Genomic DNA, 144,179 nt, shown 5'->3' with positions numbered 1-144,179 from the left:
GCTGAATGCCAACTGTTTCTTCTCATCTTTTTTTTTAAACTTGAACATTAAGAATTGTATCTTTATGGGTGAACCGTAACCATTAAAGGATGAGGTTGTTTTTCTATTTCAGGTGCTTCCCCTATCATTTACCAGATTTATTGTATAATATGGAATATCAAGCGATAAAAGAAAATAATTTTTTGCATATTTTGCAGTGCTCCTTTTTTTCAAATCCACTAATAGTGAGAAGAAAAGAAGAAAAATATGTTACAAGCTTTAACTGGACTCCAATTTCACCTGAAAGAACAATTAGGAGAAAAGCAGAGGAGGTTTCAACTCAGCCGGGAAACCAGGGCCCAGCATACAGAATTCCACATGCAGTTTTCATGCAAACCAGTGTTTCAGAGACTTTTTCCAGAAAGACCAGAAATTTCTACAAGTCAATTACCATACTTTTCCCAGGTATATATCTGTCTACATATAGAGCTGTAATTTCTACGTAAATATAGTAGGTAACTACCTCTGAAAAATCCATGCATTTTAATTGTACTCAAAAGTTGAAGAAAAAATAAGAATAAAAATTCACAGTAAGTGACTCATTTAACAGCATGGACATATTAGAGCAACAAAGCTTTCAAAATACATACTTTTTTCTTTCCTGCCATCTATTATTATCTATATCATCTTGATAATAACACTACTTGATATTTTGGAGCGCTTTAAACTTTACAAAGGAGATTTATATCATCTATTTGGTTATTCAAACCAATCAGTAAAGTGTGTCATATGAAGATTATTAATAGTTATACATTTTTAAAAAGCATATCAAGAGTTATAAAACACAGAGAAGTGGTATGGTATATATGAAGGACATGTTCCTTTAGTTAGAATTCTGAGTCTGCATTGCTGGCTCTATGACATTGGACCTCATAAAGCATTCCTTTGTTGAGTTATTCAGTATAAAAGATAATAATTGTGCCAAAAAGTGGTTATGAAATTTGAACATTACTTTTTGTAGAGGGTCTATTATAGTGTGTGTAGGTAGCAAACATATTTTAGATGGAATTTTTGTATTGAGGTAGGGGGTTAGGGTAGGAATCTTTGAGGGAAAACATTGTGAGGACATGATCCTGCAGTTAGTGACTTATTCCAGGTAGCACACCTAGTAAGTGGCAGAAGCAAGATATGAACTTACATATTATGCCCTTGGTACTCTTCTAGGTTTCAGTTTAATTTATTTATTTTATTTATTTTTTATTTTTTATTTTTTTTTTAAAGACTAGTCAAGTGCAGTAGTGAGGAGGGGGGAAAGTAGTAGAACAAGGAGTTCAATCTGTAACTGACTGTGAACAATCACGTGAGATAACTCACTACCTTCGGACCAGCCTCAGTTTAATTTAAATGCTACAGCTTCAGCACCTGATTTTGACCAAGTTCTTGAGCTATACATCTGGGGTCCAAATATGAAAAAGAGTGAATCTTACTATGAAAGTTTTATAGTGTAGAAGAGGAAATAAATAAATACAATGAAAGAAAAGTGTGGTGGATAGTATTGTACGTGGGTTTGGTGATGTAAAATAAGGCTTTATTATGGTGGGAGCATTTGAATTGGTTCTAAAAGTATTGCTACATCCATTCTCAGGAAATAGTTATAACACTTATACTTGCTTTAGCTTTCATATTATACTTACTCGTAAAAAATAAGATTATTCCATTAACCTCTAGTAAGCTTTCAATAAATAACAATTTTATTTATTTTAAGATAAGCTTTCAAAAAATCATTGCTTCTTAAGGTCATCAGTATGTTTTGCTTATAATTATTTCTGACTTTATTGCATTTTTCGTTCTAGTCCTTGCAGTTTTCTTTTCCAAGATATGTTTACGTAAGTAGGCTTTTAGTGGAAAATCACCTAAAATTCTGAGTACTATAATCTTCATCTTCTTAGGATCCTTCTCATTATACTAACATACTCATCAAAACAATGCATTTTTAGCACTTATTAAGCAAGTGCTGTGGGACAGGAATCATTCTAAGCATTTTATTTATATACAATATTCTAATTTTCAGTAATTTAGTACAGTAGCTGTAAGCCCCATTTTGCAGACAGTGAACTAAGGCTCAGAGATTTTAAGAAATTATCTCAAAATTGCGTAACTAGCAAAAGTGTTACTGTTCTTTGATTATGATGATGCTGGAATTTATCCACCTTGTTGGGTTTTACCACTTTCTCATTAGCTTTATTATTGAGAACTCCCATGATTACCAGTAAGAATACCCAGTTTGAAGTAGATTAAGTCACAGAGAGAATTTGTTGGCTGCTATTGTGAGAAAGGAGAGCTGATATCAAGGATGACTGAAACCAGAACTGCAAATACCAAGAAACTCTCTATGTCTCATCTGTGCTTGTCTCTATATACTGCCTTGGTTCTCAGACCAGTTTCTCCTTGCAGCAAACTGTGTAGTTTCAGTCCCTCTCGGCTCACATTCTCGGCCTGCCCTGGAGGTAAATAGGGACTTGCATTATTTAGCTCCAGTGTGAAATATTCCAGGAAAGATTTGCTGGGATCCTACATTCACCCCATGGCCTGGTCATTATGAACAAAATAGTGAGTGTTATGCTCAGTTTTTATTGATCAAGTGTTCACTTTCATGGTTGTAGGGACAGATGAAGGAGATGGTCTATTTTTAGAATTGGAGGGGAAGAGGAATTGTACAGACCTTGCCTCCCAGATATTTCCATGAGCCAGGCAGTTATCTCAATTTGTGGCTGTTGACACAGGTCATTATGATAGCTGTTTTCATTGCCTTAGTAAAGTCTCCCATTTAACACCCCAGGTGATTTTATTTCTTCAATCACCATCTGCAGGATGGAGGGGTTTAGGCTACTTTTGTCCATTAAGCCAAATTCTGTCAAGTTTGGTTGGAACATTTGAAGTTGATTTGACCCAGATATATTCTCTAAATCTTAAACTTTTGTATTTATCTAAGGTAGAAAATTTGGTTTCTGATGGGGAACAAGATCAGCCTATAAAATTAAAAGAAATAAAAATTCATATGTGATGAATAGGTTTCAGACTCTGTAGAAGTGATATGTGGACAGACACAAAGTGTGCACTTGGTCAGCACTGTCTTTGGTTAGCATGGGCCAGGATTTCAGGGCCTGATCAAAACTGTGGGATGTGATAAGAATGAAATTTCTGGGTTTAAAAGCTGAGGACCAAATTCCTGGCTGCAGTGAATTTATGACAGTACTGCCCACTTTGAAACTCTGTTTGAAGTCAACAGACAGCTCACACTTGTGACTTTTTAAGTACTGAGGCACAATACTGGAAAGGTTCTAAGCCTTAGAGACGCATACTGTGATAGGTGCATTTTAAATGCTATGAGACTTCTTGATAATACATTGTAATGTATTTCAATAAATATTTATTAATTTATTTTAAAGAAAGAAAGTAAGCTGTTTTAGAATATGTTTAATAGGGGTGTTCTTTAGTCAACAGAAAATTTCTTTCTAAGCACATGTCATGTGCCAGCCCTGTGTTGAATGTGAACAGAGATCTTCTATGTGGGAAGTTCTATCTTCTTGGAATGTCTAATTTAATTTTGTTGATAATATGGGGAGAGATGGAAAATTATGAGAAAAATGTAGCCCTTTTCTTTCCTACAATAATTTCAAACTTTTTTTCTTGAATTTCCCCTTCACCCTCTCAATACCTCTTACTAGGGAATGGAGGGTGGTAAGAAATGGGGAGAAGGAGCTGGCTAATTGGAGAGAGGATAATGGGATAAAAATTTAACTTTCCAGTTAGATGTCCCAAAAACTTTCAGTTTAAAGTGGTTGCTTTAAAGTTAAATCTGTCTCTTTATGATGAACACTCAGACTTTCACAGATATGAAGCAAAGCTGACATGTCTTGATGTCCTCTGGCCTGGATGGCTACCTCTGAGACGCTTCTTGCTCTTCCTGGTCACAGGGGCTCCTGCCGGCTTCCACTGCTAAGTCTGTGGATGAGGGGATTCACAGTGTATTCTCTCGGCAGCTTCAGCGTTCAATGCCAATGGACTGGGAGCCCCAGCCACAGAGCCGAAGCTGGACTCTGATCTCTGCTTCCCCTCATCCACTGGGAGCCTGACGAATAATTTGTCAAGTCACCACTTCTGATATGCTGAGGTCACTCAACACTGCCAGAACTGTAAATGGGAAAAGGGACAAAAGCTCCTCTTGTTTATGTCTCTTCCTCTCTCTTTTGGGGTTTTTGTCCTTTTGAAAACTCTCCACTGCATACATGTTTATGGTTTGTCCCGGAGTAGGGAATCAGGACCTGAGTGTCTGTCATCTGGTCTCACTTTGATCTTGTTCTATACATTTTTTTTGGAGAAAATATATACTTCTCCTTGGTCTGCTAGGAAATCTCTACATCTTCTTTTTTCCAGCACTGGCATTCACTTTATCCTTCTGTGGGGTCATAGAGCTGGAGGGCTGCAGGGAATGGAGTTTGGATACAGAAAAGGAAAGCTACTGAGGGATATAGATTAAGAATATTAATCCTGACACAGAGGTGAAATTTATAAAACAAGAGAAGGCAGTGAAAACAATCACTAATCACAGATTTAGTTGTTACATCTTTCATGCTTGGATCTCATTTTCTATTAATAGTTATACTTTGGGTGCTCTAAATTTGGTAAAGGAACTGTAAGATTTAGTCATCTCCTCCAGTATGTCTCATTTACATTTATGCTGACCACCTTTATGAAATCTTCTAATTCAAAGATCTCTTAAAACCATAGTTTTTTTTTCTTTTATAAAACTTGGACCAAAAAAAAAATTATATTAAGTGGCCTGTATAGTGTACTTTACATAGTTTGAAAGTCTCTCTATCTGCCTCTAGAGTTGATAAAAGGGATAGAAATTAGAGAAACTGTAAAGCTGAAAAAGTGACAACTATGCATTATCTTTTAAAAAAATTTTTTCCTGAACAGAATGAAGACATTTTTCCCCTGAAGTTTTCTTTTGTTATAAATATGAGGAATGCATGGTTCAGACCTGAGCAAATGTAGTTACTACTTTCTGATAATGAGTAATGGATGAACTGAAATGGTAGCTGTGCTTATACTAAGTTCATCCAATTTATAATCAACACCATAATCAAGAAGTCACCTAATCCCCATTGTGTTGTCTGAATAACATATATTATACACCTGAGACTCATAGCATCTAATACCCTGTGAAATAGCTTTATAGCCCAAGAGCTTACTAATGGAGGAAAATGGCTCACAGAAGCTGAGTGGAATTAGAGTGGGAGTCATCTGTTCTCTTGGTGTCCTCAAGTATAAGGTAGTCTGGCACTGTAATTCTTATTAATCAATACCTGTGTCTCAGTGTCTGTCTTGATTTTAAGTAATGAAACAGAGAGAATTATACAACCTTTTGGGTAATATATTGTGGCATCCAGAGGAGTTAGATTATTAATGTTCTCTCACTTCTACACTATTATTGACCTGTAATTTTATTGTAATTTCCTTTTACTTATCTTGAAACATAGAAAATTGGTCACCTTTAACTTCATAATCATCTTCCATGAATGTAAAGACTGTTGTCCATTTTCAACTGTTCCTTGTATTCCTCCTTTTGGGAGGCTTTTAGTAATTTATTATAACTCATAGTGACCTCTTTCAATTTCTTGCATTTATTTGAAAAAGCATCATGGCATTGATCAAAAAATATTTCTTTAGACTTTAAAAATAATATGTACTCAACAAATAACTTTGTTTTGCTAATTTTAATGACAAAATGGCTCTCTTCATTTTCAATTATCTTTTAAATATGTAAGTCCATATATAGAGATTCTAATTATTTCTTGTAGTTGTCACAAAATGAATAACACTGTCTATATATGTTAACCGACTTTGTGGGTAAAATTTCAGACATAGATAATTCAGAAAAACAGGAATAGTAAACATTTCCATTCCAAATTACATTTTGAATATTAATATATAACCATATAAACTAAGGAATTTAGTTTGAGATTTAAGGAAATGTCATGTCTTGGTAATTTTAAAATTGTATTTCTCACTAGATTCAACAATTCCCAGTCCCTTGTGTTGTCCTTTCAACTTTCTAGAGTTTAGGTTAAAGTCATTTTTTTTCTACAACCTTTTTTTGAGATCTGTCCATTCTGACTACTCTGCACATTGCGTAAGCAGCAGCTTTGGCAGAACCACTTTTCACTTTCTGGTGGCCTTATCAGAGAGAACTTTCCATTTTGTCTTGATTGGCTCTGAATTGCAACAGTTTCCCTTTGTTCACCTTTATAGAGACCTATTCCCATTTCCTGCTCTGCTTCCCTGGGGGCACAGGATGTTCCCTTCTGTTTTCTTTGCCTGCTCTACTTCTGGCCCCTCCCTGAAAGTGTTCCAACACATTTCCAGGTTCTCATTATCAACATGCCTGTCTTATTTTCTATGCAGTCCTTCAAAGTATCTGAAAATACCTAACGTACTATGTCAGGGTTTGTGTTGTTGTTGCTTATTTGTTTACTGGTTAATAGTTAGGCTCACCCATTGAAAATGTAAGCTGCATGGGAGAAAGGGCTTTGTATGTCTCATTTATAGGGGCAAGTCTGGTGACTAGACTACAGTAGGTTCCTACAAATAGTTGGTGAGCAAATGACTTTCCTTAAAATTGTTCTTGGAATTCTTTGCTTCTGACTTTTCATACTATTCCAGGAAAATTTATCCACCACTACTGCTTCAATAAATGCAAATATTAATAACCTACACATATTTGTCTCCAGTTTATAGCTCTTCTCTGAGCTATACATCCAACTGCTTCTACCGCGTTTCCCTGAAAATAAGACATACCCATAAAATAAGCCCTAGCAGGATTTCTAAGCATTTGCGCAATATAAGCTCTACCTCAAAAATAAGACCTAGTGATGGGCGTGGCTACGCAACATATCTGTATAACGCATGCATTTCGTCACGGAGCGGTAAGGAAGAGAGATTGGGGCCAATGGTTCTAAAGGAATCAGAGTCGCAAGAAATTCAGGATGGAATTTGGGGTTTGGAGAGTTATGATGATGTTCCAGAAAAAGATGACTTAACTATATTTGAATAAATGTAGATTATTGTACCATACTTAAAAAAATAATACATCCCCTGAAAATAAGCCCTAGAGTGTTTTCTTGAGGAAAAATAAATATAAGACCCTGTCTTATTTTCAGAGAAACATGGTACCTAGATGCCTCTTCAAATTCAACATGGCCTGAACTATTCCAAGTAGGAAGCTAGCTGGAATACTTATCCATACATACACTTTCTCAAACCTTAAAATTGGGGTCATCCTTTCATCTTTTCTCTCCTTCATTTCTGTTACTGCAAAATCTTGTTGAGTTTCCCTTGTAAATAGTTCTCAAATCTATCCACTTTCCTCTGTTGCTGCTGCCCCTACCCTAGTGAAGGTCATCAACATTTTTCCTCTGTATTCCTATGATGTTCTATGTTGATGCCTTTGCTTTCAGTCTTGTTTACATCCCATCTTTCTCCACCATGTATCCCCAGAGATCAGTCACCAAGTAAAAGTGACTACGGGGTCCTTCTCCCAAGCGAGCAAAGACACCAACAAAACCATTGCAGTGGTTTCTCATTCCCTTTAGGAGAAAGCCTAACTCCTTAAGTTGGCTGGAATGGGGTATTAAATGCTTACCCATCCTACCTTTTCTGCTTTGAATACTGGGAAAAGTGAATAAATTGCATGATTGATCAATATTTCCCCTACATTATACTATCCTCAGCTGGTTGATAGCTAGAGGCCAGATAGAAAACTTTGAGATTATGTTCTCCAAAAAAGACCTTCTATCCTGTTTTTACATATTAATAATTGAGGGTTGATTATTAAACTTTGAAAACAAAGGAACATGTGATAGAATTAGTACCTTATAATGAAAATTAAAGAGCTTCTGCAGTGTTAAAAGACCATACAAAGGGATACTAGTAGGTAAAACTAAGGATTTTTCTTAAGAATCATCTTTGAATCATCTCCAACATATATATGAACAATTGTTTAGTTCAATCAGTTTTCAGACATTATTGAATTACAAAATTATTTTTGTCTAGAAATTTTCAAAGCAGTTATTACTTATGTCTCATTATGGACACAGAAAACTATCAATAATGCCCTCAAACATTTTCTAATTCTGAGATATGACTAATGCATTTTAATAATTTATAATATATTCATTATTGTTTCCCAACCCCCAACTACCTCCAAGCTCTTTTCTGTCATCAATGCTATTTTAAAAGTGAAAATTCCTTTTCTGGTTTTTGTGAACAAAAACACCACTCATCTTTCTATAATTAATTATTTAAATAGCCAATCAAGTCTGGTATTGGAACAAATAGTTAAAATATTTTTAAAACTTTAATTCATAAACTGTGTAAAGTGTGAAGGCAATATATATGTTAAACTTATTTTAAATTGTTGCTTTCTGATTCTACCTTCATCTTTTCTTCCATTGCAGTGTGAGCATATTGCAATCGCCTTCTCTTTTTTCAGTGTTATTAACTTTTCCCCTTTTATCAGAAAAAGGATCTTGCTTTCTTTGATTCTCTTATTGATATTTAAAAGGACTTTTTTTCCTCCCTTGCTGTCTCTCTCAAGCAAGTCCCATTTCCATTGTCCTTTGTCATTCATTGTCAGTCTTTGTGTCCATCCTCTTATCATAGCCTAGTTTTTTCCTTTTTTGGGGGGATATGTGAAAGTGGGGGGCATTGGTGTTGGGAGTCTCATATTAGTTTCACGCCTTAAGCAAAATGCAATTACTTTCAAATGGGAATAGAATTTATACCAAAAAGACAAGGTTTCTTTGTTTCAATAAATTGGAGCCTCATGCAACTCATACTCAATTAAAGAAATTTTAAAATAGAACTTCTAAATAACTAATAACTGGAAAATCCTGATTTGGGGCTTTAATCACTGAAGATATGAAAAGACATTTGCTTCTGTCTTCCCAACTGGCTTTTACACATGCATTTCAGGCTCAGTATGCTCTTGGTCTTTCTTTTATCTATGCCCATCTGCTTGTATGGTATGTTCTCACCCTAACATATTTTCAGACCCTTGCCATAGGGCAGAAGTGCCAAGCAATTATTTGTTGAGATAGATAGCCTACATAATACTGTAAGTGACATCTGTTCTGTAGGAAATCCCTCCCTTGTGGCAGCAGTGTCATATTGGCAGCTCATAGGAATATCAGAATTGACATACAGGGACAATTGAATGTTTCATCTTATCCTGAATTCTCACTCAGAAAGAATCTGATACCAGATGCTTTAGAGGGCCATGTAACCCCCTGACTCTTTCTGTTGTTCACTTTACACCTATGATAATTGGCAATACTATACTATGGGGAAAATTTCTTCCTGACCCCAGCTGGTAACCAAATTATGCCCTAAAGCATGAAGATTGGCATACTTTAAAGTTTATTGCAGCTAAGATGGTGAAAACTGGAATATTTTTCATATTAATGTGCTTACTAGATTGTTTGACCTAAATAATAGCTTGAATAATAAATTCCACAAATTACTCTTAATAACTTATGATTTGGCAAAATTATAATGACAGATGAACATTTTAATCTTTTAAGACTGCTGATCCCCATGTTTGGCAATCGGTTTTCCCTTTTAAACTATTTCAAACAGATGATAAGAAAAATAGTCCACAGTCTGTGATGGTTTAAGGATTGAATCTGTGTGTGAAGGTACATTTAGTAAAACATATTAATTGGTTCGGAGTAAACTGAATTTATTGATTTTTAGCCATTTGATGTTCAAAAGGCAGGCAGAAATTGGAGCCATAATCATTTTTGGTAAGTTAGAAAGATAATTTTTAAGGTAGGTTCTGTATAAATTCACCCTTAATAACATCTACACTGACACTGTTACTCTCTTCAATGATCCTCAGTACACCATAAACATTTCAGATTCAAAAAAGTTAGAATGTTATAATTATGAAACGTTTTTTAAATTAAAGGTTGAAATAAAAGCACTCAACTACACAATTGAATAAACTCGTTTATTTAGGTTTATATTTAAGTAAAATTAAACATTTAATTATAATAAGCTGTATCAGTTATGTTTTGTTGCAATACCAACTACTATGAAAATCAGTGATCTAAAATAACTATTTTACTTCTTAATGATTTCCTAAGTTAGTGATATCAGCTGGGTTCATTTCAGTGGTTTTTTTGCTGCCTATTCTACAATTTGTAGGGTGACTATCCTGGAGACGGATCATCTAAAACAACCTCACTCAAAAGGCTTGTTGTTGGTGTTGGCTGTTGGCTGGGCCATATGCTTCTATCAGGATGGTTTGGCTTCTTCCTATGTTGGTCTAAAAGTAGGGAAAAGGGGGCCAGCCCTAGCATGGACCTTATTTTAAATTTCTTCTTGCATGATGTCCCATTAGCCAAGTCAGCATGGCTAAGCCCAGAGTTAGTGTGGGAAAAGACTACCTAATGGAGCTGATACAGGGAGGTATGATTCATTGGGTGCTCTGACTGTAATAATCTATTAATACCATATATTGTTATTCAGGATTATCAGGTGGCAAAACCTTGCTTTCCTGATTATTTAACACTATACAGCTATTACTAGAACATTGTGCTAAATTCTGTAAATCTGCAAGAGAAAGGAATTGTGTAAACAACATAAAGATCAGTGAAATGAATTCCTTACTTTATCAATCTCTCTCTATCTCTCTCTATATATTTTAGATACAAATCCTTTGTAGGATACATGGTTTGTATCTAAAACATAGATACACACTATCTTTTGTTTGTATCTATTTTCTACCAGTCTATCTTTTTATTCTTTTAATGGGATCTTTCAAAGAGAAAAACATTTAATTTTTAATAAGTCCAATTTATCAATTATTTCTTTTATGGATTGTGATTTTGGTATCATGTTTAAGAACCCTTTTTATACATTGCTAGATTCAATTTCCTAATGTTTTGTTGAGAATTTTTGCACCTAAATCTGTGAAAAATATTAATCTGTAATTTTCTTTCTTTTATTGCTTTTGCCTGGTTTTAGTGTCAGAGTGATACTGACCTCATAAAATAAGCTTGGACATGTTAGTTACTCTTTTATTTTCTGGAAAAATTTGTGTAGAGTTGGTGCCAATTTTTATTTAACATTTAATAGATTTCTCTATTGAGGTTGTCTGGGTCTACAGATTTATTTATTATAAATTTTTAAATTATAAATTCAATTAGTTTAACAATTATAGGGTGTTAACCCAATTAAACTCATAGATTTGTCTATTTTTATTTTAGTTCCTTCAGTTCTTATTTATGTAATTTGGTGCATATACATGTTAGATTACTATGTCTTGGTGGATTCACTCTTTCACTATTATGTAATATCTTTCCTTTTTAGGGGTAAGTTTCTTTTCTCAGAAGTCTACTTTATGTGCTATTGATATAGTCACTCTTGCTATTTAAAAAAACTAATGTTTGCAATGTATTTTTTCCTATCAATTCAATCTGCTTATGTTATTATGTGTGTAGCATATGTCTTATAAACAGCATAAAATCTGATCATGTTTTTATCTACCATGCTAATCTCTGTCTTTAAACTGAGTCATCTAAAACAGTTACAAGTAATGTAATTATTCATATGTTAAGGGTTAAGTCTTCCACTTTATTATTTTTTTGTTTGTTCACTCTGTTTTTCCCTTTTCTTTATTTTCTGTGGATTACTTGAACTTTAAATTTTTAGAGTTTCATTTTTATTTATTTACACTATTTCTGAATATATATTATTGTATATATATATATACAAATATATATATATATATTTAGTGGTTGCTCTAAGTATTACATTATAGTAGTCCCTTCTTATTCACAGTTTTGTTTTTTGTGGTTTCAGTTGCCCATGGTCAACCATGGTCCAAAATATTTAATAGAAAATTCCAGAAATAAATAATTCATCAGTTTTAAGTAGTGTGATGAAATCTCATGCCATCCTGCTCCATCCCACATGGGAAGTGAATCGGCCCTTTGTTCATCATCTCTATGCTGTATAAGCTACCTGCCCATTAGTCCCTTAGCCATCTTGATTAACAGATCAACTTTCATTGTATCATAGTGCTTGTGTTCAAGTAGCCTTTATTTTACTTAATAATGGCTTCCAAGTGCAAGAGTAGTGATGCTGACATATTGTTATAATTGATATGTCTATATAGGAAAAAACATATTATATATAGGGTTTGGTACTATTGTGGTTTCAGGCATTCACTGGGGATCTTGGAACATATCCTTCCATGAATAAGAAGTGACTACTAAATGCATATATCTACTATTATAGTCTACCTACTTCATAATCTACTGGGATTGACATTTTACCATATTAAGTATAGAAAATTGATTTCCATTTATATTCCTTTGCCCTGCCCACTTTTTAAAATTATAATTAGTTTTCTATATATGTTGAGCACACCTGAGAAGGCATTATAGTTTTTGCTTAAATCATCAAACATGATTTTAAAAACTCATGAGGAAAGAACTCTTAAAACTCAACAATAAGAAAACAACCCAATTTAAAAATGGGGAAAAGATCTGAACAGATACCTACCAAAGGAAGATATATAAATGGAAAATAAGCATATGAGAAGATTCTCAACATCATATGTCAGTAAGAAATTGCAAATTAAAATGACAATGAGATGTACCTATTAGAATGGCTAAAATCTAAAATACTGCAAACACCAAATGCTGGTAAGGATCCACCTATTCTAAACTTCCTTTTTTCTTTCTTTTATTTTTAGAGGGAGAAATAGGGTTTAATTTGTTTATCAGATGAAAGAGACATTCATGACACATCATGCTCATTTAAAATATGAGACCATTTTGACAATGTGGTAATAGCAATATAAAAATGAAGCAACACTAAGAAATTTTATAAAGAAAATTAGCATATGTGAGTAGTTATGTGTGTGGAGGGGCGGGGAGGGAGAGTTGATGTTGGCTGAACCCATAAGAGAATAGACATTTAAGTTGAAGTGCCTGGGAAATAGTACTATGAGAATCACTGAAGAAGTCTTTAGTTAGTAGAGGGAAATGTAAGTTATACATAAGACATGTTAAGTTTGTGTTTAGGATGGGGCAGTAAAAGTAAGTGGTTAGTACTGTATTTGGATTAGACTTTAGAAGAACTACATCTAATGCATAGAGTTGGTAATCAGTTGCAGATGCAACAGGTGAGTCAAAGAGAGAGAAGTATGATGGGTGCAGGCTAGAATCTTGGACTATTGACAATTTGGAAGGAAGAGAGGAAAGGTTGAGAGTGGTAGATGAGAAAAAAAAATGCAATATAATGGAGGTCAAAGCAAGACATATTCAGGAAAGAACTCATCCAAAGGCTGCAGAAGAAAAAAATGAAGGAAATGTGTAATCTCTAAAGGTCACTGGACTATGGAGATCATAATTGGCCCTTGAAAGTGTCATAGTTTCAAAAAGATTTAGAAACAGAAAATCACATTATAAAATATTAATGAGTAACTTCAGAGTATAAAGGGCTACTTTGGTAGTGAAAGGAAAAGGGAAACTGATGATAGTTTCAGGGTACATCATGGTTAAATCTTAGGGATAGAACCATAATCTACATAATCTATAGCATTTGCATTAGTCACATACATTAGCTATTATTTGATATTGCATATAAAAGTTTGGGGTTTGGTATATGTTTGTGTGGGTGTGGGTGTGTGCATACACATGTGTACATGCCTGTGCTTACATGTGGGCTATAATGTTGGCTTTTCACCCATGCATGCATCTACCCCCAAACACACACACTTATTTTTGTTTTGTTTTTGTAGTTGATGTACTACTGGAAATGTTTTTCATTTTCAATAAAACAGAAAAACTTTATGGAAAAAATGTATTTTAAGGTGAGTTAAAGCAATGAAGTTTTGAAAATTCAATGGTTTTATGGCCAAATATTCGACTGCATTCTGAAAAGGTCAGACTCTGAAAGGGATATTAAGTAACCAACTCTGTGTTATAAATTTTGTAAATCTTAGATACCATTCTAATGATGCCTTTGCAAGTGAGTATTATACCTGTTAATTAAAGTTGAAAAAATAACCAACATCCTCATTATTAGTATCTGTAAGTAGCAATTCATCTGCTGAGCATCCCAGGCATATATATTTAAAGCACAATGCACTACATAAAATCAGTGATCCTAAGTTTAATTAGCATTGAATGGAAGTTAGCAGTTTAACTTCATTTTACAATATAAAGGTTAGGTGTGCTGAGCTCATTCCACAATACTGGTGAACAGTAAATTGACCACTGAATAAAAAGTAAGAGTAGAGGAAAACCATGCATAAATTGGGTAATCTGTAAGGACACTACATCTCAATGAAAATGTACTCTTACTTTAAAATTTTAAATATATTTGTCATTACATGGTAGTACTTATGTGAAGCTAAAACCTGAAGTCTATCCCAGACCTAGGCATAATGAGAAAAAAGTAATCACATTAACAGCAGTTGGTCTCACCCATGTGACTTCAAACCAATTCTGACTTTTATGATGGTGTTCAGGTTACCCAATGCTGGGGGCAAATTCTCTATAGTGTTTATGATCTCACACCTAAGAATCAAGATTATTTATGTCATTTTCTACCTCCTTGATGTATTTTAAACCACTTCATGTGTTATTTTCTTGGTGTCCTAGTGGTTTCTATACTTGTCCTGTCTGCTTTGAAATTTTTCTTGTGGTTTTTGTTTTTGTAAACTCAACTCACTTTTATAGTAAATCCTGTCAAATTTATACAGCCTAGGGAGTAATGAAACATGACACAGGACAACAAAAGCTTATGTTCAAAAGTTTTGCAAACCAGCCGGGCGCGGTGGCTCACGCCTGTAATCCTAGCACTCTGGGAGGCCGAGGCAGGCAGATTGCTCAAGGTCAGGAGTTGGAAACCAGCCTGAGCAAGAGCGAGACCCCGTCTCTACTAAAAATAGAAATAAATTATTGGCCAACTAATATATATAGAAAAAATTAGCCAGGCATGGTGGCCCGTGCCTGTAGTCCCAGCTACTCGGGAGGCTGAGGCAGTAGGATTGCTTGAGCCCAGGAGTTTGATATTGCTATGAGGTAGGCTGATGCCACGGCACTCTAGCCTGTGCAACAGAGTGAAACTCTGACTCAAAATCTCACGTAGACAGGTGAAAATTACCACATTTCTGTCACTGATTGTTTCGTGGATCACGATATATCTATACAAACTTTTAGAGCCTGCATTTCCCCCTGAAATATATCCACTGATGAATATATTTTCCCAACATACATTTAGGTCTTGCTTTCCCTATCAGAGCTTTGGAAATCAATGATGTTCTAATAGTTGGAAAGCAAATAGGGATTTTTCTATAAAAAAGTGAGAGATTATTTTAGGCATAACAAATGTGAGAAAAAATATGAAATATGAAATGACAAAGAATATGCATTTGGTGAGACCATAGTGAAAAAGTGATAAAATTAAACAAATAAAGGAAAAAAAACTCAAAGCAAACACACCAGGGTAAGTCGCATATTGAATTGTGAAGCATGTACATTTAATTCAAAACCTCAAATTCTGCATTCTTTTTTTTTTTTGAGACAGAGTCTCACTTTGTTACCCAGGCTAGACTGCTGTGGCATCAGCCTAGCTCACAGCAACAGATTCAAACTCCTGGGCTCAAGCGATCCTCCTGCCTCAGCCTCCCGAGTAGCTGGGACTACAGGCATGTGCCACCATGTCATGATAAGTTTTTTTATTTTTAGTTGTTTGGCTAATTTCTTTCTATTTACGGTAGAGACGGGGTCTCACTCTTGCTCAGGCTGCTCTCAAACTCCTGAGCTCAAGCAATCCTCCGGCCTTGGCCTCCCAGAGTGCTAGGATTACAGGCGTGAGCCACCACGCCCAGCCAAATTCTGCATGCTTTATTTTTCCTCCTAGAGTTCTTTCTTGCCCATTTTGTTGCCTTGTGTCTTTATGATCCCTCTTCTTCATATGCATGCCCTTAAAAATTTGCTTTCACTTAAAAAAAAATAAAAATGAAGGTCTCTCCTGTACACTGTACCTATAGATTTTTCTTCTAGTTTCCATTTTTTCAAGCATATATATTCTATAGACCACACTGCAGAGTTCATGCATCTTACCATGGTTTCATGGGTGTCACGTCTTGCCTCTTACTAGGAAATTTTCCCTTGAGGACAAGGCCCAAATCTACTGCTTTCTTTGAAACTTCAAAGTACTCAGTCTGCTGATGTGTTAACTCGATAGATACTCAGTAAATGTTAATTGGTTGAATAAATGAACCAATGAAAGGGATGCAAATTCTTTTACCTTTGTTAAGAATGGTTCACCTATTCTTCCTTAGGACTGGTTTTTATTGGTATGGGTATGGGTATTTAGGCATTTGTTGGGACCTTTTGTTAATTTAACTTGCATTTTGTTATAGAGCCCATGAAAGGTAACTAATTTTCTAGTAAAGATCATACTCAGCTCTACAATATATTTTTTGAACATAGGATTAGAGATCTAATCTGGCAAATAGTCAATTACTCAGTAACTACCGAAGTGACATATGTTTTCTACTTTATTTTTTTAATATGAGTAAAGGGAGCAGTAATAACATCACAGAAATCTGCCTTATTTAGTTGGTGAAGATTGCCCAACTCAAACAAATTAATTAAATTTAGTAAATGGTGAGCATCTTCTTTAGCCATGGCTAGATTTTAAGCCTGTTAGAATAAACCAAGAAAAAGAGTATATTAAGTAAAACTTTAATTTATATATATATATAAATTATATGCACATATAATTATATATGTGATATATGCACATATCAATCTTTCTTTTTAAATTTTGGGTGTTAAAACTTCACCATAATGGATAAAAATATTTAGTTGAAAAGTAACATGCTAAAATATCTGATTATACTAAAAAATATCTGATTTTTCCTCAGGTAACATTTATTTTAGAATTAATGGGATACATGAAAGATGTATTTGCCAAGATTTTTGTCTATTTAACTCTGCAATTCCAAAACAGTGTTTCAATCCTATTAAAGCTAATTGAATGGAGTCTGCAATCTTTGTCTGTTAGGTGAAGTTCAAGTTGTAACTGGTATTAAAGGAATAGATATATAAGCACCAAATAGTAACATCTAACCATTTATTCTTTCCACTTGAACCTTAAAGTAGTGTGAAAAGATTGCTTTCTGAGTTCACAGAGCAATTCATTGGAGACATTGGGATGAGATTTGATCTCTGAAAGGACAATTAGATTAAAAAAAAAGATACCTGAGTTTAGAAGATTAAACTTTGTCTTTATGGAGATCTAGTAGCTCTACTGCAGACAAAGGTCTGACAGTGTTTTCATTAAAACACCATTTTGCAGAGCAAACACCTTCACTGTAAGAATTTGCTCCGGGCTAAAGTTGGCATCAAGATTCTAGCCTGGAAGCTATTTTGTTTGAGAGATTCAGTTTGGCCAGTTTAACTCAGTGGTTAAAGAGAATGAATAATATATGTGTCTTATTGCTTTCTTTTTTCTTTTTTAGTGTAGTTACCAAATTTTAGATGACATTTACAAATGGACATTTTTTTTTCTATACAACTAAACTGACAGGTTTATAAAAAGAGGAGTTTGGAACAATGAACATTTTCAATCTCAGATGATTTTGTAAATTAAGTTAAGAGATTCAAGTTCTTGTTGAATTTTATTTATTTTTTTCCAAAAAATTTCATGTTGAAGATGTTTCTCCATTTAGAGTGTAACTAACTCAATAATAACATCTATTTGGAAGCCAGATATCTTTGTTCTTTTTGGATCTTGAGTCCTGATTTTTATTCTTTCATTGAAAGATTCTGTAAGTAAAGAATGTTGATTTTCTAATGGTAAGGCCATTACAAATGTTTATGAATTGCCTATATTAAGATTACCTATCCTGTTAGTGATGCCCTAAGTGGCAGAAAAGCAAATTGGGGGGAAATATCCTAAACCTTTATATGAAAGGTAGGATTAGCAACTTGTTTCACCATTTATGCAACATTTGCTTTTATTTAAGATATTGTATCCTTTAATAGTAATCTCAACGATTGAAAGCTCGGTATAGTCTCATTTATGAGGTTTCAGTAAGGAGACCACTCTTGATGCCAATGTTCTTTCTCATTAGTATTAAATGTTTTTCACACTATTCTGATGTATATAATTAATTTCCCTGGAGAAATTTTTTATGCATAAGGAATTAGAGGAAAAGTATTTCTTGTGTTTTTTAAGTCTAAAACTTTTGTATCTCCTCGGTACTTTTTTTTCTTTATTTCAGAATATTACGGGGTGCAAACACTTTGGTTACATAACTTGCCTTTGCACCGCCAGAGTCATAGCTGTAAGTGTGCCCGTGCCCCAGACAGCACAGTGTGCACCCTAATTATTAGGTGCGAATTTACCCAGCCCCTCCTCCTCCCTCCTCCCTGCCTGATACCCTATGAATGTTACTTCCCATATATGCACATTAGTGTTGATCTATTAGTACCAATTTAATGGTGAGTACTTTTTAAAGAGTTTTATATGTATGTTGACTCAATTGACCAATACAATAACCCTGAGAGGTGGATACTGTTCTCATTTCTATTTTATATGTACAGAAACTGAGGAACACAGATGGTGGTCATCTTGTCTCATTCTGTTGTTCAAATTATTCCAGAAATATTAGCTGACCCCTACCATGTACTCAGTTTTGGAGATATGTCAGTGATTAAGGCTGTTCCTATTATCAGAGAGCTGGGAGTCTAATTGGGGCAACAGTGAAAGGAGAGAGAATAAACTATGAACATTTCTGTAATAAGGGTCAACATAGAATTCTATAGCAACATGGAGGCGGGAGTGCTTGTCCAATCCATTCTTTGAGAAGGTTGGAAAATACTTTCCAAATAACTTATCCCTAGGCTGGTGACTGAGAAGCAGTTAGACTGGAGTAGTAGGGGGCAAGGAAAAGGCACTGGGCATAGGAGATAGCAAGTGCAACAGCTTTGAGATGAGAGAGATCATGCAGAGCTTGACAACCAAGTCTTATGAAGAACGGTGTAGGAATAAGGTACATATCTATCTCAGAGATTAGATTTACAAGGAATTATGATAGCAAGTATTTTTGAAGATTTTATTATATACATTTTTCAGTTTAGATACGGAGAGTAGGAGAGACACAGCACAGGCAATACTAGACAACATTTCTCAGCATCCTAGACATTTTGTTTTGATAAAATACATATTTTGGAGGACCCATATATTAAATGTGCTAATTTTTATTTCTTTATTTTCACCTGAAATAGTCTCTTAAAAGAGAAATAATTTCATTTGATATATGAAATGTTCCCGTAGAATATTTATCACCATTTTTTGTATAGTTTATTTTGAATGCTTGTATTTTAAGCATAGTTGCATTGGAATAAAATCCAGGGTCCAAGGGTATGCTTTGGTGGCATCTAGGATTAGTTGAAAGTTTTTAACATTGGCTGAGGTATCTTCCTTCCCCTGATCTCTAATCAATTGTAGATCATGTACCAAAGAGATTTGCTTCAAAGTTCCCAGTAACGGTTCAGATGGTGGCAGATTAAATCAGAGTTAATAAATTTTACCAGTGGAAAACACAATTATGGTGCTGCTACTCTATGGATGTCACTTTATTTTTTTTACAACATTTGCTGGATTCAGAACTATCTCATGTACACATTCAGGAAGAAATATATTAAAATAATCATCTTGTGAGATATGTGAAAGAAATGTGGAAGCAGAAATTACATAATTATATAATTTCTATTCTATTTCAATGCAAACTGTTTGCTAGTAGTTTTCAAATAGTGGAAGGGAATTAAAATCATGACTTGGCAGAACACTCCACTTTCTTTCTTTCCTGTCAAGCACAGAGTTGCCATCTTTCTAGAATCTGATCCCTAGATCCAACTCCAGTATTCATATTGTCAGTTTGCATTTGTTAACAATTCGTTGAGGGAAATGTGGTGTCTTGTAGCATTACAACTTGGAAAACAGTGGGGAGAGTACTCATGAGGAAATATTCAAGATCTTAAAATGATAAATGCATAAGATGATGGATACACTAAATACCCTGATTTAATCATTATGCAACATATATGTATAGATCAAAATATCAAATTGTAGCTGAATAATATGAATAATTATAATATGTCAATTAAAATGGTAATTTAAAAATGAGGATACGAGCAATTGAATGGTCATTAGGAGTTGGCCTTTCTCAAATTCCAGGGTCCTAAATGTGGTATCATTATTTTAGAAAAGTGCCTATTACGTGACTAACCAGAAATAGAGAGGGGTGAGTATTTAGTTTGACAAACTAGGTTTGGAGAGAGGAAAGAGATTGGAATGAATTCTGAGGGGGCTAAATGTTAATCTAAAGCACCCCTGTTTATTTCAAATATGGAGCTTTCAGTTAAGAGAGGATAATCATTAGAATGAAAATACTTTGAAAAACTATCATTTACCTTTAATTTTCACTATGAAAAGTAGCTTAATATCTTAATAAATCATGTGTGAAAGAAGTTAAATTTAAAAGAGAATAATTGGCATTCTAAAAATGAGGAATTGGCGAGCCACAGGCTCTGAAATATATATTTTACAGTGGTTATGTAAGAGTCAATTAATTCATGGAACTATTTTTTGCCATTCTAATGTTAGTGTTAGAGCATCTTATGAAAGAGAGGTTAAAAGGATACATTTAATAACTTTGGAATCATGGTTGGTTATTTTTGTGTTAGCTTTATCAAAAGGTCAATCTGAAAAGTTCTGTCATTGGTAACACAGTGAATGAATTAACCAAATACATTTTACACACAGTTCCAGCTAAAGGTGAAATCTATGTAACTTTAAATGAATGATTGGTTTGACCTAGGTGGAGTTAATCATTTCATTTTAACTTCATTTGGGACTTATTTTATTCTTGTGACATTTAGTGAAATCTATAAACAAACTTTTAAAAAAGTCTTATTGAACAATTTTATATGTTGGGCTTTTAGACATATTTTCAGTTAAGCCATGAAATTATTGGCCTGTTCTTTTGACACAGTTGCGTTGTGGAGTATGGGATTCAATCATCTGTTTAATGGAAATTAACACATGCAATCCATTTGGTCAAGCCAGTCCTATAAATTAGACTTTTAAGTAAAGTTTTATGGGTATGTGCAAAGAACTCCGTCTACCATAGAAAAAATTATAAGATTTATGGGATTTCTATTTAAAAAATGATCCCTGGCTTCACTTCTCTCTTGGTTTAAAACACTCTTTGACATATTCTTCTCAGCAGTACAAAAATCAATCACGTTGTGTGCATTGTTCTTAAATAAAATATAACTCCTTTTCATTGTCTAAAACATTCCACATGATCTGGTTTTTATCTTCCAATCTAGTCCCAAGCCATTTGTCTCTCTTCCACTATATTGCAATCTGGCCTTAATTCAGTTCCTTACGCTCAGCATGCTCACTTCTAATACTATAAGAAGACTTTGCATATGCTGTTCCTTCTGCACTGCTCTTTGTATGTCTGGCTCCTTTTTATTCTTCGAGTTGATAGTCCTATTTGTTTTTCCTTTCTTCAAATTAGTCCCTATTTATAAGTATTTATATTAGTGTTTATTTATTGGTCTTCTAAAAACTCCACTTGCCTGCTGTTGACTAATTAACCCTTTATTCACAGCTGCCAGCAAATGCTTGATACATAGAAGCTGCTCAACAATTAGTAATTGATGAAAACACAATTATAATAAATGAAAATAAGTCTAGTAATTAATTAATGCATATGTCTTAAGTAGATGCCCTCAAACAATTACTAGATACTTATTGAAAATGAAGCATGTGGAAAGCAATGGATTATTGAAGATTTTGAAAAATATAAACAAATAAAAGGCATAGTATGACATATCCCAGGAATCATTACAAGGCATGGTTATTTGTTTTTGGAATTTTATTTCAGAATTATAATAATGGTCAAATATTGGAAAATTTCTAGAAGCTATATAGAGTCACCAGTTGATTTTTCTAAATATCTTGATAATATTGGAGTTAGTTCATACATTGTGGATACCTGACCAATATGCCATATACAAATTGAAACTTCTCAGTTCATATTTTAGCTGACAAATGTAGAAAAGGAAATTTTTATTAGGATGGCTATAACTCAGTGTAGGAGGGTAGAATGAATAATTTAGTTTTGCTAAATACCCAGCAATTTGTTAGTTAAAATATTTTAATTTGTTATGTATATAATGTGTTTCTGGCATAATTAGAGCAGAAAATAATTTAATTGTACCATTAAGTTCTACTCAAATCTTAAAGTTGCTTTGGTTTATTCTGTAGGCAACTTAAACCTAGTGAAAATATTTTAGGTAAAGCTTGAAAAGATGCTGGAAGTCCAAGCAAAAATGCCAAGAATTGGGTTAATTGGCATAATACAAGGTGGCTGGGCACAGTTGGGGAAAGTGTCAGAGTAGGGAGAATCCCTACCAAGAAAGACGGTTTGTGCAATTAGCTCTCTGAACTTTAACCCTTGCAGAATAATTAATGAGTAACAGAGGGGATCAAGACAAAGACACAAAGTGATATGGGGGGTGCTAGCAAGTAATACATCAAAGAATGCTCATAATTGGCCCTGTGGCTTTCATTCTTTGCCCTATTTCTTTCAATTCATTGACTCAAAATAATGGGTTCAGGTTCATTATCAACAGGTTTTAGCTGTAAGAGCACAACATTACAACAAAGCTTGGATTGTGGCAGTGTTGATGGCTAAGTAAGAAGTTGTAGTTGGTAACCACTCTTTGAAGAAGGAAAATAGCAGATTCCTTTTGAATGAATCAACAGCATTTACACTCATAGTTATCATTCTGAAAGCCTCATAGTCTCCAACTCTACGATGCTCAAATATGGTTTGTGTGGGCAGGTATGTATACTTTCATTTGGGCGATGTTTGAGACCATGGCGAAAAGGTTTATACTCTTTGTATTACTTTAAATGAAGTTGAATTATTGATATATGACAGGTAAAGACAACAGGGGTTTTGTCACTCCAAGCTTGTGGCTGTATATGATTTCTTATATTTTTGAATTGTATAGCTTGCGAAAGTTTTGATTCCCTTTATTTTCCATATGATCATAGTGAGAGAAAGAGTGGAAAGTTATCTGAGAAATTTCTAAGATAAATGTTCTGAGCTAAATTCTAAGCTAAATTTGTTTTATCTATAGATATGTTTTAATAACAACTTATATTGTTGTGCACAAAATGTACAAATATTTCTTAATACTTAGGCTTTGTTATTTTTAATTTTATGTGGTTATTATGTAAGGCAGAATAAATTTTATCTTTGCACTTGGATACTCGAAAGGATTTTTCTTTACTAATTATTCCAAAGTCTTCAGAAGAAGATAGCATTGTAATTATTAGTTTTCATCATCATACTATTACATCTATTTTCAATTTTAGAAATTAGATACAAGTATGTAATTGCAAATATAATACTGATTAATGCATATGTTTAGAATTTCAAATATTTTCATAGTATTTAATATCATTTTGTCTAACTAAAACTACAAATTTTAAACTAGAATTTTATTAAAAACTTCTCTATTTTTAGCTATTTATTACATTTTATTTTTCAAAAGCATTCTGTATATTGGCAAATAAGCCATATATTTGTTGTTGATGCTTCAGTTGAATTTTTCTAGAACTTTATAGACAAATTAAAGTCAATATTGAATGAGATTGATTGAGTTGGAGATTTAGTTTTGTGATTCCCTGTAAATAAAACATCTATTAAAATACATTGAAAATGATTGACGGAGATAAGACTGTCTAGAAACATTTAAATGGAGCCTTGTTGTAAGTGCTACACACACACACACACACATACACATGTATATAATAATAAAATCTATACTAATTACATAGGATGCATCTGCTAAACATCTAATATTTGCCAACAAAATATTTATGGTGTCATCACTAATTCATATGAGCATATTATTGGAAAATCATTGATTCTCTATAATAAATCCATGACTCTACATATTAGCTTTTATATTTTCCAGCAGACAGTGTCTTAACATAGTTTCTTTATTTTAGGTCATAATGTTACGTTAAATTTTAAATGAAAAAGATACTCATTTTTTACGAGGGAAGGAAGGCACTTTTACATTTTTGTTAACAAATGGCTTGTTAACACATAATATTGGCCAAATATTTCCTCTAGTGAGCTAAAAGTTTTTGTAATTTTAGAGTTTTAAGAGTCCTTAGATATCATCTTTTGACTGCAGTTTATCAAGTTAATCTAGCAAAATGCCCTTTTATATCTAATGAGCTATGCTAAATTTGGGTGAAGTAGTGAATTCAGGAGTGAGTGTTGGGAGGATTTGCCTCTCTGTGTAAAAGATACCCCTCACTCTGAAGCAGATGTGTATGCACACACATTTTTTACTTTTTTATACATCCCATGCTTTAATAAATATTAACAGTGTTTCTAAGTATAACAATCGATGGGTTAGAAATTCAAAGATGAATTGACAGCATCATCACTAAGCTCACAGTCTATTTAGGGAGACAGATGTATAAACAAATAACAATAGTGTTCAATACCATATTAAAGATAAGAGTAAATTCTTATTGAGCAGAAGAAAGCAGCCACTATTTACAAATGAGGGGCTCCTAGAAGACTTCATGGAAGTGGCATTTAAACTTAGGTCTTGAGAGATAAACATTAATCAGGAAGGAAAGGTGAAAGGTGGAGGGGATGTATTATTTGAAGTTACCAAGGCATAAAGAGCATATAGTGTTCAAAAAACAGCAAATTAAGTTGCTTAAAAGATTACCTTGAGTATCAAGTATTGGTTGGAAAGTTGCTGGGATATTAAGTTAATATACGGTGTGGAGTAATCTTGGACTTAATTTTGAGAGCTAACGGAGGAATTTAGAAAGACAAGTGTATGTATAGGCAATGGGTAGCTGGTCTGGAGAGAGTGGAGACAGGTGGTGGCAGCAGGCACTGCCAGAAAGCTGCTGTAATTATTTGGACAATAAACTGTGACCTACTCAACTCAGACAGAGGCAGAGGGCTTGCAGGAGAGTAGGGGTGATTTAAAAAACATTGCTGATATAGATTCCAGAAGGTTGGATACTGACAAGCAAAGAAGTTTGTACATATAATTGAAGGAAAACCCTGAGATTTTTATTTTTGGTGTTTGGTGCATTGTGGATGTAATATTTCTTTGTGGAAAGATAATAAGATGGATATTTTGAAAAATAGCATCTCTGATATCTAATGCACAGACTTTTCAGTTCACCCAAGTAAAGTGTACAATTCAATGGTTTTTAGTATATTTACAGACTTGTGCAAACATCATCCCAATCAAATTTTAGAACATTTTCAATACCCTCTCCAAAAAAGGTGATCTTTTGTGATTAGCTTTTTTGAATTAGCATAATGTTTTCATGATTCATCCATGTTGTAGCAAGTTTCAAAACTTCATTTTCATTCTTTTTTATTGATAAATAATATTTCATTGATGGAGACACTGCATTTTATTCATCCATTAATCAGTTGATGGACAATTTGGTTGTTTCTGCTTTTCTACTATTGTGAATAACACTGCTATAATATATGTGTAGATGTTTTGTGTGGATACACAATTCATTCTGCTTCAATATATTGCCACTGAGGTTGTAACGACTGGAGCATATAGTAACCCTATGTTTACTATTTTAAAGAAACTGCTAAATTATTTTCCAAAGTGTTGTATAATTTTAATTTCTCACCAGAAATGTATGAAAGCTCCAATTTATCCACATCCTTACCAAAACTTGTTATTATCCATGTTTTTGTATGTGAAGTGGTATCTCACTGTGGTTTTGATTTCGATTTTCCTAATGAATAATGATGCTTAGTATCTTTTCATGTGTTAATTGGCTATTTGTATATCTTGTCTGAAGAAGTGTCTATTCAGATCCTTTTCCAATTTTTAAATTGGGTTCTTTATCTTTTTATTATTGAGTTGTAAGAATTATTTATATGTTTTGTACAAAACCCCTTGTTATATATATATATTATGATTTGCAAATATTTTCTCCCATTAGGTGGGTTGTTTTTTTACTTTCTTGATGGTGTCCTTTAAAGGACAAACATTTTTAATTTTGGAAGTCCAGGTTATCTATCTATCTATCTATCTATCTATCTATCTAATAAACAAACATGTTTTCTTTTAAGAATTTTATAGTGTTAACTCTTATGTTCAGGTATGTGATACATTTTAAATCAATTTTTGTGTTTGGCATGAAGAGGTCTGGTTTCATTTCTTTGCATGTATATATCCAGTGGTTCCTGCACCATTTGTGGATGAGGTTATTTATTGCCATTTTATTGTCCAGACATCCCTGTTGAAAATCAATTGTCCATAAATGTAAGGGTTTATTTCTTGACTCTCAATTTTATTCCATTGATCTATGCCTAACTTGGCCAATTCGACACTGCCTTGATTACTATAGCTTTGTTATATGTTTTGAAATTGGAAATTGTACGTTTTCCAACTTAGTTATTTGCTTTTCTATGTCAAGATATATTTGACTATTCTGTTTACTGAATTTCCATATGATTTAGAATCAGCTTGTAAATTTCTGCAAAAATTCTGCTAGCATTTTGGTAGAGATTTCATTGAATCTGCAGATCAACTTGGAGAGTATTGCAATGTCAACCGAATTATATATTCCTATCTATTTCCATATGATGTCTCTCCAATTCTTTAGGTCTTTATTTTCTATCAATAATATTTTGGAGTTTTAGGATACAAGCTTGTGCTTCTTTTGCTAAATTCATTCCTACATGTTTTATTTTTTGCTGTGTTATACATGAAACTGTTTTTTTTTCCAAATTCATTTTTGGATTGCTCATTGCTATTTTATAGAAATATTATTTTGGTTCATTGATGGATCTTTTATCATGCAAACTTGCTAAACTCATTTATTACCTATAATAGCTTTCCGGTGGATTCCTTAGTATTTTCAACTTATAAGATCATACCATCTACAAATAGAGATAGTTTTATTTATTTCTTTCCAATCTGGATGCCTTTTATTTCTTTTTCTTGAAGAATTGGCATGACTAGACTCTCCAGTACAAGATTAAATACAGGTGGCAAACATAGGCATCCTTGTCTTGCTCCTGATCTAAAGGAGAAAGCAACCAGTCTTTCATCATTAAGTATCATCTTAGCATTTTTTTTAGATACCCTTTATTAGGTTGAAGAAATTCCCTTCTATTCCCAGTTTCTTAAGTTTTTATCATGAGAGTGTGCTAGATTTTGTCAGATGCTTTCTTTGCATCTATAGAGATGATCATGTGGTTTTGATAAGATAAAATTTCATAATTTTTAAGTTTAGCAGTTCATGGATACACATCAATACAAGCTTATAAGGCTACTAAAACATTTCTGTAATAAATCCTTCCTTTCAATAGTACATATTTTTGAGAAAAATGGGCCCAACTACAAAAGTATGATTTCTGTATCTCATACTTCAGTATCCCATACTGAATATATATTTTGTGTAAGAATTTAAATACATTCTTTTTGTCCATGAAATACAAATTAACTTATTTAATAAACACACACAAGTATGCAGCTGCAGCTAAAATTTTTATGTATTTTCAAAATACATAGACAGAATAGAGCTGATCTTTGAGAAAGAAATGAATAATGAATAAGTTTACTTTCTAGGATCTTGTATATATTTCTGTTATGAGAAATAAACATTTCTAGTTAAATAATACTACATATTTTACTCAACATTGTGACATATGTAACATAATTGATAATAAGTTTCTACTTTGATATGTGGTATTTAAACTTGAGAAAATCTAAGCACATTATTATAGACAGGGAGGCATTCTAATGAAAGCAGATATTTATATCAGAACAAGAGATTATTAGCATTCATAAGAGAATTATTTAAAATAAGATTTGTGCAGTATGTGGCAATTGCAGGATATCTTTCACTGTATCCTTTACATAAATATAGCAATGATTATAAATTACTAAAGAAATCTCTTTATATGTAGTCAAGTATACTTTTTGGAAAAAATAGGAAATTTTTAAAAATTTAGTAGTTATTCTTAAAAAAATAAGTCATTTCTTAAAAATACCTTTGATTATATAGTACATTAAATCTCAGTTCAAGATAAATATTTCTGTATTGCTATCTACCTGAGTTGCCCTTTAAACACCTAATACCTTGATCCATATTCAGCTTTTTTTAAACTTTAGTCTGCCTGCTGTGATGAAAGAGTCATCTCATCTTGTATTAATTTCATTTGATATATAGAATATCATTATGTCATAGCTGTTGGGTTAAGTTTAAATTCAGAAAATCTCTAAACTTTAAAGGTGATATTTTAAACTTTTTTTGGTGACAGGAATATTTTTCTTTTAATTTAGGTGTCTATTTTAGCATCTTCTAAATATGGTAAAAATGTTAACTTTTTGATCATCTAAATAATTGTTTAAAAATTCCCTTTCTCATACAATAGCCAAATTAAATAGCTTAAAATGTGTGTGCATGTATTTTATCATTTGAATTTTTGTCCTTATTTCCTTTAATCATTCTACAGAGAGAATGCAGACTATGTTCATGATTTATAACTTAGTGGAATATTTTAAGTCAATTTCATTGTGTATTTTTTGTGTGTTCATGTGTTACTTTGGGGTTTATGTATTTATTTTTTTCATTTTGTCTTGCTCTTTGTATGGAATTATTTCTTCAAATACACTTTTGAAGAAGAAATTTTTTCATGCTTCTTGGATTAAAGGAACATAGACAGTAATATTGTTAACTTTGATTTTAACTACATGATAAAGATATCTAAGAGTGCTTAATGATTTGCTCATAGAAGAATCTTATTATTTTAAAACTAATTTTTGTCATTGAAACTTCAATTTAGATCTAGTAGACACTGATGTTTGTTGTGATATATATTAAAAGAGGACATTTCTGACCCACTGTCAAAAAAGGCATATATATTGAATTTTATTTCCAATATGTTTATATATATGTTTTCTTCAAGCTTATCTCATGACCCAATGACTCTCATTCTGAGGACATAATATTAGATTGTTTAGCACCAAAATACTAAAGCATCTAACACTACAATTTTGCATTAGGTGATCTGAGATAATTTATTGGTTCAATATTTGTTCATAAATAGTAGATTTATAAAAACTCATTTTTCCAAATAAATACACTTTAGGGTTTTTTTGTATAAACAAAAATCCATTTGTTTGCTTTGGGGATTAATTTGATTTCTTGGTTTGTCTTGTGGCAAAGAAGTAATAAATGAATATATTTACTATTTTAATACAAGAAAATATATTGAATTTTATAGGTTTTACTAATAATTAACAAGGTTAGATTTCTTTGGAAATTTTGAAAATGGCTGCATACATATATTTTTATGTATACATTTGCACACAAACATACAATTTATGTTTTTATATTGCTTTATTTATGCATATATTTATGTATTTGTATATATGAAATAAATATGAATGTATATTTATAATGATTTTACATTTTGGAAATGATTTTATGTTGTTTTATGCATGTATATATTTATATAGTTATAAGTTTCAATTGTTTTGAAAGACGCAGATCTGAGAAAATCAGAGTGCATCATCACTAGAGACTAAACATGGTCAAGTATCTTGACAGATTAAAATTACCCCAGTCAAGTCATTTTAGGTAAATCTCTTAAAATAGTTAAAAATTAATTCATTGAAAGATTAATTGTGTGATTGGAAAAGACCATTTAAGAAGCTTTTGTAATTTTTCAGATAAGAAAATATTAAAATGAACCCATCAGGTAAGGCAGGGCCAGTGGGAAGGAGAAAAGTGGGAAGATTTTTAAACTACCTAAGGACACTCATTGTTGGTGTAGTGTTATCCATTAATTATAATATTTTTGAGAAAGAAAGCAGTGCTCTCTGTAAATATATATGAATAAATCATGTCAATCTAAAATTACAGTTAAAATCGTGACAGCAGATTATTAGCTTGTTGATTAATAGTGGTCTATCAACCTGGAGGTAAGGTACTAGGAAGATTTCAGAGGATATAGTTTTTGAATTTTTCCTCTTCAACATTTTTATCAGCAGCATGAAAGGAGAATATGTATCAAATATATAGGATTATTCAAGCTCTTCATTTCTTATTGAGTCAATTCTGATGAAATGTGTTTTTTAGGAATTAGTAAATTTTGTTTTCAAAATCATAAACATATAGAGATTGATAATATTCTCTCATCTTTTCAGTCTCTATATGTGGTTAAGTCTCTTTTTAAATTCATTATATTATTTATGTCTTCTCTGTTCTTCTCATCAATTTTGCCAAAAATTTTTCTATTTTATTAGCTTTTATTTTCCCACAAAGAACTAGTTTCAGCCCTATTGATCTTTTCTAGAGAACCTCTGGTTTCTATTTGATTGAGTTTGCAAAATAATCACTCTTTCTATAATGAGAGCTCAGTATTTTAGTGTAAAAGAAAGCATAGAGAAAATTGTTAAATTTGTTAAATTTAACTAATCTTAAAGAATTGTATTTACCTATTTTTCCTATTTTCTTCAAGTTGTATTTTCATTTCTATTATTTCATTGTGTTCAAAGTTTGTATTCATTTCCATTATTTCAATGTGTCAGGTTTAGTATTTTCATTCTTGGAAACATCCTTGGAAAATGCTATATAAATGTTATTGTGAAAGTGAGAAAAAGTAGATTTTATTAAACAGCCTGCAAAAGCTGAAGAAAATCGATTAGATAATTAGATATTATATTACTAGATACATTCAATAGGTTTTCTGCAGTTGGTTTCTGGCTTTGAAATGTATTTTTTTGCCTTTTATTGTTAGATTTATTATTTTTTATTAAAATTTTTGAAGTCAAAGCATTCTTTTTAGATATTATTAAAATAATCCTTAAAATTTTATTTCATAGGTAAACTGAATATATATAAGTAAACTTTACTTTCATTTGATTAATTATTCCAAAAATCTCCAATCAAATTATTTAAAAAATTACAACTATGATACAATGAATATATTGTTTGGAATATTAGAATTTTTTAGCATCAGGGACTTACCTTAATTATTTCTTAGACACAGATTTATATTTTCTAGCTTTTCACCTTCTCATTTACTTATATATATATATTCACAGTACACACCAACAATTTACTCTCCTACTCTTGTTGACTTTTCAAGTCAGATTCTCTGAATGCTAGTTTTTAGGTTGTACTTAATGTAATACTTAATCGAAATATTTCCAGGCTTAGCAAAATTGATGCAAAATTATTGCCAAGGTTCAATAAGATCAAGGTTGGGTTATAGGAATAAGAAGCAATCATCCTGTCATTCCATGTAAGGGAAACGGGACTTCCAAGCCTGCTCACTCCTCTCAAAAATACAATAAGGAAATTGCTTCGATCTTGCTTGAAATCTTTATTTTATTTTGCAGCACTCCCTAAAATTCTACCAATTAAACCTTGATTTGAGATATACTAAATATCTCCTTTCAAAACAAACAAGAAAAAAATTCCCAGATTGTAGACATTTGTATGGGTTTATTCCTTTTTAGGTGTCTTAGCTACCCTGACTGTGGAGATATAGTAGGAATTTTAGGAGGAGAAACGGTGAGAAAATTTTAAGATAAGATTTTCAGGAAAGAATAGGCTCAGGTGACATATAGGACTTTAGTTTAGAAATAAGAGTTCCTTCCTTTCCCTCCTCCATGAGGGAATTGAACTTATCAAAGAGGAAATTCAAAGCACTGAATTCTGGACATTAACAGCCAAATACATTATTAGGTTGAGGAGGAATGTGAAATAAATTTTAGAAAGACTTTAGTCCAGAACATAGTTCAGTTTGACCAAAGATGGCTTAAATAAGTGAGTTTGGGAGCAATAGACACAATTAATGCATAGTAGAATTCAATAAATATCTACTAAATTAATATTAATAAATAAATACATGCTCAAGGAGGATAGAAGCAGGTATCCATGTTAAAGCATTTGAGACAGGGCTATGTACCACTGATTAATCTGTAAAGAAAATTGCCTTGTGTACCTGGTCTAAGCAATACAAAGTAAAAACCAGTCAAGCCGAATGCTTATAGCCATGGATATCCAAAATACTTGTTTGATTGACTGCAAGTTTTTCCCTATTTCTCTTGTCTTCATTTCTTGTTTCACCTTCCGTTTCGTTATACAGAGCTAAAAATGGTCAACATCTCACTAGAGGTGCCATTGTGTTTTTGCTGAAATCACTTGAAATCATCGATTCATTTCTGCCTTATACATGGAAACATCCATGAATATTAGATCTTGTCAGTTATATAAAATGAGTAATCAAAGTTCATGGGAATCAGGAAGTCCTCAGTAATATAAGCTATGTACAAGAAAGAGCTTTTCCCAGGACCCTCCCTCTATTCTGTGGCCTCATACATCTGGCCTAGTGGGCTTATTCCAGGAATCCATCTATTTCTGCCTTTCGGGAGACACCATATTCGATCATTAAAATCTGAGAAATGTTAGTAGGCAAATCAGAATTTAAATGTCCATTTACAATGTATTTTACATTTTATAAAAACTGATCTAATAGTTTGTATAATTTTAATTTTATCCTTAAATACATAAATTTAAATGAGAGAATGATTAAACTCCCAATATTTCACTTGAAATCACCTTTTGGCCAAGACAAATTATGGTCATATATACTTACTACTTTGACTTTAATAGATCATATATTCCCACTGTGTAAACTGTGCCTGGGGAATAATTTAAGCCTTTTATAAATTGCATTATCTTCTCAAGACCGGTAGGGCACCACTCAGTTCATTAAAATGGCCAGTTACACAGCAAACATAATCAATGTTCTATATTCAGGTTCAGAGATTTTTTTAAAAAAATTATACATGTATTTTTTTAAAATATCAAACAGAACAATTATAATTTGTCTAAATTATTTCATCTGAACTAGTTTAATTCTTTCCCAGTTAAGTTCAAAGCTCTCAAATATTTTACAGTTTTCTCAGGCTCATTACAACTCTGAGAAATAAAATTTTTATTCCCAAATGTTCCCAAATGTAATTTGATATTTTAAAATTAGAAGATATATTGCTCTTCAGGTTTATTTCACAGGCATATTCCCTGACAGTTTTAAAAACATGATCCCCTATTTCATTTCCACTAACACATAATTACAAACTGAAAAAAATCTTATTTTCTAGAATATTAAATGTTGCTTAATCTCTTAGGGATAAACTTACATTAACACAGATTTTTAAAAAACATGTAAATTATATTAATTTCCAATGAGAAATGCAAGTACCAAGGGTGCTACACATTTGTGTCCTCCAATGAGTACTTTTGATCTTTATAGGTCAGCTTCGCTGTGGGCTTGAAATCAGAATAAAGGGCAGTTGGCAAAGTCACTCAAATGTCTAATGTCAGCAGGCTGTGACAGATGAGTGAATTCATCTCCTCAATAGGGATACAAGAGGGATAGAAGAGCCATGGCGGCCATTAGGCTTTAAGCAGCACATCTTCTTCCTTGGGCAGGTCTTGAATGCACATCGCCAGCATTTGCCAGGCAATTTTACTTGGTTTTCATTGTTGATATAGCTTCTTTCTGTTTGCTGTGTTTTTACTTTGGGTAATCTAATGACCTCAATCAGGTTGTATTCCATATTTTAGCTGATTGGGAAGCCCTTTTCTCTAAGACGATACTGTGTAACTCGAATGTGATCTGCTGTGTTCCAATTCTGCTGCAGAGGGCAATCTGATGCTCCTTGGGGACATCAGGGTATCATTATTCTTATGGACTGTCCACATGTAAGTGTGCACATATGCATAGACAACTTTACATAGGCCACTATCATACAGTAGGTGATGAAGACTGTAGCAACTTCAAATGGTGAAATGTTCTGTTCTTTAAGAATCAATTTATAATTCATCATACTCAAATGTGCTATAGTTAAACATCTGTACTTGATAAAAATGTTTTTGTTGGTTTCCATTTTTATTAAAGTTATATTTACTCAAATAGTTCTGGCTTTTATGAAAATCAGTAGTCTACCACATTTATCTCCTCTGTCCACATTTTTTGCCTCAGAAGCAACTTCATTCACAACTTTAGCTGATTTGTTTGATATTAGTCAAGTCTCTGGATAATGTGATTGAAACTTTACTTTTTGGTTTGTCAGTTTTATGCATTATCAATTGACTCTCCAATCCAAAGAATTAGAAATCAGCTGTCTCCTCCACCCACCCTCATAATGCATATAAAACTTTTCCATTTCCCATTTCTCAATAGAATTATTATTTTAGTTACATTAATATGTGTTTACATTATTATGATCATGTAAGCACCATTCAGAACTGAATATGGAAAACCATGATTAATTTCCTTCACTGCTCAATGTTTTGTTTTACCTAGAGTTATGAATTATCCTCAACGCCTATTTAAATTGGTTTTCTATTAATATTTATTTGTAACTAAGTCAGTGCCAAGGTTTCCTTAAAATTGTACACATCCTCTGTCAAGATTTTCAAGTACATCTGTATACTGTCAATTTCATCTTTTTTGGAGAAGTGTGATACTCTCCAATATAGACAGGTTGTACTTCATACCTCATGCATAGGTGTCATATAGGATCAACCTTCACCATCAGCCTGGGAACTCCCATCTTCTCTCCCACAATATATGTTCTATGGCCTATCCCACATCCTGTTTTTGCCTTAATCTCTTGCTTTGTATATGAAGCAGGATGCTGAATTTTTGTATGTCTGCAGATATTTTCTAGCTTGGAAATAATATTCTTTCAGAATATTTTTAACCAATTTTAGTTTTAGTGATGGTTATAGAGAAGTCAGAGGCCATTCTGATACCTGATGCTTTGTAAGTGCCCATGTCATTCCCCCCTCCTCTCTGAAAGCTTGTAGAATCTTCCAATTGTCCCAGTGTTCCCAGATGGGAATCTGACACAATTTTCATACATTGTCCTCTGTGGGCCATTTAAATCTTTAAACTCATGCCTTTAAATTCTTGAAAAATTGTATAAATTATTTTGTTAATCATTTCCTCTTCTCTCAGTCTGTTTAATTTCCTTTTTAAATTCATTCTATTTTATTTGAATAGTTATTTGAACTGATTGTCTAATTTTTAAAGTCTTTCTCTCCTATTTTCTAGCTACCTTTTTTGTTCTTTTTTCCTAGAAAATTTTCTAACCCTTTTATTGAATTTTTTATTTCTATTTTTATATTTTCCATTACTTGTATATAAATAAAATAAGATCATGATTTTAATTCTTAATTTCCTTTTTGTTTTTTGAATATTTATTTAATAGAGCTTCTGTTTTTTGTTTTGTGCCTGTAATATATTCTCTTATCTCTATGAAGATATTAATGTAGTTCTTTTTGAAAGCTTGATAGTGTCTGTTTCCTCAAAGTTATGCTTTCTTTTCTTTCTTTTTTTAAAGTAAGTTTTCTTTGTTTCTCCAAGGGGCTTTACTCAGGTGTTTTGTAATCTTGGGTTTTGTGTTCATGTTTAAGACTAGGAGGCTGAAAAGATTATTGGAAACCTTGAGAGCATGGCTGGGGCTTGTTGACTATTAGCTGCATTGTAGGATGATCATGCTGCATTGTTTTATACCTTTAACTTCAGGTTTTTCCTCTTTGGCCAATCTGGTTTCCTGGAAAAAACCATGTAAGTCTCCTATTTGGAGGGTAGTGAATGTTCTGGGTACTCTGGAGAAGGGAACTAGTAGGTATATGTTCAGGTCATCCTCCTGTTTTCAGAGAGACAATCCATTTGTAATTGTGTCTTGTGTCCAATGTGTAGAATATCTGTTTTACCCTCTTTAGAGAATTAGTCTCCAGACTTCTATTGGGAGGATACTGGGATCTAACAACTAACTTCTCTATATGAGCATTTCCTTTCTCATCTTATTTTCAAAGATAACCGTGGCCAATAATTCTAGAGACTTGTTTGGTTTAAGGCCAGGAGCTCCTTGATTTTTTTTTTGGTGCTTGCTTAAAATCCGGTTTTCTTAGATCGTCTATAAGTTGTCACTTATTCGGTTGCTTTTTCATTTCCAAAACTTTTGTTGGTTTTCTTTTTCCCTTTTCCCCTGTTTTTGTGGGTTGTTTTCTGTATAGCAGCTTTATTGAGGTATGTTTGATATAGAATCAACTGCACATATTTACAGGATATATTTTTAAAAATGATTTTTTCATTAACAAATAAAAATGTATATATTTATTGTGTACAATATGATATACATCACCTCACACACTTATTTTTTGTGGTGAGAACACTTAAAATCTACTTTTTTAGTGATTTTAAATAACACAATACATTCTTATTAACTATAGTCACCACATTGTTCAATAGGTCTATTGATCTTATTCTTCGTATCTAACTGAAATTTTTTTATTCTTTGACTGACATCTTCTCTACACCCCCTACCCTTGCCCTGGTAACCACTATTTTTCTCTCTACTTCTATGAGTTCAAGTTTTTTAGATTCCATATATAAGTAAGATTATTCAGTATTTACCTTTCTATGCTTTACTTATTTCACTTTGGACATATATCCAAAGGAAATAAAAATCATTATGTTAAAGAAATATCTGCACTCTCATGTTCGTTGTGGCATTATTCAAAATAGCCAAGATATAGAATCAATCTAGGTGTCTGTCACTGCATGAATAGGTAAAGAAAATGTAATATATCTATCCAATAAAATGCTATTCAGCCATATAAAGGAAGTTAATCTTGTCATTTGCAGCAACATGGAATGTAGAGGACATTAGGCAAAGGATACATTTCAATAGCTTTTTTATATATGTATACACCTATGAAAGTATCACCACAATTGTCATAATGAACGTATTCACATTTATCTCCAACAATTGCCTCTTGCCCTTCATAATCCTTTCTTTGTGACCCTTTGCATCTTCCTCCACTGCCATCTCTGATCTGCTGTCACTATGCATTAATTTGCATTTTCTAGAATTTTATATAAATGGAATGACACAGTATGTATTTTTTTTCTTGTCTGGCTTCTTTTACTCAGTATAATTATTTTGAGATCCATTCACGTTGTAGCATGTATCAATAGTACATTCCTGTTTTATCGCTACATACTACTCCTTCATACAGATAAATGTATTGATGGACATTTGCGTTATTTCCAGTTTTTGGCTATTATCAATAAAGCTCTTATGAATATTTGTGCACAAGTCTTTGCATGGGCATATGCTTTTATTTCTCTTAAGTAGGCACCTAAGAGTGGACTGACTGGCTCATATGGTAGATAAATGTTTAACTTTTTATGAGCCGCCAAAATTTTTCCATAGTGATTATACCAGTAAACATTCCTACCAGAGTTCAAATTCCTTCACAACCTTGCTAACACTTGATATGGTTATCTTAATAAGTGTGTAAGTGTGTATTGGTATCTCACTGTAGTTTTAAATTGCATTTTCCGAATTACTCTTGTTGATAAGCATCTTTTTCATTTGCTTATTTGCTATCCATATATCTTCTATGGTGAAGTATTTGTTCAAATAATTTTCTCCTTTCTTATTGGGGTGATTGTATTAAATTTGTGGAGTTTTAAAAATATATTCTGATTATATGCCTTTGTCAAATATATGATTTGCAATTTTTTTGCCTTGGTCACCCAGTCTTACCTTTTTATTCTCTTAACAGTGTCTTTTGAAAAGCAGATATTTTATGATTTGTTGAAAATCAATTTATCAAATTTTTCTTTTCTGGATCATACTTTTGGTAACATATCTAAGAAATATATATCTTAACCTCAATTCCCAAAGATTATCTCCAATGTTTTCTTTGAGAAATTCTGTAGTTTTCGATTTTACATTTGGTCTATGGTTCATTTTGAGTTAATTTCTGTATATGGTAAAAGTTATGGATTAAAAGTTCATTTTTTTGCATACTTGACTTTTCCAAAAATAATTTGTTGAAGAGACTAATCTTTTATGCTAATCATCTTTATACTTTGCTCAAAATTAGTTGTCTACATATGTATAAGTCTATTTCTAGACTCCCTATTTTATTCCATTGGTCTATGCATATGTTTTTGCACCAATTGAACACTGTTATAATTATTGTAACTTTGTAAGCTTGAAAGCAAATAGTGTCAGTCTTCTAACATTGATTTTCTTTTTCAGTTATTTTAGCTATTTACATCCTTTATTTTTCCATATGAATTTAAAATCCATTTGTCAGTTTCTAGGAAACCTTGCTTGAATGTTGATTGAGACTGTGCTGAATTTATGGATCAATAATTGGATTTTTTTTTTTTTTTTGAGACAGAGTCTCGCTTTGTTGTCCAGGCTAGAGTGAGTGCCGTGGCATCAGCCTAGCTCACAGCAAACTCAAACTCCTGGGCTCGAGCGATCCTTCTGCCTCAGCCTCCCGAGTAGCTGGGACTACAGGCATGAGCCACCATGCCCGGCTAATTTTTTTTTTTTTATATATATATATCAGTTGGCCAATTAATTTCTTTCTATTTATAGTAGAGACGAGGTCTCGCTCTTGCTCAGGCTGGTTTTGAACTCCTGACCTTGAGCAATCCGCCTGCCTCGGCCTCCCAAGAGCTAGGATTACAGGCGTGAGCCACCGCGCCCGGCCCAATAATTGGATTTTTGACATCTTAATAACAGTGAGTCTTCTGACCCATGAACATAGTATACTTCTCCAATTATTTAGGTCTTCTTTCATTTTTCTTAGCAATGTTTCTTAGTTTTAAGTGTACTTTTTTGACATATTTTGTCAGATTTTTTTCTTAAATATATTTTTGATGCTATTTAAATAGTATTATTTTAAAATTTAAATTTGCAATTGTTCATTGCTAATGTATAAAACTGTCATTAAGTTTTAGATACTGATCTTGTATCCTGCAAACATGGTAAATTCACTTAATAGTTCTAGGAGCTTTTTTTATAGGTTCAATTGGAATTTTTACATAGACAATCCTGACACCTAAGAATAAAGACAGTTTTATTTCTTCCTTTCCAATCTGGATCTAATTTATGTCATTTTCTGCCTTACTGAACTGGTAAAATGTTCAATGTAATAGAGGTGGTGACAAAAGGCATTTTTTTTTTTTTTGCCTATTTTCTGATGTTAGTGATAAAGCATTCAGTCTTTTACTGTTAAATATGTTTTCATAGATGTCCTTTATCAGGTTGAGAAAGTTCCCTTTTATGCTAAATTTACTAAGACTTTTTATGTTGAATTTTGACAAATGCTTTTTTTTGATGTCTATTAAGGTGATCATATAATTTTTCTTTTTAAGTCTGTTAAATTGGTGAATTACATTGATTGATATTCAAATGTTAAATCAATCCTGTACTTATTTGTAGGATGGACTCAATTTATTCATGTTTTTTTCATTTGATATGTTGGATTTGTTTTGCAAAATGTTTGTTTAAAATTATTGCACTTATGCTCATAGATATTAGTCTGTAGTTTTTTTTGTTTTGTTTTGTATAATCTGGTTTTGGTTCAGGGTAATACTGCCTTCATAGAGTGAGTGGGGGAAGGAGTCCCTTCTTTTCAGTTTTCTGGAGGAGTTTGTACAGAGTTGATATTATTTATCCTTAAAAGTTTTTTAGAACTTCCCAGTGAAGCCATATGAGGTTGGAGTTTTCTTTTTGGGGAGGTTTTTAACTTTATATTCTATTTATTTAATAGAATATAGATATAGGTTATCTATTTCTTCTTGAAATCTTATTTGTGCCTTTTAAAAAAATTGTCTAATTAATTTAGGATTAGTTTAAGTTTTTTTTCTTTTTTGCATAAAGTTGTGATATACACTGATCGTCCTTTTAGTATCTGTGGTATCTGTAACAGTGCCACCTTTGTCATTTCTTATTGGGTGATTTGTGTTTTTTTTCTTTTTCTCTCTCTCTTTTTATTTATCCATTTTGCTAGAAGTTTGTCAATTTTATTGATTTTTCTCAAAGAAAAAACTTTGGGTTTCATTGATTTTCTTTGTTTTCTATTTCGTTAATTTTTACTATGATCTTAATTATTTTCTTTTATCTATTTTGGGTTTAATATGCCTTCTTTTTCTAGTTTCTTATAGGAAAAGTTAAAGTTTTTGACATGAGACCTCTGTTCTTTTTTAATGTAGGAATTTCATGCTAAAAATTCCTCCCTAAGTATTACTTTACAAGCACCTCACAAATTTAGTTTTGTTTCATTTTTTTTTCCATTCAGTTCAAAAATACTCTCCAATTTCCCTTTTGATTTCTTTTTTAACCCATGGGCTATTTTGAAATTTATTATTTTGTTCTATATATTTGGTGATTTCCTAGAAATAGTTCTGTGTTTATTTATAATTTAATTATACAATGTGAAGAACATACTTTGCATGACATGATTCCTTTTAAATTTATTGATATTTGTTTTATAATCTACAGTATAACCTATCTTGGTCAATTTTCCATATACACATGAAAATGGTGTATATATGTTATTGTTGGATGGAGTGTTCTATAGATATCAATTAGGCCAAGTTGATTGATAATATTGTTCAAGTCTTATATATTCTTACTGATTTGCTGTCTTCTTATTCGATCAATTAATTATTGATATGTAGCTGAGAATCTTGTATTTTATTTGTCAACCCTGCTAATGGAGCAACCATCTCAATCCAGATTTGTCTTACTCACCTACTGAATTTCAAAACTAGATATGCTAGAACTTTAGCACTAGTATTAATTTAAGCAAATATAGCAATGAATAAGTTTTACTTACCAAGTTAAACTTTTACTCCTAGTTGGCTAAATTAGAGTAAATGTATTTTATGATTTTATAATATATTCACATGAAAATATAAATGCATATGGCATTTTATAAAAGCAAAAGTATTTTAACAGCATAAGCTGCATTCTAAAATTTTTATCATTAATATGTGTAATAGGATATCAATGGGCAAGCTCCCTGATCATCTCTCTGTTGTTAATTCAGTTTAGTGAATAAGTCCAATTATGATGACAGGAAAATAGCCTATGCATTATCACAAATCATCTTTCATCTTTGATATAAATGGGGAAAGAATCCTCTCAGTAATTCCATAGTTATGTTTAAAACAAAGTTAGTATTGTGTTTGAAGTAATGCTTTTAAAAGCAATAGGTCCCCCAATTTGGAATTAATACCACAAAAATTTCTGTCATTTAAATATGGCTTTTTTTCTTTTTTTAATGCTATTTTTTGCTATTTCATCTTTAATTTAATCCTTATTGAATTATGTAGACAAAATCATGAAAGAAAGGAATATATGTATAAAATGAATAGTAATCTAGATAATTTCAAATGAATTCAACATACACATATATTCTAATATTAGTTATATGGTGATTTTATAATTTATTAGGACTTTGTGTTTTCACATTATGAACTTTTCCCATGAAGCATGTAAGTGACGTAAGAAACATACATGGATCATGTGCTCTGAATGAGCTCTCAATGCCTTTACTTTGACCAATCCTTCGTTTTTTCATTATGTCTCCTCCCTCCCTGTATTTTGGATATCTAACAGGATCCTCAAAGTTAACATATCTAAAACCATTCTCCCCAGTTCCCCAACAGATTACCCATACACGAAATGGAAGCTTCATTCTTACAGTTCCTCAGGACAAAGCACTGGTGTCTTGCTTTTCTCTCACACTGCACATTGTTTTCATGAAGTTCTGAGTAAACCATGACACACAAAATAGTCAATTTACCTAATCTTTAATTTTATTGTCTGGAAAAAGTAGATAATAACAAATAACAGAACCTACAAAAATTGGGGGAAGAATTAAGTCAATAATGCATGAAAAGTGCTTATCACGGTGTCTGATGTAAATATTCAACAAATGCTTGCAGCTATTTTAATTATTACTGGTACTCTTCTACTCTTCCATGAAATGGATCCAGACTACACTAACATAGCTAAATATATACACACATGCTCCTAAATATATTGCTGACTGATTGGAACTCTGTGCCTCAGTTTTCTCTTGAGTAACATGGGGATTAAAATAGTGCTTTCTCATAAGACCATACAGTTATTTCATATTTGAGCAGTGTTTTTTTTAGTGAAGTGACTGATGTGGCTATATTGTTTTTATATGTTTTCTTTGAGAATAATAAATGGTTTATGGTTAATACATTTTGATAAATGCAAATGCATATTTCAAATTTGATCATGGCTTGCTTAGCAAATTTACATGATGAGAGCTTCATATTTTTACTTAACTCCTTACATACTATCCCAAGTTTTAACAATTCATGTTTGAGCTCAGTATTTTCTTGCAAAAATTTCATCAGTGATATTTTTAAGAACTTTTTTCCATTCATAAGCTTGTTCCCATCTGTATGACCTTCATTTATAGAACATATAGTTTTTCAAAAACTTTGGTTTTGTGCTTGTAGAGTGTGAGATATCTATTATGAAAAATTGGTAGATTTTTACAGTAAGTGCTTTATGAGTGTTCACTTTATAAGTGGTTTTGTTTTAATCATAATAAAATTGTCTTCTTCATAAGAAGGTTTCAAAACATAAACTCAGAGGACTGTGTTATAGTTTACCTTTCTTGCAAGTTAATTGGTCAATACACATAGGAATAGTTTTTCATAACTTCAAACATATAAATCACAGCATGATTTTTGCCCCATTTTTTAATAAATAAATCTTTCTGTAACACAAAGGGTGAATGCCAATTATGTGTTATGGACTAAGTTTTGTGGTGGGTACAATGGGGAGTCAGCCGATCTAGTTCTGGTCTTCCTAGAGCTTATGGTATGAAACAAGAAAGAGATAAGCTTGACACACGTTACTATGAGCCCAACCATTGCTTTTCTTTGTGATATCCGTGTTGGATTAAGGCTTGGACCAATTTTATAGTATTGCAAGATGTTAGTTTTTAGGAGCCCCCTGCAAGAACACTGGGATATACTGGATACAGGGTGATAGTGTCCTCAGGCTTCTTCCATATATAATTCCTTACATAACTGGTAACATCTAATTTGTTCTCCCTTCCAATGAAGCAGACAGTGCAACTCAGTGGAAATAAATTTGGAATAAAAAAATAAAAGAAAGAAACCTCGTTATGATGCTGGCCTGTCCCAGTTGAGTATTTTGCCTCTTATATAGACAGGTTACAAGTAGGACTATAGACTGTGCCTCTGAGCCTGAGACCAGGCAGCTGTCAGATGCCTGAAGTCAGCAGGTGTAGGCAGCCGAAATGCTGAAGGAAAAGGAAGCTCGACATCTGGCTGTTGACTAGGAACCAGTGATTCACTTTATTACCTAACCATTAAATTAAACCATTAAGCCAAGTAGCTCTTGCTCAGAAAACTGAGAAGAAAACACAAATTAAAGAAATTGAAGAACATTTTGCAGAGATTGTAGCGAAAAGAAAATAAACTTTCATTCTGATAAGTATTTATAACAAAATAAATATAGGTTAGGTACATCTATTCATGAATCTTTAATGCTGTGAAGAGAAAGAATATTCCAAATAATTAAAATTTTATGTTCAGAGTATGTATGTAATATGTCCCTTATTTTGAATATAATGCTTATTATTATTATCAAAGAGCAAATGCCTGCTCTCATCAAAATACATTTTGTGCAAATACCTTAAAATATCAAGTAGAAATGGAATAACACCTTTTAGCCTTTCTGGTAGCCTAAAAGACTTGCTCTGGCATAATGGAGAATATACATATAAGAACTTTAAAACATTTAATGAACCTCACATCTGATTTCTTTGGGGAAAGCCACTTTTATGTTTAATATTCAGAGGCCCAAGTTCACAACTTCTGAGTTAAACTTTGAAAGACTTAGATTCTAATTCTGCCATAAATTTGGATGATATGATTTTAGAGATTGTGGATTTACCTTTTTATTTTTGAAAGAATTACTGAGCAGTATGTGGCAGCTGAGTGGCCCAGAAATTGAATCCTACTGGTTTTGCAGTTCACATTCACAGGAAGACCCCATATAGCACCCAGAAGAGGCTTCCCACATAGGTTACTATTCCCACTCACACATTCTGTCTCGTTAATCAAAAAGCTCAATAGTATTTCATTTATTTTATGAATTGCGCAAGATTGACTATGCATAAGAAGTTGACCTTGGACTTTTCAGAATATATTAACCCATTGTTAACCTTCCATGATATTTTTCAGTAGGAGTGTCTCAAATAGTCACACTTTGTTACATACTTGGATGTATATTTTCATATAGTTTCTTCTATTTCTTCCTGTTATTTACAGGAAAAGCTATATTGTTTTTATATGTTTTCTTTGAGAATAATAAATGGTTTATGTTTAACACATTTGATAAATGCAAATACATATTTCAAATTTGATCATGGCTTGCTTAGCAAACTTGCATGATGGGAGCTTCTTATTTTTACTTAACTCCTTACATACTATCCCAAGTTTTAACAATTCATGTTTGAGCTCAGTATTTTCTTGCAAAAATTTCATTAGTGATATTTTTAAGAACTTTTTTCCATTCATAAGCTTATTCCCATCTGTATGACCTTTATTTATAGAACATATAGTTTTTCAAAAACTTTGGTTCTGTGTTTGTAGAGTGTGAGGCATCTATTATTAATGAAATATTGGTAGATTTTTTTCTGAATTGTCTTGAGAGACTAATGTTCTCTTACTCAGAAAAAAAGTCCTTAAGAATGGAGTATTCTTACAGAAAAATCATTATACCCACATATGTTCATAAGATACACTATTAAATTTAGTAGTCCCGTCACATGTAAGCTTCAGATATTGTTGCTTTAATGCATTCCCTCACTACTTTGATAAAAGTCTTAAGATGTTGCCACTAGTTCTTTGATGATTTCTTCTGATGTTACAGTACCTCTCTTTTCTATTCCAAAAAAAAATCTGTTTTGCATAAACATGAGAAGTCAAGGCAGTTTGAGTTAACGAGTAAAAAGATTCAAGTTTTAGCAACAAAAGTACATATATTTGTGATCAATTCTCTCACACATTATAGCTATCTCTCCCAATGTAAGGAAAGTTTATTTTAGATTTCTGGAAAATATGAACCATTTGCTTTAAAAAGAAAGTGCAAATATGTCATTCAACTTTAAAATTTTGAGGTTTATTCAGCAATTTCCCCATTGAATTAATGAGATTTATTAATGGAATTTAGAGAGAGAAGAGTCATATTGACCTAGATATTGACTTATTCTGATTTATTTTCCCCATCGTCCCTGCCTGACTCCTGAATGAGCCCTGCATAATGTGTGATTCAAGTATGGATGATTTTTTAAAAATGCTTATTTCAAGCTTCCAAATAATTTTGCCACAATTAGGTTTAATAAAAAGCCATTGTGGGTTATTTATTATATTCAATATTAAGTTTAATATTCCTATAAGAATAAACTATTGACAAATCAATCATAAATTCAAATTTTCCATTCTAAATATGAAGTTCTGTTTTCAACTAAACACTTATATTTGGAATTAAATAATGTTAGCACAATAACTCTGAACATATTCATGATGTGGGGTGTTGCCTATCTCACATGACTTCTCTTTTCGTCAATGTCTGGTCAAAGTCATCTACACTGTCTGTTTCCCTGAATCTATATAACCCATTTAGTTGTTTCCTTTTTATATTATTTATTTTTAAAAAACTAAGAATATTCTTCCATGGCTATATTCCAAAAAAGAATTCCATTCTACCAACTCTCAGTGGTACCTGTGGGATTGCATCATTTTCACTTTGCCACCTATACTCTGTGAATTGGTAATATAGACACCTAAAATCTGTGTCTGCTACTCATTTTTTTTCCTTTAGAATTAAGGTTACTACTAGGCACTATTTTCACTAATGTTTCTTCCCTGTCACACCTATTGTGTTTCTTGAATACCTGATTTGTAGTTTTGTATCAGATTGCCAGCAGAAGGTGAGCAGTTGTAGGTCTGCACATTGAGTGAGTGATGTAACTCTTACCCTTTGTTTTAGGAACTGGCTGATCATTTAGCTCTGTCCTTGAGGGATTAGAGTCACCCACAGCCATATTATTTGCATGTGTGCATGTGTGTGTGTGTGTGTGTGGGGGGGTGTCCTCTTTGTTTCAAAACTGTGATCTGAAATAAAGAGAGCATAACAAGGACTGCAAACCTATGATATCTCTGGGTTTTCAAACTCTGCCTGGGTTGAGTTGAAACCAGACAATCAAGTACAATTTTCTACATGATTAGCAAGATCTATACACAGGAGAAAAGAATTACTTCTGTGTATACCATTACTTGTTATAGGTTTTCAGATATACCACCACGGTCGCTGCTAATAACCAGCTCTTGTTTTCTCTTGTTTCAAACAGAAGTCTTTCAATTCTGTTTGAATTGGGGTTGACTTTTCTGGTCTTCTAACTTTATCACTTCTGAAGTGTGTTATGTGTATTTTGTTTTGTCTTTTAAATCACTGCATTCCATAACATATGTAAGTGAAAGCTCCTGGCACATAATACACATGCCCCAAATTACTTGAATCTGAAGCTTATATTTGAATAGAGTTGTGCTTATATTTTATAATGTTGGCTTTCTTTCTCTAGCATTTTTGTTGGATATATTTTCATTTCTTTTTTTCTTTTTATGCCTTCCTTCTTTTTCCTTATGAGTTGTTATCAGCAAAATGAAAGGAAACATGGTAGGGGAAATGTGATACATATGGATGTTATATTAAAAGATAAGGCAACTCACATAGCTTTCACCCAGTGTAATTAGTATGTTTCCATGCTAGGGTAGACTAACACCTTATTTACATTTTGGGAAATATTTCAGTTAGCAAATTTAACAGATTCTTTTCATCTCAGTGTCACGACAGGAGACAGATACTTGAGATACATGAAGTAAGTATCCTGGAAAATTAAGTATTAATATTCCCTAGACAGACACCTCCACCTACCTAAGAAGAACATATTCCATTTTAAATTTCCTAAGCCATGACAGTGTCTAATTTATTTTGCTATTTGAACTCTGTCAAAATAAAAGTGAATACTCTAATGTTAATTCCTTACCATATGGCATAAGAATCACAATACTCACAAATGCAGAGGACATGCCTGGAGTATGGAAAATTGGGGTTAAACTATACCAGATGAGAGCCAACTGGCAGAAGTGGAGCAGGGAAAGTAATTTGAAAAGTGTAGGACAGTTTTCCATTGCCATGATGTTAGGGGATAGGGGCTGTGAATGTGCACTGTACTTGCCAGGATCAATGTCATGAACCCAGGCACTTAAAGCTGTTTGCCACAACACTGTGCAATAGGCAGTATAATAGATTATACTAATCTAAGGAGAGAAAATAAGTAAAAATGGAGCACTTAAAAAGAAATTGACTCTCCCAGCTCTGCGTGGTTACACTAGGCTTCACTTGTGTGACTTTTGTAATGTGGAGAGAAAGAAAAGATCTCCTTGGGACCTCAGATTAGCCTTACAGTGGCTTCTCTTTTCTTGAGGGGCACAACAGATCCTGGGTATAAAGGAAAAAAATGAAATTGTACAGCAAAAATAATATTCAAATATTAAAAAAAGTTTTTATGATTTCTATTTTATATGGCCCTGTAAAAATTCAAGGGAAAGGATATCTCAAATGTTGACTTGGGTATTTGTTTTGGCTTCTCTTTTTCAGAGCCCAAAGAATATCTTTTATGAGATAAAAAGCTTTTTAATGGAAAATATTAACCTCTCTCTCTCTATATGTATGTGTGTATGTGTGTCTTCATTTTTTAAATTAGGAAATAAGAATAAATGATGTTGCCTATTTCCTAAGTTACTAACAATTGAAAAAAAGATCATTTTTGCTAATGCAATCATTTTCTTATGATTTCTTGACAACCTTTATTGAAGTCTTATGAGTGTTTTATTTTCCTTTGTTTTATTCTTACAATCAAGCACCTACTGACCAAAAGGTTTTAAGACACTATTGACATTTCTTGTCACCAAGAATATGATTTATCTCTAAGAAAACATTTTACACTTTGCTTTATTCTACTGTCTTTGTCCAAGTCATATCTAGATTTTTTAGATTATTGTAGCTTACATCCTATCCTACTTGAAGAACAAGGGAACCCTACCCTAGCTCTACTCCTCCTTCTATTTTTACCTTGTCAAAATGTAGTTTTATTACAGTTAAAATATCAATGAAAATTTTAAAATTAAAACAAGAAGTATGCATTGATGATTCTTTTGTATGCAAGGACATTTTTTTAATCTCTAAAAGAATTTTAAAAAACTCAAAATGGAAAACTTGAAAAAATATTCTTATCTATTTCTTCTTTCTAACCTTCTGATCTTATTACTTTTTCCAGGTTGTCTTTAAGAATAATTGTATTGTTATAATTATCATAGTTTCCTAGAAAAAACTTTATGTTTGCCTGTAGCAAAATTTGAATTTGTGAAATGTCTCTCTCACATTTTTATGCTCTTCTTAAAAATGACAATCTCCTCCTTGCAGATAGATTCTGGAAGGTATTTTGGCATAGATCTTAAAAACAAGAATTGTAACTGATAAACACACATACACTCATTTACATAATTTTCTTTTACTTTAGTTTTTGTATCCTCAAATCATGATTATCAAAATTATTATCTTTAAATATCTGTCTACCTACATTTTCCCCTCGTCCTATAACAGTTTTCTGGTCTTTCCCTCTTCTCTTTTTTTATGTGTATTTGCAGTTGAATGGTTAAGAATAAAGCTCATACCTTATTATTTGAAGGACTGAATTTGTTTCTTATATGACATCCTAGAAGAACTAAGTTTTACTAAAGAGTGAATCCCTGGTAAAATTTGATATATTAAAGATAATTAGCAATTGGTCCTAATAAATATTCTAGTTCTTTTTTGTTAGCACATGGGAGGATTATAGGTTAATTTCCTTTGAAGTAGGCATAGCCATTGACTGCTTTGGCCAATGAATGATGAACAGAAATGATGAATGTCACTTTCTGCAGAAACTTTAAGAACCTGTTGATGGTTTTCCACATCTTGTTTCCTGTCTTGGTGGTGCTGAAAGTATATCTGGGGATGGAGCCTCCATTATCCTGTGTCTTTGAGTAACAATGAGGAAAAGAGATTCCCCATCAATCCACATTGGACATGTAGAGTATGAAATAACATTTTTTTTTAACAGTCTGTGTTTTGTTGAAGTTGTTTGTTGTACCAGCATATCCCATCCTACTCTGTCTGACAGAGAGCAACTGTACAATTTTGGCAGACTGCAGAAAACATGTCATTTTTCTATTCTCTAGGGAGCTGAAATGTCAATCATGGGAGATGCCATCTCATTTAGAATATCCTAACATTTCAAAGGAAGAAGCTTTACTTTTATTTACTTTATGGATAAAATGTTGTCTAGTTTGAATATAGCATGCTGAGATTAAACACCAGCCTCCATGAAATATTTTTGATTTCTGGAATTTTATATATGATTTTCTTTTCCAAATTTTAAATATATCTTCCCTCTCTTACCTTTAGAATCCATTACCTTTCAATTTCAAATGCCTTTGGGAGTGAGAATATTTTAAGTCTTATCAGTGATTTATACCTTAGTGAATAAGGTATGTAATGAATTAGAGTGTTTTCTAAAAATAGTTTTAGATAGTGGCAAAAATGGAGAGATGATAAGGGATCATGGCACCTTTCTGGCAAAAGGGAAAAGGACACAGAAATTGCATGTTAAAGACAAGTTTTGCCTACTTCAAAATTTTTAGACGGACTCGTTCTTTGTTTAATACTCCAGTGTACACCAAGATTAAATATAAGCTCTAGAGAAATTTTAAAGTCCTTGGCATCATAGAAAAAGTAAATTACATTACTGCCTTAAAGGTTTCTAGGGACTACTTGTTCTTCAAAACTGAGTTGTTGGGGACAGAAACTTGGGAAAGTTATTTGATTCTTTTGATTGATTTTACCCATTTCTCACTGAGCAATGATAAGTACATGTCCTTCTGCTGACACGGGTAAGAGATTGATGAGTTGGTGTTTCTGAAGTTCATTGAGGTAGATGAAAATAATTTTAGAGGTGAAAAAGTACTATTGCAATTATATAGTGATATGCACACTTTAAAAGTGTTCCACAGCACTTGTGCCTGACATGCTTCTTGTTAAGGACATAATAACTTTGGTAGATTAAAAACTTCAGTGCAGTTTTTAAAGATATTTTAAAAATTTACAAATATTATACTTACTAATATGCTAGTGAAATAGTAGAAATGTAGACAAGTTTCAATTTTAGTCTTTTAGAGGGATGAACTCTTGTATGTTAGGTGGTCTATAGTTCTTAAATGATATTGCAAGGTCAAATTTGACATTTAACATTTGTCTTAAATTGTTATCTAGGGAAAGTCTGGTATGTCATATAAAACCAGAAAACCTTCACTGTCTAATTTTTTCTACACTTCTCAAAACTGGTAATGAAATCAGGATTTTGAATAACTTATACCAAATTTTTGTCAAGGGACTTAATTATATTATTAATCTCCCTAAAAGTATAATTCCTATTCATGAGTAACATAAAAATTTCAGTTCTATATACCCATATTTGATTTTATTTGCTTATTTTCTGTTATATTGATTCTGGACTTCAAGAAAATTTTTTATCAGAGATGTATCTTTTTCTTTGATTTAGCTTTTTAAGAGAGAAATTAGCTTTCTTCAGTGTAACAGATTGGAAATCTTACATAAAGTAATGACTGCCTTTAGCTAGACTACTTGTTAGTAGGATAAAAGGGCATTCATATGAACATAAAGACTCTCAACATACCATGTACAAAACTAATTGCCATTAAAAGGATTTTTACCAATAACCTTTTATTTTTGTGACTTCTATGAAAGCCATCTAAAGTAACAATGAATATATTGTTTTTTCCTTTTTTAAAGGGCTAACATGAGATCCTCTTATCTACTTTTACTTACTTGTAGAACTACTGCCTGAGTCCATTTCCAAAGGCGCATTAGCTTCCACTTGGCAAGAAGCAATTTTTTACTGTGTGATTTGTTAATATTTTTAACTTAAACATTATCTATTATCGATTGTTACCTTAGTGTCAAAAGTATGTTTGACTTTGGAAACCAGACAGTCTCTACTTTCATAGCATATCTTGTTTCAATATTCTGTGCCATCCCAAAAGTCAGAAATAAGAAAAACAATTCTTTGTTTCTCACATCAATTTCTGTTCCCTATTTCATGTATTATTCCATTAAATTATTTTTTTTCATGAATTAATTAAAACTGTGGGCAATTTATCTATCAAAATCTATGAGTTGTTAATCTCCTTGAGGATGAGAATTAGAACTGTTTGTCTTTATATATCTAATGTCTGACACGTGACAGGCATTTAGTAATCAATGAATAAATAAATATGGTATTAATTTTGAAGGGAAGGTTACTGTAAAGAACATTAAGGCTTAGGATTTAACATATACTGTCTACTGTGTGACAGGGTCTATTCTAAGGGGAGCAGATGCTGTTGGTGTTCCATCTATATTCCTTCCCCTTTACCCCCTTACCATTTAGGTGAATTATAGCTTGTCTTCCAAAAGCGAGAACTTTAAGTTTTATTGAGGGCTATTCTTAGCATGATACAAATTATTTTGCTCATGTGCAACTTGGGTGGGATGTGCCTGGGAATAAATGTTTCCCTGGAGGCCTAAAACCAGTGACTGACAGTTACTGGGGAGTGTAAATACCCCAGCTCCTTTCCTCTCTGCCTGGAATACATCTGAGGCATGTATGTTACACAATTTTCCAGTGTGATAAAACTAAGAACTACTAATACCAAGAAGAAAATGTTATGACCCAATCTAGCAATAAACACATTTTTAGCTAAGAAGACAAATAAGGGAAAAAATTCATAATACAGTATAACAATTGTCTATATATTATATGTTTTAAAGCTATGGAAAAATATTTTTCTAGTTTTGGGTGTTTTCAAATTCAAAAATAATTCTTTTCTTAGAAAGCTTTAATATTTATGTAGCCAAAATTTTTCTTTGGTGAATTTTCCTCCAATCTGTAGGCTACAAGGTAGACACTAACATATTTTTCTGTGCAATATTTTTAAATTTTTATATTCAAATATTTAATATATTTTAAATTAAGCTTTTGGTATAGTGGAGGTATGGATCTCTCTTTCTTTTTCATTTTCTTTCTTTCTCTCTCAACAAATTGTTAGGTACTTGCCCTAAAAGTATTTATTGAAAAATATATCTATTTCTTACTAATGTAAACTACAACCTTCAACATATACAAAAATTTCTAAAAGTGTAAAAGGTTTGTGCTTTCTATTTATTATATACCAGTAATAAGCTGTTTTAATTAGTATAATCTTATAATGTGTTTAATACCTTATTGTTCAAGCTTTTCCTCACTTTTTTAATTTTCAAAATATTTTGGTTATGTTTTTTCATTTATTCTTCTTAGTAAATACTAATAGACATACCCAACGGGATGCAGCTAGAATTTTGGTGGATATTATATTTCATTTAGAAAATTTGGGGGGGAGTTAAACTATGTTAATATTAATGCTTATATTAGAAATATGTATAAAGTGTCATCAGTTCACACACACACTCAAGAGTATTTAATTCTGAATCTTTTAAGGAAAGTTACAGACAGGAGGTCAAATATGATCTAGACTTTGAAAAGAAGACAGCCGTACAGCAGGACATTCTAAGTAGAAGGAAGGAAGGAGGTGTTATGATGAAACTTGAAATCTAGACTCTGATTTAGTTGTGAAGACTTTTATAAGCTTTTCTAGAGAATTTGGAATAAAAGTTTATGCAGTGGGAACTTTCTGAATCTCATAAATAAATGGAATAAAATGATTAAGTGTATAGTTTAAGAAGATAAATTTAAAGCAAGATAGGGGCAGGAAATGATTTGGCAGGAGGTGGATCAGCAAGATCAGTTAGGAAGCTACCATGGTTCATACATTCAGTCATTTATTCAGCAAACATACACTGAGTGACAACTATGTGCCACACTGTGCTGAGAGTTTAGAATATGTCCATGAGCAAACAGACAGGGATTCTAGTCTTTGAGAAGCCTACTTTCCAGTGAAAAATAGAAATTAAACAGTAAACCTAATCGGTAATGGGATCTAAGGAAAAAAAGAATAAACAGAGTAGGATAAGGAGGCTAAAAAGTGCCAGTAGGAGTAGAAGGGGGAGATGAGAGAAAGGTGCAATTTTAGACTGGTCAGGATGACTTCAATGAGAAGTTGATATTTCACAAAGACTTAAAGGAGGTGTGTAGGCTTGGGACATTAGGAGCCATTTTAAGGAATTGGAATGACTCTAGTTTTTATTTTGAGTGTGAGGGATGCTATGAGTTTTGAACAGAAAAGCTACATGACTAGCTTTGGGTTTAAAAAGAACCATTCTGGTTGCTTTTTGAGAATGAAATCTCTCTCTCTCTCACTAGCTTTGGGTTTAAAAAGAACCACTCTGGTTGCTTTTTGAGAATGAAATATCTCTCTCTCTCTCTCTCTCTCTCTCTCTCTCTCTCTCTCCCTGTGTGTGTGTGTGTGTGTGTGTGTGTGTGTGTAGCAAAGGTAGTAGGAGGGAGAGAGCAATTAGAAGGTCTTTATAGCAATCCAAGTGAGAGAGGGGGTTAGCTTTGACCTGGATAATCGCAATGGACATTGGGTAAGGCAGATAAACTCTGGATATGCTTGAAGGTAAAGCTTATAGGAGTTACTGATGGATAGATAGGGTGTGAGCTTGAACAGCTGGAGGGATGAAGATGGCATTTACATAGTTGGGGAAGGCTGCATGTGGTGTCTGAATGGAAGGGAAGATTTGAATTGTCTGTTACACAAGAAAATGCAGATGTAGAGTAGGTAGTTGGATATATGAGTATGGAATTCAGGAGAGAGGTTAGGCATGGAGATATAATCATGAAAGTCATCAACACATAGGTTATAAAGTCATGAGATTAAGTGAGATAGCCAAGGTAATGAGTATAGCTAGAGAAGGGGAGAGAACAGGCTGAGACTTAGGACACTGCAATATAAATAAATTAGGCAAAAGAAGATACAGTAAAGGAGACAGAAGGAACATCCAGCAAGACAAGGGGAAATCTGAGAGTCTGTGGTGTCCTGAAAACCCATGAAAAAAGAGCATTAAAGGAGAAGGGAACTATCAAACACATGCTGCTGACAGGGAAAGTAAGTTGGGACAAAGAACCTACCATTTGATTGGCAATATAGCAGTCACTGGCAAATTGACAAGGGCCACTGTGGTGCTCTGGTCAAAGCACAAAGCTTGACTGGGATGGGTTTAAGAGGGAATGGAAAAAAAAAAGGGATTGAGGACAGTGAGTACTGACAGCTCTTCCAAATCTTTCAAAAAGGCAACAAAGGAATGGAGTGATATGTGGTGAAAGAAGTTTTCTTTAAGTGGCAGAAAGGACACCTGTTTGCATTCTAAGGGGGCTCACCGAGCACAATGTCAATGTTTGGCATTGTAGGTTATAGATGAGGGGGGACACTGCTGGGTGATGTTCTTAGGTGAGGAGGGTGGGATCTAGTACAAATGTAGAGATCCATTCTCTGCATAAGATGACGTAGGAATCATCTGTAATAACAATTGGGAAGTCAGGGCATTTGGGTACAGGTACTGGTAGTGGGTATATGTGGTGGAGGATGGAGGATGACAGGAAAAGTATAAAGGAATTAACAGAAACAATTAAGAAAAGGAGGATAAAAGGTCAAACTCACATGGCATTTATTACATAATTGGCATTGTTTAAACAATTTACTTCTATTAATCATTTAATCCTCATGACGGCCCTGCTCTAGGTACTATTAATATCTATTTTACATGTGAGGAAACTGAGGCAAAGAGATGTTAAATATTTTAACCCATGTGCCATAGCTAGGAAGAATCAAAGCTGGGAATTGAACCACAGCAGTCTGGCTCTAAGTTTTTGCTCTAAGCACTTCGACATATTTCTTGTTTGTGAGAAGAATTTCAGATATAGAATTGCCAGGGCTTGATGATCATTTAAATGTGATGAGTGAGAAGGCACCTCTAGGAACAAGGAATTTTTTATGAATCATGTGTAGATGCCTTGCCTCATTCTTTGTCTTGTGATTAATTACCTATAATGCTGCTTGCGGAAAGTCTATAAACATCAACAAGTAATAGCAAAAGACAAGACTCAGATTATAACTGGTTATCTACAAGGTCTTTCTTATTTTTGTCATAAGAAAGCAGATAATTTGTGGTAAAATTATTTTGTGGCAAGTAGTATACTATCACTGAAAGCTTTGATGTATAACTATTTCTGAAATTAAAACTATATTTTGTTATAAATTACATGAGTTTTCAAATAAAATATGGAAGCAATAAATAAACAAAAATTTGAAAAAAATCATAACCCATAATCATACCCCATTGGGCCACCATTAAGGGATAAACAATATTAACACATACATACATGCTTATTCTTCAGGTGTGAATACGGATCCGTGTGTGCGTTTCCAACTTTTGAAACCAAAATATATAAACATATAGTAACACACCTTAAAATTTACCTTCTGAGTCTCACAAATTTATTTTATACAAATATATTAAATGTGTTAGACACTTGGTATTACACAATCTAAAGTAGTTTCTAATGAGTTAAAATGCCAAATGTTTTCTTTCTTCACAATGTTTCTGATAAGAGTGCTGTTTATTTCTAATATTAATCAAAATCAATTGATTTTTTATAATAAATTATTTACTACCTTTAATCACCATAGGACATTTAGATGTATGATGCCATAACAAGAAAATATAAGATAACTCAAACATTTACTATTGTTAATGACAAAACTTTTTTTTATTTAATGGTTTTGAAGTTCTTCAAGCAAGATATAAAGTGCTGAGATATTTTCACATAATCTCCACTCCTTGACAAACACAAATGCCAATTTAATTGCACAATTTCAAAACAAAAAGACAAGAGAAATTTGAATGTAACCTTCACATGAAACTTTAGTAGCTTAAATGAATTCCATGCTTTGTATATTTTTAAAATATGCAGGTGAAATAAGCAAGTGCTATAACCGTCATAGAATGAATGCAGAGTTTCACAGCACAAATTATAGGATAGGAATAAAATTTTACTTTTGCTTTTAAATTTCTGCAGATAACTAACACATGAAATAAGACCTCTTTAGTAGTTTCTTTTGTAAAGGCAGTGAGAAACCAGTGTTCATGTCTCTTAAAATTGTAGACCAACCTGGGATATAAATAATAATAATAGTTATAAATCTCATAAGCTGAATTGTCTATTTTCCATCTGCATGAAAGACAAAATATTCTTGAACAAGCTGAAACTTATCTTGGAGTCAGTTTGAGAGTAAAATCAGACATAAGAAAAATGTGATTATATGAAATATGAGAAATTTGATGGTCTTGAGCAAAAACTAAAAATCTATTAATACTCTAAACAAAAATGCAATTCTCAAAAACTGAAAAATGGTGCAGGTCGGCTTGTTGAAGAAATGTTAGTTGTGAACATAACATGTTGCAATAAATGTGGGATCTTAGTCCATTTTGATAACAACCGTATATGACTTGCATATATTCTGGGAAAAATGTTAATTATGGGGCAATAATGGTATCAACAAGAGCTTTTACTGTGACCACACTACTGTGGAGTAGTTTGTTGGAGCGTTGTGTCTCAAATTAGTGGCATTTTTTAGATAAAGAAAGGAAGTCGCCTTTACTGAAACTGCTGTGTCATTTCTTCTTCCTTAACTGAAATTCCAACCAGGGTTCAGGAAATGCCCTAATGAGCCACTTCTCTTTTCTTTTCTCCACTAAGTGGATTCCAACCAGCCCAAACTATTCATTACTCAGGATCAGATCGATTACTCTGCTTGTCTCTCATGGCATGGTCTTATGGTACAGGAAGAGGGATTATAATTTGGTGCTGTTTATAGAGCTGATAACATTGATAAAATCCAATCATTGCTGGTAGGTAAATGAACTGGCAGGTTAATTTTTTTTGCTTTAAACAAACTAGGAAGAAAAGTCTAATCAATCCTTGTTTTACTTTGATATGTATGGCTTGTTTATAATTATGATTTCATAGCTATCAGGATATTAGAGTACTCAGACTGTGATTTGTTATAATTTGGTATATATATTAATGTCTTATTTAAATCAATATGTAGAAATCACTGTTTTAGTTCATGATAGCCAAAGCAATTTCTTCTTCCAGCTTAATATTCTCAGATATTTACTAAATTGGAACATGATTTAACATTTCATTGCCTCTTATATATTATTTCATGAGTAAATATTAATTTCTGCTTACATGGTAGCAATATCTATTTTATTGGCTTTTAAGGGTAAGAAAATATAAGTTATGTTCACAGCAGAAATAACACCAGATAGTATATTAGCATATGTTCTTTTTTTCAGGGGTACAGAATTATTCTTTTTATATATGCAGGTGTGGATCTAAACAGTCTGTATAGCGGATATCAAATATCCCAAAGCAATAGCATTTTTTAAAGTAATAATTTTTAATTTTAATAAATATAAGAGTTGTGATATGAACTTGAAGATGATCTATATAACTATATTTATATTGATATAAATGCACATATATCCACATGTGTGTCATATATATTTTTATATGAATTACAATATATAAAATTTCATATTTATTTATATGAATTATAACACTGTAGTTTCAATAACTTCTCAGAATGTTTCATCGGGAATAAATGTTTTGAGAAAAAACAAGCCTGAGGTAATTTTTAATTCATTGTGAGTAGCTTATTAGTAACTTATTTACTAGAAACTTCATTGAACTTTAAGAGACTTTAAAATAACCTTCATGATTCTTCCCTGTTCAGAGACTGTGTCAACAAAGCAAAGTGAAAGGGTGTGGAGTTCATTATCAAGATTATTCAGACAATTCTGCCACACATCTATTTTAGTGGAATCTGAGTGTAGCTATACATTTTCAAGTAGCTTTTTAATTTGCGTTAAATCTTTTACTTTTTTGGTGGAAGCTACCTTAAATAGGCTAAAGTTTATGTTGTCCATTTTGAGAATAAAAAAATCTTTTTTAGCTATAAAACAAACGAAATACATATAATATTCATGCCTATTTCTTTGGTTTTGATTATTATTGTTTCTTGAATTTTCAGTTTCATTCCAAAGCAGTAGAATAATGCAATGTAATATATTTTGTTGAACTGAAACTTGGAACTGATGTCAAAAATGAAACAAGCTGAAAAATGTTTCTTATAAGTCAGCTTAATTTTAATGACTGTGGCACAGGGTTTGTTATAGGTTCTAGATAGCCAAAATAATTATGAGATATTTAAATATGGCATAGGTTTTTAGCATAAGTGAAAATTTCAGGAATAGTAGTAGTTAATACAGAAGAAATGGAAAATATCAAATAATTTTATGAAAAGAGTGGTTTGAATAGTCAGAAAGGAGAAATAAGGAAAGGAGAAACTGAAAGAAACAAAATATTCTTGCACAATGGTTTTAGATAAACTAAAGAAATACAATTCAAATGGAACTCTTATGGATATTGATCAAATAATACACATATACATGTGGAAATGCAAACATTTAATCTTTTATAAGCCATTGTACAAAAAAAAAAAACAACAAAAACCTATCCGAAACCCCTTAGATGTTCCATATTCTTCATGGAAATAGACTCAATATTTAAAAACATTGGCTTAAGATATGGAGTGACAGCAGATCCAGAAGGATGATGTTTAAAACCAGCACATTGCTATTTTAGACTATTTGGCAGTAAAACAAAACAAAACAAATGCATAGTGAAAAATATAGTACCCACTCAGGTTTTGCTGGGGATGTTTACTAAGATTGGGGAATAGAGTCTGTTAGGAATAGAGCTGTAGGTATGACAAGCTTTTGCAAAAAATGTTAACAGTAGTCTTCTAGGAGAGAAAAAACAGTAACAAGAAACTAATGCACACAAATATTCCTTATTTTATAGAGTTGTGAATTACCAGCCAGTTAAAGAATCTGTGGGGTTGGGTTGTGGGTGTTGAAAGATATATAAAAGTTTGGCAGACATTACTGTGCCTATGAGAGCTTAGTTGGTGATAGATGATTTTGTGATTTCATTAAATTGTATTTATTGGACAATGGAAAGATGGCCATTTAGTCACCTACAAAAAAAGAAAGCAAAAACAGGAATGGTATGAGAATACATTATAAGTAGTTTATGTTAAACATTAGGAATATTGAGGGAATCTGTGTAATTGAAAAAGTGAAATAGTAAGGTAGATGTGGAATCTCTTCAGGTGATCAGTTTTTAAGAATGGATTGGTCAAGGAGAGAAAGACTTTGTCTCCAGTTTTTCAACTGGTCTCAGAGAACAGAAGGAGGTTGAGCCTAATGATCTTAAAGACCCATCAGGTTGCTATTTCCTTTTTATCTTTTCAGGTTTGGAAGAATAGGTGAGAATTTGACAATAGATCTAAAAAGACAATTGAAAGGTGAGTCTTGGAAATAGAGGTGGAGTTTTAATAAGGATTCTCATGCCCCAGTATGTTCATTCCTAAGAGTTACCATGGAAGCACACTTGCAAATCATCTCTCTACTTGAGACATTCTTCCTCAGTTTGCCTACTATCACAGATTGTGGCTCATTTTCTAGCTTCCTCCACTGGGTTAGAGACTCCTTCTATTCCCTCCCCTCATTCCTTTCTTTATTTCTTATTTGCACAAACATGTTTCCAATGTTCAGTTTCCTTAGATGTATTTCCACTCAAATAAGAATGTGAGCTAAGAATTTCTATCTGTCCGATCGGGTATTTGGTGGTATCATTTTCTCCCTTTGCCAGTACTCATCATATCTAGCATCTTTCCCTACTCTCCTCAAATCTAAACTGGTATCTACTACATTGACAATCTGTCTATAGGCAGGTAATGATCTGTGCTAGTGTCTGCAGAGAATTCCTCAGCAGCCAAGATGTTGACACCTCTGCTCCCTTTGATCCTGTGCAGATTCAAGTGGCTTTGAACCTGCTAAACCACATAAGGTCTGCAAAAGAAGTTTTGTCAGCAGCATTTTTACTTCCTGACTTTAAATTCTGGTAAAATTCTAAGCCTCTCTTTAATTAATGTTAGGTTAAGGGGCAACTGATCCTTTAGTTATACTCTCAAATGTTTCTGTCTATTTAGACAATCACATTCTCTCTTCTATAGCCTATGATTGTCCTTCACAATTGCAAGGAAATTTTTGCATGATTGATAATTTGCTCTTTCCATCAGAATTGTATCTACCCTTAAAGATTTTCCCATAAATGTATTCAACTTTCCTTATTCTCATTGCTCTCAAGTTTGAAATCATCTATTTTTTAATTGCCAACAACCATTTTTCTTGTTATCTTTTTGCTTACTTTTTTTAGTGTTTAAAAAACTCTGAGCATATCCACTTTTAGAGTAGAAACAAGCCAGTGGGTAAGTCTGTCCAGTAACAAGACTGATAAGACCATTTCTTGGAGAAGGCAGAGAATATATAATTTTACCTTGGCCAGAAACTTCATTAATGTCTGTGTAAATGTGGTTAAGATGAAGGTGTGCAAGTAGAGGCATGTACTGGTGCTATACTAAGTTCTTAGGATGCCAACATGCATAGGATTTGGTACCTGCCAATGAGCAGTTTGAGTATTTCAACAATTAATTGAGGAGACAAGCGTAATAATACTAATGTATATATGGATTCTCTGTGAGTCTGGGAAGGGTTCAAAGAGATGGAGGTTGAAGTATATCATGAAAACTAATTAGTTATTCTCTAGGCAGGCAAAGGCATTGGACCAAATGTTCCAGTGGGCCCAAAGACTAACACACGCAGAGTTGTGAGAAGCATGACATGTTTAGGTGCCTGTGATTAGAGCTTGGGACCATTGTGATAACATAAAGTAGGACTGGAGAGTAAGGTGGAGGCAGACCATGCTAGCAGAGCTATAGTTTTAAGGGTAGTAGGATTTTAACAGAGTAGTAGCTTGATCCGATCATGTTTTAGCAAGATCTTTCTGGCTCTGGCCATTCAGAAGACAGATTGGAGGGTGAAAGACTGGAGTCATTAGTTTTAGATTTTTGTTTATGGAGTGCTTCTGTATCTGCTTTAAAAGAGCAAAGATGAGTGTGTGTGGTAACTCTGGGCAAAGTAGCTGTACCATTGGCAAAAACCGAGGTGGTGAAAATGTAAAAGAACCTATTTCATGAGAAAAATCAAAGGTGGTGTACAATGACAGTTTTCACAGTATAAATAATCACTTAAACTGAACATGGATTAGCAAACCAGTGGACCAAGCAAATGTTTGCAAGTGATTCAGTGATTTCTTTGTGGTTGCTTGGTTTAGCGCTGATAGAACACATTGTGAAAAAAGGAAGTCAGAAGTTCAGCATTTTTAGCCTGCTACTAACATGCCATGTGACTTTGAATAAGTGTGTGTGTGTGTGTGTGTGTGTGTGTGTGTATTTCCCAATGACTTTGTGTTGAATCTAATATCTAGTGTAAGGAGTGGAAGGCAGGGGCTGGAGCTGAGACTAAGGGTAAATAAAGTTGAGGGGTCTGGTGGTGCTTAAAGTCTAGGTCTCTTGTACCTGAAGAGCAGCTCTGAATTTACTCCTGGGAAATCAAACCTGAATTTGATATAGGAGCTCTAAGATTGGAAATCTTGCTCACTATACAAAAGGAAGACCTCTTTCCTCCCTTTGAGGCTCTTGTCCTCACATTTCAGACATATTTTCAGAGCATAGAAGGTAACAAAGGGCCACTTTCTCACATATCTGGCCTTGTTTTCCTCCATATACTGTCCTATTAAAATGGCATCAGGGAACTCTGCCTTAGGGCAGAACTTTCAAAGCAAAATGAAATAGAGAATAAAGCAACTCTTTGTATAATTTGGAAAGTAGCTGTTGATCTGCTTTTTCGTCATAGAACATCGCTACCGTTCCATATTTTCTCAAAATGTATTGTCAATTCATTGGCATTTCCATTTGTTTCCACATGATACACTGATGCATTGAGCCGTCTCTAAATTCATTTGGATTCAGGACCACTGGACATATCCAGTGAGATGCATGTTTGTCTAAAGATGAAACAAACAACAACAACAAAAAATAGCAAGCAAAGATATTCCAGAATACCCTAGGAGAAGGAAATAATTATAAAATAAGTGGAAAAGCTAAAATATCAAGTGCTCTACTGGGGGATAAAAGGGAAACTCTGAATGCTAACTACTCTTTCTTGAGTAGCTGTCATCTTAGAAGAGTTGTAGTGAGTATGAAAATCAGATGCATTTCATGGAATAGTCTCTGCTCTTTCTAACAGGTAATATTAGGGAACATTGATTGGGCTTTCACATGTACTAAAGGCTTTGCATGTATGAACTCATTTGAATCTTACAATAACCTCAAGGCAGCGCTGCTATCTGCATTGTTCAGAAAAGTGATGTTTCTGGAGGATGAGTAACTTTCCCAAGATGGCCAGTGAGTAAATGATAAGAAAAGGACTTGGATTTAGGCCCATATGGTGCTTAGATATGATAAATTATGCAATCTTTTCTGAGATGCTTTTAAATTTAAACTTTATCTTTGTTGTTCTTTTTCATTTATTTTGAACAAGATCCTGTCTTTATAATAGAGAAGAGGAAACAGTTCAAAGGGGAAGGGTTGGGGAAATCAGAAACCATAGTCATGTCAAAAATGGTTCCTAGGCCTACACTTGGATAATGAGGCCTTTGACTGTATTAGATTTGCAAAAATAGCAGACGCAGAGGTAACAAGGGACCAGAATAGATGACTCTATTTCATAAAAGAAAGGGGCAAAGTGAAGAGACTCATTAATGTTGAAGCAGTAGATGGATAACCAGTGACAAATATCAAGTAGATTTGCTTCAGTTTGGTCAGAGAAAGGTCATTGATTATTTTTGGTTAAACTGGTTCACAGAGGCCAGGTCTCCACTAAAAAAGGGAATTAATTGCTTCCATTTCCCACTAATTGCCTCAACATTTCCCTTTGCTTTGTCATTGGAGATTTGGTCAGAGAGGCGAAAAGTCAAAAGTCAGAGTTTGATGGAATCTACATAAAAAGGGAATCTGAGGAGACCAAATTATGGCATTTGGTGTAATAATGATAATGATATTTAGCATTTTTCCCTGGGAGTACTGTGGATTTTTAGAGCCCTTTTCAATCTTTAATCAGACCATAGGGCACATTTAAAAGAGTTCACTGTTTTTATTTCCATCTAGAGGATAAGGCATCACAGAGAGGTGAACTGACCCAGGGCAAGTCTCCTGAGATGTTCATCCTGTATTTTAGATTACACCCTCTGATGCTGAGTTTTAGCTGGAAGCCTGGGCTCTTCCCAGATGTTCTATTCATTCACTCTCCTTCAGAGTCTTTAGAGTTTGTACGCATTTGAGATTACTACCTCTATCAGTGACTTAAAAATCAATATGAATTCATTTTGATGTCACAAGAATTTCTTACTTCTTAGGCCATTAATTGATGCTTGAACCATCTTCAATTAATAAGGCACTCATCGTTTGTTTGCTGAATTAACCAGCCTTTTAAATCTTATAGCTTTAAGTCCTTTGGAATATGTGAATTTTATCTTCCAGACATTTTGTTTTATTGTTTTGAAATCCAAAGTGATAATGCAAAAAGTGGAAATAAGATAGGCTTCTGGATAGGATAGGTGAGTATTGAATCACTTTGGCTCTTATAACTTGTAATGCCTTCAGAGGCCCTGACAAATGTTTCTCTGTAGGAAGTCATGAACCTACAGTATCAACCCCTCTTCTTTGCTAGAAGAACCAGAAATACAAGTTATTGCTATTTAAATATTTATTACATAATGGACTCGTAGAAACTTGGCATATTAGAATAAATAGATTTTAAAGCAAGATCGTTAGATTTTAGAACCAACTCTGCCATAATCACCTGTTTGATCCCAGACTGGTCATGTAATTTGATTGAAACTCAGTTTCTTTATCTGGACACTGATCTAATTCATAGACTTTTCATGGTTATTATATGAAAAAGGAAGGGTAAAACACTTAGCTCAATGCCTATATAGAATAAGGATTTAGCTACTTTAGCCTTTATGCTTATTACCACTGGTTTTATAAATTATAAAGATACTGAATGATAAAATTATTAATTGGAGCAAGACTTAAAACAAACATAAAACACTGGAACAAAGGAAGTCCAGTGCTTTATAAAAATACATTATTTGAACAAGATGCTCCCACGGTCATGGTGAGCTTCAACTGGACCATTTTCTCTAGTTGAATGCCTCTCCACAGCAAGTCTTCCTGCCCTATCCTTTTGAAAGTTCTTTATTCACATTCAGTCATTTAGTAATCAGAATAACTCTGGGAATTGAGTTGTATAATTCCATCTATTGTACAGATAAGGCTGCTTATATAATGGGAGGAAAATATGTGGCTCAAAGACATATAGCTTGTCAGTGGGGAGCCCAGGTTTGAAATTAGGTGTAATAATTCCGAAACTTGCGATCTTAACTGCTACTCTAACAATGCTTTTTAAAGATTAGACTCCTTTTCAAGGTTGTCATTTGTGGAAGGTGGGACATTAAATTGCCCTCATTCCCATTTTTCAATTAAATTAAGGCTGCGGTCCCCAACCTCCAGGCTTTGATCTGGTAACAGTTCGTGGACTGTTAGGAACTGGGCTGCACAGCGGGAGGTGAGCAGCAGACAAACAAGCAAAGCTTTATCTGTATTTGCAGCTACTCCCTATTACTTGCATAACTGCCTGCGCTCCTCCTCCTGTCATATCAGTGGGGCATTAGGTTGTCATAGGACCAGGAACCGTACTGTAAACAGTACATGTGAGGGACCTAGGTTGCACACTCCTTATGAGAATCTTATGTCTAATTATCTGAGGTGGAGCTGAGGTGGTGATGTTGTGCTGGGGAGCAGCTGCAAATACAGATTATCATTAGCAGAGATGTTTGACTGCACAATAATTGTAATGTGCTTGATTCATCCCAAAACCCTACCCCCACCCCTGTCCATAGAAAAATTGTCTTCCAAGAAACCAATCCTTGATGCCAAAAGGATTGGGGACTGCTGAATTAAGAGGAACCTTACAGCTTCTCTTTCTTTTGGGAAAAATAGATATTTACACTGAGAATGGAAAACCATTGTCAGCAATGGCATTGATGTCACCAAACCTTCCACTGGGTTATTGCTAAGTGTCTTTGTTTAATCTACAAAAGTATGCTGAGCCCATTTTTGTCAGGACACATGTCTGAGTCCCCTAAGAGGTACATGTCAGGAGCTGGGCATGTGGGTGCCTCCATGGCGCTTCTCTTTTGGCCACCCCTCCCTCTGCTTCCTTTCATGGCCCTTAGGCAGGACCCGTGAGCCTTCTCTCCCTAGTGCTGAAGCTGAAGCTGAGGATCAACTCTGAGGGGAGCCCTAATTGTCAAACTAGTTGCTTGCAACTTTTCTGACTTGTTTCTCTTAAACAATGTGACTTAATAAAACTCCCTTCAAATATATAAACAGGGCACACCTACTAAAACAGGAAGAGCTAAAACTGTGTGTACATGGGAAACCTGGTTTGACTGTTTTGATTAACTTGACTGCTCAAGTCAGTCAAAAAGTAATCACCAGTTAAGCAAACCATTTTGACAGATTTTTGGCCCAATGACTGCTTATTTGACTGGCTTGCCTGTCAGGTTGAAGTGGTCAGATTGACTGGAGACAATGTAACTGGAAAATCTAACTTGGGAGAACGTGGGTGTCTGTATACCAGAATCTACTTTAAATAACTTTATTTGAAATCTGTACCTATTTTCCTGGGACCAGTGAGAGAAGTTTGAAAATGACACATTGAAGCATTTGACTTTCTAGAGTGAGATGTCTTTCCTCTTGCTAGAGCTGACAATATATTTATAGGCTACAATACAATCAGAGTTTCCCTTATGCACATGTAGAGTTCAATAAGATTGAAATTCTACCCTAACTTGGTCAAGTTCTAATAAGGCATCCCATTCTCTTATTCCTTTGAAGGGTTTATGATAGATGTATGACAACAAATGACTTCTCGGATACTGGATTACCAATTCAGTTATTCGTGACTTTTGGTAAGCAAAGTTGACCTTGCCGTTAACAGTAGTCCTTCTAAGAAGATGAATTTACTAGAGAAAACAAAAACAAAACACCAAACAAAACCTTTTATGAGAAGTAAGAGAATTTGGTTGAAATTATTGTTTGAGCTTCTTTTTAAAAGCAAACTCCTTTGTATATTGATTCTTATGTTCCTGTAGAAAATTTACTTCAATATGAGCTCCCAGGTTTGAACAAGAGAAAAATAACATTGTAGGAATGGAAAGAATGATTTATTCTCACATTATAGTGTTGTGTTTTATGAGGAGACCATAATGAGGTTATTGTCTGCTGTAAGCACATTTTTATAAAGTCTGTTTTATGTTGGTTGAGTATGCTAATGTATTCCTTTCGAGAATTTGAAATATCATGTTATTGTTTGAAAGACTTACTCATGTGCTGCTTCTTGACTCTCCTAAGATTTTAACTTCTCTTGTGAAATTGTTTTGTAAATGCTTGCGACTTAGGTGCTATCTCATGCACTTTTTAAAAAATAAATTCAATGGTAAGATAACATAGAAGTTAGAGCTAGAGTGTCAGTAATAACTTTAAAAATGACACTTTGCTTTGAATAACTTAACAATCCTCTCTGTGTTAGAGTCACTTTATGTACCATTCTATTTTTTAAAATTAATGTGATTAATAGAGGGAAAGGAAGCTTACTTTAGCTTTGCTTTCCAAGTTTATGTTTTCTAGTCTTTTTATGATTTTTTTAAAGTAATAAATCTCTTTGACCTGAGTAAAAGAGAGAACCAAATCAAACCCACAGTTTAAAGAATGCTATAGGGAGGTCATTGGAGTCTATACCTAAATTTTATATGTTCTTTGCATTATAGAATCATTATTAATAATGTTTCAATGATAATTTTGATGCTTCAAATTTCTTATGCAGTTAGGACTATTTTGTTAGCCTATGCAAATTTATTGTCCACATTTACCTCCCTGGCAGCAACTCATGGGGGTGCCTATTGGATTGTTCCCTCTCCAGCACTAGGTACTCTTGTTAAAAAAAAAAATTTGTCAATTTGGAAGGCAAAAGCTTTGTTTTAATGATTACTTCTGATTAGGAACAGAAACTCATTGATGAGCAGTGAATGTGGATTTGAATTCTTGCTTTGCTTCAGAGCTCCGTAAGCTATCCTCTGGCTCTACTTTCCCATGTGCTGTATAGTGCAGAGAGAACAGGCAGCTCACCTCACTAGCTTTCTGTGAGCACTACTTGAGGCAAGACAGGTAGAGCTCTAAGCAATGTACTTGACACAGAGCCAACTTTCAATAGTCATTAGTAATTTATGCTATTATTATCATTAATATCATTATGGTTATTAATATAATTTTTAACTTTGAAGAGAGTAAGCACACTTGGTTTGATTTTTTTTAACTCTGTGTGCTACTTCAATAACTTGCTTGATCTCTCTGCACCTTAGCAGAACTTCATATTTAGAATGGAAAATTTGAGTTTATGATTGATTTGTCAATAGTTTATCCTTATAGGAATGTTGAGTGGTTGCCTTAAACAAAGAGTTAGTGAGCAATTGAAGGGAAAGATGAAATTGTTGTAAAAGTCAAAGAGAGCAGATCGGGAGCACCTTGTTTCTCAGGTTCAGGAGCTTTCAGAGAGTGATCCGACATGCTAGGCTGAACCACAGCTCTCAGGCTTCCAGCTCTCTTGCTCTCTCACTCTATATACATCTGTTTGGTCTAATGGAGTCTTCTAGTCCATTACCTACTCTTTTTTCTCACCTTTTGGGCTGGCTGTTGCTCCCTTCCCTATCCAGCCTTTACCCTTATTGTGAAGATTAAGTCAGTTCTCATAATTAGAGTCACTTCTAGCCCTGTTGTTCTTCTTTGCCTGGTTGTCCTTGACCAGCACAGCCTATCAGCTCAGCCTACAGGCTGCCGTCATGGAAGACAGTCCCACAACAACATGCAGATTAGTGCTTTTACAAACCACTGGTTTTCAGTCTTAGTTGGGACCTCTACCCCAGCTGGCATCATTCTAGCCTGTTTTCTTCTATCTTATTTGGTGTATTTTGTAGATTTGCTTTCTCTCATACAACCTCATACCTCATCAGCTCTTCCACACTCTGACTAGATGAAGTTGGCTATAACTTTACTGAGAAAATCTAATAAAAAAAGGAAATTTCAACTCCCTTCCTGGAAATCTAAAACATTTTTATCAGAGTCCACTCTCTTTATTCTCTTGTTTCACAGAAAGCGATTCGACCAAAGCTAGGTTCCTTGGATCAGGTCTCACTTATTCCTGTTTTTTCTAGTCATCTATTTTAATCGATCACCCTTTCTTGTTTGTATTTCTGCCTATCCATAATAACATGTTATCCTCTGCATACAAACATGGTGAAATCTCTTCATTTATAAACAGCCCCTGCCCATTAACTCTAGAACTATAATAACTGAAATCCCGAAGTTTTCTCTTTCTGTTTATGGTTAAGCATTCTGAAATATTTAAAGCAGATTAAGAATGTGATCTCTGGAACTAGACTTCCTGGATTCATATACTGGCTCTACTAACTGTGTGTCCTTTGGCATATTACTTATTAATAACTTTTCTTTTCCTTAGCATACTCATCATTTAAATGGGATAACGATAGTTCCTACCTCATGGGATTGTTGCAAAGATTAAGAAACTAACACATATAAAATACTTGGAATAGTTCTTGTCATATATTAATAGTAAGTGCCTAATAAGTGGTAGTAATTATTGTTATTGGCTTTTTCCTCATTCATTAATTTATTTAACATATGTTTATTGAGAACTTACCATTTGCCAAGCACTGCCCACAGCACTGGATGTGCAATAATAAATAAGAGAGACAAATCCCTTGTCCTAAAGCATCTTACAATGTAGTCAGTGAGATAGGTAATAAATAAAAAACAGCAAGTGAGTAGTGTTATGTCCAACACTGAATTTACTCTCTTTCCTTCAAAACTTTTGCTTCCACTTTTATTCCTCATTTTGGTAAATTCCATCTTCTCCACCACTTTCTATTTCATACCAAAGCATTGTATAGGGATCTTCCTTCCCCTTCAGCACATGTATAAATCAGTCGGAAGACCCATATGTATTTTTCTTTAATTCCTCTCTATTGTGGGTAATATTTGGCCTATCTTTCCAATACAAATGTAACTGCCTTAGTTTGGGCAATATTCTCCTTTCCTGGAATATTATCAAAACTTCTATTTGTTCTCCTTTTGTCCAGTATGGTACTTTAATAACTCAGTCACTGTATTATTGCCTGAGAGATAATTCTGAAATATGACCATGTTACTATCCTACTAAAAGACTTAGAAGTGGCTCATCAGGGCTGTAAGAACAAAGCTTAGGGTAGTGCCTGTACTTCTTTATGGGCTGGATTCTGTCTAGTTTTCTATTTTCATTTGTCCTCACTTGTACTTTCTTCAGATCACACTGAGAAAGAAAGAGAGAGAAAATATTTTTACTTTATAACTTCTGCTACTGGGGCATTTTAGTAACATTGAGGGATTGATTAAGGGCACTAGATTTAGGAAACTGACCTTTGTTAGGATTCTTCTCAAGTATAATAACTTCCGCTATGATGGGGAAATCCCATAGTAGCAGCATTTCCAGGCAGGGTGTTTCTTAGAAGCCATCAGCAAAATTCTTAATGCTACAAGAATGACAAAATTGAGGGTTAAAAAGTATATATTAGTTTTCTTTTGCTGCTCTAACCAAATTACCAAAAACATATTGGTTAAACAATACAAATTTTGTGTTAACACAACACAAAACCTTACAGTTCTAGGGGACAGAAGTCTGAAAATGAGTTTCACTGGGCTAAAATCAAAGTGTCTGCCAGGCTTAGTTCTTTTCTGGAGGCTCAGAGGAAGTATCTGTTTCCTTCCCTTTTCCATATTCTAGAGGCTGCCCACATTCTTTGATTCACTGCTCCCCCATCAATGACATCTGCATCTGTAGTCACATCTTCTATCTGATTCTGGCCCTTCTGTCTATCTCTTATAAGGACACTTGAGATTATATTGTGCCTACCCAGATGATCCAGAATAATCGCTCCATCTTAAAATTCTTAATTTAATCACACCTTCAAAGTCACTTGTATAATGTAAAGTTATATATCTGTAGGTTCTTAGGATTAAGATATGGACATAATTGGTGGAAGAGATATTATTTTACCTTCTGCAGAATAATTGCAAATAACTAGAAAAAGTTTTAAAAAGCTAAAACAATAATTTTCAAATATATTTTTGTTTTCTCCTTTTAGTTTTCAATGAAAAGATTTCTTTCTTTCTTTCTTTCTTCCTTTCTTTCGTTGGATTGTCTTCTCAAATTAGCACAGAGAAGAGATTGTTGGATCCTCTTCTCAGAAGTTATAGTAAAATGTTTTCCATATATTTCAAAACTATAATATTATCTAACATTTTTATTTTTCTTTATTTCTCAAAAGTAATTAACAGTATAGAAAGATCTTACAAAAAAATTTTCTATCTTTTCTTATCTATTTTTGCCAATTTTTTATATCCATTCATTCATTTCTTAAATTCATCCCTCAGAGAAAGAAGTTTAAAGATGACTAAATAAAATAGTCATGATACTTATTTAGAATAAGCCAAGGTGAACATAATATTATTTCTGCCTCCCTCTTTCTTCCTTCCCATCTATCCTTCTCTCTTGCAAAATGGAGTTAGAGGTTTTCAGGAAATGAAACATTAAGATAACAGAAAATATGAGCTAAGGAAACTAAAATCTAAAATTTCTCCTGGAGAAGAATGCTGGGACTCTTCAGAATGGTGTAGTTTTATTACATAGATCTAGGGACTAAAATCTAAAGAAAGGAAACATTGATCTAGAGTTAATAGTTTCGGGTAAGAGATTTCAATTATAACATTTTTCTGGACTGTATGAGGATCTCAGATCTTGCAGCTCTTGCAGCATGGATGGTTACACGATAGACTAAACAAAATATAAAACACAACAAAAACAAACTCATGAGTGAATCAAGTCAAGTTCTGCTAAGATTGGGAAAGCAACTCCAAAGGTTTTCCACCAGAAAGTGAGGTTAGTTGATTCATATTTGTATTTCTATTCTGGACACATTCTTTTCCTAATAATGAGGGCTGGAGTTAAATTCTGATTATCTGTATGATAATAAATAGCTTAGAGTTGAAAGAATACCCTATTGCAATCAAAAGGTAAGAAATTTAGTTCACTTGTTGCCTGTGTGATTGTGAACAAGTCTGATAACCTACATGGGCTTCGGTATTTCTTATCTACGAAATGGGGGTAAAAGTCTGGAATGCTCAATTCAACTCGTGAGTTCAGCTGTTATTATTTTGCATTCTGGGGCATTCATCTAGTCCATGAGGTCATCTGATTAGTATTCTTGATAAATTAATGTGCCTTGGTTATATACTTTTTATAGCTATAAAATTTTTAAAATATAAATATATTTCTTTGATTCTAAAGAAACATTTCCTTTTAGTTACAAGAAGGTACAACTGCAACCGCTGCATGACTGAATGCCTTTCCTATAAAGAGGCAATAATATTTGAGGAATTTGGTTGATGTAGATACCATAATAAGAGGTACATTTAAAACAATCCAAAAATAATCATATTTGTTAGTTAAGTAGAGCAATGATGAAATAAATTTTACCGTTTCTCAGAGATATTAGTAATATCTATAAAAATTGAATGATAGAAATGTACTTATGAAACAAAGCCATTTTCTGAGTTTGTCAATCAAAATGAATAATCTTAGAGTCTCATTTTCAATTAGATTATTTTAATATTTAACTACCTAAAATGCCCCAATCATATTCTTTAGAAAATGGTTAGACTAGAATACTACAGTTCTAATGATGACATTTTATTATGATAAAAATGACTTCATTAATTGATGATCATATATCAACCTATAAAATAAGTAGATAAAAGATATTAAAAGTTTTCCAGACTAAGATAGTATAAAATCATTTGAATTTTAGGGATTTTTTTTCAGAAGTAAACCTTTTATTCTTACAAAAATGTGTAAATTTCTTTGTTATAAATTCAACAGCATTAAGTAGCTTGTGAATTTCTTTTTAAGATCTGAATATGTTTGCAATATATTGATATTATCCCATATCCAACCACTGGGATATAATAAAAATGATAAATATAGTGCATTTGTAACATGCCATAAGAGATGGCACACATTATAGTAAGGTTTGTGTTTTTATCCCAGATGTTCCCATTTATGCTTTAGATTTATTTTAGAACATGTAGATTTTTAAAAAATGCATTGATGACTTCCTAGATATTTGAGATATGACCTTTTAAAGAAGTCAGTCTTGTTTCTCCTTTACTCTCTGCATCCTTGAAAGAACATTCACAACTTCATAAAGAAAATAATATCAAAAGGTCACTATACTGAGAATGAAAAATAGTGCGTTTAAGCATTACATGAGAGCTTTGTTTTAACTTGAAAGTAACTGTGAAATTTAAAACATCATCTAAATACAACTGTTGATTTCTGAAGCCAAACATCTTTTGCTTTATAACAGTCTTCTTAATACATATTAATATTTAAGCTCTAATACAATCAGATAAACTTATTAAAAATAGAAATTTAAGGCATTTTACTGACTCTAGCTTGAGTAATTAACTGGAATGTTTCCACATTTACAGGAAACTTGAATTGTAGGGGACCTTAAGCTTCTAACAAGCATAAAACTGTAATATTAAGTTATTTAATTATAGCCATAAATTTCTAAATATGAATATGCTTAATAATATCAAGATATAATATTGTTATACCAGGATAATCCATTGTTATTAAAGGAAGAATATATCTTTCATTTATTCAACTGGTTTGTTGAATTGGAAAGGATAGTTCTTCATCTCATTATTTCTTCAAGAATAGCATAAGGTCAATTTGAATTTGAATTTTTGTCTTTTAAAAAAAATTTTATTTAAGTGGATTTAGGGAGTACAAGTGGATTACTGTTACATGGATGAATTACATAGTGGAGAAGTCTAGACTTTTAATATACCTGTCACCTGGATAGTGTACATTGTACCCAATACGTAATTTTTTATCTTGCAACCCCTTACACTCCCCCTTCTGAAAATAATAAGCAATTAAATATTTACCTAAGTTTTAAAAACTAATCTTGGAGAGCCACTTGAGTTTTCATGATATCTTATATATTATGAAATTAAATAAGATAATATATTCTAAGCATAAAACATAGTTTTTCCCACATGCTGTTCACTCAGTAAACAATAAGGAATAAAAAATGTATTATCCAAAAACCTAGTAGGGCTAGATGTGTTTCAGAATCTCAGTATTTTAGATTTAGAAAAGTAATATGGTACATTATTTATTACTTGACACCCCCCAGGAGCCCAAGGCAGCATCTCATAGGCTAACACGTTAATATATCTGCAGCAAAGCATATGAATATTTACTCTAAATGGAATAAGGAAAGACTATGGACAAGCTTACTTCATCTTATGTATGCTTTTGCCACCTAATGTGATTGTTCCAAATTAAAGAAAAAACAAACCTCTGATTTTCAGAGCTTTTTGGATTTTGGAATTGCAGATAAGGGGTTGAGGATAGGTAATAGGAAAGTTGAAATTGAGTTGGACTAGGAAAATATGGTTATATATATATGAAAGCATTGAATATGTAATTTTGGAAATAGGGCACAGTAATAATTACTTAATTAAAGATTACTTACCTGATAGTATAATATGCACAAACTTTAAATAAGCATTTTTAAAAATGTGCAAAAAATTTAATGTCACCAGGTGGAGAATAGAGTTTAATCTTAGGATAGAGTTTCCTACATGTACTTAGGAGTTGGGAGGCCACCATGTTCAGTCTCAGCCCTCTCATCTGATTAGGTTCATCCTTCAATGTTCATATCATCAGTCATCACCCAGATATAGATGTCATATAAATTATGTTCACAGCCTGTACCTTACTTCTGAGTTCCAGACATGTATATCTAGCTACCTACTTCATATCACCTCCTGGAGACCCTCAAGATGTCAAAAACTTAATGTGTTCAAAATCAAATCAATGATTCCCTGTGCTCCCCCACACCCCTGTCTTTACAGTATAGGAAGTCACTATCCATTCGGTTACTTAAGCCAGGAGCTCAGGTGTCATCCCTTAACTTATTTCTAAACATCTCTTCAATCCAGCTACTTGTCTCCCCATGACCACTTCACCCTCATGATGTGGCCCTAGCTCAATCCTTTTTTCTTTCTTGTACTCCCTCACTTACCCTTTGAAATTCATCTGACTGAACTTCTACTGCTTTGTCCCTTATGATAGGAAAATAAGGCAGCTTTATAAACCTAAAAGATTTCATGATCGGGTCCTACTTGCCTGTGCAGCCTCAGACCAGGCCATACTTACTTTGCTCTAGCCTATTGTTTCCTTTCAGTGCATTTTTCTCACCTTGCTTCCTTTCACCACAGGGTCTTTGCACATACTGCTCCGTCTCCCTGAAATGCTTTTTCCTGTACTCTTGTAGTTACTTTCAGTTCATCCTCCAGATCTAGCCCTGTCAACCCTTCCTCAGGAAAGTCTTCCCTGCCCTCTGTCTAGATAATATCCTTTTCCCACATGCTCATAGTCATGAGTATCTCTCCTTCCTATCACTTATAGCACTTGAAATTTTATAGTATTTGTGTAATTGTTTGATTAAAACCTGTCCATAAACTAGCTACATGAGAAGAGGGACCATGTTTGACTTTGCACACCATTGTTGCCCATCCAGTGCCTGTTGTATACAGGCACTTACGTATTTGTTAAGTGAATCAATCAGTGAAATTAGTAGCAAAAACTGACTTTCACTTGAATAACTTGTTCCGATTTTATCTAGGTCTTTCGGCTTGATTTTATGACACCTTTTACTTTCATTGGGTTTGTCACATTGTGTTATAATTATGTGTTTAAATATTTATCTCCCCTAATAGACTGTGAAGTCTTTGAAGATTGGGTTATATCTGTTTTGTCATCATTATGTCCCCAGAGCCTATTATGGTAGCATAAAATTTGATGTGTAGTAGGCACTCAAAAATATTTGCAGAATTAATGAATGCTAAACTTGTGAATGCAATGTCAAATATAATTTAAAGTATCATGGCTTACATTGTCTGAATGTTTCATGTGAACTTATTTTGGTTATTGATGATGTGACCAATTGACTTTAGTGTGTGCATGGATGTTGTATTGCTTTGAAGCCAAAACAAAGTGGTCAGTCTATTATGTGAATCTAGATTAATGTTTATGTCTCAAAAATTTTTGAGTACACATACTCTTAAAAAAGAGATGAGATAATACCACAGTTATCGCTGGTATTTGTTTTATTTCTTTTAAAATCATAAAATGGTAATTTTACTGAAAAACTAATATAAACAAATCAACGTGTTTAGAAGGAGCTAGATGGATTTGTAAGGGAAGCTTAAAACTTTATAGTCTTAAATACAAGTGGTCATCAAGTATGAGAATTTTACTGCTCGAACACCATTGAATTAGCAAACTCTGCTTAATAATATTCATGTCTTTTTGAAGTCTTTTAAGTGTGGATCTTTCCTCAAAGACACACCACTGGAATTATCCAAATTCAAATGATTGGGACTAAAGGAATATGTTACAATCACATTTTATATTATTATCCATTAAATAGCTTTGGATTATATAATACTCAACTGAAATATGCTGACAGTTATTCAGAAACCTAAGTAAAACTTTTGATGAACTGGGCCCTACTTTAGTTCGGTAGTTATATCTCAATCAGACAAGCTCAACTGTATAATTTTAGTTTTAGTCAAGATGAGATTTATGGGCATAGCATATCCACAGACTGCTGTGAGGAAAGTAAGATTTGAAGAAATGAGTTATTAATCTTTACTGCAGAACATTAACAAATGTCATGTGGCTTTTATGAGTTGGTACCTAGGAGGTAGTACATTCATAAGCCCCCCAAAATAGATTTCCCTTTATATACCTCTGATACAGGAATATAATTAATAGTTACCTATTATTCACTTGTGAAGTTCAAACTTTTACTTCATTTATTAAATTCAAGCTTAGTATAAAATTAACAAAATTAAATAAGGGTTGTCATATTATAGTGAATGGGATTGTCTGTCTTGCTTTTTAATATGTGTGTGTGCAGGCATGCATGCGTGTGTTTACTTGGTGATGCTGTGTTTTTATTTACTATCATCAAGTAATATATTTAGAATAAATCTATTTCTGGCAGTAGATATTTCTGTTCCTATTCTTGCTGGTGGTCTAAGCAGGCTTAATAGGTAGGTGCCCATGTTTGCCTGGGTAACTTGATTGAGTAGTGAAAATAGTGGTGATGAAAAGTCTTGTTATTGAGATAATTGCTTGTGTAATGTTTGCCATCACATTTTGTTTTTGAGTTTCAAAAGCCCAGTGCCCAGAAGCTGATTCATCTCCTCCCAGGTTCTTTGCCCTCAGTTTAGATAAGTGGTCTCCAGGTGGATGGTGACATATGGGTCACAACCTTGCTTTCTGGAGAGGAATGGCTTTCCCTTGGGACTGGTTTTAACAAAGCACAAACTCTCGTTAAATGTTTGCTGAGTGAATGTTGAAAGAATTGGCTGAGGGCTTTTACCATTATCTTATGCTTTCTCTACAGAAAGATAATATTTTAAAAGAAACTAAAATAAATATAAGCCTACATAAATACCAATTAGGTTTAAAAGCCTTTGTATGATGTAGAGCAATGTTTAAGGAGATAATCTTATAACATACAAGTATACAATCTTACGAAATAGAGAATCATGGGATTGATGATGTCCTTCAAAAATTTTTGGTTCGACTACCCATTTGTTTCTTAAATTTCCTTGTACAATATACTCTACCTGTTGTTATCCACTTGGTAGCATCTGAAATCCACGGAAGAGGTCTAAAGACTACAATGGTCTAAAGACTACAATGCAGCACCCTGGAAAGTAAATTGGGGGAATAAACTCATGTATCTGGGAGCATAATTTGCAAACCACTATGTGAAAACCAGCATATCTCCATGTGGGGAAATAGAGAGTCCTTCTAGCCAGCACTGCTTGGCCAGTCCACATTATTTTCTACCTACTTACCAGGAGATTTTTAAATCCAAATGCAAATAGGTCACTTAACTCAATAACATTTAGTTAATCTTAATTACTCTCTAATTAAATATTTGTTGATTTGTAGAGTTGTACCCTCCCATGACTGAGGAATTTTAAATCAGATACTATACGACTTAAATCATCTTACACTGTTGTTCTGTTATTGTCAGGGAATGATATATGACTTCTTTCTATGGCCATAGGCTACTTTCTTATGGATCTCCATCAGTTCTCCCAGTAATCAGAATTCCTGTATCGATTCTAGTCTAAAATCAGAAATAGAAAAAGGAAAAAAGCCAAAACAACAGATACATATGTTTTGTATATGTGGCATTATTTCCCAGTGGTTATCTTTTCTACAACCAAGAGATAACCTTTTCTCTTCCTGGCCGACAATTCTCTTTAGCTCATTGTACTTGCAGAAGTTTGTATTTTAAAAATACTTTTCTTTACTCATTAAGCACATTGCCCCTGGTTCTCTTATTAATGGATCTAAGCATTATTTTAATAATAGTCTTTAGAGAGGTATCAGGTTCATAGCAAAATTGAGCAGAAGGTACAGAGATTTACCACATACTCCCTGCCTCACACACGCATAGCGTCATATTTGTTACCGTTGATGAACTGACATTGACACCTCATTATCACCCAGAGTCCATAGTTTATGTTGGAGTTCACTCAATGTACATTCTATGGGTTTGGACACATACATAGTGATATGTATCTGTCTTTATAGTATTATACAGAGTACTTTCACTGCCCTGAAAATCCCCTGTGCACCACCTACTCATCCTTCCCTCCCCACAACCCATGGCAAACACTTATCTTTGTATTGTCTCCATAGTTTTGCTTTTCCCAGAATTTCATATAGTTGGAACCAGACAGTATACAGTCTTTTCAGAGTGACTTTTTTCAGTTAATATTAATAATACACATTTAGATTTCTTCCATGCCTTTTTATGGCTTGATAGCTCATTTATTTTTAGTGCTGAATAATCTTCCAATATCTGGATGGACCACAGTTTATTTAGCTATTCACTTACTGAAGAACATCTTGAATGCTTCCAAGTTTTGTCAGTTATGAATAAAGCTGCTATAAACATCTATGTGCAGGTTTTTGGGTGAACTTAAGTTTTCAATTCATTTGGGTAAATACCGAGGAGTACAATTGCCGGATCATATGGTAAGAGTATGTTTGGTTTTTGTAAAAAGCTGCCAAACATCTTCTAAAATGGCAGTAACATTTTGCATTCCCACCAGCAGTGAATGAGTTTCTGTTTTTCCACATCATTGCCAGTGTTTGGTGTTGTCAGTGTTCTAGATTTTAGACATTATAATAATGTGTAGTGATATGTTATTGTTGTTTTAATTTGCATTTTCATGATGACATATGATGTGGGACATCTTTTCATATGCTTATTTGCCAACTATATATTTTCTTTGGTGAGATGTCTGGTAAGGTCTTTGGCCCATTTTTAGTCACGTTGTTTGCTTTTTTTTTTTTTTGAGACAGAGTCTCACTTTGTTGTCCAGGTTAGAGTGAGTGCCGTGGCGTCAGCCTAGCTCACAGCAACCTCAAACTCCTGGGCTCAAGCGATCCTCCTGCCTCAGCCTCCCGAGTAGCTGGAACTACAGGCATGCGCCACCATGCCCGACTAATTTTTTATATATATCAGTTGGCCAATTAATTTCTTTCTATTTATAGTAGAGACGGGGTCTCGCTCTTGCTCAGGCTGGTTTTGAACTCCTGACCTTGAGCAATCCGCCCGCCTCGGCCTCCCAAGAGCTAGGATTACAGGCGTGAGCCACAGCGCCCGGCCTACGTTGTTTGCTTTTATATTGTTGAGTTTTAAGAGGTCTTTATGTATTTTAAACAATAGTTCTATATCAGATATGTCTTTTGCAAATATTTTATCCTAGCCTGTAGCTTGTCTTTTTATTCTCTTGATAGTATCTTTTTCAGAGAAGAAAATTTTAATTTTAATGAGGTCCAGCTCATCAATTCTTTTTATAATTGATTGTGCCTTTGGTGTTATATCAAAAAAGTCATCACTATATCCAAGGTCATCTAGGTTTTGCCTATGTTATCTTCTAGAAGTTTTATAGTTTTGCATTTTATATTTATGTCAGTGATCCATTTTGAGTTAATTTTTGTGAAGAATATAAGGTCTGTGTTTAGATTCATTTTTATTTTTGCATGTGGATGTCTTGTTCCAGCACCAGTTGTTGAAAAGACTGTCTTTTAGCCAATGTATTGCCTTTCCTCCTATTGTCAAATATCAGTTGATTATATTTATGTGAGTCTGTTTATGAATTTTTGATTTTGTTCCATTAGTGTATTTGTCCATTCTTTCGCTAAGACAATAGTGTCTTGATTACTGTAGTTATATAGTAAGTTTGAAGTTGGGTAGTATCAGCCTTCCAACTTTGTTCTTCAAAATTGTGTGAGCTATTTTGAGTCTTGCCTCTCTATATGAACTTTAAAATTAGTTTGTTGATATCAAAAAAAACCCAACTTGCTAGGATCTTCATTGGATTTCATTGAATCTGTCAATCAAATTGGGAAAAACTGACAGCTTGACAATATTGAGTCTTCCTATTCATTAGCATGGACTATGCCTCAATTTATTTCATCCTTTGATTTCTTTCATCAGAGTTTTATAATTTTCTTCATATATAATTTGTTATATTAATACATAGTATTTTATTTTTTTGAATAGCTAGCATAAATGACAATATGTTTTTAATTTGAAACTCCACTTGTTTATTGCTGGTATATAGGAAAACAATTGACTTTTGCATATTAACGTCATATCCTGCAACCTTGCTATAGTTACTTATTAGTTCCCCGAGGTTTTTTTTGCCAATTCTTTTGAATTTTCTACACAGACTATCATGTCATCTGTGAACAATGACAGTTTTATTTCTTCCTTCCCAATATGTACTCTTTTTACTTCCTTTTCTTGTCTTATTGCATTAGATAAAACTTTCAATACCATGTAAAAAAGGAGTGGTTGTGGGAGGGAACATCCTTGCTGTATTCATACTAACTGTAGGCTTTTTATAGATATCATTTATCAAGATTAGGAAAATCCCCTCTATTCCTAGTTTACTAGGGATGTTAAATTTTATTGAATGCTGTTTCTGCATTTATTTATAAGATCATGTGATTTTCTTCTTTAGTCTGTTGATGTGATAGATTACATTATTTGATTTTTAATCGATCAATTTATTTAGTATTGTTTATTGAAATTATTTATTTCTTTTTTGTGTGAGTTTTGGAAGATTGTGTCTTCCAAAGGAAGATTGTGTCTTCCAAGGAATTGGTCCATTTCATCTAGGTTATAAAACTAGTGGGCATAGAATTGTTTATAATATTCATTTATTATCCCTTTAATGTCCATTGGAACTATAATGGATTCCCAAAGCTCCTGCAATCACCATAGTACTTATACACTGTACTCTAAAGATTCATTATTTCATTCCTTCATTGAACACACATGAACACATATTTTTAAGTACCTGCTATCTGTCATTCTCTGGGGTATGTGCAGGAAATGGGGCAGTTTAGCAGCTAGCAAGATAAATACAGTCCTCACCCTTGAAGAGCTTATTTTTTCCTTTACTGTCTAGATTGTGACTAGACTGTATACCATTTGAGGGCAAACGCTGTGGTAATCTCCCTTTTACCCTCCAGTTAGTGCCCATGCATGTTTGAGTCTCCAAAACTATTTCTTGAATAATTGTATAAATGAACAATGGCAACTGATAATTTCATTTACTTCATCCCACAAAATAGTGGGACATTGTGTGAAAGAAATTCAATAGATCATTTTTTGTTTTTACACCCCAGGCAATTTAAAAGTATTTTAAAATTGGTGGCACATGGATAAACTCATGTTTTATAACAAGTCCCATTCTTCTGGAATCAGTCCATAATAGGAAAAGTCAGAGATTTTTCTAAGCTGTAGTGTAATCATTGAATCTTCCCATACTTCACTAAGCATTTAGTCTCTTCTGCTTAGTTTGTAGATGTGTAGATAAGGTCTAAGACAGCACTCACTTTTGCCTGTTAAACCTTTGCAATCCCTTATAAATAACCAATAATTTGGGTAGAATTAGAACTGGTGCCATATTATATTTTATTCTGGCTCTGAATAGAGTGGTCTGAAGAGGAGATGGTAATCTTGCTTTGAGAAAGGAAAAGCATTTGTGGGTTCATTTCCGTGACTACAATTTGTAACTATCTTCCAAATTCTTTTCTGTTTCATATTGATCTTTTCCATTTGAGATTTCCTTTACTTTGCCCTCTGTGTAAGGCCATCTCTCTCTCACACCTGACTTAAAATCACTTCCTCTTCCAATGTGTTTTTAAAAATCACTGTTTTTTGTAGAAATTTAAATTCATTGCACACATTACTGAGCTTTTCTTTTATACTGCAATTATTTCAATCATTTACTCAGGAGCCAAGGCAGGCTCTATATTCCAGTTCTATCACTTACTAGCTAAATGATATTAATAATAGACATGCCATTTAAACTCTCCAAATCTCAGTGGCTTCATCTATGTGGTACAATGAGGATACTAATAATACCTATCTCCTAAGGTTATAACAAGATCCGAATAAAATAATGTATGTAAATTGCTTAGCACAGAGCTTGGTACCTGTTGCTTATCATTATTAGCATTATTGTTATTGTTGCTATAGTTGATATTAATACTGCCCAATAGATTGTAAGTGCCTAAAACCCTAGGATCTCATGTATGACCTCTTTTCCACTCTTGATGTAACACAAGAGTAAATGCTCCAATAAAGGCTTTTAGAGTCAATAGATGAAAAGTAGAAAATGAATTAGTTAATGCATGTTGTAAATTCTGATTCAACATACTTTTCTTAGAACAAGAGATATTTTCCATCTGTAGGCATACGATGTCCTTTAGCATTCAGTTACATCCTGTGAAAGATGTTCAGATTTGTGAAATTGAAAATGTTCTTTATAATGTATATTTTGTAAATGTGTACAGATTAAGAAGGATTAACTTAAAACAGTAGGATAATCTAAATAGCTACCCTAAAAAAATTACCACTGGCATTTTAATGAAATGTTATTTTACAACTTTAAAGCTCATAGCAATATAATTAGTAATATGTGTAATCTTTATTACCAATCTTAATCTTTTTTATATGACTGAAAAATTATTTTATGGTAGTACAATTAAAATAATGCTAAAAATGTCAGCATAACAGAATTAAACTAAAGTAACTACCACAATATTGTGCCCCAAACCAGCTAATTTAAATGCAAAACACTTTGTAAATGCTATTTATCTAGGCTAATGCATGTTAAGGGATTTAAGGAGTAGTTTGTGTAACTGAAATAAAAGGAAAACTAAGCACTGTACAGCAATCTTTACTATTGTTTAACATTAGGGAAATATTAAATAGGTTTATATACAGGCCACTTGAGGAAAATGTATTAGAAGCCACATCTCTGCATAGTAAATATAAAGACACTGGCAGGCAATATTACGTTCTTAGGCTTTTAAAGGGAAGTCTTGAAATGCTTAAAATTGTCCTTACACAAATGGTATATGGTATAACATTAACTATCATAATTGAAGATGCACAGAATTTTAAAAGCATATTTTGAAAAAGGGATTTCAGACTGGGCAGTTATTACTTAGTTGGCACATGACAATAATTTTCTTTTTATTTTTGAGTGCTTCTTTCAGTCAATTCATAACAATGACTTTACCAATTTATTGTCATTATAAGGTGAAAATATAGAAGGGTTTAAGGATAAAATTTATAAAAGATAAAACTAGGCACAGTATAGAAAATTTGGAAAATATAGAAAAGTAGAAAAAAAATCACCTAGATTTTCACACCCAATAGGATATCACTTTAATATTTAGTGCATTATTACTATTTTCTGTTCCCTCATATGTGGTTTTTTATTTTTCTTAATAAAATTTTTTTATGGACACTGATCCCAGTCCCTCACCCTGCCACCATCTGATCTTATAATTACCACAGTCATATTAATAATAATAAATAATATTGTCAATATAAAAAATTAAAAAATAAAAATGCTTTGATTATATTCCATAGAATATTTATGTGTAAAGAAATCCAAGGAAATATATTATAAAAATTATTTATAAGAATTAATTAGCTGTATTATTAATGTTGCTGTGTTATTTTAGTCTTTTCTTTTATAGACCCTCAAAAAGTACTGCTGCTTATATATATTTATTCCTAATTTTCAGGGCTATTCATTTAAAAACATGGTTAACATTTACAATATTTTGGTAAAATTTAAATTACTTCTTAGAAACCATAATCAATTAAAACTATATGCAACTTATGACAGAAGCACAGATAGTAGATTTGAGAGAAACTAGCGGTTATAGTTTATTGTCATAATTCAGTAGTCGAATGAAATCGATGATTTAACAGATGATGCTTCACATTGCATTTGTTGGGTTTCAATTTTGTAGGTCCCAGCCCACCGGGAAAGTCTTTCAAGGCCTCAGCTACAGAAGGCCCAGAGACAGCAAGTAAATTCTTTCATGACGCTTGATCACCAGATCATCAGCCAGACTCTTAAACGGTCACAGCCTGCAAGCAGTGCACTCCTGGTACAGCATGGACACACAACTCCAGACAGTGATGCTGGCCCCACAGGAAACCCAATCACCAAGTTACTAACTCTTGGGAAAGAAGATGACAATGCAGAATGGCATGTATGTCTAATGGCTGGTTATGAAAATATATCATCCATTTTTGAAAAAAACACTGTTAAATTGAAGTCAACAGTTTTACAGTAAACATTCTACTTGCAAATTCATTTAACAAAAGGAATGTGTTTTTAAAAATTAATTATCATTTAACCATATAAAATTATTATGCATAATAAATTATAACAATTCATTTTTAATACTCATTTCTATTATGTATCAATGTGAGTCAAAGTAGGCACTAACAGTAATATGTGTTTAGAAGATTTAGCTCTAATTGTAAAGATTTTCTGATAACTTTAGTTGAAATATGTATCAATAATTGTATCATCTGAAATATGCACTAAAACAAAACAGGCAGGAGTTGTTTAAACAGCAGTAAATTCCTGCTGTAAAAATGTTTATTAGAATAAGACTAATAATCTTATTGTAGTACTTAATATTTTATGGAATTGTATCCAAATTTTTTTTCACTTTTGATTTCCTATACATTCATTTCTATTTTCAACAAATATTTGCCTACACTTTACTGAATGACAGGAATTTAGAGATGCTGAGGATACAAAATAAATAAGAGTGTCTAGATTCATGTAGTTTAAATTGATTTTGACTTGCTGTGTGAATCTTCAAAAAAAATTGAAAAATGAATAGAACTAGAAAACAACTGGAACTGATAAAAAGACTTCCTATAATATCTCAATTTAGAAAAACTACATTAATAACAGGGCTTTCTTTTCTTTTCTTTTTCATTTTTTTCCGATTAGATTTGTTAGAGCCATGGTCCTAGGATCTCCCAGGTTTAATCTCCTAATCTATGTTCTTGGTGATTATTGCTGATTTCAGGTGGATACTTTCAGCTATTAAATCTACAGTTTCCGGGCATGAAAGAGTAATGCTTAGAATCTCATTATTTGAATTTCAAATGAAGGAAGATTTTATTTTTTTTAACAAATTTTATGCTAATCTGGAAAAGAGAAAAAGATAAGAATCTGGTATATTGTTAATGAAATATAAAACAACCACAAAATATGACTTGTTGAAATCCAAAACTGAATGTAAATCTCTACACATATATTTACTTAAACTTTTCAATAGTGGATATATTAAAATTTTTCCCAGAAAAATTGTGGAACCAGGCTCTCTATTCACTCTATGAAGATTGTAAAAATATATGTAGGTTGAAAATCATCTGTACAGTAAATATTAGAACTACACACAATACAATTTATCTTACAGCCACCTCTGTCAAAGTTCATTTCCTTATGTGGAAGATTGATTTCTAAAGAAAAAAAAAAAAAAGAAAACAAATCCCAAAGGATATGAGTGCGCCAGTCAATTCTAGGTCAAACCTAGAAAATAATCATATTACATATCTTATGAAATATGTTTCCTAAAAAGTGAGAATGGGTAAGCAACATTTGTCAGACTTCTGGGTTTTTCATAGGACATTTTTTATTCCTTAGGCACACCCCTTATCTTTGCTTTTATACTAACTTTGTATACATAAAGGAAATTTGCATATTCTTAGTGGTCCTTTAGGTGGTCTCAGTCAAAGAGTGCTATGGCTGGGAAAGATTGGAAGTCCCAAGAGGTGCAGTGGCCTGGGGACAATGTGAACAATGGCCATAAAAAAATTTTTAAAATTTTTTAAATCACTGCACTTTAAGCTATGCATGTATACAAAAGTCTCTTCCAACCATACTTGATGTCCATTTATTCATAGTTTTATTCAGTCTGTAATAGTTTTAATCAGAGTGTGGTCTCTTTGAATTTGACTTATCATGTATACATTTTCATGTACTACCATCATTCACAGACTTGGTATCTTTAATAGCTAGTATGTATCTTATGCTGTTGCAATTTCCTAATATTTTTTGATTGGTGCCAGGAGTCTATGTCTCTATGCAGAAAGTGTACAGTCTTTGGACACAGATAATGTAGTAGAGTCTTGGTCCTTAACCTCTCTCACCCACATTTTAAAAAAATTATTTAAGAACTTTATTAACAGATGCTTGCAGATTGTTGACTTTTTCAAAAAATCAAGTTTGTGAACTTTTTATACCCTGAAGAATTGTTTTGATGCTTGCATTTTAAAAGTTCCTAACATAACAACAGAGTGGGAGCTAAGAAGATAGTGGCTGTTGCCATCTTTTGGTGTTTCTTTCTCCTAAGCCTTGTCCTCCTGTGGGATCAGAGAGCATTTCATCAGTTCAAAGAAGACCCCAGAAATCATAGCTATCACAGAATACATCTGTGAGATAATTCTTGGATTTGGGATTTGGTGATTGGAATTAGAAATAATTTGAAGATTAAAGAAAGGTCTATGAAATAAAGAAATATAAGATCAAAAGACACATTTTATAACATGCATTTTTCTGAGATAAAATCCAAATTTGTACCTATAGCACATAGGACCCTTCCACACTTAACCCTTGCACCTGTCCCAGACTTATCACTCAGCACCCTCATGGAACTCTGTGCATCAGCCATAGGGGTTCACTAGTGGTCTCAGGTGGTCCAATTCTTCTGACATCCCTCATTTACCTCCTACTCATTCAATATCCACCATTTGTCTGGATAATTCCAACTCACCCTTCAAAATTCAAGTTTCATTATTTGTTTCTTTATTCAGAAGAACTGTCATTGCCACATGCTCAAGGAACTAACTGCACAATGTATGATCTGTACTGTCTAGGAACTTCAAGTTGAGGAGGAGAGAAAAAATATTAAGAAATAATTATAGTATGTAGAATGTTATGTATATTATGATAATATATCATATATCTATTAATATTAAATTTAGCAGCCAATGAAAATACCAACAAAAGGAGTATCAGTAAGATGGTGGGCACAAGGTATTCCACCTTAAATTCAGAGTAAATAGAAGGTTGAGAGTTTGACCACCAGGGATATTTGGGATGGTTGGGCAGAAAGATAATAGGGCAAAGGCATAAAAGGTCAGAAAATAAAAATTGTTCAGATGATCTGCAACAGGGTCTAGATTAAATCTAAAAGAAAGGCTGTATTTGATGAATAAGATAGTGGGTTTAATATTTCAGAAATGGAACAGTTTAGATGATGACAAGACATAAGGAAAGGCCTTGAGGATAGGTAAAGAGAAGTCTAAATTTAGGTTTATATGTGAACTATCAGATTTTGAGAGTGGTGAGCTAACATATTCAACTACAATGTCAATTTGTTTTTTCCCTAACATTCTGACAGTTGTTGCTATACATATTTTTAGGTGCATATGTATTCATCATCACTTGGTATTATTTTTCCTTTACATTTTACCTTGAATTTTATATTGCCAGCTATTAAAATCATTTTTGTGGCTTCCCTTTGGTCATATTTATGGTACTTTTTTCAATTTGTTTCAGCTTTATCTATTATCTTATTTTTAAATGTGTCTCTTATAGATAAAATGTTACAATACTTTAAAAAAATCCAATTTGAGAGTTTAAGAGAATTTCTTGATCAGTATATTAACTCAGTTATATTCATGCATTACTTTCTATTAGGGTTAATGTTATCTTTGTTCATGTTTTTAAGTTGCTATACTTTCTATTTCTTTATTTGCCATCTCTTTTCTATCTTCCATTGAAGTTTGTATTTTTCTTGTTTTTCCAGTTTGTTACTTCTAATATTTTAAAACACACTTCTATTATTACTTACTTACTTAAAATGTTACTCCTAATATTTTAAGCCATATAGTTACTTTTTTCTGTATCAATATCTTTATTTAGCAATATCTATGTTATACACATAAGTAAAAATCTACCTTAGTATGGTCTTATTTTCTTCTTGTTCTCACATATCTTTCTGTACTTATGGAATTCATGGATATATACACACATGTATGTACACATATCAACAGAAATACATATATAAATATTATATGTATATATATTTCTTATTATTTAGACTACAAAAATTTAAGTGTTATTCACTCATTTTTATATTTTATATTAATTTCATGGTTTTATTTATCTTCTGACTAGAGGATTTCCTGAAAGACTGTTTTTCAAGGATCTTTTTGCTATAAAACTTGTGAGATTTTATGCCTAAGAAAAGTTTTATTTCACCCACACATTTATAGGATACTTTGTTGGCTATAAATGTCTAGGTTCAAAGTTCCTTATGTTTAATACTTCAAATATCATCCCATTGTCTTCTTGCTCTCAGTGTTGTTGAAAAGTTTGATTCTCTTTCTTTAACCTTTGTCATTCTTTAAATCTGGTTCTTTAAACCTTTATTTTTAAATTTCCAAAATTTTCTAAATGTTTTCCATTGTCCTTAACCTTATACTTTCCATGCCTATTATCTCCATTTTGATTTTTGTCAAGCAACTTGCTTTGTCTTTTTATGTTATTATCGTAATTCATTATTTTGAGGATGTTTATTTTGCTGATTTGTAACTCTAGCTTTGTCTGATCTATTAATTCTGTTTCATGTGATGTGAAATGGTGTGTTTGTCATCCTTTTTAAAACAGCCACTGGATTCCTAGGTTTTTAATTATGGAGATTACTGGAAGCTTTGGGACAAAGATTTTGGAAGTATTTTAGATCTTTTTTTTTTTTTTTTTTTTTTTTTTTTTTTTTGAGACAGAGTCTCACTTTGTTGTCCAGGCTAGAGTGAGTGCCGTGGCATCAGCCTAGCTCACAGCAACCTCAAACTCCTGGGCTTGAGTGATCCTTCTGCCTCAGCCTCCCGAGTAGCTGGGACTACAGGCATGCGCCACCATGCCCGGCTAATTTTTTTATATATATATCAGTTGGCCAATTAATTTCTTTCTATTTATAGTAGAGACGGGGTCTCGCTCTTGCTCAGGCTGGTTTTGAACTCCTGACCTTGAGCAATCCGCCCGCCTCGGCCTCCCAAGAGCTAGGATTACAGGCGTGAGCCACAGCGCCCGGCCTATTTTAGATCTTAATATCAATTAAGATAATGGGAAAACCAAAGTCTTCTATAAATCAGGGGGAAAGATAGTCATGTAGGCAGATGACAGAAATAAGGAATAGTGGTGTTAAAGGCAAAAGCAGAGCCTCCAAAGGAGGATGAACTTTCACATGTAACAAAAAAAAGCTGTCTGGAATAAGAGAAACCTAAGCATGTTTATAGTCAAAAGAGAAGAATTAAAGATAGAAGAGAAGGGACATTCTTCTTTCCTCAGATCTTTTCACAACTGTTCAGTAAAAATTTCTTGCCCATTTAATTGTGGAATATGAGTAAAACATCATGAAAAAAATTTGAGTCTAATAACAATCAAGAATTTACTTCAGAGATTGGACTAAACAAAAGAAACAAAACACACATATCCTTCTGTTATGCTAGATCCTTTAACGATCTCTCCATGTATATGGAATAACATCCAAAGTCCTGACCATGACTAGAGCTACATTCTCTAATATGGTACCCACTAGCCACATCCAGCTATTTATATTTAATTTTAAGTTAGCTCAAATTCAGTAACATTTTTAAAAATTAAATGAAATAAAAATTTCAGTTTCTCAGTTACGTTGTCCACATTTCATGTGCTCAGTGGCCATATGTAGTTAGCTGCTACTATCCCCTCTTAACTTTGTTCACTCTGCTCCATTATGACTGGCCCTCTCACTCTCAAACATGTTGAGCTTGTTTCTACATTAGGTCTTTGCATTTTCACTTCCTTTCCAAGGACCACCCTTACTCTTGTCTCTGTCGAAATAAATCCTTCTCTGACCACTTCCTCAAGTAACATCTGCTCCCCAAAAGCTCTATCTCCTACTTGCTTTAGTTTCTTCAGTCCATTGTTAACTCTTTACCTTCTTTTTTCTTAAGAATTTGGGTTCCTTAAGGGCAGGAACTTCATGCTGTTGACTACGATAGCTCCAGTTCTTATCTTAAGAACTTGCAATAAACATTGCTTAATAAATGTTTTTTAAATGAATGTATGAATAGTGTTCCAAATTTTTGTCATATTGCCTTTGGGAGTATATTAGAAGTCTCTGAACACTTGATTCTCTACAGTTGCCAGAAATCTTCCTTAGGAGATATCATCAATGGACTATAATGTATTTTTCTATGTCTGCCAGAGTTTACTCCTGGGTGTGTCTGTACATAGTATAGGGAATATGATGAGAGAGAAGAGACCTAGACCTAGAAGAGAGAGAGATGAGAGAGAGAAGCAAGCATATTTTTTAAAATATATGCTTTTTAAATTGTCCCCAGCTAAAGTACAGAAGGGGAGGACATCTATCTTAGAAAGGAGTTGAGAAAGGGAATAGAAAGTTGTCTGGGACTATAGAGCCAGATTTCCAGGGTATCAGTCCTCCCTATGCCACTCTCTAAATATTAATGCATAATCTGGGACAAGCTAGTGAACTTGTCTTTCTCTTGGTTTCCTCATTTATATAATGGAAATAATAATAGTACTCATTTCATAGAGTTGTTGTGAAGATTGAATGACCTGATACATGCAAAGCACTTAGAGTGGTGACTGACACATGTCATGCACTACATATGTGATTTGTATTGTTACTATTTAAAATGTCTATGATTATTTATGTTGTTGTTATTGCTTTTGCTATTATTAGTATTATCATTGGTCATTAAAGAAGATGGGATGATATGTCTCCATGTATTCTATTAATATTTCTAATTTGACCACAAATATTTGGATATTCACCTGTAAGATGCAATCAAACATTTTAAAAGAAAAATAAAGTTTGTAGGAAGTCATCTCTGTCCATGATAAGTATATGGGCTCTGCCTGGCTCGAGGCACTTCATGGTAACCACTCTTTAAGTAGGTAATGATTTTCAAGGGACCATCCCAAGGTGCTTAACCCAACTGTCATCTGTCAGCCTGTGGAAGCAAATGCAAGGAAAAGCAACATATCAAAGTGTCAGGATTACCTTATTTTCAGTTCTAAAACATTCTGGGTTGTGATATGCATATAACCTCAATTTAAATTGTCTAAGAAACTTTTAAAGATTGCTAGAATTTTTCTCTCTGATTCAAAGTGAAGCACAACTTTATCATTATGTACAAAATTCTAAATGTATTATATTTTGCTAGATGGAGGACGTTATTGAGGATATAATCGGTATGGAATCAAGTTTTAAAGAGGAAGGAACAGACTCTCCTATGCTAATGCAAAGAACAGTAAGTGTTTCCAGACCAAAGGAAGTCATTGAAACTGAAATAAATAGCTTGTGATGATAAAAAATAAAATAAAATTTGTTTGCTTAGTAAATGATGTTTTGTTCTGCAGTGTTGAATCAGACAAGAAAAAAGATGAATGTTAGAAAATATTTGTTGGTACAGAAAAAAGATTACATAATGTTATTAAGGAAAATTATAGACCTTGTACTATTATCTCTCTCTGTATCTATCTTTGTATCTGTTTAATTTCTATATACATGCATCTAATTATATATCTAATGTGCTATAGCATTTTCTTGGCATGATTTAATCTTAAGATTTTCTTTTTGAAGCACAGCATATATGAATACTTTCATAACATCATGACTAAATTTTGACGATTTACCATGACTAATAGCTATCTGATGCAGAGACTCTACACATTTTTAGAGGAAAGAAAAAGATTGCAGCAATTATAAATTTACTTCTAAGCCAATAAACAGAGGTTAAAGTTGTATTGTAAAGGGGTAGAACAGGCCTCGCCCTACTTTAAAGCATATAGAAAGACTTCTATGTTGAAATCAGTACAAATACCTGGAATAATATTCAATGAAAAGATAATGTCTTATCTTCCATTTGACTGCCATTGCCTTCTGATTGTTCATTTATGAATCACAAAAAAATGTCATATGTAAAGAGTGGGCAAGTTCTTTAGATATATTTTGAAGTATGATTGTTGGTTTGTTTGTTTATGGTTTATGGCCATTTAGAAAACATGAGAAAAAGAATATGAAAATTGTAATTGAATTATTACTTTAAATATTTCATTTTAAGAAAGTGAATTCTGACTATATTGAGTATTGTGAATTGTTAATCAATAAATCAAGGGGTTGGGCTATGCTATGATGGATGTTTTAAATTTAGGGCCTTAAGAAAAATATTGGTGAAAGTATCCCTTTTTACTTTATTAATTCTTAAATAGACTATTTAACGAGAGAAGTATCTCTTTCCTCATTTTCTGTGGCATGCAGGACCTTCACATAGAGCAAGTCACTAATACTCATATTACCTGCCCAATACCAGATGAGAGGTTTAAAATTCGGTTTTGGTTGTAGGCTTTGTTTTTCTTTTTTCTTTTTTTTTTTTAGGATGGAGTGACAACTCTTTCTACCTTGTCTCTCTTTAGATTTCAAGGAGCATAGTTATATGAAAGCTGACTAATTCTGAGTCTAGATAAATATGTTATTAATGCTAATTTCTCCCTGTCTAATTTCACAGCATGAGGATGCTATTTTTCTTAACCAGTATTCAACTTCTAGGTTTGAGAAAGTAATATTAATTTCCTATAATCTTCTCTTCCTTGTACATGGTACTTACTTCATTGAAATTATATACTGAAATATTCTCCTTGTCAAATTGTCTACTTGTTTTGTAGAGACTATGTAGAATGGACTACTCAGTAAAAATTAGTGGTAATGACTATCATGAATTTGATTTTGATACGCAGAATGTACTTTTTAAAAAATAGATACTACTGGCCTACTGTATTTATATAAGGAAATATCTGTTCCTGGCCAACCAGTGATCATTGAAAATTCTAGATCCACATATAAAACTAAGAAATCCAATTAACCAAATATTTACTAAACACTTATTATGTGCAAAGCATAATACTTGCACAATACAAAACTATAAGATAAGTAAGACAACACTTCACATGTAAAGAGTTGACATTGTAGTGGGACAGCATGATGAGTTGTACCTGAGAGGCAAGGACAGAAAGAATGTGGATCTGTGTCAAACACAGGTTCTAATTTAGCATTGTGTGAGTAACTTAACCTTTGCTTTGGTATTTCTGCATTAGGAGAATAATTACAAATATTGATCCTTGAGGCGGTTTTTAATTGATATCTTAGTAGACTACATGTGTATGTTTTAAATGCTCATCAGAGAGTTGTTCTGCAGTTCGAATGAAGGAGAAACCATGCTAAAGTGAGAATTTTTGGAAATTCTTGGGGAAGAGATGATATTTGAAATATAGTTATGAAGTGCTATCTAGTTAAAATTTTAAGAGATAGATGTGAAAGCAGAAAAGTTGCAAGTTAAGAGAACTATGTAAGGCAAAAAGTGATAAAAAAAAGAGAATGTATAAGAATAGCTGGTAGAATATAGGCAGAAAACACTGAAGGATTTTTATAGTTTATGTAGATAAAAGAAAAGACTTGTTAAAGTCAGAGGAATGCTTTGAGTAAGTATATTAGCTAGTGAACTTTTGGTTGCAGGTGGTATAACCTGACTCGTATGGGGTTTAAGCATGAAAGGAATTTATTGGTTCATGCCATCTAAAAATCCCTAAGTAATATTGTATGTGGGCATCCTTTTGTAAATTTGCCTCTGTTTTCTTCTGTGCTAGCTTTATTCTCAGCTGTTGAGCACACATTGTCATAGCCTATTCCCAGCCACGCATACACTTTTTTCTTGCTAACCTAGATTTTTTTAGACATCCACTTCTTCGCAAGAAAGAGGAAGTTTCTGATTAATTTAAACCAATTCTGTTGGCCCCATTTCCCTTGCCAGAAATTGTTTTAAGAATGGGCTTGTGCTACAATTCTGGCATATTGAGCAGATCACTGAGACCTGCTGGAAAGTTTTCTTCAATCTATAAAGTAGTTTCAAGAAAGAGAAAGGTTTTGCCTGTCCAGGATATTTTCGCCTGTCCAGGACGGGACAATGTGACTTGCAGAGTTGCTGTAGTCATTTTCTTACCAAAGGGTAGATAAACTGAGGAGAAACGAAAGAAACAAAGAGGTACAAAGAGTCAGGAGATATTCTGCTTATATATCCCTGGAGAATTATTTGCCTATGGATTTCACATTATATAATTTTTTGTCCTTTATTTTATAAGCTAATTATGTCAGGATTTTCAGATTCTCACAGACCCATGCATTCTAATGAATACATTCAGTCAGGGTGAGCAATCTAAGAGAAGAAGACCTTCTTTTTACCCCCTTTTCCTGGTTAAAGCCCTGAGATAATCCCTTTTGGAGTAACTTTTGTCACATCTCTATCTCTAAGCCAGTTTTTCTGGATCTTGGGCCCACCCTAGAGCTGTGTCTTGAGCAGTATCCTCCAATAAATTATCTAGATTCAAAATGAAAACCAGAAAAACAGGAGTTGTTACCAAAGTAACTCCTGCTAAACAGGAGTTGAGCAGATTCTAGTAAGGCTAAATCAACAGATGTTCATCATGGTAAGCTTAAAAAATGAGGATATTTTATCAATAATAATAATTATTAAGCATTTACCTGCGATGTGACAGAGAATTTCTAAGTATTTGCATATTTTCTGTAGAAAATCATGTTATAATTTCTGCTGGTGGGAAACTTGGAAGTTGCTGAGAGGAAGCCTGGGCTACTTGTGGTGGTTCCTCAGATTAATCAGGTTGAATGCAGTGCTTCAAGGTGTTTATAGATCAAGTTAGCCTAGGTATTTTTGACCCAGCAATGAATGGTGAATGATTAGTCACTAGAATCTGAATAATTAAGCCAAAGTTATCCCTCAATTTCTATTTGGTCAGGAGAGTTATCCAACAGTCAATTAGTTCTTACCACAACAACTGCACAAACTGGACTGCAAAGAGACAAAGTGCAGGAAACGTCCACCCAAGTCAGCCGTGCTCTCGACACGTTAGCCTCCGTGTCTCCAGCTCCTGAGCATCAATGGTATTTTTCTCCTCCCCCTTTAAACCATCCCCTCACAGGGTCATAACCTAGATCTTGTTTTGACCAATTTCTCTATATTCATTACATTTATATTCCACACTTTTGACCATCGCGTTCTATTTTTTCAGTGCACTTAGTCTAGTGGTTTAGTTTCATTATTGTTCAAGCTTGATGAGACTCCAAAATCAATGGGTTGTTTTCAATAACTACTACTTCCCACTCACAGCATTTTAAAAATTTCATCTTAACCTGTCTGGAGTCCTTGGTCCAGAACTATAACCAATTCTCTTGTAAACAGTCTTAACAAGTTCCCATTTCCCTTCATATTATTTTCCTGGTCAAACCCCATTCCCCATTAAAACCATTTCTTATCTTATGCTACATATTAACTTGAGCAGATGAATGGGCAGGATTTAACCACATTTCTCATGGTACTTACTCCAAATATAGTGCCAAAATTTCACAGGGGCAATTACCACTGCCAGACAGTACTACTGCTATTACCTGGTAAAATTCCCATTAATTGAGATGACTATTTAATACTGTTTCATCAATCCTCAGGTCTCCAAAATCCATTCTTCACTCCTCAGAGGATTTCCCTGTCATGACATGTTTCAGAGAGAAAATATATGCAATCAGATTAAAACTTACTCATTGAATTTGCAATGTCAGCTCTACTAATATTAGACCATCTGCATCTATTTTCATTTTTATGCTATCCCTTCTATTAATAGAATAATCTTCCTAGCACATAATCTAAAGTCAATCCTAGCTACCACTTGTGTCCAGGATCCCACACATTCTTTCTCTTCTAAGGACTTACCTTTAGGACTTACTCTATATAGGTCCTCCTCATAGGATGAGTATATGCTGATCTATTGGATTGTAAACATCAGCATTACACTAGTGTTTAATAACATCCACTAAAACCAAAACAAAACAAACACCTGCCTTTGAACTCATTTGCTTTCTGGCTACCCTGCTATTTCATGACTCCTCTACACAAAAAGTTCATTGCCTCTATTTTCTTCCTGCCTCCACTTCCTCACCTCTTATTCTCTCTTCTTCAATAGAGCTTTTGTCCTCACAATTCTAAAGGAGTTCTTAAAACCAATAGATGCAAAAGCCAATAACATTTTTTTTCATTCTTACTTGACTTGGCTTCTCTGTAACATTAGACATCGTTTACGACTTCTTTCTTCTTGAAGTACTCTCTGGGATTCTGTGGTACCATATTCTCTGGTTTTCTACTCATTGTATTGGTTCTTTCTCCTCTAACAGATGTCTAAGTGCTGAAGTGTGCCAAGGCTCAGTCTTCAGATCTCTTTTCTCACATATCTATACACACCCTAGTGTGATATCAACCCATCTCCAGTTTAGATATTGCCCCTATTGCCAGATTCATTGTATCCTACCACTTACTTGATATGTTTTGTGGTTCTAACAGACATCTTAAACCTAACAGGGCTAAAGGAAAACTCCTCCCTCTAAAAAATCTATTTTTGATTGATGTGAAATCAAAAAAACAGGACATAATTTTAGCTCTTCTCTCTCTTGCTTCCACACCCACATCTATCAGGATATTCTTATCATCCACATGCAAAATTTCCAGAATCTCACTTCTCACCATCATCATGTTCTATCATCTCTTACTACAGCTACAGGCTCTGACTTAGCTTCCCTGCTACTTTTTGCTCCCTTACAGCTGTTCTTCACATAGCAGCCAGAATAATCTTCCTAAAACAATAAACAGATCCTTTTCTCCATGCTTAACATTTTATTAATTTCCTGAAATACTCAGAATATAATCCAGACACCTTGTCACAGCCAGCACTTCTTTTTGACTTTAGGGCCTGGACTCAATAGTATTCTTCCTGCTGCTTGAACATGACAAACATATTATCATCTTAGAACCATGATACCTCCCTTTCTTTGTTTGGAATGCTTTTGTCCTAGTTCTTTGCATCTTTGTCACCTTGTCAGAGATGCTTTCCAAACTACCCTGGCTAAAACACCCCATGCCCTGACTCCCCAAATCAATATCTTATTTTATATATCCTCTGATACTTATAAGTAGAAAAGCAAAAATTATTTATTATTGTGTTAACCTATGTATTATGTGCTTTCACCTCTAGAATTTATACTCCTTGAAGACAGGGATTTTATAACTGTTTTTTTCACTGCTATGCCCCTGGAGCCTAGAATAGTGACCTATTTATTATTTTATTCTTAGTACCCAGCAGAGTGCCTAACATATCACAGATGCTTAGCAAATGTATATTAGATATATTACCCTAAAATTCTCACATAGTATTGAAAGTAATTGTCCCCATTATAATTCCTATTTAGGAATATTTTTAATGGGTAAAAAGCAACAGTAACAAGGATAAAGACAATAATAATAGCTACCATGTATTGGATACCTAAACTAGGTGGCAGGGATTGTTCAAAACACTTTTTGTGAAAAATTGCATTTAATATTCACAGCAAACCTATGAAATAGGAACTAAAATTACCTATTATCATTTTACAAATGAGGAAAGAGGCTTAGAGAAGTTCACTAACTTTCCCAAGTTCACACAGTTAATGAATGGCAGGATAGAGGTTTTAATCCAGTCCTGTATAGAACCAGGGCAACAATCCTACTCTGCTGTGTTAGTAGTCAAGAAAGTAGCCACTTCATACAACTGCAGAATCAAAGGATGTGAAGGGACCTGAAACTGATCTGATCCTCCGCCACACTCCAGCTGAATGATTGTTTAGTCTCTGAGTTTAGATCTGTCTATCTATAATTTCCACCCATTGGTCCTAGTTTCACCCCTTGTTTCAGAGACATGGTTGTTCATAGTAACTCATTTATTTTAACATATATAGGTATTTTTCAATCAGGTGTCTGTAAATGCTGGTGGCATTTGAAAATCTAAGTAAACTGTAATAGTTCAAGACCATTTCAGAGACGAGGAATGAGTAAATATTAACAACCCCTTGTGCTTGGTTGGAACTTGAAAGGACTGCCTAACATCAATGAACAAGCTTCTGTCAATCACAATCTAGACCAGATTAGTCTTAAAGTCCAAAGAAGAACCAAAGTTCACCTTAGTGCAGAAGTTTCTGTTAGTTTTTCTGCTTTTTGTTTCCAAGTTTAAGGAAAAGAAAATGATGAAGGAGAAAGAGAAAACCATTGCTATTGTGAAGGTTATAGACACTTCAAAGTTAAAACTGGTGAGCAAGTACATTTTGGAATTCTTTCAGTGTTTGGAGATGAAACCACCTTAACTACTGAATTTAAACTTTATAGACTTATAGTCAATAAAACAAGGTATGTAGAAATTGAGCTTTGAAATGCTTAGAATGTAATATGCTGTATTGCCAAATCTATTTACTTAAAAGATTGTTTTTAGTGTTCCCAACTATAGGAGAAAATTAGTCTATTTAGTAAAACATTATCAAAACTAATGTTTTGTTGTGACTTTTTTATCAAAAAGGTGAGGGTTCACACTGTTTGTTGCAGTTTTTAAATTTAATAATTACTTTTATTAATTTAGCATTAGATTATGTGCATATAAAATGTATGATGTAAAAGTATTTATGCTATCATTTTCTGTTTTATATTTATCTTTTCTACTTGCATTATATAAACCAGCTAATGAAGGACAAGGGATCTCCCAGCTCAACACATTATTTTTATTTAGTCATAATAGGACAAAAATAATAATTAATAACACACTGGGATTTCTCTGTTCAAAGTTTATCATTCAAACCTCATAGCTCTACTTTAGCAAAGAAAATAAGTTAAGAGGGAATAATCAATAATGTGTGTCCTACAACCAGAAAAATTTGGTTTATGGCATATAAAAGGGTAAACACCCTACAGGAAAGACAATAATCTTTCAAACACCAGTTTTTCATGTGTGCATACATTGTATAGTGTATGCGCACTACAGTGATTCTCTTTATACCTGCTTTAGCTGTTTTTATGTCTACGGTTATTCTAATAGTCTCATGCTCACTTTTACCATTTTAGGTTCACAGTGAATGTCTTCATGAAAAGCAAAAGGAGATTCAAAGAACGCAAACATTTCCCTTAAGTTCCCTTGAAACTTCGTCTAAATATATGATATCTCTTTCTCTTACACATACATAAGAATTAGGATATTTTTCCTGTTTATATCTATACTAAGAAATTATCTGGAAATATAATATGTCACTATATATAAGATGTTCTGTCCTTTTCATATTTATGAGATTATATATTTATATATATATTCATATACACACACACATATATGCAAACATATATTTCCAAATATTCTCAGCATTTACATAAATAATCTATTCTCAGTAACATGATAGGTATATGCTGTGGTAACCTCTCTCTTGTTAAGTGAGCAAAAATTAAGAATGATAAAACAATAATATAAATCAAATTAGAAAAATTATGAAAAGTTTATTAGTCCTAGAGTATTTGGGTGGAGAGAAAAATAAACAAGGCTGGTGTGGGGAAGAGTGTTGAAGACCAATTACCCTAAGTTGAAGCTTAGAAGGCAGATTGGATTTTCATGCTTATTGAAGTGGTGAGGAAATTTGAGGTGCAGAAAATAGCAGTGGCAAAGAGTAAAATTGAGAAAAATATAATCTAATGCCTTTCGTCCTTTTTGATCATTAAAAACAGCTACAAATGGTAAAGGCAAGGGCCCTTTCACAATGGGGTAAGGTAATTAAGAATCCAGCCTTTCTGTCAGACAGGCCTGGGTTTCAATTCAAGCCCTCTATGTATTTATTTATAAAGCTATATAATCTTGAGATAATTACTACATTTCTCAGAGCTTTAATTAATTTATATTTAAAGTGGTAATTCTACTACCCCATAGGGTTTTTATAAAGGTTACTTGAGATATACCACATTTTATTTATATGTTCATCTGTTGATAGGCATTAGGGTTGTTTCCATCCTTTGGCTATTATAAATAATGCTAATGTAAACATTGCTGAAATGATCTGTTTAAGTCCCTGTTTTCAATTCTTTGGGGTATATTTCTAGAAGTGGAATTGCTGGATTATACACTAATTCTCTATCTTTTTGAGGAAATACCATACTGTTTTTCACAATGGCCACAATATTTAATATTCCCACCAGCAAGACACCAGTATTCTAATTTCTCCACTTCTTCACCAGATTTGCTACTCACTCCTCTTTTTCTCTTTTGTTAGTAGCTATCCTAATGAGTATGAAGTGGTATTACAATGTGGTTTTGATTTGCATTTCCCTAATGACTAGTGATGTTAGGCATCTTTTCACGTTCTTATTCACTGTATAACTTCTTTGGAGAAATGTCTATTCAAGTCCTTTGCCCATTTTGTAAATTGGGTTGTTCATTTTTTTATTGTTGATTTGAAGATTTTATTTTTTAAAAATTTTTATATGGTCTGTATATTAATCTCTTAACAGATATATGATTTGCAGATTGCTTCGTCTATTTGTGGGTTGTCTTTTCACACTCTTGATAGTGTCCTTTGTTGTACAAAGTTTTACATTCTGATGAAGTCCAATTATCTATTTTTTCGTCTGTTTCCTGTGATCTTGATATTATATCCACAAAATAATGTCCAAATCCAATGTCATGAAGTTTTTACCCTATGTTTTCTTCTAAGAGCTTTATAATTTAATTTCTTAAATTTAGATATTGGATCCATTTTGAGCTAGTTTTCTTTTTTTTATTGGTGTAAAGTAAGAATCTTAACATCATTCTTTTGTATGTTGATATCCAGTTTTTCCAACATAGCTGTTGAAAGAGTGTATTTTCCCCATTGAATGGTTTTGGTGCCCTTGTCAAAAATAATTTGACCATATATTTGAAGGTTTATTTTTGAGCTTGCCATTATACTTGATAGGTCTATATACTCATTTTCATGTCACAATCACACTGTTTAGATTATGGTAGCTTTGCAATAAGTTTTGAAATACAGAAGTGTGAATTCTCCAACTTTGTTTTTCTTCAAGCTTGTTTTGGTTATTCAGGGTCCTTTGAGATTCCATATGAATTTTAGGACAACTTTTCCTTTTTCTTTAATTAAACTTTTTATTTTGAGGTAATTGAAGATTCACATACAGTTGTAAGAACTAATACAAAGAAATCTTTTATATCCTGACCTAATTATAACATCTTATAAAACTATAGTACAATATCATAATCAGGATATTGACATGGATACAGCTAAGATGCAGAACATTTCCATCAACACTAGAATCCCTCTTGTTGCCCTTTTATATCTACACCCACCTACCTCCCACCACAACCCCTCAACCCCTGACAAACACTAAAATATTCTTCATTTCTTGAATTGTGTCAACTTTAGAATGCTATATAAAAATAGTCAAATAGAATATAATCCAATCCTTTTGGGATTGGCTTTCTTTCCCCATCAGCATTCTCTGGTGATTGATCTAGGTTGTTGTGTATATTCAAGGGTTGATTCCTTTTTATTGCTGATGACTACTGCATGGTATTGATGTACCAGCATTTGTCCAACAGTTTTCCTATTTAAAGACATCTGGTTGTCTCTAGTTTTGTGTGATTACAAATGAAACTGCTATGAACATTTGCACACATATTTTTTAACTTAAGGTTTCATTTCTCAGGGATAAAGGTCCAGGATTTTTCTATTTCTCCAAAAAATGCAGTTGGGAATTGAATGATGGTTAGTTTATTTTAGTTTATTTAATTCAAAAAATTAATATACTTTTCTCATTTTATTATTTAAGGCTATACATTTCTTGTCTAGAGCATTCTTTTGTCATATCCTGATTTTTTTTTTGCACATAAATGTCTATAGCAGATTTATCTGTAATAACCCCAAACTTGAAACAATCCAACTGTCCATCAATAGGTGAATGGATGAAGAAATTGTATATACATACAATGGAATACTATTTAGCAATAAAAGTGAGATACACACTGCAACATGGATGAACTGCAAAACTGCAAAATAGTTAAACCAAGTGAAAGGAGCAAAAAAAATCCATATTAAATAATTATATAAAATTTTAGAAAATGCGAACTAATCCAAAAATGACAGAGAACAGGTCAGAAGGTGCCTGAGGATTTCATTGTTTGGGGAGTGGGGGCATGAGAAAGGTAGAAAGGAGCAGAGGGAGGAAAGGATTATAAAAGGGTACAAGGACACTTTAGGGAGTGGTAGATATATTCATTACATATCTACATATGTTACATATGTTGAAAAATAAAATTATATATATTAAATATATTTAATTTATTATATGTTGATTATACCTCAATAAAACTGTAAAAGTACACACAAAAATAAAATTTAAGGAGAAAATTACAAATGAAGAAAGAAAAGAACTGACATAATAATAGATAACTTAGTGTATCTATACATCATCTTTATAATGTTATTGTTAGAAAGGCAACATAATATTGTTGCTCAAGAGTTGGCAAGTAACCTTTCCATTATAATAGCCAGATGTTTCTTTATGTGTGTTTTCCTTACCTTTATTTTTTATTTTTAAAATTCCATTATGATTTCATCTTTACCCTTGAATATTTTAACATTAAAAAAAATTTCCAAATATTTTGGCACTCTGACACTCTATGAAATGTGTTGAGGGTTCCTTTTTTAATTTTTTTATTTATTTCAATAGGTTTAGTGGATATAAGTGTTTTTTGCTACATGGTGAGTATCAAGGATTTCTTTTGGTTAAGAACATAATCAATTTTTATATATATTCCATATGTACTCAAGAAAACTGTATTCTCTATTTTGGCAGGTAGAACTATATACATGCCTATTAGGCCAAACTTTTACGTTTTTTTTTTATATATATTTTTAGTTGGTAAATTAATTTATTTCTATTTTTGGTAGAGACGGGGTCTTGCTCAGGCTGGTTTCAAACTCCTGACCTTGAGCAATCCGCCCGCCTCGTCTCAGAAAGTGCTAGGATTACAGGCGTGAGCCACCACGCCCGGCCCAAACTTTTACTTTTATTGTTCAAATCTTCTATAAAATTGCCGATCATTTGGACTTTTAAAAAATGAGGAGAAATGTGTTAAAATATTCCTCTGTAATGGTGGATTTATTCATTTTTCCTTGCAGTTCTAAACATTTTGTTTTATGTACTTAGAGGTTATTTCATTGTGAGCATGCATGCTAATAATTATTAAACCTTTTTGGAAATTGAATTTTTATTAAACAGTAGTGCTATTTATCCTTACTACTTTTTCTAATTTTAAAATGAATTTTCTCTAATATTCATATAACTATATTAATTTTCCTATGGTTATGATTTACTAGATATATCTTTTCCCATTCTTTAACTTTCAACCTTTGTGTGCCCTTTTACTCTGTAGGTATGTCTTGTAAGCTACTTATATCTAATTACTGTTTTTTTATTTAATCTGTCAACCCTTTAGCAGGAGAGTTTGACCTATTTACATCAATTATTATTATTGATATATTTTTATCTGCTTCTCTCATCTTTATTTATTATTTGTCTCTCATTTTTTATATGTTTCTCTTTAATACCTTCTTACCACTTTCACATTCTTTGGTTTCCAATTGTGCTGATACTATTTAGATAGTAATACTGAGTTATACGATTATATATTTCATTTTATCTTTGATCTTGGTCCCCCCCCATTTTTATTCCATAATCACTTTACCAAGCTATTTTATTAACCTTGTTTAATATTTTGGGAGCATATGCTTTAAATATCTTTTCATATTTATCCAAAATTTTTTTCAATGTTAGTCTTTGTGGGGATAAACTTTCTTAAGCATCGTATACTTAAGACTATTTTTATCATGGCCTCATATGTAAATGACATTTGGGCTAGATATAAAACTCTGTGTTTTATGTTTTATTATTTCAGTATTTTAGCAATACTGTTTCATTTTCTTTTTTTCATTTAATTTTGCTATTGAAAAATCTAATGTTAATCTGATTCTTGTTCCTTTGTATATAATGCTTTCTCTCTTTAGGCTTTTAGATTTTTTTTTTCTCATAGTATATTCTTAAGTTTCAAAATAATATGTTTAAGTGTAGGTTTTTCCTATCTTTCATTTTGCCATTTGATAGACACTTTTATTTTTAAATCAAAATAAAATAATTATTACATAAGATGAAGTATACTGTAGTGTTTTATTTAGCATTAATTCCTAAAATACATTTACATTATTTTAGAAAGTATTTCCTTCCTTCCAATTATATTTTTCTCTCCCTCTAATACTTCCGATATTTGTATTTAGCTCTTGCAATTCTATTCTCCATATTGTTTAGGTTTCCTTTCATAAGTTCTATTTCTTGGTCCTTTTCTTCATCCTCCTGGGAGATTACATTATTTTGGTTTTATATTTTACTAATTATTTTATTCCATTTTCAGTATACCTATTATGCTATTTTTTCACCCTATAGTTTTTCCCCCCAAAATTATATTTCGTATATCTCCTATTTCTCTTTGGTTACTTTGGTTATTGTGTTTATTTTTTATTGGTTTGTATTATAGATTATTACAAATATATTCCCTTATTTATTTTAGGATAATTTAAAAAACTTAGTTTCATGCACTTTTTTATTTTTTTTGCTTTTGATGTTAATTCTAATGCTACATGTTGTATTATTTTTGAAACAGTTAATTTTTTCAAATGTTTTGATATTTTTTTCCTGTGAGTTCATTTTCTTTAGGAAATATTAGATACTATGGATAGCAGTATGTATGTGGGAAGGTCATACCCAGTCGACTTCACTTCCTATTACCTCAGTAGTGGAGATGTGAATAAAATCTTGGGTGAAGAGCCTCAGATACCAAGAAACTGTCAATAACTCCTCATCTCAAAGCAACTTCTCAGATGAGGATTTTACTTTTTTCTACCAGGGAGGGTATTATAGAGAAGTATACTCTACCTTATTGTATATATTTTATAATAAATTCTTTATTTTATGTTTTTTAAAATTTGTGAGTTTGTTTTTAAAAATAATATGTTTGTCTATTGTCATGTCAAATGTTTTGCTTTACTGAGAAAGCAATCTCTTTTGTTAACTGGAATAAACATTTCTTCATAAAATATCTAACCAGTTGCCTACTGATCTACAAAATAAAATTAAAACTTAGACCTTATTCCCTAAGTAACATATTTTTGAAAAAGGTAGATATAAGTTTTCTTTGTAAGCTATTTTAGGTATGTATATAATCTTTAAATTTTCACTAACATTGTACTCTTAAATCCTGTAATGGAGAAAAGGCACTTTAGGTAACATGAAGTATATAACATACTTTGAAATTGAAACCCAATTGTTTAATGATATTCAAAAAGTGATTAGCCATTTATATGAAATAGAGCAGCACTACAGCATAAAATTAAATAGGATATTAATCATTGTGCTTTAGGGCATAAATTAGACAATAACTAAGATCAGGAGAAGATGTAATATAGCTACAATTAAGCAGGATTAGCTTCATTATCAGAATTTCAACCCCATTTCTAAGGAAAAATACACTGGGTACTATCTAACCAGGTAACATGGAAGAAGTGAAGTGTTATAGTTAGGACACTCCTTCATTGTTGCAGTGTATCTGTAATGTGACTCCTTTTCTTCCATAACATTTCTGCAATTTGCCATTTCTGTATTGAAATCCATCTGAATTCAAGCTCTTCAGAGGAAAAGTGCCCTTTCCTTAGTTCCTTCCCCCTCACTCCCTTTTTGTTCAGTGTTTCCATTATGTTTCTCAAAGGCACAGAGAAAACATAATTCAGGTTGGTGATGCCTCAGTTCATAACCAACAGGCTTTTTAAAAATGACCTTGAAAAATTTGTACTTTAAAAAATAGGACTAAATGATTCACATCTTAGGGAAATACCTGCTTTTTGGATTTCTTCCTAATTGTAAGTATCTGATACTAACACATATCTTTCCAATTTGGTCAACTTTGCCCTTAATTTGCAGATTAGGAAATTAAGAAGCAATAAATACCTGACCCAAGTAGCTCCCTTCCAAGATCCATAAAGTAAAAATACATTTCAAAACAAAGAGTTCATATAAAATAAAGGATAAAAGTGAGGAGTCCTAATAGGGTGAATAATTTAAAAGATCAATATGTGAAAATGTACATTTGACTATCATATGCAGTCTAGCATGTTCTTATTGATATACATATAAACATATATTGGATGATTTCAACTGAATTTTCAAATTTTTTCCTCAGAAATAATACATTTGTTACATATACTGTAATGGATTACTCCCTCAGAAAGTAATTTTGGTCATAATATGTCCTTTCTTCATATTTATTTCCAGTTTGATTTTATAATTATAAAAGAGTCCTCTCAGATTGAATTGGAGTTGTGCAAAAAGTGCGAATACAAAATTAGATTCTCCATAATAATCTTGTTATAGATTTGTTTGATTATATGTTTTGTTTCTAGTCCTTGGGGAAAGAAAAAACTTGCTTCTTACTCAGCTTTTGGTTTACTGCCCAGAAATGGAATAAAGATGCTTAGAATGAAAATATTTTAAAATTTCAAATCCTACATTAGAAATGTAGCTTGTTCTGGAATAATCAATATTAACTTGAAATGTGGATATTATTCAAATTTAATTTTCTTGGGAGATCTAATCAATAAGCCCATTTTGAATAATGAATTGGTACAATTTTGAATTGTGTGTAAAGCACCTTAGTTTTTCTGAAAAATTGTTCCCAAGAAGTAGTTCAAGAATTGCAGTGTTGCTATAATTGGATGCACCCTATATTCACTGGAGGCAAAAGTAGTTTTAGACTACTTTTGGTTACCAGCTGGGATATTTATAATAATCTAGAACATTTAGTGTACAATGAGAAAAATGATGCCTTCCAGGAAGGAAAGAGTTTTCCATTTAATTAACAGTGTAAAACACCTCTTGACTGTGAGTTGCTGGTAGCACTGATGGTATTAAGAAAGATTTCATTATACCTAATTTGTGGTATGCAATGAACTTTTCAGCTTTGCAAAGATGTGTATTGATTTTTGTCCAAAATGATATTTTTAATTGTGTTCATTTATAACCAGGCCATATGCTAGATCAAACTTCTATAACTTTGTAAATATTAATAGGAATTTTCCTTCATACATGAATTGATTTCTCTTTTTGTTTAAATATAAATAGCTTTTTTCAGCATATCTTATCTACAAGCCTTCTATAATGTATTTAAAAATAGTGCATATTCATCTCTTGTTTAAAATTAAATACATATATATTACAAATTATTATTAACAAAGTGGGAAATTTAAAATGGAGAATATAAAATGTACAATGAAATATACCTGTGCACATATAACGTTTAATTGATATTTTCTTCATTTTTCTCTAAAGTTATCTGGAAGTATTTTGGATGTGTATAGTGCCGAGAAGGGAATTTCACCAGTTAAGATGGGACTTACAAGTGCTTCCTGTCCAAGTAGTCTACCAATGAAAAGAGAAATTACAGGTAATGTTGCCTGTATAGTTTTAGCCTTTTTTATTTTTATCAACTACATAAGATATAAGACATGTATTATAATGCTAAACAGAACATTTAAAAAGATTATTTAAAGTAGTCAGTTAAAAAGGGATACATTTAGAGAGTAATTTCATCATTTTTCCTATAACCAAGCAGCAAGATAATGTAACTTATAGTTTAACTGAATTTATTCATTATTTTAGGAATTGAACAAAATATACATGTGGTTTACATACATGACAATTTCACTTAACATAGGATCATTTTGATATTGAATAGATGAAATATATTCACACAGTTGCAAAATGATATACTAAATTAGGGGAATTCGTTTATTCTTTGTATGCAGAATTTGATATGAAACAAAACTTCTTGGTTTACATAGATTTTTCCCTATTTAGCTTTCTTTATAGATTTCATATTAGACATGCATTTAACCTTCTTAACAGGCAAAAAATCCTCAATTTTCAATACTTTCTTTCAAAATTTGTACAAGTCAAAGGAATTATAGGGCCATAGTTGAATTCTTCCAAAATATAGATGAGAAAGTCCAGTTTCAGAGGAGTTCTTTCCCCAAAGTTGTACAGCAGGTTACAGACATAAATGGATCAACGTAAGTATTTCCTGACTTACTAGTCTAGTGTTAGTCCCTCTATAAGAATAAAATAAAATTCATTTGAAATTTCCATAGCAACTCTAGTTTGGAGCTCAAGCACTGGTCTTTAGTATTTTACATGGTTAGTAATAACACTTTAAGCCAATATAATATGACCATTCTTGTGGCTTAATCAATAACTCAAATATGTCTATGCATTCAATTATTCAATTAAAATTAATGAATATACTTTTAAGTAAATGCATTTAAATAAGATGGATTATTTTATTACTTATTTTCAAAACTATAATAATTCTAATAACACCGTATTAATTATTTCTTGCTGTATAACACCAAATTACCCTGAAATTTAGCAGCTTCAAACAATAAATATTTATTATCTCATCCAATCTCTGAGGAGTGAATCCAGGAGTGGCTTGGTGAATTGGTTCTGACCCAGAGTCTCTTATGAGGTTATAGTCAAGAGGTCAGCCAGAGGTACAGACACCCGAGACTTGACTAAGGCTGGAGAACAGACTCCAAAGGTGGTTCACTGGAGGTCTTGCAAGATAGTTGTCATGTTGGCAAGTGGTTCTCAGCTGCATAGACCTTTTCATAGTGTTGCTTGACCATCCTCATGACATGACAACTGGTGATCTAAGAGACACCAAAATGGAAGCTGAAAATCTCTTTTATGATCTATGCTTGGCAGCCATATTAGTCATTTCCTTAACATGCTATAGGCTTCACAGGTCAGCCCTATTCAGTGTAGGAGGAAACTACCAAGGGTGTGAATACTACGAGGTCAGAATCGTCGTGGGCCATCTTGGAGGCTGCTGACCACAAATGCAACCACACAACACATAGAAGGAAGTGTCATTTACTGGGAGAGAGTGTGTGGAGTTGTTTCATAAGAACAGCTGGGAAATGTAGTTAGTTCCAACTCTTGGGATATAGAAATCATAACTATGAAAAATTTAGGTTGGAATAATTTCTTTATGAATCTCAAACTTCTGAAAATAATAACAATGATTGAAGAGTTCAATATTTTCTGTGCGCTGTACCTCCTTTATCAGGTAAGTACTATATTATATTCATTTTACAGTTAAGCGTCCTGAAACGCAGGGAAGTTTGGTAATACATCACATGGCTATTAAATGTAGGGCTAGTATGCAAATCCAGGTTTTCCTACCTCAGAGCCTAAAGATTTTGCTAGTGCCTCTTACTTAAAAGTACTATGTTCCAAATTCCAGAATATTTGCATCAAAAACATTGTATTATTTTGGAGCAAGTAATATTGTATTTTCTGAATTATGGTGCCTGGAGGGGATTTAAGGTAGAACTAAGCAGTGCTTCAATTATTTTCCTTTTGATTAGAAACTGACACTAGAGCTTTGGCAAAAGAGAGACAGAAAAAGGACAATCACAATCTCAGTGAGTATATGTTTTTTTCCCATATAAAATTAATTAATGTAAGAGAAAATGCATAAGGATTAAAATATATGGTCTTTTATTATTATTCTGTTAAGTATTTAGGGGTCAGATGACCAAAATTAATGGGACATGCTCACAACTTGAGCTATTTTGGGAAATCTAAACAATGTGAACTCTCAGAAAAGCTATATATTTTCACAAAGTGAAACATCCCAAATTCTCTCCTTGATCATTCACTCTCAACGAGGCTGCCTGTGACTGAGATGAGTGCATTCAGTTACATTTGAACTCTATTGTGACTCATTGACTCAAAGGTTTAAAGAGATAAAAGTGACTTTAGAAAATGTACACCATTTAAATAGTAAGAAACATAACTCCAGGTCCTCATTTTTCTGTGTCAATTTGCTCTTCCCTTCCTAATGATAGGTTATCTGAAAGGCATTGCTTATGCTGTAATACTGAATTTCACCCCTGGAAAAAAGAAAAGGCTCTGGTGCTTTCCTAAGGGTCAATCTGACTCTGATAATAGGTCATATGAGATGGAGAAATGCAAGCAAGAGAAGCAGATTAGCAGCAACGCTGAGCTTTAGAGTGCTTGGTCATGTCTTCAGTGCTTAGCTGTCTTAAGTGAGCTTGACTAATTGAGTACGAAGGCTTTTTGTTCTGGGAGCCAAATCAAAAACTGAGAAAAGGGTAAAATGAAATAAAAATAAATGAAAATTTTAAATCTCTAAAACTAACCAGTAATTTTCTTCTATATGATTAACTGAAATTGATTCTACAAGTACCTTTGAAACCTGCATGTATCCCAGTGATGAGAATTTGCTGAGTTTATAGAGGAGAGAGCTGGCACATGGTCATATCAGTCCTTAGGGAAATGATCTGATTATCATATCCCTTAGTGGCAGAGCAGACGACTTTGGTTCAGATTAGGAGGCAAGTAGAATATGGGTAGGGAGAGCTAACTGTAAATAGAAGGAATTTGGACCTTTGGGAGCTATGGACTTCTATCCTAATAAGTCTATTAATGATGATTGACTTTGCTTCTACCTTCTCTGCTGTATGTCTTTAGCTTAAACAACCGACCATTTAACATAGAGTATGATAGGTGTCTGGTTTGTCCATTGTCAAAGTGTTTTCTAATCTGAATTCTCTTGCTATGTCATCTTGCTGTGGGGGAAAATCTGCACCAAAACATTCGTGTTATAAAGGGGAAAATCAGTATTGAAACATTCATATTATAAGATTTTATATATATAATGAATCTAGAAAAACCCTTAAAATTTGTGAGGGTCATGACAAAGTACAAAGGAAGTTCCACTTACCAGACATCTATATATGTACAATTAAGTATGTCACATCCTTCCTAAAGACCGGAAGGGTGAGTTTAGAATTCTTTGCTTGATGTAGTTCAGTGTGGGGAATTCAGGGCCGAGCAATGCTAGCTCTCAGCTTGCAGCCCACCTCTCTTTTCTCCCCAACTTTTATTCCATTCTGCACTTCAAGGAGCCTCAAACATGAGTGTAAACACCTCATCCTGTACATTCAAGCTCCATACACAGCCCTGCAAACAACTGCCCTTTGATTATGTCTTGGGCCTATGGTGAACACGCTGGTGTCATGTTCCCCCCTGAGGTGGATGGACTTAGGGAAGTGGCCTGCACAAGCCCTGGGGGTGGGGAGGAAGGCATGAGGGAGGAAATCATTATATGATGCCCAGAGCATAGCTTAGAAGGGGTTCCCTTGGTCCCCTTGCTCAGTGGGGAGAGACATGGCCAGAAAAGGCAAGAGTGAGTTCTCTAAGTGTGGATCAGGGTTGGGGCCTCTCTTGCTTGGATCTAAGAACAGGATTGAGTGACTATGTCAAAAACTTTGCAAACAGTAAAAACACATATAGTATGAAATACTTTAATGATTTCTTAAAATTTGACTTCTTTTCAAATTACTAGTACTAGATAGGGGCAACATTGGGGAACCAAATTTCTCATTATTATTAGTCGTTAGAGTCCACAGACTACAATCTAAGAAGATTAGAGAAGAGGTTTCTGCAATTCTATATACAGTACATTTAAGTAACAGATTTTAAAGAGACATTATAGGAATAAAATAATCCCTTACTTTGAGATAAAACTGTGAACTTCTTTCATAGCTGTTCTTTATCTTCTGTTTAAAAGTCTTGTTTATAATATGAATTAATATGTGTGAACATAGAATCATTAATACATTCTTGTTGTAATATGTAGCTTTACCTTTGTTTATTTTCTCTTCAGTGTTTTTATGTCATGTCATTTAGATGTTTTTATGTCATTTAGATGTTTTTTAATTACATGTACAGGGAAAACAGCATTGGTGAAAGGGAAAGTAAAACTCTCAAAAACCAATTGTATTCTGATTTTAGAGGGATGCCAATGCATTATTCCTAAATGTCAGATCCATTCACAGTAATATGTTTCTTAGAGTAGGCTCACCAAGACAATTGATATTCCTTGTTTCCAGTAGGAGATCTTAATTTTCAAGTGTGTACTATACAAGTATTTTCTAATATTTTGAAATTATGTTGTTCTTCTTCATAGCCTTTTCTATATTCATTCCCTTGAAAGCTTTAATTTGTTATCTATTAAAAGTGTTACATATAAGTGTATACTATGGTTCTTGATATTAGGAATATAGAGTAGAAGGCTGCTCTTAGAGAAGAGTCGATATAGAAAATTCGACTGTTCCTATGATGTCTAATGCTAAATGTCATTAAACTTTCGCTATATGATGCATAAAATTGCCATAAGCAATGCACGGAAATGCAAACATGGTAAACAATCTCTGAATAAGAATCTATATCAGTAGTTCTCAAAGCATTGGCCCTACATAAAGAGCACCAGCATCACCTGAGAACTTGGAAATGTGCACTCTTGCCTGTCCCCCTCTCACCCTCCCAATCTACTAAAGTAAGAATCTCTAGATGTGCAGTACACATCTATTTTAATAATCTCTTTGTGGAGAGTATATGAGAAGAGTAAAGCATGGTGCATGACCTCAAAAGATTACAGTCCTGATGGACTAATAAATTGTCCATGTGTGAATAACAATCAAACAATAACATGTATATGATATATACTTGAATACATTTATAAACACACACATTTCAGCATGAGTAAATATTATAGCATTTCCAAGAAAGAAAAAAATGTTTTGCAACAAAATGTTTCTAAAGCATTGTAAATCAGGTATTTACAATTCTAATATTGTAACTTTTACATTTTTCATTTAGAATAAGATACATTTGAATTTTTATTGTATGGTTGAGAAGTATTTTCTTTGGACTAAATGAATTTATTTTTTTGCTCCTTGTTTTTAAAATATTTAATAAGAAAGTTTACAGCTGACCAAAAGTGAACTGTTCATTAATGAGAATAATCAATAATATTTCTTCTTTAATAGTTGAAAGAAGAAGAAGGTATAATATTAATTACCGAATCAAGGAGCTTGGCACTCTTATTCCAAAGTCTAATGATCCGTGAGTTCAACAATCATTTCTGTAATAACGTTATGGTTTCAATACCCCCAAAAATGGGTGGGAGGGAGAAAAGGAGGAGAGAACCAATGGTGAGGAAACTAAGCGGCTTATGGCAAAGATAAGGCTATTGCTGGTCTCATTTTAAATATCTATTCCAGGCTAATTGTTATTAAGCATCAAGGCTGTTACTAAAATTTGTCCTTTTGAGATGTAAGAAATAAGTAAGTTATTTCTCCTCAGTTCATAGAGGGTCTTTCCATATAGTGACAATATTGGCAAATTTAGTGATAATGCCAAATGCTATTTATGATGCTGACTGGTATACTCGATTTATGGGTATGGCAATTCTTTCAACTTAGGATTTGTGAGTATACGAAAATAGAATGTTCACATTTCCTGTGATCCCAAATTCTGGAGACATACAAGTAAAAAATGGAATTTCAAAAGCTTGATGATTAATGTTAACCAAGTTTTATGTCGAACACACACAATGTCAGTCAAACATATTGTTTGAGGTTATAAATCTCAAGAAATAATTAATCAAGGTGTTAATTTAGAATGTTGACTGTTTCTTCAAAAAACATAAAAACATGATATGTAGTCTTAATAATGATTTGAAAATGTTTTGTTCAAACTGAGAACTGACCTCTAAATACTGGAAATTATCCATTACCCAAAAATGACAATGTTTGATAAAGTGACATTTATGAGATCTGAAAGCACTTTTCCCTTAAATCCAAATTTGCTAATTCACTTGGACAAGTCACAATTTTTGATAGAAGGGGATATAACATTTATCCTCATGTGCAAGCTACACAGTGAAGGTGTCCAGAGTAGAATGGCAGAAAGATCACAGAATGGACTGTCAGAGAGTTCAGTCCTTGTCTAGGCTCTACTAAAAACTCTTCAAATCTTTTAAAGTTTCTAAGCATGTGACTCTTTCCATTAGCTGAAGAAAATACTTGTCTTCTCCATATGACTAGGTTTTTATAAAAATCATATCAAATAAGGTGTATGAGAATACTTGGTAGATTATAAAGTTTGTATGAGGGCATTATTGCTCCACATTTTTATAAAAGCTTTGATTATCTAAAAACTCTTTCTGGGGTGGAGAACCTACAGCCTAGGGGCTACATGAGGCCTTCTGGATCCTTGAGTGTGGCCTTTTGGCTGAATCCAAATTTTAAGAACGAATCCTTTTAATATTACTAATGTAATACTGAAATTTGGATTCAGTCTAGGGGCTGCACTCAAGAATCTGGAGGCCTACATGTGACCTTAAGACCACATGTTCCCCATCCCCAGCTGGATGGCCAACTTTTCCTGTAAACATTTCAAGTTTTGTGAGCCACACAGTTTTTACAATTATTTAACTCTGCCCTTGTAGCACAAAAGCAGATGCAGACAATATGTAAATTAATGAGTATTTCAAAGGTGGCTAGAGTTATCCACTTCATCTATTCCTCTGTTCAAGATTTTCTTCCCATGAGAAGAAATGAAATAAAATTAAGAGTCCATAAGGCTCCTGCTACCTCAGAGTCCACCACACTTTTCAGTTGCAGATACTTTCTTCGTTTAACAAAAGTAGCCCATCTTTCCCTACCTTTCCTACTTTCACCTCCCCACCCATCCCCCTCATCCTGTGAGGAGAATGAAACCAATGGCCATTACAGCCCCAGAGAACAGGTGAAGTATTTTCAAACTTGAGACAGACATTAACAATGATTTGGTGCTCTTCAAGAGAAGACAGCTCTTATCCAGGCCCTAGTAAGCATTGTCACCTGCTGGTAGAAAAATGGATTATCCTCATCTTTGTTACTGCTAATGGCATTGTCACCTAACCTGATCTTCCAATGAGACATATATAAATCAGATCTTTTATAAGCTGTATTTTCTCACTTGTAACTCTTAACAAATATATATTAAGTTCAATATAGTTCACATAGATCAGATAAACCAAATATATATGCAATGTATTTCACATAGATCACATAAACCAAAAATACATGTAGGAAAATTTAACATGTCTCAACCTGCTTACTTTATGCTATATTAAAAATATCTCAAGACTCTAAATTGAAAATTCATCAAGGTTTTTCAACAACTCTGATTAACATTTAGCAATTAGTTTGACTTCACTCTCTACACGTATTATTAATTCTCATACAGTATTGCATTCATGGATGTTTCCGATGTCAAAATCTGTAGCCTGTGCCAGAATTCTTTATCTTTAATTTCTCCTGCCTTAAACATAAGCTTTCATAAAATCATTTTTCTATGCTATAGCCTAGTAGGCTATCTAGTAATGTTTAATTGTATTTATTTGTCTTAAGATCTTTTAAAAATAGTTATCTATATTGAGCTTTTAAAAAAGTATTGGTGCTGTTTGTGCAGAAAGATTGGCCATATGGTTTTAGAAAGTTTGCTTTTTTACATAAAGCGATGTTGCCAAAGTCTGATTTGTTTCACAATCACTCAGGATCACTATTCAGGAGGGACTTTATTTTTTTTCTTAGAAACATAAAAGCAACCTTATTAGAAAGTAGGTTAAAAGATTGGTACACTTGAAATGATCTTAAAAAATTTAGGCTTAAGTCCTCAGTAATGTACATTTCCTAGTTCATTAATGCAGAAATACTGCACATAGATTTTAATCTTGGAGTTAATAATAAAAGCAATTTTCACTAAAAATATAAAAACTGTAATGGTAGAATCATGATATTGCATTTAGCTCTCCCACAAAAAGTCACTTTATTACTTTCTTTTGACACTTATTTTCATTCTGGGATTAATTTTACTATATAAGGGCTTCTTAACTATTCTATTAAAATTTCTATTCAGAAGCAATAATATCTAAGAGTGAATAATAGTCATGTAAATCATTATTTCATATTAATGTAAAAGATTTTGTAAGTTCTTATGAATTCTGCTGACATGCACAATTGTGAAAAGGTTATCTCTCCGTTCTACAGTGATATGCGCTGGAACAAAGGAACCATTCTAAAAGCATCAGTGGAGTACATCAAGTGGCTACAAAAAGAACAACAGAGAGCCCGAGAATTAGAACACAGACAGAAGAAATTAGAGCAGGCTAACAGGCGACTTCTACTACGAATTCAGGTTTTTATAAAAATGTTGCCATGAGCTCACATAGCTTACTTACATATGACTTACCTGTCATCAGTTTTATTCATTGGTCTCATTTATTATTTTTCTTATTAATAATCATTTTTCCTTCTGAAGGGTAACTTTATTGCCTTTTATAAGCTCATGAATTGGATTGTTTCACTTAGGTTTTGGGTAGAAATCCAGAATTAAGATGACATACACACACACACACACACACACACACACACACACACACACATATATAATTTCATGAACACATGTTAATTATCACAATCAAAAAAATAATGCTAAGTAGAATATTTGTTTCTGTAGTTTATACTGGACACTAAATTGTCCTCTCCCTCTTTTATTTCTTTATGAAAATTGCTGTGGATTTCATTGCCTCAAGACACATTGTAGCAGTGTATATTAAGTTACTTTTTATCAGTTCATATGACACAAAATATCATAATATTGGCTTTTATAACTCTCAGTTGTTTTTTTTTAATGTGAGCATGCTTATAGCCAGGTAAGGCACATTGTTTCCACGAAGTAGTCCTAAAATATGGTGATAAATTTATCAGGAAGAATAAATGGAAGATTTTCTACTATCTCCCAATGGCTATTTTGTAGTCTGAGACACTATGGGACCATCATATGTCATGAATTTCTTTATCGAAAATGAGGTGAGAATTAAACAAAAAATCTGAATAATTTTCTCAGGGTTATTTTTCAGGCATTAGAAATTCACTGATTATGTTATTTTCAAAGATTATTTATAATTTGTATAACTTTTCATTTTAAATGCTTGTTAATATTTTGGTTCTATTTCTGGTTTATTCTCTAAATTAAGTGCATTTCAAAGACATTATTTAATAATTCTTGTTTGAAATTGCAGGAACTAGAAATACAGGCTCGTGCTCATGGTCTGCCAATCCTAGCTTCACTTGGCACAGTTGATTTAGGTGCTCATGTCACCAAACAACAGAGCCATCCTGAGCAGAATTCAGTAGACTATTGCCAACAGCCGACTCTGTCTCAGGGGCCAAGCCCAGAGCTCTGTGATCAAGCTATGGCCTTCTCTGATCCTTTGTCACACTTCACAGATTTATCATTTAGTGCTGCTTTGAAAGAGGAACAAAGACTGGATGACATGCTATTGGATGACACAGTATCTCCGTTTGGAACAGATCCTCTGCTATCTGCCACTTCCCCTGCAGTTTCCAAAGAGAGCAGTAGGAGAAGTAGCTTTAGCTCAGATGATGGTGATGAGTTATAAGAAATAAACAGGCTCTGTTCATCAACTGGGAAACAGTTCGACGCTGGTGCTATGCAGTTATGTTCTGTGTTACACATTTTGCTTTGGCTTAATTTTTCCAAAAGAAGTATGTCATTCATGAAAAACTGATTGATTAGAAGCAACAGAAGCATTTGCAGGAAGAAAAAACATGGTATTAATTATTAAGAGCTAAAAAATTTATTTTCCTTTTGGACTACAGAGTTTAAATCCACTTAAATTTTGGTTTCCTGGAAAGAGGTACAGCATAAGAAATACCTCTTTATTGATGTTTTTAAAGTAGCAACTTAGCTGTGTACTATTGGAAAACAACTGCAAAGTGTAAATCATCTGAAACATACAAACCTTCCCTTAGTCTTTCACTTCCATCCTCTCTTTAACTCTCACAACATCAGTTTTCAAGAATCTTGATCAACATACCTCGTGGCCTCTGCCTTTCTCCATTTTCTGGTGGACACATAAGTTCAACCCTTCTAGAGGAAATAATTCCAAAGTAGGTTATCTGTCATTTATAACTGAAAAGTGAATTTACAATAAACATGAGAATTTTCCATAATGCAATACAGAAAATTTACAAAAACATTGTTTACTAAAATTAGATCCTCATTCCTTTAGTTGGTTCCATTATGCTGATTCTAAAAGCATCTCTGCATATTTATATATCCATGTTTGGTTCCAAAAGAAGAACGCATTAAATGTTTTTCTCAGGAATGTACTCTAGAATTTTATTCCTTCACACAAACATACACTCACACACATGCACACAGAATGTTCTTTCTTTTTCTTCATTCTTCTTATAATATAATAAGCATTAGAAGCATGTTCCAAATCCTCTTTTATTCATCAAGAAAAGATGTGAGATAATCAATTTCAGTAAACAAAATATTCAAAGGTCCTCCTACTATGACAATTTTTGAGGTGTTTAAAACTTCTCATCATGTCCTATATTGGATATAGACTAATTAATTGTTGGTACACTTTTTGCTCCAATTTGACAAAATATTGACAATGGTATTGCCAACTGACAAAATCATTAGTAAAACAGAAACTATTTCCTATTACATTCAGTTCTGCATGGAGGATAAAGTTCAACCTACAATTCTGAGTAGAGAATAATGTTCTATTCCCATAAGTGCTTAGTACTTGCTCTGTGATCTTTGGTTGCTTTGTAAGCACTGATTGTAAACATTTATATCTATGATGCTTCACTAAGATTTTTATCTCTTAAGCTTGTTTTATGTTTGGGAATTGAGTTAGTAAGCATGTTGCTCTATGCTCGACCTCCATGAATGCTCATCCAATTGATGAGTATTTATGGAGGGATACGGGATACTCAGAATTGCAGTGTGTCCTGTGAAAATGTGCAACAGATGAGCAAGATTTGGTCTTACTCCTAAGGAGTTAACAAGACTACATGAGAAACAACAACAACAAAGCATAGAAGACATATAAAGTTGGAATTTAAGATTAAGTTATAAATACAGAAGGTTGAAGATTATGAAAATGAAAGACAAAGTCTATGGGGACAACAAAATTTAACTTCTCTTTTAGAGGCATACATTAGGTGAAAAGAAGGGCATATAAAGGAATAATATTAACCAAATGATAAAGGTGAGAAAAAGTTGGAGAAATATCTTCATGGGGCATTCAATAGAAAGATCTGGGGCCCTAGAAAATACCTGTTGAGGTATTCTGGAAAATGATATTGGCAACATGTTGTGGAGGCCCTTGAAAACTAGGGTGAAATCATATAGTAGAAATTAAATTTTTTACCAGAAGGGAGAAGCCTAAAAATAAGATATAATAATAACTTGATTATGATGTAATTGTTATTAATATTAAATTTGGGGATAAATTGTTGAAGAGGCCTTTTAGGTATTTCTCACATGGAAAATATGTCATCACAAAATTTGAAACCCTAATGTTGTTAAAAGTGGAGGAATTGTAAATCCTTATGGCCTACTTATTATCTCATGCTTAGTTTGTATTGTTAGCTCAGACTTTGGAGAATTAACATGATTTTCATTGTTTGACATGGAAAAATAATTACTAATTTCTAGGAATAGTCATTAAAGCCAGATAGGTAAAGTCATCTGAAATTAGCCATGTGAAACAGAAGAATTAGATACACTTTCTCAATAATTTTCAAGAGGAAATTATATACTTTGAACGTATTGCAAAATTCCACTTTACTATCTGAGTTGAAAATTTGATTTAACATTGCTAATCATAGAGAAGGAATATATTTTAGGATTCATGGAAAACACACCATTCTAGATAGAGACTGATTTCTGTTCTCATTTTGTTCACTGTTCTCATTTCTTCATATTCTGAGAAGACTTTCACTGATGATGTCATTACTTTGTTATCATTTTCCATGCTGTTAAAGTATTACTACTTGGCCCTGAAACCTATTTCTAATAATCTTGGCTGACAAATAACTTGGAATAGGATGTTGCAGATTGGACACGAGATCTGGATAGGGGACTAATAATTGCTGCTACATTCAGATTATGAGATGTCAGGGAATCATAAAATGGGTAATGGATTTTTAAAGAGTAAAGAGTGGTACTGTGTCCCAGTCAACTGAAATACATTAAAAATTAATTAGATAGACAGTAGTTATTAATTTTTTAAGCATGATATCCTGAGAATCTAGTCAAAGTTATAGACTGTCTCCCTAGAAAAAATGCAAAACAATATGTATAGACAATAATTTGCATGCCTCCAGAGGTCTTAGGGGCCTCTGGAATGGATCCCAGGTGAAAAATTTTCATTTCAGGTCAGGAGGTCTGTTACTTTAATAGATAGTTCCTTAGCTATGTATCTATCAGGAAATAGGTGTTTGGTTAAATTCATATATAATGATAGAGGAGGGAGTCCTACTTGTCATTATAATTATCCCAATCCTAATAATGATAAAGTTGCATAGGAAAGTAAAAGTTTACCAAACACTAGATTATTTACTAAAAAAGCTATTCCCTTATAAAGTAGTCCCCTTCTGAACACCTCCTTCCCCCTCAACAAATTATACCTCCTGTGTATTATATACTTATGGGTCAGTTTCTCTATAATTATTGAATGCTGTAAATAAACATCTGACCATAACATTTTGAAATGATGCAAATAAATTTCAAAGTTAAAATACTGTAAATTTAGAAGCCAATTTATATATCTAAAAATCAAGATAGACCCTTAGGATAATTGACGAATACCTAGAATACTTTTGCATAAATGAAACTTCTCACAACAGTAAAAGAGGTATATTGTTCATCAAACAATTTTGTCACGAAAAGCATCAACTATTTCAGGAATATTAATACACAATTAACCAAGCATTATTCATTCAAAAAATAATGCATAATTGCAATTGTAATAAAAATTCATTAAAAGTAAGATAAAATCATTTTATTATTTTTAGCTGTCTTTTCAAGATAATGCCCTATCCAATCTTTTTCTCTATTTATTATAAAATGTTGGCTGCTTATTGGTGGATTCACATTAAGCAGCCTTTTCCAACTCCCAACTATCTTAAACTAATGAACACCTCCTGTCTCTTTATGTTTTTTTTTTTTCATTTTAGTGTTATTTCTTCTTGAACTTTTCTTATATCTGCTGGATAATACATGTACAGACCATATTTCTTCAACTTACAGAAGTGTCAGTGACCATATATTTCTTTCTGTAGGTAACAAGTACTAAATAACAAATAGCCAGATAAACTGGGGACATTGAGAAATAGCCTTCCTCTTTCTTCTTTTTCAAGTCATTTTTTCCCACCCAAATGACTATAAATCAAATATGTAATAATTCTTACTTAAAAAGAGTAGACACAACAAAATTGTTAATATGATGTGCTCATTTACCATAATTTCAGGGAGAAGTAGATTTCATAACGTAAAATGTTTACTTTATTTTCACTTTTACTTTAATGGACTGAGTTATATTGGAATTTTCTTATGCTTAAAAGTATCATGAAATTTTTTTTTCTGTTCTGATATTGTGAAATTTAAATATTCAAATAAATAAATGAAATTACTAAGGGCTCAATGTTTTTTTACAATGTCTCTGGCTTTGTAAAAACATTTTAGGTATTTACTGATCATCTGATATCTAAAATGTGAGTAAAAACTGGAATCAATCATTTTGATGTGTTATCAGTGCTAGATCAACCATCTGGGTTCCTTAAAAACACCTGAAGGATTGAATTTTGCTTTAGTATTGATAATGGCACAATCCATATGTGTAACATGGAATTACATCATTTGTTCCTCTAATGTCCCTCATGTTGATAAGTATGTCAATTTGAGTTAGTGTAAGTTACATAGACAGAGATTTAATTACATTTACTTAATAAATACTAAACACATTTGGAGTGTTGCTGATCTCATGAGTCATATGACCCTCTTGAAATCATTGTTCATTGGTATTCTAATATTTTATTATTTGATTATTTATGATTTTTAATTTGAAAACAAGGAAACTTGACAAAAATAGCCTTTCTTAAAAGTTTTTGTGCTACATTTCATTTCCCTGTGAGGTTTATAGAGAATTTGAGTATATAAGAGATTATAAGAAAACAGTTATTTTGATTTAGGAAAAAAGTCTTCCCCAGAATTCAATCTATTTAATGATGAAACACAATTGTCTACTGCTTTATATACAAAAGGGAACTTTTTATCTTCTTGTAAAGGGATTTATATGTGTATTTCTACATAATCAGATGATTTCTATTGTGCTTTCTACTGATGAAATCCTATATAAAATGTCTTTTTCCTACATTATCCAACAGGCTTAAAGAATACAATTAAAGACTCTTGTGTTTGCAACACTACCTCTTCTATTCCTGTGCTACCTTTTATTTTAATAATTCTATATTTTGAACTTTATTTTTTCCACAGAAATAAATCTGGTCTGTGTGTGATTTAAGATGGTAGTTATATATAACCAACAAAATATACAAAAGGATGGGGAGACTACTATATTGCTAAAAGAATTATATAAATCAGGAAGTTACATATTGTTCTTTAAAACATGACCATTGATGTTTAAAAGCAGCTAAATTCAAGGATCTTATCTAACAGCGTAGCAGTTGCTTATGGCATACAAGGCTAAAATTAATTCAGCTATTTAATCTTAATAATAACAATGTAGTTAAAAATCTTTCACTTTAATAGCATTTTATATATATGAATGGCTGAAGTAACATTCCTATAATTTTAATCTAACATTGGTTAGATCATGAAAACATTGTTAATGTAATAAGACTGTAGAATTTGTAATTATTGCTATTTTTCATTTTTAATAACAAAGTAATGTGTCTTATTTTCTAAGAAAATGAAGAACATTGGTGTACTTTAATACATACATGAATCTTTGTATAAATACCTGAAATGTACTAATATTTTCTTTGCATATATTAAATTAAAATATATAATTATTAAATGTTTTAATATATTTTTGGTCTTTGCATATAGACTGCACTGGAAAATACAGAATGTAGGTTAATCATCTGAAAGGATACTTAACAGTCTCGAGACTTCACAACTGACAACTGCTTACTACATAGTTCATGCTGAAAATGATCATTCAATATTTCACTATTAATGAAAGTAATTGTTACATTCTTTAATATGGTCTCCTTCCATCTGCTTACCCATGCTGTTATGGCTTTGATTTATGGAAAATATTTAACAGAATGTTCCAAATTGCTAACAGGCATAATGGTAGCAGTGAAATCACCAAGAAACTCTACAGAAACTTTTAATATCCTAGATGGTCTAGGGACCATCTAGGATAAATAGAACACTGTACTTTAATATGTAAAACATTTTAAAGCTATTAATTGGTATTGACTTATCCTTTGATAATGAAATTAATAAGAATCTCAGTTGTGTTAAGACTTTGTAATATTTAACACCATGGTTATGGATTTTTCCCCTATACACCTTGTTTAAAATGATAAACAGTACTACCCAGAGTTAACCATAAAGGATGATATTCTATGTTCAAATATAGGTTCATTGCTTTTTAAATAAGTAATAACAGGTGACTATTTTTCTTAAAGCATTATCAATGGCAAAAATACTGAACAACATAATAATTTCTTTGTGGAAAACAAACCAATTTAATGCAGGTAAAAATAAGTCAGGATGATTTTTTAACACTATATAGACTAAAAGATGGATGATTGGATCTGACACTTGAATGTTTATTGCATGTATATGTACACCCGTGGTGTTTTGAGGGTATACACACATGTGTGTCCATGTGGGAGCTTATAAATAAAGTTTTCTAATCTCTTGATATTAGTACTCTGCATATAAGAGTATGTTATTCTTTATTGGAATATACATCTAGAAAATATTAAAGCTATCCCCAAATTTCTTCTATTAGGAATACACATATGCACACTCATATCCCTTACTTTGACTTGAGTTAAAAAGATGACAAAATGAAGAAAGTTGTAATAGGTTTTAATTTTTTTGGTAAAATAAATGATAACTATAAAACAACTATAGAAAGCAACTATAAAACATTAAGACATAACACAAGCATTGATATAATTGACCACCAAAAGGAAGATTAAAATTCACCTAAAAAGTTGTTGTTATTACCTTCAGAGTTCTAGCTATGTGGTGGTAAAGTGGTAAAATACAATAAGGTTTATTGGTTAAGTAATGGATACCCATCATGTTAAATATATATCAGTTTCATTAATTGGAAACCATAAGACAAGAGTATAACACTTGAGATGGTGATGATTTTGATAGGATCGACCACATTGTGGTTAAGTATATGATTCACGTAATAAGAAAAAGGTGCCTGCAGGCTATTGTTCCTAGCATGGATTAAAATTTACATATTGCTTCTCCTTATGTCAAAACATCTGGTGCCTGCAAATGCTAACATTTCGTTAAAAAGTTTCACAAGCCAGGAAAAGTGGATTGGAAACATTGCATGAGAATCATTCAAGCATTATAATAGAATAAGAGCTATGTTCAGAAAAAATTAAATTGCTGCAAAACAACATTATAGTGAAGATTATAATTTATTTGCTTACACAAGTGAAAAAGTGATATTGTGTGTATGTGTAGAGAAAAATAGCTTTTGAATTATATGGTTATGTCTTCAAAAAGACTTATTTCTTATAATTATATGGAACAAGTAGGCCTCTAAGTTCTTCAAGACTTTGCAATCACTTCAACAGTGTTAGAAGCAGTATGTAGTTGTATAAAACCCATTATGATATTCCTGAGGACAGGAAATAGGAGATACCTGAGATATTATGCATTCTGGCATTAAATTTCTATTTATTCATTGGTAAATATAAAAAATATATTTGAGATATAGATGGATTACCTTTTATACACAGGTCCCCAGGTCAATAAAGGTCCCCTCAAAATTCCCATCCTAGTCTGGTCATCTGCTCTTTAACAAGGCTACACAAGATTTTCCTACTTTTAAGGCCTTCCTTCACTATACCAGTCAACAGTTATCACATAGTCCTTCTATTTATAGCTATACCAGCCAGCTGGTATTTAAATTCTATCTTTGTATTGTTGTTTATCTTTGCATTGCTGTCTAATGCATAGATTACCTTCCTCACTAGGTGGATGGGCACTGAAAGCAAAAAATATACCTTAGCTTTCTATATATCCTATGTCACTTAACATAGTATCTTGCTTAACATGCTATTTCATTAATAAATAATTCATGGATGGCTAAGTATACATAAGAAAAGTATGGAAGTGTCAAATTCTTTAGATAATGAAAGGATGCTCACTCAAGGCTATGACCATTTCACTGAAATGTCTGCCTTTCAATCTTTCTTTGCAATTGTTTTAATTGAGTATGCTTAATACAGATAAGTATTTTTGTCTTCTTTTGGATTACCTATGACTTTAAAAAATGAAAATGATAAATTTTGCAACAATAGATGTAGAGAAAACTTGTGTTCTAGAATCATTCATTTATTCATTCATTATTTCTTTCATAAGCCTCCCCCCAAGGAACAATGGTTGTTGCTGAGGAGAACATAAAAGATGAAAGTCACTGAAGTCTTTCAATAAAGTGTAGTAAGTGCAGGCAGAATTAAGTGTGGTGTGGAAGTCAACATCAAGCCAGCTGTATTTATTTTTTATTTCAGCATATTATGGGGCTACACCAGGCCATCTGAACCAGTCTTAGGGAAACTGAGACATTAAGGCAGAGTGGGAGCTGTCCTAGTGCTGAAGAGGCAAGAGTGAGATGGGGAGGAGTCCTTTAGGCACAGGCAACCAGTTACTGTTGCACATTCAGGCATTTCAGTAATGCTTTGGACACCCTGGGATATAATCCTTTGAGGTTTCAGAAAATTTGGAATTTTTTTTTGGAATAATAAGTCTTAAACACTTCTCTTATCAGGTTGTTCAGGAAAGGGGCACTTGGCCAGAGTACCCTTGTGTCACTTCTCCTAGGCCCAGAGTGAGAGGGCATATATGTCAGTGAGTATGTGTGTGTCTGTGCATGTGTGTTTGTGTGTGTGTGCAGGAATAGGAAGAGGAGGAAAGAGAAGGATGCTGATGAGGCAAACCTTATCAAATAGCTCCAGCATTACTTGTTTCCCTCCTCAGACAGGAGATAAGGGCATTTTTCATTTCTTATTAGTATTAAACATATAGTAAACCCTATGCTTACAGCTAGCAGTTGCCCTTTTCAAGTACTTCTCCCACATGGTCTATGAATTTGCAACAGTACCTAATCACACTTTGCCTCTTCTCACTAATAGTCTACATGTATCATTTAGGAATCGTAGTGTGAAAAGAATCTACATAAGTAGAAAAGTATACTATGTCCTTGGATGGGAAGACTCAACATAACAAAGGTATCAGTTCTTCCTATGTTAATTTATAACTTTTGTGGATGCCAATAGAAATAACAATAGGTTTTTGTAAACCAGACAAATTGTTATTAAACCTTACAAAGAAATATAAATAAATATGAGAAGAGGGAAACATCTGAAAAAGAAGAGAAATGAGAAAAAACAAATGCTACCAGAAGTTAAAACATATATTCATGTCTCATTAATAAAAACTCTGTGGTATGGGAAATGAATAAACAGACGGTCCTTAGGACTTAAATAAGCCCAAATACAAACTGGAATTAAACATAAAGGAAGCATTTCAAACCAGCATAGAAGAGACTATTCTATAAATGGTGTTGGAATTATACCAAATAACCAATATAAGACTTCACTGTACATCTGTGAAATGAAATACTATGTTCCGGAAATGAAAAATAAAGAAAAAGAGCACTTTATGTTCTAATATGGAAAGTTCCCTATGAGTTGTTTTGTATTTAGCAATATTTGGTATAGAACTGCATATAGGATGTTCTATTTGGGGTGATGAAACTTGAGAGATAGGAATATGTATTTATATTTGCTATATATGTACAAATAAACTGTGGAAAGATATATAAGAACCTAATAACTATGTTGCTGGGGAAGCAGAGATGGGAACATTTTTACTAAGTACTCTTTTATTCTTTTTTCCCCCAACTTTTGAAGCATATGACTGTATTATTTAAGGGAAAAAATTAAGATGCATAGTGTGTTTACATTAATGGTTTTTGTTTTAGTTGTCTCCTTTCCAAGTATCTTTGTTCACCCATAGCACTTTCTGCAGTGCTGGCTTTGAAGTCCCAAAGTGACAATTTTAATTTTCTTGCTTCAAGACAAGAAAGGGAGAGAAAAATGAAACAGAGATGCAATATTTGCACTTGTATTTTTTAGAAGTAACTAGATCTCCATCCTAATATGAGTATTATCTTTAAGAGCCTTGTGGTAGGCAGAATAATGGCCTCCCAAAGGTGTCCACATCCTAACTCCTGGAACCTGTAAATATGTTATCTTACATGGCAAAAGGGACTTTTTAGACATGTTTAAATTAAGAATTGTAAAATAGGAGATTACTCCGTATTATCCAGGTGGGCTCAATCTAATCCCATGGGACTTTAACATCAGAGAACCTTTCACAACTGTGGCCAGAAGTGTGACTTTATCATTGTCTTGATACTCATCATTCAACTAAGATGGGAATAATTGTATGACTTGTCTCATACAACAAATCTCAGCTCAAAAGGGAGGAATGACCAGCCTTAAGTCACATTACTTAGATCTCAACTTCTAGCTCTAAGTTATTTGTACTTTTTACCACAGAAGATATGTTCATATTCTGTGTTAGGCATTGCTATAGGTACAGGAAAATGGCAGTAAATAAAACCAAGACTTTGCCTTCACTTAGCTTACATTTAAATAGGAAAGATAGATAATAAATAAATAAAAAGATTAATAAATGATAATCAGTAGTAATATTAGTACTGAATTACTTTTGGAACTTTGTTGACAGTCAATTGTCCATATGTTTGTGAGTATATTCCTGGACTCTCTATTCTGGTCTATTGATCTCTTGACTAATTTATGCCAAGACTACACTGCCTTGATTGTTCTACCTTTATAACAAGCCTTGAAAGCATATAATATACATTCTAGAATGTTTTTCTTCTTTTTAAAGTACTTTACATTTATATGTCAATTTTAGAATCAGCCTATCATGTTTTGCAAATAGAACACTGGGATTTTAATTGGGATTGCTTTGAATCTATAAATCAATTTGGAGAAAAGTGGCATCTTAACAATATTGAGCCTGCCAACCCATAAAAATAGTGTATCTCTCTATTTATTTAGGTTCTTTTAAATTTCTCTCAGCTTTGTAGTTTTTGGTGTATAAATGTTTCATCATATTCATCTTAGTATCTCATATTTTTGATGCTATTGTGAATGGTGTTTTTATGTCAACTTCTGATATTTTTGTTTCCAGAATATAGAAGTGTAATTAATTTTTATAAATTTATCATGTGGTGTACAACCTTGTTAATCTCACTTATTAGACCTAATAGCTTATTTCTTAGATTTCATCAGATTTTCTATATAGTGGTTCGTGTTGTCTAGGAATAAAGATAGTTTCACTTATTGCCTTTCTGCAATGAATCTGCCAAGTGTTTACCCTCTGTTGGGGCTTCCACAGAGAGTGGGGCTCAAACCTTTCCTTTTAAAGACCTGCAGAGGACAAATGGGTGTTCAGACTGTGAGTTCCTTGCTCACCAGTCCTCCCTGGTGCTGCATGCCCAGCTTCTCCACTAGAGCATGGTATACCCCGGAGCAGAGGGACATCAAAGCTGCTTGAGCACCTCATAGGCAACTCGGGACCACAGAATGCTTCTCCCTGGCATGGTAAGGGACTGATCTTCAGGGACCCAGGGACAAGCCCACAGACCAAATCCAACACCCCCAGGACTCGATTGTGTTGCTCTGGGACACAGAAGGGAGGTTTGTGAACTAATCCCAGGAGGCGAGGGAGCCTGTGTGGGCAGAACTGAAAAGAGAGTAGTGTGGGTCAGCCATGGTGCACTCGTGGAGTACTCCTCCTCCCACAGGAAGGCCACGTTCTCAGCCCAGGGCAGGGTCCTGGACAGGGAAGTTCCCAGCCCACAGCACCATTGCTGGGAAGCTCAGCTAGTTTAAACTCATGTCTGCAGGCAGATGCCAGAGGGAGACTGTGGAGCAGGGAATAGGGGAGAAGAGCAAAACTCAATTCTGACAGCCAGGCTTTGGATCTCAGACAGCCCTGCCTCCACAAGGACATGTGGAGGGACATGTCAACAGAACAATATTAAAACTGAGGCCATAGAGAAAAAACAGTTGAAAAACCTTAGGAAAAGAATGCTTGAGACATGGGATACTATGAAAAGTCCTAACTTTTTGTGTATGTGTATGTGTAATTGAAGTCACACATAGATAGGAAAAAGAGATCATGAAATAAAAACAATATTTAAAAAAATGAAGGCTGACATTTTTCTAAATTTAATGGGAGATAAGATTTGAAGAAATAACGACCAAGATTTGTATAAAATTTATGAAAGATACCAACTCATGGAAGTACAGGATAAATACAAAAAAGGAGCTTTCTATCTGCACTATGGTTTTTGATCTTTAGACTTGACTCTTCATATTTTAAGTGTTTTGAAAAAGATCCTTTCTCTCACAAGAAAGCTTAACTTTCCAAATATTTTTTCTTCTACAAATATTACTATTTTGGATTGAGAAATTAAATAATAATTTTTCTTTTTCTATCTATTTCTGTGGTAACAGTTCTAACATTTATAGGCAAAGGAATGACCTTGTAAGAGTAGAAAGGGGATCAATGTAAGGCAATACAAAAAAGAAACATTATTAATAATGTTAAATGATGCATTATTCTTATTGAAATTGCAAATTTAAAGATAAATGAAGGAAGAAAATAGGTGTTAAGATGGGATTTTTTTTATCATTACTTGGAGAGTATAAAATATATATACAAGCAACATGGCATTATTTATCAAAAACCTTTGAATCTTTAACATATTTGACACTTTTAATAATTTTATTTGTAGTAATATGTCTTAAGAAAACAATTCTAAGTACAAATGTGTATATGTACGTTTTTTTGTTCCAACCTTATTAACAATAGCAAAATGTCAGGAACAAAATAAGTTTCCCATGGAGTTGAATAACTAATTGCCATTATTATAAAAAAGTATGCAATTTTAAAAATACTTATCTAATTATTTAATAACTAAGGATATATCATTATCAATGTATATTATGGATACATATATACACATATACATATATAATCATAAATATATATCATATAGGTATGCACAATATATAAAGAATAATTTCAATCATTTAAATAAAATTATATACATAAATCAACTAAAATATTAAAATGTTAATATTGATTATATTTGGCTGAAAGATTATAATATAAAATTATTTTCTTCTATACATGCCTCTGTGTTTTCCAACATTCCCAGAGTGATAGATTGTCTCATATCTAGAATTTCTCACATTCCTGCTCTTATGCTTTGACTAAGCTCCTTCAGAATGTCCATATTTCTTATCTCTGTATGCTGATTAATCTTTGTGATTCTATTCAGATTTTACCTCCTCCAAGAAACTTTCCAGAGAACCTCTAGCTGGAAGTCATCTTTACTATGTCTAAACTGTTATAATGCATAATTTCTACCCTTTTTAATATTTGGATTAATCAATTCTAAAGATATTCCCAGAAAGTCACTTTAAAATAATCTCTATATTATAATCACTGGCCTTGCAAATAAATAAAAATAGTTTATTAGTCAGTTACTTACTTGTTTCTGAGTGAGACTGGAATAAATTTGTTCATGCGAAAAGGGAAATATTGGAGCAACAAACCTAAAATAATAGGACATGGCTCTGCCAGGTAAGAATCCCGGTAAATGATTCTAGAATGCCCTATTTTATTCTTGGGAAACTAGTGAATTCTTGGAAATCAGCTTGGGGACTGATTATTGTTGCTGGTCAATGCCTAGGAGAGAAAGGTAGGAGGTGCTTAAGCCTTAGCCTATTTTAGAATTTGATCAAGATTGACCTGATTTAGGGAAATTAATCTGAAGAACCCAAAGATCCACCTGGAATATTCTGAAATTACTTACAATATCCCACTATATGTTATCTTATTTTAGTTTCTTAAGAAAAAAATTAAAGTAATAGATGAAAGAACTGTGTTGACATCAAACCAGGTCATCTGGTTTAGTTACATAGATACAGCCACTAGTACTATTTACTCATAACAATAGTCTCTGAAAAAGATAGAAGATTGGAATTCCTCTCCGTCATCAAAGATGTGCTCAGAATAGTTGAAGAATTGCCATATTCTTTTTATTCTTCCAGAAAGGAAAGTTTTAAGTTAAGATTATTTCGGAGAGGTTCAGAATGTCTATGTGTTCACAGAAACCAGTCAGTTCAGTGGGAAAACAAGTCCATTGTAGTTGTAATTCTTTGTAGCAAGCATTAACAGATTGGTTGACCTTTTACACTCTTCAACTTATTTTTTGAGCACCATATACTTGTAGTCATTGTGATGTGATGTGATATTTCTTTAATTGTGTACTAATAAACTTTGCTAATAAACTATGTGCTTGTAGCCAATATATAGGTAGTTTTTTGTGCTTCTAACACTTGAGTTATGTACGAACTGTCAGAATATGTTCTAACCATTATGATCTACTCTCAGAGAATACAAATCATTTCTTCAGACTGACAGATATTCCACAACCCTGGATTTCTTATTTAATCCCCAAACACATCTTGTTGTGTAGAAGAAGCTTACAAATACCAAGAAAAATGACATCTCCGTACAGTTGTTTTGTAATACTTTATTCCCAATTACAAATAACAATACCTACATGTGGTACATAATTCTAATGATACAATCCAGTCTTAGTGTTTTACTGCCATTCATAAACTGCTTCAGCAGAACTACTTGTGATTTATAGCATCAATAGAACCCTTTAAATTACATCCTATATTATGTTGTAGGGCATGTATTGCCCTATGGTCTCGAATGCAATGTCAGAGACAGAGGGAACGAGAAATGGAGAATTGTGATTTCCCTGTAAATCAAAAGCTAAGTGTTGTTTATGAGCACTGGGGTTTTATCACATGATATCATTTCATTTTTTTTCTCCTGATAGCACTTAACCTGATGTGGGATAAAAAAATTCAATCAATAATTATTTATACTTTAATGTCTTTGGAATCAAGAAATAAAATCAAGTACTAAATACACACTTTATTTTCCTAAAATTAGTCTTTTAATTAAAAAATTGGTTGGATTTTTACTGTATGGATAGAAAGAATATTTAAAGATGTGTATGTTTATTTCAATGCCATGTATACACTATAGGCCCTCTATAAATATTTGTTGACTTTTCCATTAGTTTTAAAAAATAAATTTTCCAAAATAATCTAATTTATCTATTGGTATTTAATGAAAGTTGCACTTCAGAAGCCATTGATAGCCACTGATGAATTTGTTTATTTTTAATTTGGATTATATGCTTTAATAAGAGAAATCACAGACACTCAAGCACAATAGCTAAATACAGAGGAGACACTAAATTTATTTTGTGACCAAATATTCATAGTGTTAATATCATCTTTAGTGATATATTTTATATAACACTAAATACATAAATATATCATATATTATATATATGATATAAATATATCACTAAATATATAAATATATTTTATATATTTTAGATTCAATGACAACTGATTTTTCAAACCATTTTAGGGTTGTTGATTTTTTCACAGAATAAAGATGTCTTCTGCCCTCAGATCCCATCCCCACCAAAGTCTAAGTCTAATAAGGATCCTAAGTTGTTAGAGATAAGAGCAATCATTTGTGATTCAAATGAAAGCATTTCATCTGAGCATAACCAGATGACTTATCTGGGGTAAAATAGTTTGATAGGCAGACAAAATCAGGGTGAAAAGGCAGAGAAATCTGAACATTTTTGCTCTTCCTAACCATTACTTACTCCTAGTACACACATAGAAAAGTATGCCTGCTTCCTAATGAATATGGTCTCATCTCTTCCATTTACGATAGTTTATGTGCATTGTGAGGGGATTTGATGTGTCCAATTTCTGTTCTTACCACATCACTGCAGCAACACTGTAAAATTTCTATCAAGGAAAAGATACGTATAGAGATGAAAAAGAGTCATCTTTAAAAAACAGATTCTCAAGCCCATTTGGATTGAGTTAATCTCGAAAGAGGCTGGTTAAGAAATCAAAGAAGTACATAGGGTTATTTCTACATTCTACGTGTCTAATATTTACCTGTAGGCATATATGAAATAACTCTTAAATAACTGTGGCTACTTAAAATTTACAGAATTGAACCTATTCAGAGAGTAGTTGATCTTAAACTGACACAAACCAGATAGTCTCTTAATGTTCCTCTAAGGAGTTTTAAACTGACTCTGTTAAAGCTGAGGTTATTTGCCTTGGGGATGCCTAATGGAAGGGTTATTATAACACTGTCCACAAATAGGAGCCTTGAGAGAGTCAGGCCATAGCACTCCATTGACAGCTAATAGATTGAACCATTGCCATGTCACAGTGATCTCCAAGGCCAAAGGTCATCTCTCGCCCTTAATATTTAAATAAAAATACTTGACAAGAGCAGAAAACACCTTATTGCCAGTGATGGCTACTGCTAAATTTATAAGAACCTTTACAAAGTCATGCTAATTCTTGGCCTTCTTAGAATGCATAGTAACCTTTCATAAATCCATCTTTTCCAGATGTCCTTGGAAATGACAGTTATAAAACTACAAATGATTTGTAATGCAAAACGGGACTGACAGACTTGAAGATTAGGGCTCCATGTACTAAAATGACCAAGATTATAGCTAACAAAAGGCATAAAATGCATTGATAAATAGCTCCCGAAGGAACTCAAGATTATTTTAAATATCTTTAGTAAATGCTAGAGCAAATTTTTTTTAAAAAAGAAAAACTTATGCTTACAATATCACAAGTAGAAATTGACTTTATGAAGATAACAGAACAGAATCCCTCTGTTTGGGTCAGATGGATGAAAGATACCAAACCAGTTATGTTTTTTCTTTTTTCCAGGTGATAGAATAGAATGTTTTTGTTTTTGTTTTATCTCATATCCTTTTTTTTGTTATATAAACATGTGAACTTCATTTTTTAAAATCTTTAAGGGATACTGGAGTAACTGAATTTAATTACATATCCTTTTTCCTTAACTTTTAAAAACAAATCAACCAAATGCCTTATTCTGTTACCATATCCAAGATGAATCACACATTGAAACCTACTAAAAAACAATTTTCCTACTTAATCTTTACTGCAGAGATGGCATACATTCACAGGATAGGTTGGGGCTGTGTGTTTAAGTAATACATAGAAAAGGAAGTTTTCAGCTGCCTGTTTTCAGGGAAATTGAGAGCCAGGAAATAATTTGAGGCAAAACTATGCTATAACATGAACTTTTGAGTAATAGTTAAGAAATGACTAAATAGTAATTTTTTTTATCATTTTGAATAACCTACATGGTAAGCCACCTACCCCGTGGCACTTTCAAGCGTCATGTATCTGGCCTCCCTTTGAAACCACCAGGACAGTACTAAGAGCTTGGAGATCACCATGACTTTCTGCTGAAGAGAAAGCTTAGAAATGATCCAATTTCCATGTTTTGGTTCTGTTTGCTGCCTATCATCTTGTTCCTATATGTCCTCTACTTGAGTTTAATTCCTTCTATTTTATTCTCGTTTCTTCTCTTCCCGATGGTTATTCAGTAAAAATGAGACTGAGCTCATAGCTATGACTGTGAGGTTTGGGGGAAACAACCTTAAAATCAATATAAACCTTCAGATTTAAGTACTTTATTTGCATTCTGAGAGCTTGAAAGTGAGCCATAAGCCCATCCATATCAGTGACCTAGAACGAGAATTATAGTAAAGACTTTTTTGTGGAGGACATAGTACATCTTAGAAACAGGAAATAATGCATTTTCAAGGAATCTCTAAGTTTTTCTGTGAATAGTTGCATTCATTAGATCAAATTTACTCAAAGTAGAAAGTTCCTTTTATACACAGCTCTGAAAACTGTATGTGTGGCTAAGTTCAGTTAACTATAAAATATGTTTGACCAAAGCATGGAGGAAAGATATTTCCTCTGCTTGCTTATTTTTCCACTGCCATAAAATGCACTATCATGTTTACAGTATGTCAGAGTGATGTCATACATAGAGCACTAAAACAGATGATGTTTTCAGTATGTGGTGGTGGTGGGGCACACCCTCAGAGCTCTTTAGGATCCCAATAAAACCAAAATATTATATCGAGACTATGTGGTTCATACCGAGTAGGGTTGGCCCCTATGAAAACCAAGGTATGTCTTTCCTGGCATATGGTCAACTTATTCTCCTTTATCACTCATTCCAACTTATGGAATGATTAGGTGGTTGGGCAAGGAAAGCAAGGCAGTTAGGGTTGCAGTGTAAGCTGCTGTGCTAAGAAGACTGACCTTTATAGGTATTTTGAACATCAGGCCTATAGTCAGTACTTTCATTCATTCATTATTAGCTTAACATTTATTTATTTGCAGAAGCCAAGAAAAATCACCTTTCCTAGACTCTGAGAATTTGACTTGCAATGTTCATTTCATTCATTCTTTAATTGGCTCAACATTTATTGTCTTTCATGGACCAGCAACTCTTCTAGGCACTATAGGGAATGAGGTGAACTATGTAGTACTTCCCATTTTTAGGACTTGGCAATCATTTTACCATTATGTCCTCATTAGATACTTGACCCCCTTCATCTTCATTTTTGACTCTCATCTTTGATATTAACTGGCATACTTTCACTAAAAGAGATAATTGCATTTGTCTTTCTTATCTTACTAAATTGTGTATTCCTATGGAGAAAAAATGTGTTTCATTATTTTTATAAGCCCAGGACAAATGTTAAATAAAGATCTGTAGAATGAATAAATGAATGAATGAATGAGTAAACTAATAAGCTAATGAATAAACTAATAAATAAATAGCAGCTGAATTATACTTCATTTGTGATCTCCAGCGTGCTGGTCTTCAACGTGGGATATGCAAACATCCTCATGGCATGGTATTTTCAATCACCTTAAACAGCATTCTATGCTAAACCCTCAAAGGGAAAATGTGAAACAAAAAGGCAGAGGGGAAGCTTATGATTCAAATATGGGCCACAGATGCCCTTGCTTGCAGTGCAGCTATGTCTGGGAATAAAATAGATTCAAAGTCAAGATGACTTTCTACATGTGCTACCAAACAAGATCCATCATGTTGACTTTCAAAAATTTAACACTTTGTTTAAATGATTCCTCAATTGATAATTCCTCATGCAATTTTTATCTGCTTTGATCTATTGTTTACTCTAATTAACATGCATATCGTGTAGTCTGATTATCTTAAATGATTCTTTATCATACACATAGGATGCCATCATCACCCCACCTCTGGTTGCAACCCCAAAGCTTTTTGAGTAACATGTTATTCTTTCTTTCTCTTTTTAATATTATACAAATTCAGCCTGGCAGGCACAGTGTGATGTGTAGACTGGATTGAATCAAAGCAGCATTCTCCTACCTTCTCTGTATATAGGAAGTGATACTAACAAGAATCAGATTTTCCTGGACCCTTAACAGAGGAAACAACTTCTGGCACAGTAATTCTTTGAACTGGAACCGTGAGGGCAAGTACTAATGTGTCCTTCGACTTGCATGCAATGCCTTATGTACAAAAGCAGTTTTTCTGGCTGCTGAAATGGACTGAATGAAATTTGTGGTGCTAAATTTTTGAGGGTATGTGAATATTTTGATTTACTTTGAAAGATTCTATGTTCACAATTCATCTGGTTAGATCAGGAGTTTCAGTTTTGATTCTATGTAATTTACTTATGGAATGGATTCAAGACAGATGTTTAGGAAGATGTTTTATAAATATTTTCACTTGATCAGAAGAAAAAGAAGCAAGACAATACAATTTTGTATTGTTGGATTAGCAGGAATATTTATTATGTACCCACAGAATTTGGAGTAAGAAGGCTAGAGCCCATGATCTGCCATTGATTAACTGAGTGATCCGAAGCAACATAATTAACCTCTGTGAAACTCACTTTCTTCATTCATAAGAATGGGGATAATTATACCAACTTCACATAGTTGTTAAGGTTCAAAGGATATCATGGAAGTAAATGTGCTTTTCAAACTGCATAGTTGCTAAAATTATACAATATTATTTTTTGCACTAAACTATGAACTCTTCTAGGATCATGTTTTATTCATCTTTGTAAAAATTTCTATACTTAACATTATGCCTGGGACATAGCAAGTGCTCAATAAATGTTGAATGAATGAATGAATGAATAAATTCAGGATACTATAGCTACAAAGATTAATATTACCCTTGCTCTCAGAAAACTCATAATCTAGAAGAGGAGATGGATATATGTATAATATAACACAATTTGAAATTATACCTGCACAAATTCAGCAGTGTTATATTAATCACCTAAATGGCAATTTCTCTATTACTTTTTTCTGTGTGCAAACGTGCATAACTACGCAAACACCAATTCAAGCTCACACTAATATATGCTGTTTTTAAAATCCTACAACTTTTGCCATATGAACAAAGAAGAATAAAGGCAGAGATTTTAGAGTTGAAAGAGGTTTTTAAGACAATATATTTAGTGAGGAAGGCAGGACCATATTATGTATATATTTTTTAGAGGAAGATAAGTGAACAACCCCAGTTTCCAATTTCCCTACATTTGATGTAGAAACTAAACCTATAAAAACCCATACTGGCTAATCTTTGTGATTTTTTATGAGAAAGGGAAACTAACATTTAACTACAGTGAAAAAAATCTTAGGTTGACTAAGATGTTGGTTATAATAACTTACATCTCAGAAAATATTCTCCTCAGAAATGTACTGGTTGACAAACCAGAGAGGGATCTCTCTGTTCATTTAGTAGGTGCTTAAATAAAGCCTGTTGTATGAATAGACCAGATTACCTCATAGATCCTTCTTCCTTCTGCTTTGAGGATAAAAAATAAAAAACAGAACAATCAGGAATTAGAAATGCTAGCCCTTCTTGGTGCGATTGTGTCTGGAACATGGAATCGCTTATCTCCTGGCCACTAATTGGCCACTGATGCTTTATTGGTGAAGGGAAGGAAACACAAACAGGTCAATTGAAAGTTCTGCTTAGACTCACCTATAATTCAATGTCAGTCATTTGTGTGACTATAGTAAGGTCCCAAAGCAATGGACACAGGATCTAAACTAGAGAGATATCAAGTACAACCATCAATTCTCTTAGGCAGAGGAATTCTTTTAACAGTACCTTACAGCTGTTGTCTTCATTTTTCAGATGCATAATATTACTTGGTATTTGTATTGTTTCAAATTATTTTATCTTTACATCAGAATTTAGATAGAAAAATATTGATATCTTCATGTTGCAGATAGAGAAACCAAAGCACAAAAAAATAGAGAATGACTAAGGTGACCTAACTGGTAGATTAGAGATAACTAGCCAGTGCTACAATGATGAGAACTCAAATCAATTGAATGCTGTTGGCGGTTTTTTTATTTGCTTTTCACTAGAATGTTTCTCTGTGCTGGCATCTTTTGTGCCTACTTGGCAGTTCATGGCTATTGGAATGGGAATAGGGTGAGGACGACATTGAATGATGGGGAAATTATAAATTTTGAACTAACATGTTGCAACCTATAAGAGGCATGTGTAAAAACACAGGCCCAAAGTAAAAAGCAAAATTAAAAATAATACACATATTTAGTGCAGAAGGACTCTGATCCTTTTTTCTTCCAATTTTTCTTCCTTTCTCCCATCATTTCTTCCCCAAAGAGAAGCAAAAATGTCAAGTGTAGGTATATAAATACTAATAATTAAGATGAGGTCAGCAGCATACCTGAAATAAGAGTGAAATTGTATTTATAGAGTTCTTTCCTTTTGTGTGTGCATGCATGTGTGTGACTAAAGGCCCCAAGCATGGCACAACATGGGGAGTGGAGAGCACTTTGCTTTTCAGCCTCTTGGTCTGACCAAATTGTGACTTTCTTTTTCCACTGATAATTCTGGCAAACTCTGACGACTTTTGTTTCTACCTCTACTCTTTCTTACATCCCAAGGTGATAACGGAAATTAGCTTTTAGTGGAGCAAGAAGGGCGAAACTTATTAACATTGAAAAGAGTGCAAGGAAACCATTCAGGAGGTGCATATGTTGACAGACTCAGTTTTCAACATGGTTAGAGAAAATAGTTATAAACTGAAATGTACAGTTTTACTTAAAGAAAACTTGGAAACCTAGAAATGTAATTCATTGTCCTTAAAAGAAGAAATAATCAGAAAGGAGGGTAAATATGTTTCTTTATGATTTTCTATCTTTGGATAAATTCTTTTAATCTGTTATAATTACTTTTAAATATATACAAAAAAATCTTTTCCAAAGCTTTCAACATTTGAAGCTATTTTTTTCTTTCTCTGAAAAAAGCTCCATTCTAAATTGGAAACAAAGTCAGGGGAATAAAATTTGTGTGACACTCTCTAACTTCCCTCTCTGCACTCCCCCTGCCAACCCACTACCAATTCTCCTTTAAGTGGCTGCCAGCCACCAGCCCAAATTTGAAGAGATTCATGAACCACACTTTTTCAGAATAATGATGTCCTATTTTATATGATGCTCAGACTTTGGTAACAGTGGAAAGATAGACCCTCTTCAGCATTAACTGAGATATATTAGTATGAGGAATATAAGGGCTGTGAATAACCTGCCCTGAAAATAGGCTCTAAAATTTCATCATCCAGAGAAGAAATTGAAGAAAGTGCTATTAGAGAGAATCGGAAGAATTAACACTGGATAAGAAAACTAGGGGCTGACACTAAAAAATAGCCTTATGAAATACTCTTTTCTTAAACTCGGAGAATACCAGCTAGACATTAACAAACACTAAAGTACTGTTGTGGTTAATTTTTTTAAAAGATGTATATTGCTGGCATTATTATAGAATAGAATTTCAGAAATTGTTATTGTAAGTAACTAGCTCCCAAAGCTGTAATATTTTTCTTAAAAATTGTGACTGTATTTCCGTGCTGAGTTAACCCTATATCTTTAGCTTACTAACTTCTTTCACTTTATTCCTTATGCTTGAATACTTTTCTAAGTTATGTAGCTCTGGTTCATGGTGTCTCTCTGAGCTGAAATGGATGTCCTAATTTAAATTAGAAGTTAGATGACTTTCTACTTGATAAAATGCAGGGAGTAGACTCAGATTTCTCTGCAATTTAGTGCTGGACCCTTAGCCAGAAAATATATCCAAATCTTCATGTTTACCATTAACGTTGTTTAAAGTAGAAAAATTTTAATAAGCAGTTAAAATTAGATTATACATCAGAGGATGAATTAAATGCAATTGTACAGAGAACAAAGGACGAATAATCTTCTAAGGAGCATTAGTCAAATGAAATACTCTGTAATCCAGAAGCAATGGTTGTCTTTAAATAACCTGTACTTGGTTGCCTCTCTTCTCTGCATATCACAGACTTTTGCTGTTTTTCTTAAAAAACAACTTTGAATTAATATTAATATCTTTTGTTGTTAAATATATGACTTGTGAAAAACTGGAAAATCTTCCCGAACTAGCCTCACCTACCCCTCTGCTTTGATATTTTTACGTGTAAAAAATTACCTACAGTTTTATTAATGATTCGACAAACAAATAAAAGGCTATAATTCCTAGAAAGTGCCTCTAAATTCTAGCTGCCCCTTTTTACAAATCGTCTTTTTTCTTAGGTATCTGCAACTTGTTTTTCAAAATCTGCTGTTGAAGAAGTTAAATCTCCCTCAAGCACTTAGTTGGCTCTGCTCTGAAAAGCACTATTCGCTTGGACAAATAACACGTACTAAGTATTAAAAAGGAATTTAGTTTGCTGCTTTGTGGACGCTGCCTTAAACAGCATTTGTAAGTTCCGTTTTTTCAGATGAAGCATAAACAATAAAACCCTTTTCCAAGGCACTTGCATTTTAATCCACTAGAGGTCTCTCTCGTAACAGCTTTCCTTTTGTTGAGCTCATTAATTATTTTACTCAAAGGAACAATTCCACCTTTTAGATTGGAATGCTGCACTTAACATGTTATCCTAGAGAAAGATATAATACCTCCTTAGCTTGTTCTCCTCCTTGATGAGTACATATTAGGTTGACTAAATGAATCATCTTGGGTATTTTATTACACAATGGCTACACTTTCATAAAGAAGTTTGAACTTTCACCTACACTTCCAAAAGTCTCAAAATTTGACCAGTTAAAACAATATGCTCAAATAAAGGTGCCTTACCAAAGAACACTAAACGGTAGGGCTTTGAATTATCCTGAGGAAATCCAATATATAGTAACAACTTAGATCATGTAATTACAAGCCTGAACCATTTTACATTCATTTCTTTCACTTTTGCAGGAAAAACAGTAAAAGCATATTTTTCATTTGTGTAAGGGAATTTAGTTTTTTGTTTTTTTCTGTTCTATTACTATATAGAAAATAAACTATTTACTTTGGGGAAATCCATATTATATTTTGTTTTTAACATATGTTTTCTGAAGAAAATACTGATTATTAATAGTAAGATTTCTTTTTACCAAAAAAGTCTTTTTGTCATTAATTCCTGTGAAAAGACCAGTAAATTTAAATACTTTTAAAATAGAATCTAAAATGAAAATAAGCACAGAATCCTCTCAATGTATAATAAAAAATTGCACTGAACAAAGTACTATAGAATAAAACACCCTGACATCAGTCACAAAGCTATTTAAATATTCAGAAAACCCAAAGAGTATTCCGATTTCTGAGGATGGAAGTGAAAAGACAGAGCTGTGTTCTTGACACAAGAAATTCAATGGGAAGATGTGAAATGTGAAGAAGCAAAGGAGCACCTAGCAAATCAATTTTAGTGTTATACTGAAGGTAGAGTATGTCTGCATGAACGGATACAGTGGCTAAGCACAGAGCAATACTGTATAATGAAAAAGGGCGCAAGGAAGCCAGGAAATTTGACAAGCTGCAAAATGTACCACAACCTGGCCAGGAGAACACAGACCTGTCAGACAACAGTTTTGAGAATCAGAAACTGCACTATAACGGCAGTAGAAAATAGATAATGCATTATTTACTTTATTGAAACTTTACTCTGCTACCCAGAGAGTTTACCCAATACCTCCTTCTCCAACTACAATTTATTAAGCAGTTAAGTACATGTTTCCTTTCAACACCAATTCACACGCATCAGTATATTCAGTGATTGAAGCTAAATCTATGAATGGAACCACTTCAACTATTTTAACTGAATTATTGGTCAATGAATGAAAAAAAATCAGCAAAATCAAATGTAGACTGACTGGAATATTTATAAACATGAATGACAAAATGGAACAATTATTTTTACAAAGTTTTGGACTCCTCGTGTTAGTGACAGGCACCCCAATAAAAAGCACACGCAGGTGAGCTGTTTGGGCAATTCAGATGGCTGAGCTAATAGCATAGGCATCACAGACTCAAGGAATTTAACTCACGAAGGAGTCTCAGACCAGTTTTTTCAGTTTGCAGTCGAAGAGACTTGTTGGAAGAGGTCAAGTAACTTCTGTAGGATTCTCAAGTGACTAGATTGTTCTGGTGGTTGAGGAAAAGACCCAATTGTTTAAAAACAAACAAACAGCAGTTTGGTAGCATCACCGACAGACTGTATACACCACAGAGATATATAGATTCTAAATGCTTTGAGGGTTAAGAACATGCTAATAGAATTTTATTATGGAAAAACTTATTTTTACAGAATATTAATTGGTTCATTTTAATGGAATATAAAATCAGTGCTATTTTTAAGAAAGATGGTTTTCCAGGATAGATATTCAATGCAGGAGGATTTTTTATCTATCAGTGGACACTATACCCCTAAAGGTATGTTTTCTTCATGTTTCTTTTCCTCACTTATGAACTTATAGCTGTGGCTTTAAGCAGTTATTATTATTTTTATTTAATTCAGAATATTCTGGTTAAAAAGAAGATATATTAACCTAATCAGTCACACCCAATCAGATTAGCAACAAAATTAGCCAAATTATAGCAATGAAAAACAGCTCTATGTAAGTGATGGTTTTTGTTTGTTTTTTTCCTTTCCAAGACAATTTGTTGTTGAAATTAATTCGTATTCATACTTGTGTATTTCAAATTATAATTTTGAAAGGGGGATAGTAAAACAAGGTGTCATTACGATACAGAAGCTGAAATTTTTACAAGAGAAATTAGAAGTGAAAGAACAAAGCTGGTTTTTTTTGTTCTAAGAAAGAGTATAATATTGCATCTTTTATGAGATCTTTTTCCTGCATTATCTCCACAAGCAGGGTAGTTGATGACTACATTTCTATGTGTTTATCAAGCCACTTTTATTCAGACAAATTATTGACATTCTGATGTTGAAAAAATTATGAAGATAAAAGGATTATAAGAAACTTCCAAACTTAAAAAAAAAAATCACATTATAGTTTTCATCTCAGTAACCTTTGAGGTAAAAATTGTAAGTATTTTTTCTATTGGTTGCTAGGGAATTATAAATGATGCAATTGGTTTTAGGCAGTTTGTTTCAGACTTCACTGCAGTCTTAATAATTAGAATGCTTTACTTTTAATATGTTTTGGAGTGAGGAAAAAAAACAACCTGAAACCCCACAAAATGTTTTCTCATTTCTTCCTTTTTAAAATATTTCTTCCTCTATCTTTTAATCTTTTTTTGAATTCCTTTCTCCTTCATTCTCCTGTGACATTTTAGAAAGTTATTTACTTAACTTTTTTTCACATCTTCCATTTTAAATCCTGGATGAGTTTTGTGAGGTCAATGAAAACCATTTGGAAGACATTGTAAATATGTTTTAGTGATTTTCTAAAGTATGTGTTTCTTAATTCTTATATATATATATATATATTTTTTTTTTCTTTTTTGGTTCAACATGGGAATAGAACTATTCAGATATCCCCTCCCAGTATTAAATTGTAAATTGTAGTAATCCCTGATCAGAGGTAAAAGTGCCAAGAAGATATGGTTCAACAATGGTTCTCCCTACACTGAAAAAA

General features: G+C 32.9%; 1 protein-coding gene and 1 non-coding gene across 4 annotated transcripts; both read left to right on the top strand.

The window, feature by feature from the left end:
* Positions 1-47,546: 47,546 nt before the first annotated feature.
* On the top strand, positions 47,547-47,680 carry LOC142873195 (small nucleolar RNA SNORA64/SNORA10 family). The gene has a single exon (XR_012921238.1). It is a non-coding gene; the product is annotated as a small nucleolar RNA SNORA64/SNORA10 family (small nucleolar RNA).
* A 9,339-nt stretch (positions 47,681-57,019) lies between these two features.
* Positions 57,020-129,551, top strand: TFEC (transcription factor EC). Of its 3 annotated transcripts, XM_020289758.2 has the most exons (9): positions 57,020-57,185; positions 59,658-59,710; positions 84,012-84,257; positions 91,312-91,398; positions 107,467-107,581; positions 109,566-109,622; positions 113,058-113,133; positions 116,106-116,253; positions 117,140-129,551. In XM_020289758.2, exons 3-9 carry the CDS (start codon positions 84,084-84,086, stop codon positions 117,518-117,520), a joined length of 1,038 nt encoding a protein of 345 aa, XP_020145347.2. In that variant the 5' UTR covers positions 57,020-57,185; positions 59,658-59,710; positions 84,012-84,083; the 3' UTR covers positions 117,521-129,551. The 3 variants fall into 3 exon arrangements, with proteins under 3 accessions (XP_020145347.2, XP_020145348.2, XP_012591621.1); XM_020289759.2 differs by lacking the exon at positions 59,658-59,710; XM_012736167.3 differs by lacking the exons at positions 57,020-57,185; positions 59,658-59,710; positions 84,012-84,257; positions 91,312-91,398 and adding an exon at positions 91,406-98,321.
* The last annotated feature ends 14,628 nt before the right edge of the window (positions 129,552-144,179 follow it).

This window comes from Microcebus murinus, chromosome 9, assembly GCF_040939455.1.
Source record: "Microcebus murinus isolate Inina chromosome 9, M.murinus_Inina_mat1.0, whole genome shotgun sequence".
NCBI lineage: Eukaryota > Metazoa > Chordata > Mammalia > Primates > Cheirogaleidae > Microcebus > Microcebus murinus.
The sequence above is the reverse complement of the archived record's forward strand: the minus strand, read 5'-3'. Positions and strand labels throughout refer to the sequence as shown.

What these genes read in the sequence shown, in the direction of transcription:
- TFEC (XM_020289759.2), top strand. Translation starts at nt 84,084, where the DNA reads ATGACGCTTGATCACCAGATCATCAGCCAGACTCTTAAACGGTCACAG. An exon ending in ATTCCAAAGTCTAATGATCC is followed by an intron (nt 113,134 to 116,105) that starts GTGAGTTCAACA and finishes TCCGTTCTACAG; the next exon opens with TGATATGCGCTGGAACAAAG. An exon ending in GACTTCTACTACGAATTCAG is followed by an intron (nt 116,254 to 117,139) that starts GTTTTTATAAAA and finishes TTGAAATTGCAG; the next exon opens with GAACTAGAAATACAGGCTCG.